The 143,154-nt window shown below is 49.6% G+C and overlaps 1 protein-coding gene across 4 annotated transcripts; it reads right to left on the bottom strand.

Moving 5' to 3' along the window:
• Positions 1-40,914: 40,914 nt before the first annotated feature.
• Positions 40,915-87,590, bottom strand: TBX5 (T-box transcription factor 5). 4 transcript variants are annotated; one of them, XM_032876210.1, is made up of 10 exons: positions 85,835-85,932; positions 85,074-85,210; positions 83,170-83,354; positions 81,471-81,565; positions 79,163-79,282; positions 78,247-78,394; positions 74,631-74,783; positions 66,492-66,583; positions 50,564-50,790; positions 40,915-41,577 (listed from the first exon to the last, which is right to left on the bottom strand). In XM_032876210.1, the coding sequence occupies exons 3-10, from the start codon at positions 83,314-83,316 to the stop codon at positions 41,003-41,005; spliced, it is 1,557 nt and encodes a 518-aa protein (XP_032732101.1). In that variant the 5' UTR covers positions 83,317-83,354; positions 85,074-85,210; positions 85,835-85,932; the 3' UTR covers positions 40,915-41,002. The 4 variants fall into 4 exon arrangements, with proteins under 4 accessions (XP_032732101.1, XP_032732103.1, XP_032732100.1 ...); XM_032876212.1 differs by lacking the exons at positions 85,074-85,210; positions 85,835-85,932 and adding an exon at positions 87,317-87,590; XM_032876209.1 differs by lacking the exon at positions 85,835-85,932 and having other exon boundaries at positions 85,074-85,383.
• Between the last annotated feature and the right edge of the window lie 55,564 nt (positions 87,591-143,154).

Raw genomic sequence — 143,154 nt, 5'->3', positions numbered from 1 at the left:
CTCTGGCCAGCCCATATGGAATGAGTTGCTCCGTTTTCCCTCCTTATCAGAGATGGAAATATCTCCCCCCGCGTCTTTGTGGAGTTTTTCCGCGTCTGTGAGCTGGACAATGCTTAGCTCTTATCATTCCAAAGCACTGTCAGCCTTCTGACTCCCAGCCTCAAATCGCGGGGTTCGGCATTGTCAGATCGCAAGAAGGGTAGGGAAGGGAATCGCAGAGGGAGGGGGAGAACTAGAGGACGCTTAAAGTACCAACAGTTCATGCTAAGAAGAATTCAGTTGCTTCCCTCTATAACTTTAAAAAGACATCTTTGAAGTAGCCTCCCTTCCATTTTATTAACCTTGAACCTGACCTTGTAGGATAACAGTGATAATAACCAGCACACTTTTAACCCTTCCAGCAACCCACCGAAATAAATAGATGTTCTCATTATTGTCCCATTTTACGAGTGAAGCTCAGAGAGGTCAAGTAACTCTCCCAAGACCACACAGCCAATGTATGTGTCTGAGCACATACATTCATCACACTCTCAGTCAGCAGAAGAACATACATGAACATGCCCCTGTGGTCTAGGAAGGTCTCTTTACCCCAACCTAGCAAAGTTTACAGACACTACCTGAGGTGTGAGAGCAGAGCGGAGGACTCACTCCCCCAAGGGCACACAGCCAGTAAGAGAGCCCAGTAGAGATGGGCCCAGGACTTCTGCAGCACGCCCATTTATTCCCACATTCTTCTTTAAGAAAGATGGAGCTGAGGACTGGTTATCCATAAGGGAGAAAGGGATAACATGTTGCAGCTCAGAGCTGGGTTGTGGAGGCATGTGCTCTGGGGGGTCTGATGTCACCATTTACAAGCTGTGGGATCAGGGACTAGTTGCCTCGACTCTCTGAGCTTCAGTTTTTTCTTACACTGTAAAATGGAGGATAGCAATAAAAATCTACCTTAAAGGGTCATTGTAGGGTTGACCTGAGACTGCGAAGACCAAGTACCCAGCACAGTGCCTGGCGCATAATATTAGCCTCTGTAAATACCAACTCTCATTATACTGATATTAACAATCCATGCCGTGGGCTGGTTTATCTCTCAAGACACCCAACAGGAATTTGTGGTGCACAGTACATGCAGAGCATTGGACCAAGAGCTGCTGGTGTTGCAAAGAATCCGTTCTCAGGAAACGTCATGCAAGAAATGGGAGCTCGGGGCGCCTGGGTGGCTCAGTCAGTTGGGCATCTGCCTCTGCCTTCAGGCTCAGGTCATGATCCTGGGGTCCTGGGATCCAGTCCCATTCTGGGCTCCCTGCTCGGGGGGAGTCTGCTTCTCCCTCTCCCCTTCTCCCCCTACTTGTGCTTTTTCTCTGTCAAATAAATAAAATCTTTTTAAAAAGAAAGAAAGAAATAAGAGCTCTGAGTTTGACAAGGTCAACGGCAATTTCCGTAATGAATGGGTCCGTGGGAAGCTCTCTCATCATGGTAGCATGCCACACTGTGTGTATCCTGTCTCCTTCACAGGGTGACGAACTGCGTGAGGACAGGGTATGAGCCCAGTATGTCTTTGTAGCGTGCTGTCAGTGGCTTGTGCAAAATCTATGTGTTAATCATCTACTTCTCTGTATTTCGAGCACCAGAGCCACCTTCTTCCCGTGCCTGTTGACTATAATAGGTTTCTGCGTGGTTTCCCAGAGCCTCCTCCCAAACTCCTGCAATCTAGAATGATGTTAAATGTACAAATGACGTTCTTTCACCCTTTGTTTAAATTTCCCAGTGGCTTCCCTTTGCGTTAACAATAAAATCTAGTGGCTCCTGGATGGCTCAGTTGGCTAAGTATCTGACTCTTGGTTTTGGTTCAGGTCATGATCAAATCTGCTCAGCACAGAGTCTACTTAAGATTCTCTCTCTCTGGGGCACCTAGGTGGCTCAGTGGGTTAAAGCCTCTGCCTTCAGCTCGGGTCATGATCCCGGGGTCCTGGGATTGAACCCTGTATCGGGCTCTCTGCTTGGCAGGGAACCTGCTTCTTCCTCTCTCTCTGCCTGCCTCTTTGCCTACTTGTGATCTGTCAAATAAATAAATAAATAAAAATATTTATAAAAAAAAAAAAAAGATTCTCTCTCTCTGTCTGACTGTTCCCCATTGTGCTCACTCTCTCTCTCAAGGAAAAAAAGAAAAAAGAAAAAAAATCTAACCTCTATACTCTGGCCACTGAGGACCCTGTGGTCCAGCCCCACCCACCTCTCCAATGTCATCTCCTACCCTCTCGGCCTTTCATTTTGCTCCAATGCACTGCCCTTCTTGCTATTGTTCCAAACACTGCCTCAGGGCCTTTGCACTTGCTATGTCCTCTGCTTAGGATGTGCATTCCCAGATCTACCCACGAATGGATCCTGTCATCATTTATGCCTAAACTCAAATGTCAGCTCCTCAGAGAAGCCTCATGTGATGATCATTTCTAGACTAAAATCCCCCTTTTGCTTTGTTTCATATTACTCTATGTAATAGAGTACCCCTTTCCTGAACCAGAATGTAATATCTTTAAGGGCAGATACCTTCTTTATTCTGGTCACCATTGAATCCCCAGAGCCCCATCCAGTGCCTGGCACACAGTAGGTCCACAAAGTGTTTGTTGAGTGAAATTACAGATGCAGGATTGAGAGCTCCTTGAAAATAGATCCCATATATTCTTCTCCTTTGGCTCCAAAGAGCCCAAAACACTGCCTAGCACCCAGCAGGTGCCAAATTAGGGCACATCCCTCCCGACACAAATTCCTTCTGCTCCTACCTCCATAAGCCAGGTCTCAATCACATTTGTCCAGTGCAAAGGAGTCTGGGAAATATATTGTTATGCCGAGTCACTGCATGTCCAGCAAAGGATTCTAGGACTATGGTGAAATGGAGGAATTAAATAATTAAGACTCTCTGCCACAAGTTGCAATAATTTTTAAAACAGTGGAAATAATATTAATATTAATATTAATATTAATTATAACAGCTGACATCTATTGAGTGCTGTCTTGTGCCAGGTACGGTTCTTCTAATCTTTGCAACCATCCCTGGCAGTGGATGCCACTGTTGTCCCCTGTGTGCAGGAAAGGGAACTGAGGCTTAGAAAACCATGGACAGCTCACACACAGCTGCATAGCCGGGAAGTGGGGACCACCAAACTGGACTAATTTGGTGAAGAAACTGTTCATGACCCAAAGAAATGGACCATTATCACTCTCTAAGCACTGGGGAGCCATTGAAGATTTAGAGAGAGGGAAAAAAACTTCTAGTAACAGTCCCTGAGCTCAGGGTGGTGTGTGCATTATCTCATTTCAACTTTGGTGCTATTAATCTCCCAGTTTGGCTGCATCTGTTTTGTTTCCTGCTGGACTTCCAGGGCCCGGAATGGTGTCAAGCACACACACAGATGTTCTGTAGACATCTGTGGATGGTTGAAAAATTGCATTGGAAATTAAATCACTTCATGTGTCGCGACGGTGTCATGAAGGTCTGTCTCCCTCACTAGACTGCAGATTCCATGGAAGGCAGGGCATGGGTCATCCCCAGGCTGCACAGCATTCCCTACCCCCCTGCCCATGCTCTAACTCAGCTCCTGGAATATAGTAAGTGCTCACTAAATGACTGTTGAGTGAATGAGCGATCATCTTTGTCATAGAGAATGGAGAGGTTGAGAGGAATCTTTTTAAAAATTTTTTTTAATTTATTTGACAGACAGAGATCATAAGTAGGCAGAGAGGCAGGCACGGTGGGGAAGCAGGTGCCCCACCGAGCAGAGAGCCTGATGTAGAGCCTGATCCCAGGTCCCTGAGATCATGACCTGAGCCGAAGGCAGAGGCTTAACCCACTGAGCCACCCAGGTGCCCCAAGAGGAACCTTTTAAAAATACTGCTAGAGCCTAAGCCTTCTCTGAAATTGGAAACAAAGTTAAAAAGGAAGAATTCAGTTGCTATTGATTCACAGAACTTCTGCCTCCTGGGCTCCAAGCCCATGCTGGATCCTGTTCAGAACTGATGGAACACCACCGGCTGGGAAGGCTGCATAGATCGTGAGGTTTCTTGGGTACCAAACCATGTCGAGTGGAGTCTGAGGATTTGGGTGCAAATGAATCTGGAGGGTACGAATTAAAACCCTATGGTATATGAACTGGCTTTGGAATGGAGGAATCAGCTGCAATATTGGAAACAAACAGCTTTTTAAACTACCTTAAGGCACGGTCTTGAGCTTACCCCATGCTCAGGCTGCTCGGACAGCAGAGGCCTCTGGGTGAGTTGTGAGGATTGGAGGTGGCCACCTGGACTGGGCTGCAGGGCATCCCTGAAAGGCTCTGACCGCTGATGTCCCAACACAGCAGCAATGACTTCTACACCACCAATGCCTTGGGCACAAACCAGTCCTTGGCGTAGACAAGCCAAACCATTGAGCCAGGAAGGCCAAACTCTGCGTTCAGCAAAATAAAGTTTTGAAGTAGATTTCATGACTTAGCGGGGACACGATGACTTCCAGAGGAGAACACTGGCAATCAGTAGACTGACCATCATCATCCGTGGCCAGTCAGTCACACCCCCACCCTGTAGTAGTCCAGAGAGAAGAAACCATTATTTGCAATGAATACCTCCCCTGACCCAAAAACTCCGTGTTCCTGTCTGTGCCTCCTTCTCTGCTTTTCCTCCAAGTCTTTACCGTATATATATGATTCTTTTTACTGCCGTTCCTATCAGACTTGCCTCCTTGCATTTCTTTTCTTAAATCCAGGACGGTCTTTCTAGCCCCCAAACTCTTAGCATCTACTGTTCCCTCCACCACCAAGGCTTTTCTCTCCAGGTTTGCACAAAACCTGACACTTCTTCAGTCTTCCACCCAAATGTCACTTTACCTCAGGAGGACATCCCTCTACCTCTTCCCTCACCAGCTCTGATGATTTCCACCGTAACATTCACCACTGCTGGTAATGACATATTTCTCCTTTTTACTTGTTTAATACCTCATTCTCCCACTTATCTGCAACCTCCTTGGGGACACAGCTTGTGTGTTTTACTCATCACTGTAGGACCCCTCTACCTCACCCACTCACCTTCCACTTAGAAGTCCAGAATCTGCCAGCCAGAGAGGCTGGAACTGAGAGCCTTCAGAGGAAGGCACAGAGACCCAGCCAGTGCTAATAGAGCCAAGAGCCATCCATCACTCTCCTACTCATGACAGCTGGATGGATTAACAATCCTGGTTGGCTTGAAACTAACTGGTAGACCCATCTGGCATAAGCTCCCCCTCTTCTTATTTAGGAATGCCTGCGGTGGCACAGACCAGGACTGTCCACCCCATCCTCCAAGCCCTGCTCAGACCTCACCCCCTGCAGAGCACCTTTCTTTCTCTCTCCAGGATCAAGTATGTGCTCCCACCTCGGGATTTCCCAGGTAAATCCTGTCTGTGCCCTACACTGGCAGTGAATCATTCATGGGCTTGAGGGACCCTGCTGCTCTTGTCTTAAATTCTTCCTTAAATCTCTTTACGCTTAACTTTCAAAATCCGTTCATTCTTTTTTGCCTTCTGACATTCACTCATTCTCTAGTCGAGGGATCTGACTGAAATCCTCTTTTAGGGGCATCTGGATGGCTCAGTCGTTAAGTGTCTGCCTTTGGCTCGGGTCATGGTCCCAGGGCTCCAGGGATCGAGCCCCACATCGGGCTCCCTGCTCGGCGGGGGGCTTGCTTCTCCCTCTCCCACTCCCCCTGCTTGTGCTCCCTCTCTCGCTGTGTCTCTCTCTGTCAAATAAATAAAATCTTTAAAATGAAAAAGAAATCCTCTTCTACTCAAAACCTCCAGTGACTTCCAACTCACTCGGTAAAATCCAGAGTCCTAATCACAATCTTTAGCCTCCATGGGAGCTGCTTCATGCTGGAACCTCCTCCTTGGCTCCCACCGTTTTCACACTCCTTCCCTCCATTCCAGGAATACTGGCCTCTACTACTCCTCCAGCATGCAAGCCACACTCCTGCCCCAGGGCCTTTGCACTCACCATTTGCTCTGCCTGGTATGCTCTGCTCCAGATATCTGGGTGGCCCATTCACTTCGTTCCTTCAGGTCTTTGCTCACATTCATCTTCCTAAGGGTCTGCCCTTGACTGCACCTTGTCACCATCGATTTTCCTTGCTCTTCTGTTCACTGTGTTCCATAACTACTGATTTCTTAGGGACTTACTGGTTTCCTTACTGTGGAGGAAGGAGAGAAACAGTTACTGGAAGTAAGCCAGCAGTCTAACACAGCCGTTATTCAAAGGAAAATCAAGGAGGGCTTTGAGGTCCTCAAAATCAAGACAGCCCACCAGCAGCACCTGCTCTGTTCAAAGTGCTCTGGGTTTGCAGTTTCCTACAGGACACCCTTCTTATTAAATTAATTAAGGGAACTGCTCCTGCCTGGATATGCCTCCTGCCTCACATTACACTGTTCTCTAACCCAAGCTTCATTCCCAGATGTTTGCTGTTTGGGTGGGATGGTCAGTTAAGGTGCCCTGTGATTTCTGGACAATGAGTGGCCTTGGGACCCAAGACAAAGCCATGAGAGTCTCTGTCTTCCACAAACTGAATCATGAGTGTAGGCAAACCCCAGAGATACTGTAGGTTCTGTCCCAGGCCACCAAAAAAAAAAAAAAAAAACAAACAAATATCACAATAAAGTGTGTCAAGTGCATTTTTTTTTTTTTTTTGGTTTCCCAGTGCACAGAGAAGATATGTTTACACTGCAGTTCTATTAAGTGTCTGATAGCATTTTGCCCAAAAAACAAGGCACAGAACTTTAATTTAAAAATACTTCAAAAAAAAAGACCAAACCCTTTCTTGCTAAAAAATGCTAACCATTATCTGAGCTTTCAGTGAGTCATAATCACCAATCACAGATCACCAAATATAATAATATATAATAAATATAATAATAATGAAAAAGTTTGACATAGTGCAAGAATGATCTAAAAGTGACACGGAGACACGAAGCAAGCAAATGCTGTTGGAAAAAATGGTGCCAGTGAATTCCCGGTGCATGCTTACCGCAAACCTTCAATTTGTGAGACAGACAAACAAACAAAACACGAAAACCAAAAACGCATGATCTGCAAAGCTCCATAAAGCAAAGCCCGTTAATATGAGGTTATGCCTGTAGGCGAGATACATACGGGAGGTAGTTGGAACCGATTTATCTCGAAGGCTGAACCCTAAGGAGACTACCTTTTTAGTTCTTGCTGCCTAGATACTGGAAGTCCCCTGCTTTCTATTTGTTCCTGGTCCGTGGTTCAGGTTTTCCTTCAAGTCGCAGGAATAGCCTGTGTCCTTGTAGAAATTGGTTAGGTTAGCCTGAGTCACTGATGGATGGAGTGCTCTCTATGTACTTACTCATTTGATGCCATTTGAGCTGTTGCCGCAGCTTACTTTATCTCCTCTGGAAGACAAACCCACCCAGCCAGTTAGTCCAAGAGCAAGGATTGAACATGGGTCATTGAGGAGACCAAGGGAGGAAGTGGTGTCACCAGAGCCCAGTCGCTGAGGCTGCCCAAGGGGAGTTGGGACCTTGATGGGACCCTGGGAAAGCAAAAGCCATCCATGTAAGACATACAGCCTCTGCCCAGAGAGGTCCCTTAAGTCAGAGAGAGCACAGAGTGTGGGAGAATGACCTTAGCACCTCCCATCACCCCATCCTCCCATCCTCCAGTGTCCCTCCCACGGGAGGTTCCCGTGGGCTGAACCCAGCCAGAGGCGAGGGACCCTGGGAATTGTAGTTTGCGGCAGTCAGTCATCTGCTACCAGAAGCGGTTGGCACAAAAGGGGTGAGGGATCCTTCTGTCTGAACTATCTCCCTTAACGCCCTCATTGCTTTCCAACATGGCCTCCAAAGGGGCAAACTGGGAGGAGGGAAGAAACGGGACACGTTCTGTCATTGCACTGCCCAGCCCATCCTGCCTTCCTCCAGAGAGGCTTCATGTGGCTCTTTTTTATGGTCTTCAGTCTGGGCCCATGGCCTGGCCACCACTCCCTTCCTTCTATTCCCATAAAGTCCCCTAGGCCTGCTGGTAAGCAGAGGCCCGGCTTTGGCTGGGACCCAACTAACTAGACGAGCCTTGACTCCACTCAGAGCTCTGGGCAGTGCCCGGGCGGCAGAGCCAAGGTCTGTTCCTGTCTGGAGTTTGATGAATTCTCTAACAGTTCCTTCTACCCCCAGAATTAAAAACTAATGTTTGTGCAGCCCGGCCCATTAGCGTGCTTCCCTGGTGACGGAGCCCCTCCACCTCCCTGCCTCAGGCCTGCCTTCCCGCCTTCCAGCCAGCGCTCTTGCTAACATGCTCTCTGAAAGTCATTCTTGGACCTGAAATGAGGAAGTGGGGCCAAAGCTCACTTTGTGGAAAGATTTTATTTCCATCTGAGTCCACTTCAAGGAACGGCGAGGGATTAGTTTTGTTAGCTTTTTACCTCCAAAAAAATCTCAGGGCCTTCTCGAAGCAGATTTATGGAATGGCTCAACAATCACATTTCAGACTATGGAGACCAGGAGCCCTTTCTTTGGGGATGACTCCAAATTGGCTGGCACTACGCAGCATAGGCTAAATGGAAAACATGCAGCAAGGCTGGCTAGGCACGCTCTGTTCCACGGCAGGGTTACAGAACCTGGTGGAAGGCCCCAAGGGCCCAACTGCTTCCCCAGATGCTGGTCAAAGACAATCCAAGGAGCTCACTCGACCTCAGGTATGAGACAGAGGATGCTAGTGCAAATGGCGGAGTGTCCCCCCAGTTATCTGAGACCAGTGGCTCTCAAACTTGAGGGTGCACTCAGTCCTCTGGGCGTCCTGTTGAAATGAATCAGGATGCTGATTCGGCAGGTGTGGGGTGAGTTCTGACTTGCCATGTGCCAAACAGGCCCCACGTGCTGCTGCTGCTGCTGCTGCTGGTGTTGCTGGTCCCGGAAACACACCTGGAATAGCAGGGACCTAGGTTGTGGTATACGGGGTCGGGTGCGTGGAATCATCCTTTGGGATTTGGGGGAGGGAGCATATCAGAACTTCTATTAATTCTCATATTGTAGCTCACCCCTCTCATTTCTAATCTTTGCACATAGAGTATTTATTAGTATATTAACCTAATAGTACATAAGTATATGCATGTGTGTATATATGCTATCTACGTGGAGATGTATGGATATATATTTATATACAGTATACAAAGATAGATAGATCTGCTCAAGGCTCTTTTTGACTTATGAATTAAAAGCAACCTCACCAGTTTTAGGCATCTTGGCTCCGCCAGTCTCCCCAACGTTCATATCTGTTGGGTTCCAAAGAAAACTTGACCGGGGCCCAGAGAAGCCAGAACACGTGCTTTGTCCACAATGGAGCCAAAGGAGGCATTCCCCAGGGGTTTTTGCTGGAACTGCTGTGTCTGAGATCTTTGCCATACATATATTATATCTTTACATATATAACATATATATTTATATAGCTCACCCTCACTTTTTTAGATGAATACATAATTATAAAAGAGCGTACTTCCTCAGACTTCAGACTTCAGACTTACAGAGAGAATCTTTTCTCTCTCTCTCTCTTTTTATTTTAGAGAGATAAAGAGCACACAAGAAGGGGCAGGAGAGGCAGAGGGAGAGGGAGAGAGGGAATCTTAAACAGACCCCACACTTATCACAGAGTCCAACATGGGGCTCAATCCCACAACCCTGAGATCACGACCTGAGCCAAAACCAAGATTTGGACCCTTACCGACTGAGGCACCCAGGCGCCCTGAGAGGATCTCTATAATACATAAACACCTTCTCCAAGTTCTTCCCATAATCTGAAGCCACTTCCAAATAAATGGGACCTACTCATTGAGGATCCATTATGTGCCACACATGGTGCTGGGCATTTTAGCCCATTTCCCTGTCAGATGGAGAGTATCCCATTTATTTTATAGGTAAAGAAACTGGGGTACAGACAGGGAACGTAACTCAGCCTGTTCCTTTATCTAACCACCAGCAGAGATTCAAACAGTTGGAATGCCAACAATTTGAACAGAGGTTCCCCAGTTTGAGTCAAACAGAGCAAATGTGAGCTAAGGCAATATGCTGTCCTTCCAGCTGGCCACTGCTAAGCAGGGCTGCTGGGACAGCCTCCAGGGTGGTGCCTGGGTGCCGACTCCCTGACTCCATCATTCTGACTAAACAGCTGGTAGGACCCGTCCTTCTCACACCCACAGCAGCTTTTCAGGGGCCCATTGACAGAATTCGCAAAACAGCTGTGCATGGAGATTCTCTATCTCTCGTAGCTATCTCAAGGTCTTGAAGAGATCAAGGCCATGGACGGTCTGTGCTTAGAGGTCTGGGTTCCTGTCTCATCTGTTTTCTTCTAGAAATAAATTCCCCTTTTCCCTCTAAGAACTGGCTCAGTGGCAGACAATGGGCTCAACTTTTTATGTGCATTATCTCAGTTAATGCCCACAGAAACTGTAAGAAGATGCTGGTACTCTCCCCGTGAATTGATCAGCAAATTGAGACTTGAACAGGTAAGTGACATATCCAGGGGACCCAACTTTAGAGCCGGAGTTGATTCTAGGCGGATCTGATTCAAAGCATGGGTTTTGAAAGCATATGCACTCGGTCTTCCCATGAGATTCTTAGCCCTTCCTTAGCCCCAAGTCATACGGTTGTTAATAGGTTCATTACTCTGACACCCAGCCAGGTTTGAGGAAAGGGGAAGGACCTGTCACACCTCAACTCTGCTTACTTACCTGGGTCTCAGGCAGGTGCCAGCCAAGGTCTCAGATGTAACAGTTCCAGCAAAAAACCCTAAGGGATGTCTCCGTTGGCCCCACTGTTGACAAAGCATGTGTTCTGGCTTCCCTGGGCCCCCGTCAAGTTTTCTTTGGAATCCATCAGATGTGAATTTTGGGGAGACTGGTGGAGCCAAGGTGCCTAAAGCTGGTGAGGTTATTTTTAAGTCATAAGTCAAAAAGAGCCTGGAGCAGAAAGGTTCTCACCTGCCACAGAATCGAGCTTGGGTGACTCCTTCTGCCAAGGATGCCCGGGGAGGTTCTGGGGCTGCTCAGACATGGAGAGGTGTGCATGAGTGTGTGTGTGTGTGTGAACATGTTTAAGTGTGTGAAGGTGGACACATTTGAGTGTGCATATAAGAGAGTGTGTGAGAGTGTTTGTGTTTAAATGTAGGTCGTTGGCAAATCTGTGTTCACAATTCAGGGTAAAAGAAGCACCAAGTCTCCTTCACACCCTTAGAAGATGTGATCGATCTCCTGCACACACTTGAACGTGCGACACCCTCCTCTGGGGACGTCCTAAGGTATACATGCTAACTGTGACAATGGGAGCCGTTACTATGACCAGTCCTAAAGGAGTAAAAAGAGGGAATATCATCAGAGCCCAGAGAGAAATAGAGAGAAGGGGAAAGGAAGGCTCCCAATGAAAGCAGGGGCTTTGGGTCCAGGCACTTCCAGCCCTTACCACCTGGTTGGGAAGGAGCCCAGGAAAGACAGACTCCAAAGGCGCTGTCCTCCACCCTTTGCATCTCCTACTGGGGTCTCCCGTTGTCTGAATTCAGCTGGAAGCCAGAGACGTGGGGTCCCCTGATGGAGTCTACACAGCTCAATTGTTTAGGGAGCTCAGGGTAGAGGGTGGGCTGGAGGAACCCAGGAAGACTCCTGGCATGGAAACCTAGCAGATCGACGTAGCCAATGGAATTGCATTCCACTGCCTGTGAGAGACATGAAATAAGCAAGACAGAGATTTGTCCTCTCTCATGGAAAAATACTCAGGGGCTGCCAGGGCCGCCACACCGTGTTACCTCCAACACTTCCATGCGCAGCAGCATCTGTGAGTAGCGTCCCCTGGAGTTAAGCAACCAGGGCTGAGAGGCAACCCCGTGATGTCATCAGTGCCTCTGCCTGGAGTCCTTCTGCTTTCCCATCCTTAGTACTGCCTTTCATCCTCATGGTTGTCCCCATGATCACAGGTGGCTGAGGGAGCTCCGGCCATCATATCAGGAAGGAGAAGGGACAAAAGAAGGACAAGCACTCTCCAGAAGCGCTACCCATTAACTTCCACTTACATTCATCTTTAGCACTCTTGTTCGCACGGGATGCTTCCAGTGATCATTTCTTTTTGACCTCGCATCACGCTGCTTCCAGCAACCAGGGGACTTCTACCAGAGAATCAAGAGAAAATGATGATTGGCCCTGCCTCGGTGAAGGATGGATTGGGAGTCAGAAGGCCTGGGTTCTGGTCTCCACTTCAACTCTAGCTGGCCAGGCGATCTTGGGCAACGCACGGTTGATTCTGTGTCTCCCGTGACAGCTTCCTTCCCCATTCTCTTCTACTTCGTGCCCGACTACTTCTAGGACCTGGCATACTCCTGGAAAGTTTCGTTCCACCACTGCCCATCCCCTTGGCGTGGAAGAGATGCAAGAAAGGAGAAGGAAGTCTTTGCTTTCAGTCTTCTCCGGCAACAGGCAATGTAATTTGATGCTTACACCAATTAGCAACAGACAGATTTGCATCTGAGTGCGGGCGCCATTCTTATTAGCTGTGTAGCCTTGGGCAAGTCTATTCGATTTCTCTGCATCTCAGTTTCCTCCTCTGTAAAGTGAGGCTGACAAAATTCTCACCTTGTAGAGCTGTGGGAGAATGAAACGTGTAAAACTCTGAGTACATGACCAGAACACGCGGAATGATAGTTTGGAGTGTTATACAGCGGCCACCCGACCTCCCTGCCAGGAACACGTGTGGCTGGCACCGAGAATAGCAGTGAGAAAGAAGGGGATCCCCTCACTGCCTAACAGGATGCTGGAAAGTGTGAACGGTGTCAGTAGCCAGTGAGCTGTGAGGCTTCTCATGTCCTGTTGGACAAGTGATGGGGAGAAACCAATTTCTGACCTGGAATGTGGAGCCTGTGTATTGAAATGTCCCCAGATGCTCTGAAAAATATAAATGCATGTTTATTACAGAAACATTTCCAAGTTTTTTTTTTTTTAAACTACAGGACTTGTCAGAGCCTTTCATATGTTAATGATATTTCTAAATCTTCCATTGCGGAGAGGGGGTATCACATACGGTGTGCTAGATGTATTTGCCTAACAACCCTCTTTTTCTAATAGTAACGACAAAAGCAGCAACAGTAATAGCAATGATATTTATGTACTTAGAATGTGTTTGATCTCATGCTAAATGTTACACATTGTGTATCAGTCAGCTAACATTGAAATGATGTTGCATAATGAACAGACCCTCAAATCTCCCTGGCTTCCATGATTAACATTCTTTTGCACTCATTGGCCTGTGATGAGCTCCTGTACCACTGTGTCTCTAACTCTAGAACCCCAGTTAAAGCTTCATCAACTACCCATAGGTTGCTAGTCTCATGGTTCCAGACTGAGGCACATAAGAACAAACCAAAATTATATATAAGCACATTTAAAGTCTCAGAGGGAGCACATGTTATGACCATTGGCCAAAGTAAGCCACACAGCCACACCTGTCATCAGTGGAATAAGGATGCAGATCCCCAGCACAGTAAGCCATAGCAAGGGTGGAGAAGAAAGAAAGGATTCCAAGCAAACAGTACAGTCGATAGCTCCTGTCTATGGGCACGACCTCTAATGCTCACGACAGCTCTAAGCAATATTTTATTATTTGACAGGTTAAAAAAATTCAAAACGAGTCATCCTTTGACAAGGGGGAAGAAAGACAAAAACAAAAGCTCAGAGGTAAAACAAGTTGTTGGAGTTCACACAGTTCTCTGTCAGATGTAGGACTCAAACTCTCTGAATCCTGGCCCAGGCTCTTAACCTTTGGGCCAGCTAGAGATATCTCACTGGATTTTAATGTTCCTTCATTTCACATTCCCCGTAGTACTTCTGCCGCATTCACTCATATTTACTTTCGATGCAATGAAATGTTTTATGATGCTGCGGCCTGGAAGCTCACCTATAAGCCCACCGTCTTTATGTAAATACTTAGATTATAAATATTACATGAGCCCTGTTCCTAATTTACTACAAGAGACAAGGTTGTCTCCCATAAGGAGAAATTGCTCTCAGCGATGAAACAAGGAAATGGGAATTTACGGATGCAGCGGATACCGTGGGGAGTTCACCCATATGCTCTCAGCACACAGCCTTCCTGAGCATTTGGATGCATTCCTAGTGTCAGCATTTGCAATTTCCCTGAGCGCTCCCCCTGACCCAGCTGTCCTGGGAGTTGGCACCTCCAGAGGCAGCCCTCAGACGGTGACAGATCAGATTTGGAGGACACATACCCCAGCTTTGGTCCCTCGGGTGGACAACTCCACAGCATGTTCTGTATTGTCTCTCAGAGTTCCCCTGGAGAACTGAGCCTCAGTTTCCCCAGCAGCAACACGCCCATGAACACATTCTGGGACTGGCTGCTTTCCTTCCACTTTCTCAGCACCCTCACTGGAGCTTACTGGGACCACCTCCAAAAGCAGAACAAGACAAAACAAAAATTCCTCGCACTCAGATTCTTATCTACTCCTGGGGGTGATTCTACCTAAGACAAGAGATGAATATTGTTAACAATGACAACAAAACCAGTTGGCACGCTCTACCTACTTGGTAACCCCTTGCATATTTTCATACATTTATCATGAAAATTTTTACACTTTTCAGGGAGGGATCCCAGAGACTCTCATAGAAGCTACAGACACCTCAAGAGAAAAATGCACGTTCTCACCCTGTGCACCTTCTGAAACTCTGTGAACCCCAGGTGGATGCATTCGACAGGGAGGCAGGAAGCCACGTGCAAGCCAGCCTCAGGGGACGAGGGAGCCCAGAGCTTCAGCTCAGCCGGAAGCAGGTGCCGGCAAAACGCTGGGCTCATGCTCTCTTCGCCTCTGGCTTAGCTGAGTTTGAAAGCCTCATCCTTCACTGCTCCAAAAACTAGACTCAGCAAAACCCAGGCGAGGAGCCGCTGTCGGAAATGCCTCCTTCTGTGACGGGGAGGGCGCTCAGGGTTGTTTAGGCTGCTTATCTGCTGGCCCCGTGTTCACCTCGCCCGCAGTTCCCCGACGCCTCGCCTTCCACGGCGTCACTGCTGACTTCAAAGGCTCCTCCACCCTTGGAAGGGACATGGGGCCGGGTCGGGGGCGCTGGGAGCTCTTGGCAAGGAAGAGGGCCCTGTCTCAGAGGCCAGGGTGTCTCCTGCCGGGGAGGGGGCCGGTCCCCCCGGGGTGCACCCCACATGCGCCCCTCTGACCCCCCCACCAGGAGGCCTCTCTCTCCTCGGCGTGGATCCCCGTGTCCCACGATGGTTATGCCAGCTTGGCCGTTTGACAAGAACTGGAGGGACGGGCTTTGAGCGCAAGCAGTCTGGCTGGGACTGGAATCCAGGGCTTGGTAGAGAACGCCTTTACTTCTCTGGTGCTGACTGTGTTCATCCACACCATAAAAAAACCAGAATCGCGTTCTTCCCGGCCAGGGTGGGAAAGCGACAGACAAGCGCCCGGAGCGCACAGCACGCAGGAGATGCTCCAGGGCTGCAAACTGTTACGACCGCATCCCCCAGAGCCCCCTGGCTGATTTCCCTCCCTCACCTTGATCCCATTTTTATGTTTTCCTCTCCTTGCTTTGCGAACCAGAGCAGATAATTCATCTTGCTCCCCCCCAAATCCTCCCTCGCTGGAAATATTCTCCTGGGGTTTCCGCAGAGAGCCAGACTACCACCTGGAGTGATCCCGTGGCCCCTGTGTGAGGCAGTGAGATCTTTCTTTATGGGAAAGACAGCCCTGGTCCCCAAAACAGTGCAAGTGTTTTAGGTGCTCAGTCTGCCCAGAACAATATCCTTCTATGGAGGCTGTGTCATAAATATCTTACTGGCTTATCCTCGGCTAGGAAATGGTCTGCAGAGCCAAGAGATCGCTTTCCGCCCCCTTCTTTATGGGGAAGACTTTTGAAATCCCACTCTTTGGATCTGTAAAGCCCATTACTGACACGGAAGCTGGGCGGGTTTCCCTTTAGCCAGTCACCTTATCGTTCAGTGCCTCATTGTCCTCATCTGAAATTACGGCTGGACTCACTGCTACTGATTACGAACGCTAATAATAAGAACGTACCTATCACTAATAATAATTAATAATAATAATGAAGTAACAGCAAATCTCAGTTACTGATGTTCCAGGCGCCATGCTGAGTATCTTGCCTCATGCGACTCTCCAATAACCCTATGAGATGTGGGTCATCATGACCATCCCCATTTCTAAGATGGGGAGACAGAGGTCCAGGCAGGTGGCATAAATCTAATCGAGGTTCTGTGGTGGTAAGGGGCGGAACCAGGATTTGAACTTGGGTCAGTGGAATTCAAAACCTTAATCACCCCAGCAAACCACCGCTCAGAACTGTTCCTGTAGTGATGGAGAATGCAACAAGAAAAACCCCTAGAGCGGGACCAGCACAACTGGGCAGGGTGGGGTTTGTCTTTTCCTTCTATTATTTTTTTTTATAAGATCCGATTACCCTAGTAACTCCCAGCCCCCGCCGCCCAAACAGGCGGTAACTAAGACTCAGTGCTTGTTATCGTCAGCCTCACCCAAGAACTAATAATATAGCATCTGCGCCTTTCCATGACCTTCCAGTCCCTTGGAGCTATGAGCAAGCTCATTCCCCTATAAAAACAGAGAAGGCACGTTGGTTTTAAAGCAGCTGTCTTCATTATCTGGAGGCAAGGAAAAGCTTATGGGAGCCCTCTTGGGATCCAGCCTGGGTTGGCCGTCCTGGGAAAGACCCCGGGGGTGAGCAGTGGATAAGTTCATTCTCTTCCTCCTAGTGCAGGGTGGGTACCGGCTGCCTCTGACTTTGGCTCTGGTGCTGATGTGTCTCCAAGGTCCTCTGGGAAGCTACAGCCTGGCCTCTGGAAGAACCAGATGACAGAGCTTCAGTTGTCCATCTGGAAAGAGCTCCCAGAGCCCCTACTGGGCATATCCGATTCCGTGTGCTCTTGGGCTGGTTAGTAAAATCTCCACCCTTAATCTGCTCAGCTTGGGGGCAGGAGCCCGATTCCTTCATGTTTCTCTCCTACAAGGAAGACACAGCAAATGGGTGGCCTTGCAACCAGAAGTCTTGGCCAGACCTTGACATACATGCCTCCTCTCAATGTCAAATCTCAACCCAGTTGCGACCTCCTCCAAGAAGCCTTCCCGGACCACTGACCTAGAGTAGGCTCTGTTACATCACCTGGTTGATTTCTTTCTCACTAGGCTAAATCACCTTCTTTGTTTAGTTGATGGGTGGCTTCTTGCCAGTGCCCCCTCACTAGAATATAAGCCTCAAGAGGGCAGATTCTTTTCCTGCCTTATTTATGTCTGTGTTTCCAGAATCTAGAACAACACTTGGCTTGTAAATAAAATTTGTTGAATAAATGAAGGAATGAATTCAACAAATGAATAAATGACCCAACAAGGGTTGGAGGGCGATCACCTGTTTTGGTTTGATGTTTGAGAAGAGAGGTGGTGCTGGTGAAAGCAAAGCCGGACAGACAAGCCAGCAGTCCCGTGGGTTTCTAGAACCCTCCTTGCTTCCTTGCACTCACCTCTGGCCCTTTTCTCTGTGCCTACGGGACAATCAGTGCTCCAGACCCGTGGTTCCTCACAAGAAAGGACCTTGTCTCATTTGGTATTTGTCCCCAAGGGCTGCACCGACCCTGGTGCCTCATGGGGAGGGAACAGGCTTGGGCAACAGACTCGGATTTCACACAATTCACTCGTTTCCCTAAAACTCAGTTTCCTCGTCAGCACACACGAATCATAATAGAATTTTCTTCAAAGAACAGTGTGAGCCTTAAATGAGACAGCTGTGTATAGCCTCAGCCAAGCTCGATAATTAGAATTCTATCATCACCAAATGTTTTAACATCTTAAATGTATTATTACTAAGTTACTAAGTGTTCTAATATGTATAAATATTATATAAATGTTTTAAATGTATTGTTTTGAAGTGTTTAAGTGGTTTAGATACATTATTCTTATGGTTAAGTATTTTAATGTTTTAAATATATCGTTAGGAACTGTTTTCGTGTTTAAAATGCATGGCTATTAATTGTTTTAGCTTTCAATGTATTATTTTTTAAGATCTGCTGAATAAATACATTGTTAAAAATGAATGCTTTGTCTCTCTCCATCTTGTTCCCACCATACCCCATTTTCTTCTGAGCACTTGGTCTCCAGTGGCTCTATTTCTGTTTGTTTGTTTGTTTGTTTTCCTCAAACATGCGCCTTTCCTCGCAGAAGGGTCCACAGTGAGTATCCATACCACAGGGCAGCACCAACAAGCCCTTCGAGGTCCAACAGACAGAGGTTCGAATCCTGACTCTGCTAACCTGTCTCTTTCAGCTTCTGTTTGCAAAGAGAGACCCAGCCACTCCAGCCACCTGGCGGGTCCAGTATGAGAGTTCCTTGTGGGATGGCATAATTCCATGGTAATTAACCAGTGTCCTATTAGTTTCAGGAAGGTTGCCCATGTTTCCCGAGCACCTACTGTGTGCCAGCTCCTGCACTAGGGACTGGGGACAGCTCAGCAAACAGGGGGAGAGAGTCCTGCCCTCATGGGGCTTTCGAGCAGCTGGCTGAGAAATTGACTGTCTCTTCCTTGGAAGCCACCTGCTTCCTGCTGTGTGGTTCTCCTTTCTTCCCATATGTGCTTCAACTCCAGGGCAGCCCTCGACAGAATGTGCAAAGCCGAGTATGCTGGACACGTCCCAGGAGAAGGGCAAAGCCTTAGATATTGGGAGGTGAAAAGCAGGGCCCTATTGTGGTGGTGGCTGCCCTGAGCTCTCCGGTCTCCCCAGACTCCCCCTTAGGACCAAATAATTTGTTCCTTCACCTGCCAGGACTCTTGCCAGCAGATGGCTCGTAGCTGCCGCCTCTTCAGGAGTTGTCCTTGCCGCGACCTCCTAGAATTTTTCCCCGGATCCTTCCAGAAAATGATTTTGGGATCACTCCTTTCTGACCTACCTCTGTCCCCCACTGTACTGACTCTGTGAGGTGTCCTTATCAGACTACATTTTCCTCTCTTGGTTTACTTAAATGTCTTCTCCGCTGACCTATGAAGATAGACACGAAGGAGCTTTCCAGAACAATGTTCTTCAGATAGTAGAAGCTAAATATGAATTTATTCAGGCTCATTCTCTAACTGGCTGATAGAAGTTTGGCCAAGGTGTATGAAACTGGCTAACAAGAGTGTTACAGAAGTTGGTGGGGATTATAGAACTTTCTCGTCGACTGAGCTGGGGATGATTCCCTGGTGTGAAATCAATGGTAACAATGGCATATGTTTGTAAATACTTTCTTGTGCATGCTTTTTAAAAAGATTTTATATATTTATTAGAGGGAGAGCCCCAGTGGAGGGAAGAGCAGAGGGAAAGGGAGAAGCAGACTCCCCATTGAACAGGGAGCCCAACCTGGGGCTCAATCCTGGGACTCTGGGATCATGACCTGAGCTAAAGGCAGATGCTTATCCCACTGAGCCACCCAGGCGCCCCTTGTGCATGCTTTTTATTCATCCTTAGTATTATTATAGTCACTAGTCACTATCTTATGTCTCGACTGTGAGTTCATGCTGTACCAGCCCCTGAGGAGAGCACCTTACCTAAATCATTGCATTAACTCCTTCCGTTAATTAAGAGGTAGTTACCACTTACTTCCTAGGTGAGCAAGCTGAGTCTCTCTCAGAGAGGTTAAGTAACTTGCTTAAGGTTATACAGCTAGAAGGGAATGGAACCAGGGCTCTAATCCATGTCTGTTTGGCTCTTAAAACCCTTGATCTTAAGCATTAAAGCAGTATTATGCTTGCATTCTTGAAAGCCAAGCAAAGAGAGAAGGCCTACTTATACCCACTTTACAGAGCGGAACCTGTGGTATGGACGGTGAATAGGAAATTCACAAGAAGTCACTAATAGGTCTACACATAGGGCACAAAGATCAGCTAAGCTCCTGGAAGCAAGTGTTCTTATTAAATTCAGAAAAGGAGAGTGAGGTTCAGAAACCAGCACGTCCGAGGAACACTCACTCTCCCTGGGATGTCTGGTTTCGGACACGTGTGTGAATTTAAGCACTTGGCCCCAAGCAGACACTGGAGGGACGGGAGCTGGAACTGACTAGAGGGACGCCAGCAAGGAGGGCTCCTGACAGATGCAATGTTTCACGCGGGACCATTTATCCACATGATGGATGGGAGGCAGTCCGGCTGCGCCCCGTGTCCCAGTGAAACCAGCATCCCTGGGAGACGCGCTCCCCATCCCACAGCCCCAGCCCCTTCCGCACTTGGACTTGGAGCCAACAAGCCCAAGGCCGTCTGTCTGGCCCTTCCCCCTCCCCCCCAGCAACTGAGCTCGCTGTGGAACCTTATCAAATGTTTCCTGCCTCGTGTAAGTACCTAACATCGCCTGTGCTCACCCTTCCCGCTCGCCCCCGCCCCCGTGCACCTTGGCTATAATATCTCCCCCTCATAAATCACACAGCCATATTAACTGTCTCTCAATCAATCTCTTCCAGGTGTTGGCTTAGACAGTCTCTCAAGGCGAGTGTCTCTCCCCTCGAGGCTTAGGCGCTAAGAGCCCCATCGTCTGGGAACAGTTTAAAGCCAGATAGCTTCCCTTCCTTCTCAGGGTCTCTCGGTTCAGGCTGGAAACCGCCAGGATCCACAGACGGCATAGGGCTTCCAGAAACCCAGGAGACCAGGGTCTTTCTCCATGCCCAAAGGCTTGGTGAATAGAGGCCATTTGATTTTTCCAACATGGGGGTCTAAACCCCAAAGCCGGGGCTTGAAGCTGAAACTGGTATCTTCCAAGTGCAATTGTTGATATTGGTTAGTTTTAGACAGGTGTTGGCAAGGATGTGGAGAAAGGGGAGCTCTCTTACACTGTGGGTAGGAATGCAAGCTGGTGCAGCCACTCTGGAAAACAGCATGGAGTTTCTTCAAAAAGTTGAAAATAGAGCTACCCTATGACCCAGCAATTGCACTACTGGGTATTTACCCCACAGATACAAATGTAGCGATCTGAATGTTTCTAGCAGCAATGTCCACAATAGCCAAGATATCCATCGACAGAGGAATGGATAAAGAAGATGTGGCGTATATATATATATATATATATAGCCATGAGAAAAATGAAATCTTGCCATTTGCAACATCATGGATGGAACTAGAGGGTATTATGTTAAGTGTGATAAGTCAATCAGAGAAAGAGAATTATCATATGCTCTCACTGGTATGTGGAATTCAGGAAACAAGGCAGAGGATCATAGGGAAAGGGAGGGAAAGGTAAAAGAAGATGAAATTAGAGAGGGAGACACACCCCAAGAGACTCTTAATCATAGGAAACAAACTGAGGTTTGCTGGAGGGGAGGGGGCTGAGGGTATGGGGTAACTGGGTGATGGACATTAAGGAGGAAAAATGATGTAATGAGCACTGGGTATTATATAAGACTGATGAATACCGAATACTACGTCTGAAACTAACAATACACACTATCTGTTAATTAATTGACTTTAAATTCAAACAGTTTTAAGGAGTACAAAGAAAAATATTTGCCACCTAAAGGGAGGAAAATATTGGTTCATTCTAGAAAGTTGTCATTCCACATTGCCCGCCTGCCTTTTGGAGACATTGGTGGGTGTAGCAGAGATAATGCTGAACATTCATGATATTTCATGTCAACCCTGTGTTTCCCGGGATCCCTCGCGAGGTTGAAGACAGGTGACTAGTGCCTGATGGGAGGTAGATGGAAATACACCCACTACTTCCGGGTTCAGCCATGAGACTCCCTGCACAACATCTATCACCCTCTTCCGCTCTTTCCACGATGAGTTAGGGGGCTGTGTGCATAAGACGGAAGGAGCCCGCATCCCTGAATCACCACCCGGAGAACAGCCCTAAGGGCTGCTCAACCCGTAGTAGACTGTGATGGCAGTGAGTGTGACAAACCACTGAATTTCAAGAGTTTGTTACTGCAGCGTTGTCTGACCTACCCTGACTAACACAATTCTATTCCAAAAAGTCAGTCAGCTTGTGAGCTATGACCGTGGCCCGCTTATGTGTTACCTTCTGGAATTTGTCTTTACTTGTAGACGCCACAGTGGCTGTGATGAGCAGTATATCTAGCGGCAAGGGACATCAACTGTTGGGATTAAACTGAGTTTACTGCAAACGAGGCTATCAGTTTACTGTGCAAATAGGCTTTGGATTTCATCAGGGAATCATACAACAGCAGTTAAGCCTGTCGTCCCAGGAGTCAGCTTAAACTACTCAGAGTTCCTGCAGGTAAAGAGTCCAGGCATAGCCTCGCTTGTCCTCTTCAGCCTAAATCAGAGGACAAGCAAGGCTATGCCTGGACTCTTTACCTGCAGGAACTCTGAGACACTAAATGTGTGCTAGTTTAAGCTGCTAAGTTTATAATGAATAAGACCAGGCTTTCTGTGGGGTTGACTACAACCTTCCTTAAGGCTTTCATGACAGAGCACCAGGTGATGTCCAGAATTGTTGAATCCCTACACTGTCCACCTACAACTAATATAACACTGTATATTAACTACTGGAATTAAAATGAAACTTGAAAAAATTTTTAAAAGACTTCATCCCAGCCCTGCTCCTCCCTCTGCCCCCTTTCCTTCCCTCCTGCAACTGTCAATCCCAAGAGCACCCTGAACTCCACCTCTGGTCTGCTTCTCAGAGACCCCATCTTGGGATGCATGTCCAATATACACTCGTTCCTTCTCCACTTGGCTGACAAGACTCTTACCTTGATGACCCCATCCTTCTCAAAGTGACGCTGTGTTTCAGCAGAGACAGGTGCCCCCACCAAGACTGAGTCCGTAATAGACTAAAACCTATCATGAAAACCCCATGGTAATCCCATTCTTCTTTCCTGGACCCTTTAAGGATGAGGCTCCAGAGCTGAGACCAAGGAGATTTGAGAAGGTGTGTCTCAGGAGCTTCTAGAAAATAGACACAGGAGGTGCAGCCCCTCCATTGTCCTTGAACATCGCTAGACTTGATTGTAGGAACTGGAACCGTGAAGTCAGCTGACACCCATGGGGAGAGCTTATCAGAAGGCCCAGGACAGCAGAGCAGGAAGTTGGAAGGGGGCTAGGGCATCATGGACTCCATCAGCCCTGGTGGTGCCCACCTTGAGACTGCTGTCAGATGTAAATTTTCTTTAGAGCAGCTAGATGCATTCTGGTGGAATCAGTTTAGGTTGCTTCTCCATAGGGTGGACAGGAGAACTGAATACAAAGACGCTATAGTAGCAGTGAAAGGGTCCTCATAGGAACCATCACCACCCACCCACCACCACCCCTGGCTATAGGAGGGGTAGTTGACCAAGCGCTCCAGCTGCTGCAGTTTGAAACCCATCGCCAAGTTTGCACCACGCTTCCCTTGGATTGCTTCTAGCCAAGGGCTTGGCACAGCAGGGATACTAAGATGAGTGTGTTCCTGGGAGACATGGGATTTCTCTGTCTGCTTATGCAAGTGCATAAGCACTTGCCATTGGCCTTGCTGAACCTTCCTTAGAACTGCACTGCAGTCTGAGACTCTTCCTACCCAACCTTCCTACTTTCTTTCCTCCCTCCCTTCCTTCTCCCTCCCTCCCTCCCTTCCTTCCTTCCTTCATCCAGGAGCCCTGTGATTGTGACCTAAGATGAAGGCAGATGCTTAACCTACTGAGCCACCCAGTCACCCCTGGTAAGTATTTTTTAAATACATGATTGGATGGATGGATGGATGGATGGATGGATGGATGGAGGATGGATGGATGGGTGGGTGGATGGATGGAGGATGGATGGATGGATGGATGGTTGAGTGGATGGGATGGATGGATGGATGGATGAATGGATGGATGGATGGGTGGATGGGTGGATGGGTGGATGACAGATGGTTGGATGGATTGATGGGCAGGTGAGTGGGTGGGCAGATGGATGGATGGGTCAGTGTATGACACAACACTTCCTTCTTTGCCAACTGATGCGTTTGTAGCCAGGTCCGATATTTCTTAAACCCTAGCCCACAGGCCTAAGCTAATATACTTAGTTTTCTAAGGACTTTTTATTTCCTTTATGTCAATGGCAACAAGAAATCTGAGACCCCTCTGGCTTCTTCCTTAATGTGCCTGACATTTCTGTAAATGGGAAATGGAGTGAAAATGTACATTTCATGACAGTTCTGTCATCCACTGAGACCATCCATTGAGACCTTCCCTAGGAGTGCCAGACAGATATCCTAGGTTCCCATTTGGACCAGCGAGGCAGAAGATCCTGCCTTCAGCTCTGCCAGTGACTTGCTGTGTGACCTTGCACCAGCCCCTTCCCTCTTTGAGCTTCAGTGTCATCTGTCCAAGATGGGGATTGGATGAGACAGTATCTGGATCTCTCATCCTCCTTGTCATGATCTGTCATTTAGGATGTGTTCTGTTTGAAGTAACAGTCAGGGGATACCTGGGTGGCTCAGTTGGTTAAGCGTCCAACTCTTGGATTTAGCTCAGGCTCTGATCTCATAGGTCATGGGATTGAGCTCCATGCTGGGCTCCATACTCAGTGGGAGTCTGCTTGGGTATTGTCTCCCTCCGCCCTATCCCCTGCTCTCTCCCTCTCTCCCTATCTCTTAGTCTCTCTCTCTCTTTCAAAAATGAACAAATAAATATTTTAAAAAATTAAGTAACAGTCAAATAAACCATAACAATATTAAAATATCTCGTATGTTAATACGTCATTTAACAGAAGTCTGAGGGTAAAAATCTCCTATCTGTTGCTTCAGCTGCTCAACAAATTTATCAAACTGGAGATTTTTTTTCTTATCCTTTCTCTTCACTCTATTTAACATGGCTTTCAGTCTTATCCTTGTTGCCTCATGGTCACACAATAGCTGCCAGAGCACCCATATTGCATTTCATTCCACTGTCCAAATCCAGGAGAAAGGGACCAAAAAAAGGTGCTCCCTTTTAACAAGAAGGAGAATTTTTCCTAGAAACACCCCACAAGAGGATTCCTCATGATTCTTGGATCATGAATCACATGGCCACCTCTTTTTTTTCTTTTTAAGTTTTATTTATTAGTTTTATTAGGGAGAGAAAGAGAGCATGGTGGGGAGGGGCAGATGGAGAGGGAAAGAGAGTCTCAAGCAGACTTCCCTGCTGAGCATGGAGCCTTATGCAGGGCCCCACCTCATGACTCTGAGCCAAAACCAAGACACCAGCCAGGCGCCCCTCCCCTGACCACTTCCGACTACAAGCAAGTATTTGACCAAATGAAAGGAATGGGATTGCCATGGGTGTGCTATTGCCTTGATAAGGGCAAGGCAAAAAGGACATGATGAGGGCAGGAACTGATGAGATCTGCCCGAGAGGCCTCAAAGGTGGGAGGGCATCCGACCTCAGCAGAACGAGACAGCCATGCCTGAAACAATTTGAGGGCACCTGTGGGCTCATATCAGAAAACAAGGCAAAACAGAATGCTCAAGTGCTGAGCAAGTGTGGCTATTTGGGGTGCAGCTAGAGGAACGTAGTGGCAAGGAATCAGAGGTGGGAAGGGAATGAGCATGAAGACAAAGGAGACTCTGGTCCCTTGCTTTCTCTCACTGCGTCCCCTCCTTCTGTCCCCACCTTTGCACTTACTGTCCTGAAATCCCCCCTGTCCCAGCTCACTGCATTCTGGTGAGCTTGTCATCGCCCAGCACAGGACCTGGCGCATAATAGGTGAGCAACAAATGGAAATTAACTGATCAGGTGTGAGTGGAAGGGTTCCCGAGCAAGTCCCCCGCCCGTCTTTCTGCTCCCAGCCTTTCCCCTCTCCTTTCTTCGGTCCAGGTGGGGCTCTCCAGCCCTTGGGGGTGGGACAGCCTCCTGGCCCCTCTGCTCTCCCCCACCTTGCCCAGAGACACAGAACAGCTTTGATCACTAACAGCAGCCTTCTGGGAAAAAAGAAAGAGAGAGAAATCTGGCACTTTAAGCTCCCTGGCCATGACACTTATTAATAAAATGAGCGGCTGTCAGCGTCTGCTCCAATCAGCTCCATAGCTCGGGGCACACGTGGAAGCTCGGGGCAACCCCAAAGCTGGGGCTGTGGGAAGAGAACAAGCAAGAAGTCGCTGCCTCCAGATATTAAATACATACATAGGCCCCGGCCTCAGCAGAGAAAGGTCTGGTGCCCCAGACAATGTCCCATTTCACTGGATTTTAAAAGACTATATCCCCAATTGTCTCCTGTTTTCCTACTGTAAAGTCACACTTATAAAACCACGAATAAGCTCTCCTTGGTTAAAAAAATTAACCTTGCCAATAAGGCCACAAGGACCCCAGCCCCACCTTGGTCCCCTCAACATCTGCCAGGAAGTAACCACTGACAGCATCGTTGGGGGCAGGGAGATATATCTTTTTAGGCTTGACACATGGTACCTCACGCATTAGGTAGCTAATTTGCCTGTGTAGCCATCAGTATTCAGACTTTCCCAGTGGGGCGGGTTGATTATTTTTTTCTTTTCCAAGTGGCATCTCCTTGAATAGATGATTCTGCACCTGGTTTCTTCCATTTGGTGATGTCTGGGGATCTTGCCTCATAGACACGCACAGATCAACCTGGTTCTTTTCACACTACACAGCATTTCTGAAGGTAGACGGAAACCTAGGTTATTCTGCTCTGACTGTGCATTAAAACACCAAGGTGAAGGTGTTAGGAGGGTCCTTCATAAGATCGGGATGCCTGGGTCCCTCTGCGCACAAATCGAGTGAACTCAGAGAGTGGACTCTAGGCATCAGATGTCAGAATTCCTGGTGATTTCAGCCCGTAGCCACGGTCAGGAGCTATTCGAGGAGTCAGTCTCCTAGTCCTGGGTATTAAGCTGTTTCCAAGTTTTTTCTGTTTTGTTGGTTGGTTGGTTGGTTTGAAAGCCTGCTGAGTCCTTTGTGCATTCTTCCTGGGATTTCCTGAGGGGGGGGGGTCATTCAGAGTTGGATAATCCCTTTCCCTGGCAGAGGGCTGTCCTGGGCGCTCTACGGATGTTGAGCAGCAACCCACACAGACATCACGACAATCAAAACTGTCTCCAGACATAGGGGAATGGGATTAGGGGGTACAAACTTCCAGTTATGAAGCAAACAAGTCACAGGGCTGTGGCATACAACCTAGGGAACGGAGTCAATAATATCAAAACAACTCCGCGAGCTCACAGTATCTACACTTACCACGGGGGTCATTTTGTAAGATACAAAAATACTGAACCGCTATGCTGTATGCCTGAAACTGATAGGATATTCTGTATCAATTGTATGTCCGTTAAAAAAATGTCTCCAGAGGTGTCCGGTTGAGTCAGTCAGTGAAGTGCCTGCCTTCAGCTCAGGTCATGATCCCGGGGTCCTGGGATCGAGCCCCGCATAGGGCCCTCTGCTCAGCAGGGAGCCTGCTTCCCCCACACCCCCGCCTACCTCTCTGCCTACATGTGATCTCTGTCAAATAAATAAAATAAAATAAAATAAATAAAATAAAAAGTCTCCAGACATGGCTAGATTCCGGGGAGCAAAATCATGCCTGGTTGAGAACAACAGCTCTGGGGTAGGGATCCTGAAGGAAACTGGCTGTATTGGGAGGGGTGCACCTTTTTTTCTTGGGAGCTGACAAGGCTCCACAGTGCCCAAGCTGATTCGCAATCTATAATTTCCTGGGAATAGCCCCCGGCCAAACATGCTATCCCTTCATCCCTGTGTCTCTGGATTCAGATTTGGGGCCATACTCCGGAGCACCTCCACTTTTCACACTGCCTCCTGCAGCCCTGAAGCGGGGGCATGCTGTCACACCTAGGAATACAATTCTAGAATCCCAAAATCTGGAATGTGAGCCTAAAAGTCGGGAGTAGTAAGAAGAGTGAGGAGGAGCTGAGTTCTTTCTGGTTTTCTTCTTTCTTTCCTTTTTTTTTTTTTTTTAAATTCAATCTTCTAAGGGGAGGGGAGGATAGTTCCTTCATCCTGCCCCACACCCCACCTGAAATTTCCAGAAACAGCCTCCTTAAGGGGATACAATCTGCATCCTGGTTGCCGTCTGAGTTTTATAGGCAATGAGTTCAGTGAACAAGACAAGGTAAGCGGCCGTGAGAAACAGAAAGAAGCTTCCCAGGTCTGTGTGCATCTGTGCTTACGTGTATGTGTCTGAAAGAAAATTAAATTCACAGGCTGGGAAGGAAGAGGAGGGGGGAAGAGCCACAGGCCCAGCAGGTCATGTCTCTTTAAGAGAGATAAGCTGCCTGTCCCATCCATCTCTTTGACACTATCAGCCTGTTGTCTAAAGTACTTACAGTTCCCTCCTCGAGAGGAGAAGCCTGACATGGGGGTGAGGGGGGAGGGGAAAAAGGGAGGCATGTAGGACAGGGCGCCCTGGCTGGCCTGCTTCCCCAAAGAGCAGGGACGGGGCGTGCAGAGTGAGGAGGTCACCCCTGCCCCTGGGGCCTGTTTTTAGATCAGCCCTGAGTGCTGGGGAGATGGTCCTGCCCTGGCTCCCTACCTGGGACCCCATTCCCAGGGGAACCACTTGAAACCGAAGCTTGTTGTTCTCAAGTGGCCAGGGGAGTGTGAAACGTAGGAAGGAGAGAGTGAGCAAAAGGGAAAGGTCCTTGGCTCCAACGGACCTCAGCTCTGCCCCCAGATCCTTTAAAAACTCAGCTCACCGTGGTTCCTACTACAATGGGAAGTGAATGCTCGTCTCCTCCCTGTCCCTGAAGCAAGGAAATCAGCACCAGAGACATTGAGTAACTCTCCCAGGGTCACACAGCCAATCAGGGACATCCATGGGATCTGAACCTAGATTTCTCTCGATTCCAAAGCCGACTTCCTAATGTTTTAACCTGGGTATTCCCTGCATGCTTCTGTTATGAGAAGTCATGTTGATGGATTGTCTGAATTAATGGAGAGCCATTTATTCTTTATTCATTCAACAAATACTTTTGAAGCATCTTCTCTGTGCCAGGGTCTGCCCTGGGTGCTGGTGATAAAGGCAGGGCCTCAATTGCTTCCTGATCCCTAGAAAATATCACCTTTGATGGAGCCAGACCTGCAGAGACCTTGGTGTGGCTGCTGGACCACTTGATTTTGCCAGATTGTGATTTGGGGTCTTACAGCCCATTGAGAAAACCCAGAAGAAACCGTTCTATAACATTTGCTGTTGGGCTGAGGGTGATGGGATCCTCCAGAACAGCACCAAAAGTCACGGGGCACCACGTCGTCTTTACAAGAACCTAAACGAAGAACCGTCTCCTGGTTTTTAGCAACCATCTTGACTCGTTGGTCTTGTGCAAACTCTCGGAGTATCATAAAGAACTATAATTCTCTCCTTGCTTTGGCAGCTAGGAAGTTCAGAGCCAAACACATTTCTATTAACTATACAGGATGTCCCAGCTCCGAAAAATGAGGAGCAAAAGACCCTAAAATGCGGCGGCATGAAGACAACACTCCCCAGGGTGCCCAGATTCTGTGGGTGGGTGATTCCGACAGGGCAGGACGGGGCCACAGAGACGGCACCCCCATGTCAGGACCCGGGAGCAAAATGACCTGCAGGCTCTTTGTTCACGTGTCTGGGGGAGTGCAGGCAGGCTGGAGGCGTCAGCTTCCTTCCACGTGGACCACTCCCTGGGGACTCTCCCCGGGGGGGGGGGGGGGGCTAGTTTAGGCGTCTTCACAGCATGGCGGCTGGGGCTCAAGAGTGAGCGTCCCAGGGCAGGGGCAAGTAAGGCAGAAGTGGTCTCACTCTTCATGACCTCGCCTAGGGAGGTTTTCTGCCCGAGGAGGTCACTCCCCAACCCCCACCCTTGACCTGACCTGTTTTTAACTTCGCCCTCGGTGCTAGGGAGCATCAACCCCGCCACCAGGTCCCGCTCATAATCAAGAGGAAAATCAGACTCCATCTCTTGATGGAGAAGCATCACGGTTCCAGAAGACAATGAGGGATAAAATTGTTGCTGGGGTCACTTTGGGAAAACACAGTCTGCCACGTGGGACCAAAGAGAGTCTCTTGATTTGTGCTCATGACGCTTGGCTTTATCACCTTATTAATTGTCATCTGTGAATTGCGTGTATATTGCAGCCCGAGGTTCTTTATGGAACCAGGTAACAGAGAGACAGGAGGAGGAGGAGGAGGGGGAGGACCTCAGCTCTGCCCCTAGATCAGCTTAATCAGCACTGTTTTCCAAGTGCTTTTTATATGTTTGGCGCTGTGCAAAGAGAGCCTTCCTTCTCCTTTTAACGCACAATCTGGTTATCCATATTTTACAGGTGAAGAAATGAGAGTGTAGGAAGCTGATGAAACTCACCAGGTCTGGCAAGGCAGAGAAGTGGCAGACGAGGGGCTCCCTCCCAGGCAGCCCCATTCAGCTCTGCGCGAGGTAGAGTCCCCGCCTCCACGCTCAGTCCCATCCTTGGAGCCTCACTCAGCACCAGGCTTCTGACTTGACCTTGTAACCTGAAGAGCATGCGAGAGGGAGCCCTTCCTACCCCCAGATACCTTCTCCGACCCCTGAGTGTTCTTATGCCCAACTTTCTCTGCGAAATAAGAGAGTATTCGTTGACCTCTGCACATCTATCAAGATTAACATTCTCTCCAACTTAGATCAGCCAGCCTGTGGGGAGTTGGGGGAATTTGGCAGAAAATCTCTGAGCACCCACTTCCTGCCAGGCCCTGAGCTAACTCTCAGGAATCCAGACACGAGACATTTAACGTCACACGGGCCCGAGATACGTTTGAAGGCAGGGACCTTGCCGTTTTGGCTTTGAAGTTGGGCACTTGGCGAACACCTAGCATCATGAATGGAGAAGGTGGAAGGTTCCGCAATGAAGCCTTGGATGAGCGACCACCTCTCGGAGCCTCCACTGGCTCCCCTGTAACCAGGGCTGTGTCGGAAATCCTGTAACTTCTCAAAACCAAGTTTGGGGGCTGTGTCTAATCACCCCGTAGAAGGCTCAGCACACAATCAGCCCTCAACCCACAGGGCTCCGGGAGCTCTCTGGGGCTGGGTCTAAACTCAACTGAGTTTGAGGGCAAGAGGAGGGAAAGAGTGGATAAGGTCATTGGTCTTCTGGCTTTCCCACCTCTACAAGGGGCAGCCTTGACGCAATGGGATGCAAGTCGGGGGACCCAGTGCAATGACCGCAGAGACTGCAGCCCCATTGGTGGGTGCCTGGTGGAGGGGTGCCCGGCAAGAAGGTAGAACAGCAGGCCTATTTGAAGGATCCAAGACATTAGCTCTACAGACCGGGCATTGCTCGTTCTGTGTTGGCCCAATTAGCACCAACTTCAACTTGTATTTTCCACGTAGAATGCGGCCGGTGAGTCAGGAAGAAAGGCGAGCTTCATTATTCGCTTTTTGCTAGCTCTTGGAAATATCAAGAATACTTGGCCCTCCAGACAAACCCCAGCTCCAGGCCCAAAAGCTAAGTCCAGATATGTTATATATTTATTCAAGGCAGCAATTGGCCAGGAAAAGACTATAAAACACACATTTTGAATAAAAGAGGGAGATTTATGGTACATTTGTAAATCTGAGTCATATCTCTCTGCCTCCCCCAGGCCAGGATCCCTTAATCACTAACATACCCCCAGCGTGTACACTCGGTGGGCATGGAATTGCTTCCTTCTGGTCCTGTCCCAGTTAAAGATGTGATGGGGATCGTGCTACTTTATCTGACAGTCAGTAAATGAATTGCCAATTCATTCTGAGCTGCGATGGGGGCTGGTTTTTGCTTTGGGAAGAAAAAAAGTGGGGTCCTTTCATATGTATCTTTGATCAGTCGGGACTTGACAAATTATTTTCATAGGAATTTCTCTGTCCTTAATGCCACAGGGAAAAAATGGATTTACTCTAAAAGAATAGCTTTTATGTTTCAGAAGTTAGAGCAATGTAAAAGTTTTCCTGACCTCTCTTTCTTTCCCCTTTTCCTTCCACTGCATTTTTCTCTAGAGAAAGGAGGCAGGTAGCAGAGAGAGCTGGAGAAGGACACTGCCAATGGCTGGGCTTCCAGCAGGTTGAGTTACTTCAAGCCTATAAACATAACAGGAAAATAAGCCTCACCCCTGTATACAATTGGTACTGAGAAAACCAAGTCAGCTCTTTTGCCCCAAGCTTCCCTAGTGATAGCTGATTTTTTTCTTCTCTGGATTTTTGTTTTAGGGACAAAGGTCAACCTGAAAATACCTGAATTGTGTTTCAGTAGGAGTCAACTATATTGCAACTATCTCATGACTTATCTGAAGGGAGGGGGCTGAAACAGAAGATCTCTAAGTGATTTCCATATCAAGATTTTTATCAGCTATGGCAAAATCTTAAAGAAAAGAATGTATTGAGAGTATTAATGGTACAGAGCTGCCATGAACAGTTGGGCAGGTTGTGCACTGCCACAACTCTGAGAGGCACCATTCAGGTAGACTGTCATTGTGAAGGCTATGCTCTGAGGGTTGTGCCATGCTCAGCCTATACAACTGTGGGTGACAGCTTTGAAAGGGAACTCACAGAAGTGACAGGAAAATTGGAGAACCACAATTATAAGAAAGGAACAGTCTTGGGGACCAAGGTGGAAGGAATTAAAAGAGAGTTTAGTCAGGGCCTAGAGGGAGTAAGTACTAGCAGTATCAGTCTATTTAATTCTCCACTCAAGATTCTCTCTCTGGTGGGGCATCTGGGTGGCTCAGTAACTTAAGTGTCCAGCTTTTTTTTTTTTTTTTAGATTTTATTTATTTATTTGACAAAGAGAGAGATCACAAGTAGGCAGAGAGGCAGGCGGGAGGGGCGGGGGAGAGCTGGCAGGCTCCCTGCTGAGCAGAGAGACCAATGTGGTCTCTATCCCAAGACCCTGAGATCATGACCTGAGCAGAAGGCAGAGGCCTAACCCATTGAGCCTCCCAGAAGCCTCAAGTGTCCAACTCTTGATCTCAGCTCCAGTCTTGATCTTAGAGTTGTGAGTTCAAGCCCCATGTTTAAAAAATAGAAATAATAAAGTAGATAGAAATAGAAATAATAAAATAAAATAAAATAAATAAAATAATTCTCTCTCTGGGAAAAATAGAGACAGAGACAGAGACAGAGACAATGAGCCTTTCTTGGGCCAAGCACTCCTCCTCTCTGGTCTAAGGGTATGGGGCGCTATTGGATTAGCAGCTCTACTCTCTTTCTTTAGGGTTTCCTCAATGTAGAGCCTGGAACAAGGATTCGGGAGTGGTGGTCTGCTTGGGTGAGAGAGAGAGTGCTCAAGGCTGTGGGGCTACTGAGTGGCAGAAGTGGGGCCAACATCCGTGCAGAACTGTATTCTGGATTCCTCGTGTGATGGGTATTCAATATTTTTCGACCTCCTTGCATCCATTTCTCCTTTTCTTGGGTTTATCTCTCCCTCATGGTGAGTGGTTTTGGTGGGTGTAAGTAGCAGCTGTGAGTGCCCAGGCCTGACTCCTGAGCCTCGTCCAGTAGGGCCAGTGTCCTTATAAGACAGAGAGACACCAGAGCTCACTCTCCCTCTCTTGCCCTCCCTCCTTGAATGTGCACAGAGGAAAGGCCAGGTGAGGACACAGCAGGAAGGTGGCCATCCACAAGCCAGAAAGAGAGCTCTCCTCAGAAACCACCTTGATCTTGGACTTCCCCGCTGCCAGCACTGTGAGGAAATAAATTTCTGTTGGTTAGTTGTCCCGTCTGTGGGGTTTTGTTCCTGCAGCCAAGCAGACTGTGAAGCATTGCCCTTCCTAATGGTCTGCCCTCTGAAATTTCAGACTCACCTACCGGCCCTCACAACCACATGAGCCAATCCCCTGCAGTAAATCTCACACTTGAGATCTCTTACTTGCTCAGCTGCAAGCCGGGCTGAGAAAACCCCTTAAGGAAAGACGTGTCTATGACTTCCCTACCCACCATTCTCAGCCTGGTCTTAACATCAGTGTGATACAGGGCCCCAGGGAGGATGAGAAGCCACGTGGGGCAGAACTAAGTCCCATGCAAAGGCCTCCTAGATCCACCTGCCCGCAGCCCATCACCAACCGATCGCCGGCCCCCGTGCCCAGCCGAGCTCAGCTGAACTTGGCGCGGTGCGCAGAACCGCTAGGTGGATTCAACTGCAAGACCACCTAGCGGCTCGTTTTGCGCATGAGCGACACTAAACGGTGATTGACACCTGCCTCGGAGGATTTGCGATGGACCATTTCAGAGCGCTCGCTGTGGCTCCAGACCAGACTTGCGGTCCGGGGCTGCCAACGCGCACTGAAATGTCCCCCTTTACGCCTCAAATTTGAGGCGGCCAAAGAGGATGCAAATGGCGTAAGTCACCTGGCCACGGAGTGCTTGACTTCTCATGGAGCCCTGCTCTCCAAGGAGAGCATCTCTTGGGCTACTTATGAACTCATTCACCACATCTTTGGGGAACAGCTTCGAAATGAAAATACAAGCAGGCAACACTGGAACATTCCCGCTCTCATGACCCCAGGAGAGAAGATGCGCAGTTCCACCAGTAAGAAGGGTGAACCGCGGTGAATGTTTGGGAAAGAGGAAGGCTCTCCTGACTCATCTCGGGTACAGCAAAGCCCTCCTGGCAGACGTAAGGGCTGAGCTGAGATCCGTCTTTAGGCCTCTGTTTATTAAATGTGCAGACGGCCAGCTGCCCTGCAGAGCACATCCCATTACGGCTCCCATGTAATCCCTGTCCCAGGCCTGAGAGGCAGATCTTATCACCTCCATTTCTCAGATGTGGAGACAGAGTCTTGGGGAAGTGAGTAAGTAGCTCGTGCACCCGGGGTTAGCGGGGCGTCCGAGATCAGGAAGGCAACAGGCCTTGCCCAGCTTCCAGTTGCAAAATCGCACAACCTCCTGAAGGCCCAGATGTTTTCCTGGCACACACCAGCTACCCTGTCCCTCTTTCTCTTCTCCAGGCCCACGGGGAAGGGCAGAGATGACACGGATCTCTCCCTCACATTCAGGAGCCGGCAGTACATAACGGTGGCCAAGCCACTCACAAGCAGAGCGACCTTGGACATGACAGAGACACTCTCTGCTTGAGTGCTTGCTCATCTACAAAGCAGGAATAAGACTGGTTCCTACCTCCCAAGAAAGGGACTGTGTAGGTATGCTGCTTGGCATGGGGGCCAGCAAATGGTGTACAGTCAGGGAATGAAAGATGGTCTTTGTCACTTTTGCTGCTTGTAATGACAAAAGTAGGGGACGTTGGCCAAACATTAAAGCTTGGCCAAGAAGCGCCTCCACCTGCTCTCCGGGCTGCTCCCAGTGCGCAGAGCGTGCCACTCCAGGAATGTAAAGTCATACATTTGTCAGGATTCGCATGCATGACTGCTTTTTTAAGAGGTAGAAGAAGGCATTCTGAGGTCAGAAAAGAGTGCTGGATTGTCAGCCTTTTGGGGATGTAGAAATTTCTGATCCCTCTTGGTTGCCACAGAGGATCCACGGCTGGTACTCACTTACAAAGCTAGCTATTGTAATCATCCTTGAGATGGTGCCTGTGTGGAAAAGCTGTGTTTTAATTATTGTTCAAAGTGATGAGGATGGTGATGACAATGATGGGGATGTTTTCCTAACCCTCGCTGAGCTGAGGTCCATTATAAAAATAATAGGGGCCAATTTCCCAACCAGCAAAGGAGGGAGGGGAAAAAGGGGGACCAGGGGAGAGATGAATAACAATAATAATTAATACTGGGGCGCCTGAGTGGCAGTGGGTTAAGCCTCTGCCTTTGGCTCAGGTCATGATCTCAGGGTCCTGGGATCGAGTCCTGCATTGGGCTCTCTGCTCAGAGGGGAGCCTGTTTCCCTTCCTCTCTCTCTGCCTGCTTGTGATTTTTCTCTGTCAAATAAATAAATAAAATCTTTTAAAAAATAATTAATACTAATTCATCATCTTATTGACCAACAGTTACTGCCCTAGACCGGGCACTGTGTTCAGAAATTTACAGTCACTCTCTCACTCTGTGCCCACTAGAACATCCCCCTGCCCCGGGGCGGGGAGGGGCAGGTACTCTTATTATCCTCTTTCAATAGATGATTTCATGGAGGGTCCAAGAGGGTAAGTGACTTGCCCAAGGTCACTGAAGCTGTAAGTGACAAAGTGAATTTTATAAGCTGGGTCAGGTAGAGAACAAAGGGGAGATTCTTAAAACCACCTGAGCCAGCAAGTATGTGTGTATGTGCATTTGTTGTGTGTGTGTTTGCACGTGGGTGTGTCTCTGTGTGCTTATATATGTGTACATTGTGTGTGTGTCTGTGTGTTGACTGTCTGTGTGTGACTGTATTTGTGTATTTGTGAGTCCGTGTGCATGTGCACGTACCTGTGTATGCTGGATTTGTTAACAGGAGAATCAGAGTCCACCCCAGGACGACAGCTTAACCCACCAAGAGGAGCACGCCAGCAAGGGGCAATCCCAAAAGTGAAAACAGAGAAGCAGCTGGTGTCTCCTTGTTTCGGATGGAGAATGTTCCACAATTGGCAGTCGGCTGACTGGTGCCGGTACCCAGCTCTGTCACTCTCCCGGGCCAATGGCCCTCCTGATTGGATCTGAACCCCTTCATTCTCAAAGTTGACCCAGGGGACCCCACCTTCCTCACAAACTCAATTTGACAATGGCCAAGGAATACACTAGTTTTTATTTGACTAATTCTACTCCTAATTATAAAGATAACTCATCTTCATTTAAAAACATTGAGAAATACCCCAAAACACAAAGAACATGTAAACACTCACAGTCCTGCCACTTTTATGATTATATTCCACAAACTAACTGGGGTTTTTTTGCCCTGCAAGCTGGAATAAACACAGTTGCCTTCAGTAAGACTGAGAAGCTGCCATGCACGTGACTTGTAATCAGCTTCTTTTAGCTACAATGTATCTTAAATATCCTTTTCCAATTGTCTTCACAAATGTATTTTTTAATAAGCCACGTGGTATTCCATTGCATGGATCGACGCTAATTTATTTAACTAGCACCATATTAGTGGATAAAAAGGCTGTCTCCAGTTTTGTATGATTTTAAAAATCATGATGAACTTCCCAGAAAATTAGTATGATGCACTTCCCTGATTATTTCCTTAGGGCCGATTCCTCCAAGTGAAATTACCAAATGAACCGATGAGAACAATTTTGAGGCTTCTGGTATCTTTTGCCAAATTCTCCTCTTAAAAGGTGTATCTATTTTCATTCCAGGCAGCAGTTTCTGGGGCTAATTTTCTCATTAGCAATAAGCATCATGATTACTTGACTATACATTTGCTAAGTTAATGCATACAAGTTAGGCTTAACTTGTTTTTCATTGATAAGTCTATCTTTCCAGGCATTCATGGAACATGTACTGTGGTAGGTCCTTTATGGTACATTTCTACAGATATTATTCACTTAAACTTCAAAGGACAACAGTCCTTTGAAGCAGGAACACTATCTCCTTTGAATGGACAAGGAAGCTAAATCTTGGGCAAACTGAGGTTCCATGCTGAGCTCTGGGGCACACCAGCTGTGTGATGTTGGGGGTGCTCCCAACCTCTCTGAGCTCCAGAATACTAATGATCTGAGTCTCTGAAAGTTCCAGTCATCCTTCTGGTGATCCCCTAACTTTGAGTCCCAGTTGCTCAATGTTGCACCAGGAAGCCAGGAGGAGCTGTAACTCTCCTCTCTCAGGTACGAAGAAGCCTATCAGCTCACAGATCCAGACTGTACTCAGCAGTCATGGGAACTAACTGGAAAAGAGCCTACACAATTAGTAGGTGCTCAGCAAGTCAGGGTGTCTACCACACAGGGTGGGACCTTAACACATGCTTCTTGAATAAATGAGTGAATGCAAAGTAGGTCATTACTGCCCATCCATGAACCCTACAGCTCGTTCCTTCATCACCATTTCTGCCTCAGGACCTTTGCACAAGCTATCCCCTCTGCCTGAAATGCTTTTCCTCCCAACTTTTCATCTGGCTAATTCCTACCCAACTTCCAGGGCTCAATTCAGAAGACACCTCCTCCAGATCAAGTTAGGACTCCTTGTCTTGTCCCTTTATGACATCATGCATGTTGCCTTCATAGGTCTTCTTGCCTTTGCAATCCACTGATGACACAGGTTACCTAAAGGCTATTTCTCTCACTAAACCATACACTCCAGAAGGATACAACCTCTATCACCTTGTTCACTACTGTGTCCTCAGCATTTACACATGTCTAGTCCAGAAGAAACATTCACTAAATATACTACAGGAATATAACAATTTACACCATGTCTTTTGACACCTAAACAGTAATAAACTACATGAATATTTGCATGTGACATCCTTAAACCTACCAATTCAGTGAAAAGATCCTTTGTAACCATTGTTTGAAACCCAAAGAAGTGAACTTCCATCTGTGATGGAACAAGATGTCCCTTCTCAAAAAAAAAAAAAAAAATGTCCCTTCTCTGACCTATGAAACTTGCCATGAGCACGTTTTTAGTGATTTTCCATTGGTAACAACTGTTTGATCGCTGTGCCTGAGGGGTGCTAACTCAGTATTCTTCTGATGTTCTTGTGAAAAAATAAGACTGGCTACCTTGTATCATTGGTAAATGATATTTGGAAGGTAATTTTTCCAAGCGCAATCTTTTTTCCCCTTAATCCATCAGAACAAATGCTTACTTAGGGTACAGTCAGCATTTATTCAGTGAAATTTTACTAATTCATTCTCTGTGGGAACAAGGATGCCATTGACCTAGTTTCTCCACTGTACCTACAAGAAGTTGAATTGTCATTTCTTGATCATTAACTCGCATGTCTTGGGAGTTCTTTGCCTAGGAAAGCTTCCAGGAGGACCTGATTCAATGAATAATTTGTAATCAACTATCCAGTTGTTCCTGTTTCAAGGGGATGTGTCATATCTAATGGTTCTTGATCATTTCAAAGGTGCGGGCATTGAAATCACAAAAACTTTTCGAAACTGCATCATGAATTTACTTACAAATCTGCTGCTGTGCCCTGCCTTATGTGTATCATACAGGACAAACTCACAAATCTTAAATTTTAAATAAATAGCCATCGAAGGTCCCAAAGGTTGCTTCATGGGAACCTCCAAAACACTTGATTCCTGCAACCAATTTAAAGAAACAGATGCTTCAGGAAATCAAGTACTAGGTGTTACAGAAAATCTGACCAATATTTTTGGTCAGTTGAGATTCCTGATGATCTTGCTTTTTTAACGCTGTCATAAATCCAATGAAAGAATATAACTCCATCCCAGGGATATAAGCCAGGAGAGAAACATATTCAGCTCCATTACACTCACATACGGGATTCCAAATATTCCCTGAAACCAGCAGGAGAAAGAAGATGGGGTCAAAATTACACCCGCAAGACAACTTCTTCCCACGTCCTGCAACTAACTTCCCCTCTATTCGGTCGGTAAAAAGAACAGGAGGGGAAAGAAGGGTATTCAAGTCCCTTGTACTTTTTTAAGCACATGGTATTTATTAGGCATTAATTGGCACACAAATATACGAAACGAGTACTTAATTCTCACCCCACCCCTTAGCAACATAAAAAGACATAATCGTATGAAAACACTCACGTACAAACATACTTGCACACTCACACGTACTGGGACATACTTAGCCTCACATATTACCCTGTTCTCTTTATTAGGGTCAGTTTAAAAAAAAATCTTGTTTTTTAATCAAGAAAGCAAAGCACATTCGAAAGAAAAAGAAAACGCAAACTTGGTTTTGAGTATTAATAAAATTAAAAGCTCTTGGCCAGCTCCCATGCTGGATTTCGTTTCATGTTATTACTTAATTAGAACTCCTATTTATAAATAAATAGTACCAGTAAAATATTACCTCTGAAGAACCCTGCAATAATGTTTTACTTACACACTTATTTTTTTTTATACTGTTTTCTGCTTTCAATAACCACAGTTTGGTGTCGGCATCTGGTGTCGATGTGACTTCTTTGGGGAAAACCAATCGGCAAGCCGGTCTGGCCTCTTCTGTAGGAACATTGGGCTTTGCCTGGCATCCGGGGCGGGTCGCTGGTGATGGAAGTCTGGAAGCTTAGGCTGGCTTTGTGTTTTATCAGCACCAATATTTATTTTGGCCTCTTCGCAATGCTTGTCAGCACAGAGGTTGCTCCTTGCTTTATCACAGTTCTGCCCACATGTAAACCAGGGCTTTTCAAGTTTTTCAAAGCAAGCTTTCCGGTCGGGAAGCTATAGGCCACGTTTTAGCGACAGACGGCTGGAAAGACACAGAGCTGGGAAGACGGGAGGGCCGAGGGAGATAGGAGGCCAGAGGGAGGCCAGTGTTAGAAGGAGAGGGCCACGCTGGGCCCCGTGATCATGGGCAACGGAGTTAAAAATCAGACAAAAGCCGGGACCTAGGGAACCTTTCCAGGAACATAACATGGTAGAGGTAGTCATTTCTTAGTCAAGGGCAGGGTGGCAAAATTTAGGTTTCATGGGTGGTATATTTGGGGGGGGATCCCCACAAGTACATATTTTGAAACACACTTGCCTCAGACCTCCCCCAAAATAAGGGACTGGGTCCCATTAAGAAAATTGAAAGAAAAAAATATATTATTATTTATTATATAACAATGTCAACATTAACACCAAGACAGGGAAGACTCCAACTACACCATTCGGCTAAAACACTCGATAAGGCAAGGCTTTCTGGAGACCGAAAGAAGGAATCACGGAGGACATCTGGAGGTGGTGTGAACATGGCCGGCCAATGAGTGTGGTGGTCGTGGGGCTGGGCGGCGGGGGGGCAGCAGTGGGGGCTCATCTTGTGTTGGTTGGTTTTGAGACGGAACAACAAAGTCACATTTTTTGAATTGTGGTTTCCAGCGGCTGATTAGATCAGCGCTCGGGGATCTCATGGGTGAAGTCTTGAACAAGGAAATGAAAACTGTCATCCGTGGGGTTCTCTCTGCTACTGTCTCTCCCTCCCTCCCTCTCTCTCTCTCTCTTTCTCTTCTCTCTCTCTAGCCACTGTCTGCGAGGAAGCAGGTCTCGCTTTAGCTGTTCTCACTCCACTCTGGCACCATGCCAACCCCATGCACCGAGTGATACTGGTGCGGGGACAGGGTCCTTGGCACGCCGTGAGAATAGAGGAACTCGGAGGGCTGCAGGCCGCCGGGCGACGGCAGGCCAGTCTGCGGCCCACACTGCCTGACCACAGGCTGGTGGGCCACGGAGGTCTGGTGCTGGAACATCCCCTCTCCGAGCTGCGGGGAGCCGTGGTTGGCCATGCCAGCCAGCCGGGGGACCAGGGGCCCCGAGGCGAAGTGGGCCGAGAAGTGCTGGTAGGGGAGTCTGTCCATTGGCTGCACCGTGGCCACCGTGCAGCTGCTGTAGGAAGGCACGCTGGGCCATGTGTTGCAGCTGAGGTCCTCCAGGCTGGGCACCGGCTCGCTGGGGGGCGGGGCGCTGGCGTACATGCAGGCCTGCCGCTGTGCTGACTCTGTCCTGTAGGAGGCGCTCAGGCCCTGCTGCTGGGGGTAGCCGGCCCGGTAGAAGGGGTCCTCCTCGCTGGGCGACGTCTCCATGTAGGGCTTCTTGTAGGGATGGTCCGTGGTGGAACATTCTTCATCTGCGGAGGCGGGAGGAAAGAGACCAGTGAGGCCGGGGCTAGAGGCGGACGCGGCCACAGGACTCGAGGACCCCTTCCCCAGGTGGGGGTGGGGGGACTAGCCCCCATTCTGATCAGTAACGGTGGAGACTTTGAGCGAAGACTTTGACCTTCCTGAGCTCGGTTTCATCTCTAGCACGAAAAGGAGGCTACAGAGGGACATGCTGACAAGGGATGCCAGAACACAGACTGAGCATCGAGGCCAGGGCTTGGGAGCAGACAACACCCAGTAAGTAAAGATGCCTGATCTCTTCCCTCTGCCCTGGTGTGCACATTCAACGAAAGGGGGACATGGTCTGTGCTCCCCACCACCGTATCCCCCAGAATCCAGAACATAACTAGGAACCAAAGTAAGAACAATACCGTCCATGATTACAGTACGAAGGCACACAAATGGCGTTTACTCTGCCTGGTACTGTCCTAAGCACTCTCCGGAAGGGACCCCAGGCAGCCGGCCCAGCAACCCCATGGGGTGGGCTCTGTGAGGGTCCCCACTTTGCAGATCAGAAAACGGAAGACCAGAGAGGTCAAGCAACTTGCCCAAGGTCTGAGTTACGCAGCTGCTAAACAATGGAATGGGGTGGGGGGTGTCAGAATTCAAGTCATTGAATTAGGCAGGAGTCCCTGCTCTTCGAGACCAGGCTACACACAAGGGCATGCACTGAGTATCTGTGCAACAGACGGAAGGACAGAGGGACAAGTGTACAGATGGACGGGAGCTCGGGCGAGTCCCCAGATCCTTCCCCGATGCCTGTGTCGGCAAGTCCCAGTTAATTATCTCTTAGAGCTGGTACAACTTAATGGGTCACCGTTTCCTTATTCAAAAAGTCACTTCCCTTCCCCCAGACTCCAGCGAGTCCCCAGTGGCCGTGGAGATCATTCCATCTCTGAAAGACGGTCTTCCCTAACTGGTCGGAGTCACCGCCTCCTTCGGGAATGATCACAAGAGCTGATCAGGCTAACACACTGAAACGCAACGTTTTAAAAACCATCCATGTGCCCAGCACAGCACTTTTGGGAGCTCAGGGATCCCCTCAAATCCAGACCCTAAGTTAAGAAGTGTAGACGAATCTGGGTTTCATTCTGGTTCTCCTACTTCCTAACTGTGCGCCGCCCAACAGGCGTCCGCCCTGAGACCTGCGCTCGGCATGTCTGAATCCAAGTCAATAATACTTACCTCACCTGGCCGCTAAGAATTCAATAAATCAAGCCCGTAAATCTCCTGATATCTGTCAACAAAAGCAGCTCTTGCTGCAAGGGAAACACCACCAGTCAGTCTCTTGGCAGACCTGATACAGAGTAACACGCCTCCAGGTGTTTCCTTCGGGGAAGCCATCTTAAGAGTTTCCAGCAAGGTGTAAATGTCCCACAGATTCATTCCTTTGCTGGAATTTTATCCCCCAACCTGGAGATTTTTCTGTTCTTCTCTTCCAGTCTCTTTCGAATCAATAAATGCAAAGAAATCAGGTCTGTCTTTGGGGGGTGGTGTGTGAGAAAAAGGAAACACTGGGGCGCTCCTGCACCTCTGGGGTGATGGTCAGTGGCCTGGGGGCAAGATGTGGGACTAACTAATGGGAGAAGATGATCCTTATTCTGTACTAAGCTCCTGCTGAGCCAGAATTCAAGTCATCGAATTAGGTAGGAGTCTCTGCTCTTCGAGACCAGGCTACACACAAGGGCACGGACTGAGTATCTGTGCAACAGACAGAAGGACAGAGGGACAAGTGCACAGATGGACGGGAGCTTGGGCGAGTCCCCAGATCCTTCCCCAACGCCTGATCTCACAGTAATTCCTCCAGATGGCCTGTCACAGAGGCAGAAACTGAACTCAGAGACGTGACCTTCCCAAGGTCACGGAACTAGAAAGGAACGTGAACTGGAATCCAAGCCAAGTCTGCCTTCCTTGCCAATGGCACCTTGCTTCTAGCTCTCTCGATTTCTCACACCAAATGCCACTCACCTAGTTCTCCAACAGAGATGTACTGAACCGCTCCCAAGTGCCAGGTACTGGGCCCAGAGCGGCCAATAATGAGGTCCGGCTCAGTGCACTTGGAGGTGGGAAGGGGGGACCCTCTCCATCCCACCCTGAGCAGTGACGCGGCAGGAGGCTGACAGGTGGTGAATGGAGGTGGGCCTTGCATATAAAGCTTCGCCCCACAGTGAGTCCTTTGGTTTTGCACCAGATTTTAAAACAGCTCCCCAACTCAAGTAGGAGAGCTTGGGTTTGGGTTCCGCCGAATCCTTCCATGGGCATCACGCCCGGAATGACACCCACAGGTGGGTAAAAACTCTGCCCCCATGTAAACCCATCTAGGCTGGGACTGTACCCATCTCCCAGCAAGCGTGTTTATTTTCAGCAAGACTCTTTCTGGGACACATCTGGGCCCCATAGGACACCCAAACATTTGTCCAGAATAAAAGCCAAAAATGCGGCCTCTCTTCCAGGTGCTTTAAACACATCATGCCAACTGTCCAGATGTGTGAAGATAGCCAGATGAGCTGGTGGCCACTTTTTCCACCTTTCAACGGGGCATTTGTCTTTGGTGTCCTGAAGACGTTGCTACGCTCGACTTTTTCTGTCTTCCCCACCTCCTCCCTCAGTCACCTCGTGCTTCCGTGCTTGCTTCCAACCCATCCACCCCCACCACACACAACACCCCCCCACGCCCCGGATCCATAAATCTGAATGTTTCCATTGTTGCTAGAATCATAACCTTTGGGTTTTCCATTTAACCAGGGCGTTTCCCCTTTTCAATAATCAAGAGTACAGCTGCAGGGTACCCTTGGCAAGAGAAAAAAAACAAGGCAAATGAACCATTCCCGAGTTTCTGATCCCCTTCCAGATTTGTTACAAGCGAAAAAAGGAAGAATAATATGAAAAAGGCCGGAGCACATTTTGGAAAATCGTAAAATTACACATTCCAGTCTTTAATAACCCAAAGATCTGATGCAGAGTCCTAAGAAAAGCAAAAGGCTGGCTTATTCATGAAAGCGGGTCCCGAGTGTTCTCAAATTCCTCTTGGACCTCATCACGTTGTAAAGAAATTCCAAAGCATGGATCCAAATTTCAGGTCGGTGGTGATCAGTGGTTGGGATGGAATCCCTGTGTTTGTTTTGGTCACGGTTTTGGTTCCTTTCTCTTTACTGGGAGCCCGATAACCGGTCAACAGCAAAGCCCTCTTTCCCAGCCGAGTCGTGTTTACCTTCCACGGTCGGGGAACAGGTAGTCAAGCATCAAGTCTTCCATGAGACGGGCCCACAGTTTAGTCTTGGAAAGGTGCGTAGTAAGAGCGGTCCATTACATTCCACCTGTCCTGAACCCAACTGAGTCTGCTGAATACCAGGAAAGCTCTTCCTGATTCTGAGCACCGCGTAGCACTGGGAAATATCCCGGCCCCTTGCATTTTTCTAGTGGTTTCTGATTCTGGATAAATGGCTTCAGTGATCAATCCAGAGCACAGATTTGAGGGCCTGTCTCTGATTCTCCCTGGCCATGTGGCCTTGGGCAGATCACTGCACCACATCCCGATCTTAGTTCTTGACTACGTAGGGGGATAATGCTTTAATTTCTTGCAGGAATGGAGATAAGTGTGCAGATCTTATCTGTCCGAGTCACATGGGTCTCCTCTCTGTTCCCTCTTAGAAGATCGGACAGATGGCTCTGGGGACTGTCCAATGCTTGAAGGTGCCTGGGGAGATCCCAGAGCAGGAAAACTCACAAGGCTGCTTTTATATTGCTCATCCCATTAAGCAAATATTGTCACTATTCCCAAATGGGTCATTTCGCTTGCCGACCAGGTTCATTCGGATAAAAAATCCTACTGAGGGGCACCTGGGTGGCTCAGTGGGTTAAGCCTCTGCCTTCGGCTCAGATCATGATCCCAGGGTCCTGGGAGCGAGCCCCGCGTCAGGCTCTCTGCTCAGCGGGGAGCCTGCTTCCCTTCCTCTCTCTCTGCCTGCCTCTCTGCCTACTTGTGATCTCTGTCAGGTAGGTGAATAAAATCTTAAGAAAGAAAAATAAAGAAAAAAAAAATCCTATTGAACTACCATTCCTTGGTTGGATGACCTTTGGCAAAGTCAGAAGTGGAACTATGATTCGGGCCTTGTGGGTCACAGCACAGTGCTCTTTCTGACGGACAGTCTAGCCTTTTGGCTTTCGTGAAACTCACTTTCCAGAAAAGAGGAGAAGATGGTAACCTTGACCTGATGGGTGGATGGGTGGTTAGATGGATGGATGGACAGAAGGATGGATGAAGGGTGTGTGTATCTCTGTAGTGTTAGATTTTAGCTCAAAGTGGGACAGACTGAATCAGTATTGTGAGAAGATCCTGAATTGGATTCAAAAGACTCGGGTCCAACTCTCACTGAACCACCAACTGAAAATCATGACATTTCTTTATTTCCTTATTATCTGTCCCCTCAATAAGAAACAAGTTTTGGGAGAGCAAGAGCCTTCGCCCCCTTGCTGTCCCTTTATCCCATGTACTTGGGACAGTGTCCAGGACAAAGGAAATGCTCAACCAATATTTATTCCACAAAGGCATCCCAGATCTGCCACTCACCAGCCACACGACCTTGGGAAGCCGATGCAACCTCTTGGTCCCCCGTTATACGCCCACAAAATGGAGATGGAAGACACCCCCGCCCCAGCTCAGGGGCTGGAATGAGGATCCAGTGAAGAAAACAACATGAAATTGCTCTAAAAAGCACCCAGCACTGACAAAACGCACCCCACAGAACCCCCTTCCTCTCCCACTCCCCTGACTTCCTTTTGAATAGCCAGGGCAGTAGATGGCTTTGTTCAAATCTTTATTTGGGTTGCCTCTGGATTTCTAAGGTTGGGGGGTATGGGCCAGTTATCAGGGTGGGAGGAGGAAAGAAAGACAGATGAGTGCTCTCCCAGGGCCCGGGGTCCTGGATCTGATTGAGTGGCATTGATAAAAGACCTTCCCAGCTCTTTGGGTTCCCTCCATCGGGAGAGATAGTTTGGAGACAGCCGGGTCCAAACACGAGAAGCTCTCCGGCTTGCCTGGCCCTTTGACATTTCACTGGGCCTGCCTCCTGGGCTCGTTGGAAAGGAGACAGACAATGAGGGGAAGTCAGATAGTGGGGCAGGCAGGGGCCCCAAGAGGGGGCGGGGGGAGGAGGGAAGCCACCCATGGAGCCATCACTTCACGGGAATCCCAAACTGGAAGGAAACCTTGCTGATTCTTTATCACCTTACAATGGAGGCTGATGATGAATTGCTTTTTGTTGTCTCTGAGGCACTCGGGACAGACAGAGCTCGGCTGGAACGTTCCCTGTCCCTGGGAGCGACTTTTTGGGGGTGGAGGGAGGTGGGAAGGACAGAGGTTTGTGGCGAGGTGAAAGGGTTCCTGCACAGTGCACACCCCAGGCACCCCCAAATGCACAGACCGTGGCTTGAACCCGGGGCAGGACCACTCGGGACAAATCACTCAGTCCCTCTGAGCCTCAGTTTCTGCCCCTGTGGAAAACGGCCATCTTTCACCTTGTTCTGGGCAACGGGTCCCGGGGACTGACTGTACCCACACCTCCAGCTCCTGGCACCGCATCCAGGGCTGAATGCCATCATTTCCCGCCTCGCAGCCTGCGACAGCCTCTCCGCAGAGCTCTGGAGCCCATCCTTGTCCCCCCTACCCGCCACGCACACCCCACCCCCAGCACAGCAAAATGCCTGCTTCAAAACAGAAACCTCATCATGTCCCTCATGGGTTGAAACCCCTCCGAGGGCTGCCTGTTGGTGTTAGGATAAAATCTCACTGGGTAGCTCAGTCGTTTGACTCTCTGATGCTTGGTTTTGGCTCAGGTCATGATCTCGGGGTCCTAGGATCGAGCCCCGCATCGAGCTCCCTGCTCAGCACAGTGTCTGCTGGTCCTTCTCCCTCTGCTCCTCCCCCAGCTCATGTGTACTTTCTCTCTCTCTCTCTCTAATAAATAACCTTTTTTTTTTTTTAATCTAAAGTCCTTAAAATGGTTTACAAGGGCTAGCAGCGTGCTGGCTCCTGCCTTTCTCTGTAGCTCATCTGCCTCCCCTTCCCTTCATTGCGTTCCAGCCACACTGGCCTTGTGTCTGCTCCCCCGTGGGGGGCTGGCTCCCCATCTTCTCAGGGGTTGCACCCATACCCTTCTCTCTGCCTGGATCCCCAGCCATCTCCCCTCTTTTTCCATTCAGCTCCCACTCTGCAGATCCTGGCTTAAATCCTCCCTGACCCCCCGTTCCTGCCTCCCACCCCCACACCATATGCATCGGCAGGTTCCCTATCTCCTCCATACCATCAGATCACCCTTGTAATCAAGCAGTCGCATCACAATATGTAATTATACATCTGACCTGCCTGCAACCGTGAGCTTCCTAAGGGCAGAGCAGTGGCCGGATAACACATGCTGGGCACTTCTGGGTCAGACACTGTTCCGGGGGCTTTGCATGGACCCCCTCATTCCATCTCATCATGACCCTACAGGGGAGGTGCTACTGAGATCCTCATTTTACAGCAAAGAGAACTGAGGCTGAGAACGCGAGCAGCTTGCCCGTGGCCACATTTCTGGAAAGCCTCAGCTGCCGGGATGTCCCGTGGGAGACCGGCCACCGAGTCTGGCTTCCCCAATGGCCGCCTCAAGCTGACCCTGTGCTCACCTGGGGATCCTGCCATCCGAAGAGCTCACCCCCTAAAGCCACCTCACACCACCCTCTAGGAGAAAACCCTTGCAAAGATGCTGCTGTAAATGCTGAGTCTTAAAAAGCACCTGGATGCTTTTCAACTTCTTCCTTCCCTTCTTTTGGGCTGGCATGAATTTAACTGATGGAACTCCTTAATTCAAACCTGGTGAGCTCTTAAGCAGTACATGTGACTCTACTGAGTAGTGTAGTCGAAAGGCTAGGGCACCAACCTGGGCAGGACTTCCCTTCAACAGGACATAGACCAGAAACTTCGTGCAGGTACCTGTGCCCCAGGGGACATCCTTAATCCCTGGCTCCTGCCTGAAGAGGTGGGCATGTTTGCAGGCCGCTCGTCTCCAGCCCAGGCAGCAGTAGACATGCTGGGAGCTGGGCCAGGGGGCCTGTGGGGGTGATAATATTGTACAGAACTTCAAGATTCAAGGAGCTTGGACAGGGTTCAGGTTAGGTCTGGAAACTCAGCCTCACCCGGGTCAGCTCCCCAGTCCCAGGCTTGAACCAAGGACAGCCCTTCCCTGCTTCCAAATGGGAGATCGGTAAATGCCAAATAGTCAGACTGTGTTACTTTCCTCAAGTAACCTCAGCTCAGAGAAGACTGCCACAGGATCCGTGTCCATCAGTTCTTATGAGCTGACTCAGAAAATAAAGACAAAGATGAAGAAGAAGAGGGAGAAGGAGGAGAGGAGGAAGAGGAGGAAGAAGAAGGGGAAGACGAGGGCTAGGAGGGAAAGGAGGGGTGAAGGGAGGGGAGGGAGGGGAGGAGAAGAGGAGGGAGAGAAGGAAGAAGTGGGACACTGTTTCAGACACTGGGCACAGGACTTCTAAAGGCATTGAGCTGGCCACAGAGGCTGGGAGGTATGACAGGCCACTCTTAAAGACTAAGATTTGGGCCTGCCGGAACAAACCAGTAACTGATTATTGGGTCAACCCTGTGCTAACTACGGCAAGCACACTTTCATGACATCTTCACACCACGCCTAAAGCACAGGTCCAATCATGAGACCAAATCTACAGACTAGGAAAAAAAAAAAAAAAGGCTTAGAGCAGTTAAGGAATTTGCCCCTAATCATAAAAATCTGCAAATGGCAAAGGTGGGATTCATCCCCATTGTACTCGGTCTCTGCCCCCCCTCCTTATCTGCTTTCTCAAAACTTCACTCAGAAACAGCTATCTCTTCCTCTGTGGATGTTCTTCCTGGAGCCGTACCTGCCCCTCCCACAATCAGACCTGACAAACGCTGGGCGCTTACTGGGTATCAGGTGCTCTCGGGAACTCAAGCACTGTTGACAAGGCGGGAAACTGAGGCACAGAGAGGCCAGGACGACTGGCTGAAGTCACCCAAGAAACTGGTGGCAGAGTTGAGACCTGAGCCTGTGTCCTTGGGCCCTGTCGCCCACGCTGTCCTCCCCGTGCCGGTCTGCTGTTCACACAAGTGACTGTTCTATCAAGCTGAACTCAACTGCACCTGCTTCGACTCTGACTCAAAAAATGTGCCACCAGAAATTTCCTTTGGTGTTACAGTCCTCGACTCAGATGACTTGGGAAAGGCCACCCATATCTCATTTGGCAAAGAAGACAATGAAGGGCCTCAGACGGAATTTAAACCAGACTTAAAGACAAAATGCAAGAGAGAGAAGATCAGCTGAGATTTTCTTTTCCTTTTTTTTTTTTCTTTGATTTTGATTTTGATCTGGAAAGGAGAGAAGAGCTCAGAATCCACCCACCTAAGAGAAACCCTAGCACATAAACCGAAGCACATCCAACTATAAGAAGGCTTCCTGCAGCCTGGCTTATAATACACCCAGAAATTCGAGAATCAGCCACCTTTGCCCACTCGTGGGAGTGAACACAAACTCTGCTTTCTCTTCAGCAGCTAAAAAAAAGCACAAGGCAGCTGGACGTTCATGAAAAGATCATCTACAACGTATTCTTGAGCTTCAGAACCCAAGTTGCAAAACAGTCCAATATCAATTGTTAAAAGTAGAAACAACTGTTTTTATGTGTCTCTGCACACGCGCACACATGTGCATACGTGTGAACTCATTAAACAGGACTGAACAGTTTTCCCCAAGGAAGGGGTCCCAGAACTGAAGGAGACATGTCAAAGGAAGATCCTTTACTTTTACTGAACAGTTTGAATTTCTTACAATTTCCATGTATTTTTATATTGCTTACATTTTTCAAATACATAAGTGTACTTTTTTCCCCCAAGGAAAGGAAGGAAACATAGAAAAGGGTCGTCACACTCACCTTTCCTCTTGGTGCAATGGTAAATCTGACCGTGCTCCTGGGGCAGTGGGTATGGGTTGGGTGGGGGCAGGAGGTCCTGGGAGGGGCCAGACACACCATTCTCGCACTGGTACTGCGACCCCAAGTTGGATGAGGCAGAGAGAGCTCGAGGCTCACTGCTGAAAGGACTGTGGTTGGAGGCTACTTTTTGTCTTACTGTGCTCCTGGGAACCACGGGATATTCTTTACTGAAAGAGAGAAGATTGGAAATAACATTGATCAGTGCCTTGATAGAGATCCCCCCCACTGGCGAACCAAAGGGTCAAGGAATCCACCAGAAATGCATCACAGAATAAGAAACAAAGGAGTCTTTGATGAGCACCATGATCTAATTATACCCAAATGCACCAAATGTGACAGACACACATCTTCACGCACTAATTTTTCATGCCTTATACATTAGGCAAGTAGGCTTATGAACAGTTCTATGTGCATGCCAAGAACCAAATGATCATCTCCCAGGAACCCCTCTTCACATGGTATTTTGAAATACTTCAACCTAATGTATATGTCTTTGAATTCCCTAATTCAAAAGCTAGAAGAGCTGAGTAGTCACTTAGACTGAACTTCTGGGTTTCCATCTTTAAAACAGGGCTGAGGTCTTTATCCAACCTTAGTGAAGAAGTCACTGACCACCTAGGATACTCAGGTATGATCCCCCGTTACCCTAATCTGGGGAGTTTGCTGCCTGTGCCTTCGAATTTCCTTTTGAGTGGCTGTATTTGTCACCACAGACATTAATATTTAACTTCTCCTCCATGCCTTGGTTTTCCCATCTGTGGAATAGGCCTAGTAAAAATCCCCAGTTCAAAGCGTTGCTGAGAGAAGAAATGAATTAATACGGGTCAAAGACTGAACACAGCAAGTGCTCCACAAATGGGAAGTGTCCTCATTACACCATTGTTTTGAGAGAGTAGGGGCAGAGAGAAAGAGAGGGCGAGAGAGGAAGGAAGGGAGAAGGAAGGGAGAAGGAAGGGCAAGGACAAAGGAAACAGAGCACAGAGCATGGGATCTAAGATTAGGCAGATCCAGATTACGTCCCATCTCCACCACTTACAGACTGTGTGCCCTTCAGAGCCTCAGTGGTCTGAGTAGGTGAACCAAGCAGAATAAAACCCAGTCACATCCTAAGAATAACATCCTCCCAAGGGCTGAAAATGTGGTTCCTCACCTTCTTAGGAGACACCACCCACATGTCCTTGCATTCAGCTTTCAGACCAGTATTCCCCCTCTCTTCCTCATGAGGGCTAGGGGTCTGCAACAGAAACCTTCCCTGGGAAGGAGGGAAGGGTGCTCAGCAGCCCCAGGACCCCCACTGGAAGCCAGGTGGGTGGGAGGGTCAGAGTGGGAGTCTGCAGAGGACCTGGGAGGAGGGGTGGCTCCAAGACCAAAGGGAGAACTGAGAGAAGCTTTCACACACACACACCTAAGAGGAGAATGGTCTGGCCTAGAACATGCGCTCATCCAGGCAGGGGAGGGGGCTGCCAATGTGGAAATTGCGGGCAGGAGAGTCACAGTTACACGTGCAGGCGGTCGGAGGGGTGACCCAACTCTTTTCTGGAAGGCAACAGGATAGCAGCCCTTTTCTTAAAAACACACAATACACAGATGCAGCAGTCCAATTACTATACATTTTCCTAAGAAGTTGTCCAAGTCAGGGGCGCCTGGGTGGCTCAGTTGGTTAATTGTCTGCCTTCAGCTCGGGTCATGGTCCCAGGGTCCTGGGATCAAGCCCCACATCGGGCTCCTGCTCAGTGAGGAGCCTGCTTCTCCCTCTCCCTCTGCTCCTTCCCAACTCTCGCGCTCTCGTTTTCTCTCTCTCACTCTTGCTCTATCTCAAAAAACATAAAATCTTGAAAAAAAAAAAAAAGGTTGTCCAAGTCTGTGTGCAAAGACATAAGCATGAGGCTTCTCTCTGCAGCACTGTCTGTAATAGGGAAAAAACAAGAAACAGCCTAAACGCCTTCATGAATGAGTGGTTAAGTCAACTCTGACAGTATGGAGAATGGAATATTATACAGGGTTCAAAAAGAATCTGAAGACTGTCCGTACAGGGATGCAGAAAGCCATGCAAGACGAACCAAGGCAGGAGGACAGGGAACAGTGTCTAACTTATGAAAATAACCAGGGCTCCCCTCAGGAACTGGGGATATGGGAAAACTTTAAGGGCACTTACGATTTTGTGCAAAGTGGAGCCTTGTTTGGATGAAAAGCAAAACAGAGATGAAGACGAAAATACTGGATGCCTGGGTGGCTCAGTTGGTTAAGCTACTGCCTTCAGCGCAGGACATGATCCGGGAGTCCCAGGATTGAGTCCCGCACTGGGCTCCCAGCTCCATGGGGAGTCTGCTTCTCCCTCTGATCTTCTCCCCTCTCATGCTCTCTCTCTCATTCTCTCTCTCAAATAAATAAATAGATAAAATCTTAAAAAAAAAAAAGAGGAAGATATTCAAAGCCCTCCTCATGCTTCTCCCAAGAAGACTACTTGCAGGTGGGTGGGGGAGAACAGGACTTGAATCTGATCCCAAGTCACCTGGAAATGCAGAGAACCTGCTACTTCCAGGAAATGCCCAGTCTTCATAAAACGCCCCAGAAATGAGTCCTCTACCCACCCCCCTACGCCTGAAGCTGTAGCCACCCAGCCCAACGTTCTCACTAACCCAGTGAGCTCAGATAAAGCAGGTCGCCTCGCTAAGCCTTTGTTTCTCCATCTGTGAAATGAGGAAAATGCTGAGATGATGTGGAGAAACCACAGCCTTCTACCCGAGAGCCCCACCACCACCAATACCTTCCTATCCCTGAAGAACCCAGTGGACCCTGATTTCTATTCACATAGTTAAGAATCTGGATGTAGTGGAAAGAAGGAAGGTGCTGGATTTGGGAAGACATGGGTTCTCTAAAATATCCGCCATCTAACGCTGTGTGGCCTTGGATGAGGCACTCAGCCTCTCTGAGCCTGACGAGACTGTTGAAAAGATCCCACCAGATGCCCTAGAAAGTACCTGGCACTTGGTAGAAACTTCTGTCACGCCTTCACAGAAATGACTCATGCTTTCAGCCCACAGAATTTCTCAGGGCAAAGCAGTCCCATAAGCCTGTCTCCTTGACTTGGGAGGCCTTTACTCAGGGGAAAACTGAAGGGTCTAAATTTGGATTTTTAAAATGACGTCTTTATTTTCACTAATCTTGAACTGAAATTGAGCATTCCTTTCTGTTACAAATGTAGGCAACAAGCCACGGCTGTATTAGCAGTGGTAACGACTGTCATCAACAGAAACGAAGTAATTTCATTTCCACCCAGCTGCTGTACATGCCTCAAGATACCATTTGTGCTTATCACAGCTTCAAAATTACAGTCTTTTAGGACCTGCTACTAGATCCCGTTATTTAAGGCATGTAGGAAGCACGCGTAACTCCACATCGCTGTCGAAGAACATTTTGACGACCACGTTTCAGGATCACTGGTTTGCTTTTGGCCATCTATGCATTTAATAGGTTGCCTTTCATCATATTATTCTGAGACGGGTGACCCACAAGGTCCACCGGACCACCAGAGAGGCCCATGGCACCAAACCAGCTAAGAACTTCTCCCTAGAAGAAATAACGTATCAGCAAATCCCCAACTTTGTTGTGACTTTTGCCATAAATCTACTTTTCTTTTATGCCTTTAAAGTCCTCCTGAAATCAAGTCAGGTACCAAGAACACGACATCTAACATGGCATGAGGGCTGCTTCATTGGCCCTTTCCATCTTTTCTGAGACCCTATGAAGTAGGTTTTGTCCCCACATTCCGGGATGAGGCCACCAAGGCCTTGGGAGGTCAAGCAGCTCACCCATGGTCCCAGAGCTAGAAAGAGACACAATCAGGATTCTAACCGCTACTCCTAGGCAGGCTCCTAATGATTTTTTTCCATTTCTAGGATGCAAATAAACCCGTAGAGGAGCAGGGGGCTCAGGGCCCACGATTCCTCTCCCACTTCTCCCACCCCTCGGGGGGCAACCATCTCCAGCCAGGCCCCTGACTCTGTTTGTCATGTGAAAGCACATCAGAGTAGCCAAGTAGGGCACATAGAGTGTCTGCCAAGCTTCCATGAGGCTACAGGGCCCTCACGACACCCAGGGGTCCCCCAGCCGAGCTTTCCCGTGGCATGTGCCACCTCTGAACCAAAGCTGGAACCATCCTGAGCAGCCACACTACTCCAAATCTCCCCCCAGGGCCCGAAGTCTGAAAGGAATGAAGTTCACTTTACAGTCCTCTCTTTGCGGCTCCAGCTACGTAATGGAAAAAAAAAAAAAAAGAAGAAGAAGAAGACAAAGAAGGAGGAGGAGGAGGAGGAGGAGGAGGAGGAAAATTATAATAATAATAAAACATTATAAAAGTTGTCAAATCTCGCTGGCAATTCCATTTAGGTCTGCTTAGTTCCAGAACCAAGCTGCCAGAGCTCCAACAGGAAAGGGGAAATCTCTTTTAGTTTTATATTCTTAATGGGGACGGTTATTTTTTTTTTTTAATTAAAGAAAACAACTCGTCCCCACCACAGGAGGGAAAAAAAAAAATTGGCTGAGGGATTTTACAAGAGAATGTATCAATGGACTCCGCGGAATTCTCCCAAGGCTGCCAAATTGCAAAATTACTCTCTGGAAAGGCCAAATCCTGCTTTTGATTAGTAACACTCACAGAAGTGGGAAAGCCATATTATCCCAATAACCACTCATCCCTCGCAGCTTGTTTTTCCCCAGGGCGCTTGCAATGCCCTCCCCGCTGTCAATCAGGAGCACGTCCCCAGGTCCATCGGACAGGTGTCAAAATGGGTGCGTGCAAAGGTGAAGTGTGTTCTCCACCAGCCTGGGGTTACAGAGGCAGAGGGAGGGAAACACGGCGATCACACGGGCTGTGGGCATCTTCCGGGCTCCCCGACCCGAGGAACACGACCCGTGGCCGCACAACCCTCTGTCGACCGTCCTTTCGAAGACAGACTCCGGCCCTGCAGCTCACGAGCATTAGTGAGGAATCCAGGGCGCAAGGGAAGCAAAGGAAAAGTGGAGACGCTCCTGCGTGTCTGGGAAGAGAGGTGGCAACAGAGAGCTCTTTTTCTCAGACTAATTCTCATCCTTGTCCCCCACCTCCAACTCCTCCTCAGCCTTGGTCTCAGGTGCTTTCTTAACGCTCCAGCCGCTCTACTGGTCAACTCACGTGCGTTCCCTCTGGGCAACAAGCACGCTTCGTTGGTAGGATTAGCGACACCTTCGAGGTAAAGACATGGAGGCTCAGAGAGGTTAAGCACCTGGCCCCAGATAGCACAGCTAAGAAAAGGATAAAACCGAGCTTGGCCCTGGGTCAGCGCTATTCCCAAGTTCTTGCCAGCGAACTTCTGCTCGATCATAGGAAGGGCGCCTTCATACCCACTAGGAACACAGAGCAACAGGGAGACAGAGCCACCCTGTTCTATAAGGTCGCCTGGTGCTGACAGCAGGACACGGGCCGCATGGGCAACGTCAAGGGCTACTGGTCAATCTGTCTGTCCTACCATCTGAGCCACTTTTAGGATAGCAGGATGTCCAAAGCCACCGCTGTCTCGCCGTTGGCCGCATCCCTGCCGATGCTAGCCAGGGTCCCCAGCACCTCGGCTCTGCCCGGGGTGTCGCAGCCCGCAGACTAGCTTCTCCCCATCTCGGGCCCCCTCTCACGTTCTGTTACACGTGAGCGAGTGCAGTGAATGACGCCATTGTCGCCGGGTCCGGGTTGTAAAACATTACAAGGGAACACTGAGATCCACGGCCAAACTGCTCGCCGCCAGCTAACGAATGCCCCCGAGAACGTTTTCCACCGCGGCCAACTGAATCAGTCTTTTCACGGGAGCAGGTGGCAGGGGCGCCGGGGTGCTGGGGTGAGGGGCGCGGGGCGGGGGGGGGCGGCACCTTGCTCAACTGCGGGCAGCCTCTCTCAAACGACTGGCCGGCCCGAGGGAGCAGCGTGCCGGGGCTCAGGATCGCCGTCCTCCCGGATCGAAATCCTCCTCTGGCTAGTACCCTGATGTGTGACTAAAATTCAGAAAGGGGCCCCATCATCCCACAAGAGCGCTCACGACTTTCTAATTCGCTCGGGGGACAATGTTCTGATCTAACGTGTGGGGACGCCTGGGCGGGACTGGGCTCAGGGCAGATCCTGACCGCTGCCTCTTTCATGTCTAGAGTGCTTTACGGTCGCTCTAGGACTCAATTCCCGGCAGCCCGCAAAGCTGGAGAAGGGCGTGGTGAGAAAGGGGGGGGAAAAGAGAAGCTGTATGCCTTTCCCCGCGCTGATCCCACCAGGGCAGTAGGATTCGAGGAGTGCCAAGAAATTCCAGGGTGCCTCCCTCTCCAGGCTTGAGCACTTACTTGCCCCACTTACGGCAACTTTGGTCCGAGAGCCAGGGCTCCCTTGTTAAATCTCTAGGTAATTTACCATCCGGGTAGTTGTGTGGAGTGGGGGGTTTGAAGTCAGGCTGTGTGGACGTGCCTCACTTCGGTACCTGGCATCAAACCTGGCCACGGGGGAGCCGGCTAGGTTCCACCTTTCTCTGAGCCTCAGTCTTCTGTCTGTAAAATGGGAATGATAAGACTCACTGCCTCCCGGGATTGTAAAACAATACGATGCAGGGAAAGGCTTAGCGTATATTGGGACACACGGCTCAGTGTGACACCAGCTTACAGATCGCCCAGGATTCTATTCTGAAGCAGAAGTTCTTACATCGCAAGGTCTCCAGATGGCCTATGAACCCTCTTTTCCCCTCCCAAAATATTAGATAGTTAGAACTTGTAAATTTTTCTAGGGAGAAGTCCATACTCGTATCACCTACTCAATAGAGCTTTGAGCAACACGACAGCGGCAGCTCCAGAATCACGGAGAAAGCCCTGGGTCGTTGCACAGACCACGGATGAGGTCAGCCTTGGCCTTGGTTCTGTCTCCTAAAAGTAGCAATTTTAACAAGTTTAACCATGCCTCTGTCTTAGTAGTTTCTTTTTTGTTTGTTTGTTTTCATGATTTTGGAGGGAGGGTGGGAAGGTGGAGAGGACTTTCCGAGGTTTGGCTGGGGTCTTTCTGGAAGCCAGAAGACTGAAAGGGTCCAGATTAACAGACCTTTCTCGAATTGCTTCCTGTACCGAAGAGGATGGTCTTGAGGCCTTGCTTCTGATGAGTGTCATCCCCTGGGGGCTCCTCCGTCACACACAAGAAAATCAAGCAGCTCCTGGTGACCTCTAGTTCAAATCACGACCTTGGCAAAGTCACCCCAAAGCAACCACCCCTGCAGGAAAGCTAAGCGGCCCGCGTGCTAACGTAAAAATCGGTCTCTCCCCCTAAAAACAGGCACAGACATCTATGAGGGAGGGGGTCTTCAGGACAAAGTTTCTAATGTGAGAACATTACTGGGACAGGGTAACTGAGATACCGGGCCGAGGGTAGAGATGGGTAGAGAGATGCGAGTGGGTTTCAAGCTTGGCTGTAGAGAGCATTCATGTGGGGGATTCAAGAACAAAATGCTGACTCCTGTGAAATCTGTAGAAGGGGTTACACGTACAAGTGTTCTGATGAGCCCTGAGCAACATCCGGAAGTGTTGGATCCTAATATGTACCCCTGAACCTAATGTAACACTGTACGTTAACTATACTTCAATTAAAAAAAAAAAAAAAAGGTTCTGCAAAGAAAAAAACGTACTGAGGCACCTGGGTGGCTCAGTCAGTTAAGCATCTGCCTTGGGCTCAGGTCATGATCCCAAGGTCCTGGGACTGAGTCCTGCATCGGGCTCCTTGTTCAGTGGGGAGCCTGCTTCCTCCTTCTGCCCCCCACCCTGCTTGTGTTCCCCCTCTTGCTGTATCTCTCTGTCAAATAAATAAGTAAAAGTAAATAATAATAATAATTAATAATAATAATAATTAATAATAATAAAAGATATCATTATAATATTCATAAAATATTTATAAATATTATAAAATATTTATTAAAATATAAAAATAATATAGAATATAAAATAATAAATAATAAAATAAAATAATAAAAAGATACATTTTATAATACTTATAAAATATTTATAGATGTTTATATATAATATGTCATATATTATATAATATATAAATATTTTTAAATATATTAGATAAATACTTATAAAATATATGTAAATATGTAAATATACATACTTATAAAATATTTATAAATATTTATAAAAATATAAAATATAGAATGTAAAGATAATAATAATAATAAATAAAACCTTGAAAAAAATAAATCTCCCCAGGAGAAAGAGGACTCACGGCAAGAGTTCATTTACACAAAATTCTGAACAGACAAAACTAACTTACAGTCAAAAGAAAAAAGGTTGAAACACGGATTGCTTCTGGTGGGGGGTGTGGGGGCAGGAATTAACTGGGGTGGGGCATGAGGGAAATGTCTGGGTTGAGGGAATGTTCTATATTATGACAGGGGCTTGGATTTCATAGGCATGTGCATTTATTAAAAAGTGAACGGTGCACTTAAGATTTGTGCATTTCACCATATGTAATTTTACCTAAAGCGGAGATTTGTGAGCAAAAATTGAATCTTAGTTAATGATACGCATGCAGAAGTACAGAGGAGTGGAATGTACTTATGTCTGCCACTCAGTATGAAACGCTTTAAAAAAATAAGATGGATGGATGGATTAGAGAATGTCTGGTTGGATGGACAGACAAATGGATGGATGGGTCAGTGTTTGGATGGATGGACTAGGGGATGGATGGATGGATGGATGGATGGAGAGATGGATGGTAGATGGATGGATGGATGGGTGGGTAGTTGGATGGATGGATGGTAGATGGATGGATGGATGGTGGATGGATGGATGGATGGAGAGATGGATGGATGGATGGGTGGGTAGTTGGATGGATGGATGGTAGATGGATGGATGGATGGTGGATGGATGGATGGATGGATGGTAGATGGATGGATGGTGGATGGATGGGTAGATGGATGGATGGATGGTGGATGGATGGATGGATGGATGGATAGGGCAAATATACAGCAAAATATTAATTATAGAACCTAAGCAGTGGGTATGTGGGTGTTCACTGTACAATTCTTCCATGTTTTCTACAGGTCTTCCATTTTTCATAATAAAGCATTGGGGGAGCACTGTAGGTACTTCTCATATTCAGCCAGAGTTGAGCACTTAGAGCAAAGGGTTGTTTTTTATAAAACAGTCCAGCACATGGGATCTATTTCCAGATCTGTTTCACACATTTACCTGAATGCCCTTGCTCATTCTGCAGAGCCAAGGGACTACCCAGCTGCAAGCAGGGGACCCTTCCATCAGAAAACCTGTCAAAGGGTAGTTTCTGAGCCCTCCCTAGAGCCGCCAATTCAGAACCTCTGAGAATGAAACCCAGAAATCTGCTTTTCTTAACAAGCTCCTCCTGCCCCCAGGTAATTTCAATGTCTGCCAAAGTCTGAGAAACACTGCTTAAACGTGAATGAGTGATTTGCCCACAGACACAGTCCCTGAAGAGCAGGTATGCTGGGGCAGCAGGTAGGGGAGGGGAGGGTGGGGACAGTGTTGTAGAGGAACGGGGGCCCGTGGGGGGGAAGTTGGGGCAGAGGACGGGGGTGTGGGAGGGCTGTTCTGAGCCTCCATATCCTCAACAGACAACCTCGAGCCAAGGTGAGACCCCTTGGGACAAACCTCAATTTTGCAACGTAGGCTGGCTCAGCTTCCCAAACACAACCCCCTCTTGTTTTCCGTAAATTCACACTTCTCTGGGGGAAGCCGTGTGGCTAGCCAAAAGCACGGCAAGAAGCAGGGAGTTATGCCATCTCCAGAATGTTGTCTTGGAAATCACTGCTCATTAACCGGGCATTCCGATTACCTTTAACCGCAAGCATGGGAATACAAGAGTGCAAAGCCATTTGAGAAGTGACCATTTGAGGTTAAGGAGCTGAACATTAATTTAGAATCAGGAAGCCGGGCCCGGAGAAGGAGGGAAGGTGCCAATGGAAGGCTTTTAACCTTTCGGGAGCCACAGAACTCTGAATCCCTTAAAATGGTTTGAAATTTTTGTCTATTTATATCTTGTGAGTTTTTCAGACAGTCCTTGGCTTTCATTGGACTTTCAATAGGGACCCTGATTAGGAAACCCAGTCCTTCTTGGAGGAAGAAAATGGAGGTCAATAAAAATCACTTAGAGGGGCACCTGGGTGGCTCAGTGGGTTAAGCCTCTGCCTTCGACTCAGGTCATGATCCCAGGATCCTGGGATCAAGCCCTGAATTAGGCTCTCTGCTCAGCGGGGAGCCTGCATCCCCCTCTCTCCCTGCCTGCCTCTTTGCCTACTTGTGATCTCTCTATCAAATAAATAAATAAAATCTTTTTAAAAATATTTTTAAAAATCACTTAGAGGCAGCTGAGTCTCTCCTCCTAAGAAACCAAGCTCATGGCCAGGATTCTTCCCCTTGACCAGCTGCGTGGCCCTGGGCACGTCACCCTGGCCTTTGGCTTCCCAAGGGCATGGACCCCGTCTCAGTGCCTGACATCAACCCGTCTGGGCCCAATGCTGGGCCAAGTGCTTCCACGCCTATGGGGATGGTGTTAAAATACGGGGACACACTCTGACTCTCTTTCTATCTAGAGGAGGGATCTCTGTCCCTGGAATTGGGTCCCCCCTTCGTTGAGTCCCATTCATCCACCAGAATGCAGCAGAAGGGACACTACAGTTTCCAAGGGCTGGTGAACAGAGCCTCGCCGCTTCTTCCTGGTTGTCTTGGGGGCAGCCCACAGCCGTGGAAGGAGTTTGACTCCCCAGGGCCTGCCGTGTTGGCCAGGCCGGATGCACATGCTCCAGGGGACAACCCCGCTGACAGCCCAGCTGAAAGCCAGCATGGAGCATGGATGACAGCAGTGTCCCAGTCCGGACATCCGGCCTGGTGCCATCAGCTACCTGCCGCCCCAGACAACACCGGAAGGCAGGCAGGGATGGCCCAGATGATCCCTTTCTAAGTTCCTGACCCACAAACCATGAACAAAATAAAAGTGTTTCGTGTTACCTCGTGCTTTGCCTTGCATACAGTGGCGACCAGTCAGAACTGAGGTCGTCTGCACTTCCGCGTCCCTTGAACTAGCTGTGGAGGCACAGAGCAAGTGGTTTCTGGAGCTTTGGCTCTTCCCGGGTCTACCCTCACATACAGAGAGAGGATGGCCTAGCTTGCGGCCCAGGGCTTCCCAGCCAGTCCCAGTGAGGCCCGGGAATACTCTGTTATGTAGCAACAGTCATCAGGACATGCGCATTACCTCCTCCACCCGTGCAACAGCTCTGGAGGTAGGTTCTGTAATTATCTCCCATTTTACCGATGAGGAAGTAGAGGCTGGGTGGAGTTGAGGGAGCCCAACCGCAGAGATTTCCACCCGGGGACGCTGCCCCTCTGCGGGGCTGATTCACCTCTGCTGCCTCAAGAGCTGCTCCAGCGTGAGCACTTAATAAGTATGTCTTCCCAGAATAACAGACTGACAGATCCGACACTGGAAAAGTAAGTGACTCTCCAGTCCTCAGTTCTCCTTCTGCAAAATTGGAAGAGATGCTGTCTTCTCTAGTCCCTTTTGTCTCTAGAATGTCATTTCTTGGAGCAACTGTCCCCCTTTCCCCCTCCACTGTGCCATCCCAGGGGGCTTTCAGAGAACTTTCTGACCCTTACTCCAGACTTGCAGATCCCTGCCCACTTCTACCCTGACCCAACCCAGAAAACCCTTCTTCCCAACACATGCAAACCCCTCTTCCCACAAGGCCTACCTCCCACCCTCTTCTCCCCTCCTTCTTCCATCTCCCTTCCCCCCATCATTCCCACCCCCTCCCCCAGTGGCCCTGGCCTTGGCCTCCAACACCTTCCACTCTTAGGAAGTTCACAGCTTGCCTGAACACATCTTAAAGACTAAAGCAAAGGTCAAAGAAAGCAACATTTCATGGAAAACCAGGGCCTAGGTCATTTCACACAGCGAAAGCTCCCACGACTTTCTTGTTGGGATGAGCATTTAGGGATATTTCTCAAATTTCTGTTACTTGCATATCACCTTGACAAGTCCTCCAAAATTTTATACCAGTTCTACTCTCATTTAATTACCATTTTCCCTTAAATAATCAACCTTACCTCTCCCCCGCCCTCCTCTCTCCTTCCTTCTTTAGAACTTACTCTCATTCCAAGCAACGTTGTCTCTAAAATCTGCCTGGTGTTCCCATGTCTGTATACCTTCTAAAATCTTCCTATCTGTCACCAGGCTACAGGTGCTGCAATTTGGGAAATATTATTTGTTTAGGGTAACATGTTTTCTTAAGCCGCGGATTAACCTTTCGAAATGACCTTGGCACATATTCTAATCGGTCGGCTGGAGACAGGATTTTAAAATAATTTCATCTTCTTTTTTGTGCTTTTTCCACAGCTCACCCATTTTTATAACAAGCGGTTCTTGCTTCTGCAACCAGAGCCCATAAATGAGCGGTGGAAAAACAACTAAGACACCATCTGCATTTTCCAAACGCAGAGAGTGGGGCTCGGAGAGATAGGGTGAGTGTCCAGACATTTGCCAAGCTAATCCAGACGTTATTTATGTGGGCTATGCGCGGGTCCGTGTCCGGCCCTCTCCCCTTCTTCCAACTGTTGGAATTAGAGGAAATGTCATTCCTCCTACTTTTTCCCCCCCACGGGCCAGCTGTCACCGGGTGTGTAGGGGACAGGAAACAGGATTACAAGATGAACAGGGAGCCTGCCGTTCTGGCCTGGCTGTTATCACGGCCGACTCTGGACAGCCATCTTCCCCACTTGTCACTGGGAGCTGGGACCATAGCCCAGAATAAATGCCGAGTGAGGGCAGAACTGGGAGTAATGGGGAGTCTTCCCTCAAATCAGATACACTGACTAGGAGCCAGGCACCCTATAGACATTTTCTCATATAATTCTTCTAAGAATCATGGAAAGTGGAGGCTGTCATTTATGCCCATTTTACAGATGAAGATACTGAGGCTCTGTGAGGTTAAGTCACTTGCCCGAGGTCACATGCTCACAAATGCAGAGCAAGGATGAAAGCCAGGTTCATCCGAGTCCCAAAGCCTTCTCTTGGAGCCACTCTGCCTTACTCCTTCTCCTACTCCTTCACATGGGGCGCCATGTGCACAGGACTGGGCAGATGACCCTGTCTGTTCTTCCGGCCTGGTCAGTGCTTAGGTCAACCCTCTGGCTCCCCAGAGCAACTCCTAACATGGCCACAAAGACATACATGGTTCTTTGGCTGCAGGTTTGCACCCATTATGTCAATTAGTGCCTACTGACTACAAGCCACCCTGTCCCACCTTTTTCTGCAAGTGCCTACCCAAAGAGGACACGTAGACGACCCCTCAGCCAACCTGCGCTGACAGGGGAATGATCGGGATACCCAGTTCAGACCAAAGTAGAGCCATCCACCTAGATATATAACCAGCTGTGTTTAGAACCTCAGGGGAGAATCTCTGGGGTGACCGACATTTCATCTCTCAGACACCTGCCCTCCCCACCTGTCTCTCCTCCATGCCTATCATCTATCCCGTCAGCTTCCAAAATGCAGGGCCCGGGCCTGACACAGGAAAGCGCCAAGGGGTCGTGGGGATAGACATCCACAGTCTGTGGCCAAGGAGTGTCTCTTGGAAGAAGGGACCGCTCCAAGGACACCTAATGATGAACAGGAGAAGGCTGAGCAAAGAGGAAGGGAGAAAGCTTGCAGAAGACCAGACATGCTGTTCCAAGGGCCAAACACGGTGGGAAGGATACAGGCGTGAAGCATCTCCTTTAGCGTGATGGAGACAGAGAGAGGACACAGGCCGGGGGCAAAGCGAGGGAGTGGCTGGGACCGACGGGAAGGGCAGGCCCACCACAGGGAGGAGTCTGGGCCTTATCTTGAGGGCAACAGGAAGCCTGGGTGTGTTCTACGCTGTGGAGTAACCTTCACTGGTCTGTGTTTTACAAAGATGTCTTTGGCAGATGCCTGGAGAAAGTCCTGGAAGGGTTTAAATAACTTAGGAGGCTGTGGTGAGCAAGAAAATGGGAACAGCCCAGCAGGAGAAAGGGGGTGAATTCAGACATACATTAGGAAGGCAGACTCAACAGGACCCGGTGACTGGTTACACGTGAGGGGGCGATTTACAACACCTCAAGTCCACGATCCCACCTGCTCTTGACCTTGTGGAAAGGAGGGAAGACCCCTGGTTTGCGGGCTGGAACGGGGTACCTTGCTTCCAGTCCCTACCTGCACGGCCTCGACCCTCACCGGATGGAGGATGGAGGTGAGAATCTGTCAAAGCCTAAAATCCCTTAGTGACAACTAGAAGGTTGGCCCCTCTCCCTTTCTAGGATAGCTTGTTGTCAACTTTTCCACGGACCATAGATTCAACCCAACTCCACTTTCAAAATGCAGACATTCAAAAAGCCAGTTGTTATTTTTTAACGATGAAAATTTAAGAACTTGGTTCTTGTAGTCACAAAAAGCATCTTACTGATCCATGACTGGGAAGAAACCCGATTCTAAATGCAGAAATGCAGACGAGTGCGGCAGAGATAGGCACACCTGAAGGTCAGGGTGTAGTTCTTCTTTAAAACATGCAAAATCTGGGACGCCTGGGTGGCTCAGTAGGTTAAGAGTCTGCCTGCAGCTCCGATCATGATCCCAGGGTCGTGGGATTGAGTCCCGTATTGAGCTCCTTGCTCAGCAGGGACCCTGCTTCTCCCCCTGCCTGCAGCTCACCCAGTTTGTGCTCTTGCTCTCTCTCTGACAAATAAATAAATAAAATCTTTATTTTTTAAAGCACTTTAAAAAATAATAAATAAATAAAAGCACGCAAACTTAGATCAGGAAAGCCCGCTCACTAGAAACAATTTCCAAGGCATGAATTTCCAAACCAGTGTGAAAACGACAACACTATGGCCTTTCTCTGTTCCTCTCTTACTTAGATCCCTTATCTTTCTTTGAATGAGTATGTCTGTCCCATCTGCCTGACTCACCCTTCTCATGTCTTCCAGAAAGGATAAAGAAAAGCTTCCTATGTGACCTCATTTTATTTTGAAACACTAAACCCACCAAAAGAAGAGGGGGGAGGCAAGGAACCCTTTCTTGGTCAAAGGAATCAAGATGTATTTCTCATTCTCTTACCATATGGTAAGTTATTTTGGAAGCATATGAAGAGGTACAGAGAATGTTTGACAAAATTGGCAATGCTCGTACAATCCTTTCAAATCAGACCAAATTCCCACTATGTACATTTGCTACAACCCCTTCTATTCATCATATCAGCGACTGTGACCACAGGATATGTAAAAATACCGAGCAATTTTTATCACCAGCTTCCAATCCCCCAGTGCCCCGGACCACCACGTGGTGTCAAATTTGTCTGCATTTCACCCCCAGGAAATCGAGTCATTAACTTCCCTTTCATTTACCAAGAGTTGTTGCCAAAAAGAAAATCATTCATCGGCTGTGACTTATGGGAAGAAAGAGAGAAAGGACTGATTTCACGAGAAGGAAAGAGAAGGCAAAGAAAAGGGAGAGAAAGCTGGAGCTTTTGTTGCCCTGGGCAGATGGAGAAGGCCAAGTTCCCTGGTGCCTTCTCCCCCTTCCCATCCCCAGAGGACACATTCCCCCCAACACCACCGCCCAGGACTATCCCATAGGGTGAGCCACATGGGAGTATGTGGGGGTCATCAGACGGTGGGACCGAAGGTGGCTGTCTCTCCTTTTTCTTGATGGTCAACATGCCTGGGCGTCTGTGGGGAGGAAGGCGGGAGGAGGGAGGCGGCTGCGGGCTCTCCGGGGTTCCTTGCGGGGGTGAGAGGGAACGTGGAGAGACAGGAGCCCAGCACTCCACCTTCTTACCTTTGCATTCTTGACATTCTGTGTAGTTCCATGTCATCACTGCCCCGGAATCCTTTGGCAAAGGGATTATTCTCAATCTTTAATTGGGTGATCTGCAGGAAGGGGGAGAGAGAGAGAGAGTCGGTTTTCACTCGATGGCTGGAAACGCAGCCTCTGGTGACCAAAAGAAGCAAATTAAGCCAGTCACGTCAGTGGGACCCACCACTTCATTCTAGAGGAGGCTTTGAAAAATGCCCTAGATCAGACCACTTTTAAAAAGGGAAAAAACCTGGTTTTGGTTTGCCCCTTAATTGGAGTCATATTCTGCATCACTCTAGCCGGGCTGGTTTATTTTTTAATCCCAGCATGTTGTGTTTCAAACACAATCTTGGAGTCCCCCTCCCCCTCGGAAAGTTGGGCACGGTGACATGGTGTCCCTTGTCCCGCAGCCTGGTGACCGCCATTTGGAGAAACTTGGTTGTTTTCAGGATTCTGCTATGCCTCGTGCCTTGTTCATTTCAGCTTCGCAGAGCTAGTTAGCACAGGTGGAAGTTGGTGCCGAATTAAATAAACACCCAGAGAGAGGACTGTAACATGCATGATAGCTGTCTGTCAGCTCCAAAGCCCTTCAATTCTCCAGATAAAGAAGAGAGAGCCCTGTTCTTGGAAGTGTTTGCTGCAATGCACAGAGGTTTGCAGTAGAACAGGATCTTGGGTTCAATGGTCAGAACTTTCACGGAAACCATCAACACACGTAGTCTATAAGCGTGAGTGTACAAGACAGATTCTGGTGAAAGAGTACATCCGTATGGAGTCTGCTAAAATATTTCCTAAAAGCTGCGTGTGAATTGAATTTTTATTTATCGAATCTCTTGAGAGCCACCGAGGCAACATTCATGAGGTTCAATCACGAAAGCTTCACCATCGCCATCGTTATTATATCTATAATCTTCTCATTATATAATAACATTATATAATATGTATTATTTATACTTACAATATAAAATTATATCTACAACATTGTATCTACCTGTACACTGGTCTCTGCTTAGTATTTTGATTTAAATCTCACCACTTTTTGTTTACATCTATTTTATTTTATTTTATTTAGATTTTATTTACTTATTTGACAGAGACAGTGAGAGAGAGAACACAAGCAGGGGAAGCAGGAGAGGAGGAAGCAGGCTCCCCACTGATGCAGGGCTTGATCTCAGGATCCTGGAATCATGACCTGAACCGAAGGCAGCCGCTTAACCGACTGAGCTACACAGGTGTCCCCATATATATTTTATTAAAAAATATGATATCACTTCTCTCCACCTCAAAGTAGAATCATGAGCTATTCGATAAAAGGAAAACTACTATATCAAATTCTCTCTGCTGGCCCCTGCAGAAAGTTCCAAACCCAAGGCCTGCCCTCACTTTGTTGCAAGGGGAAACGAGACACTTTAAGAAATGCATTTAACACACACTGGGACTGAACTCTCTTCCTGATAGATGAGTAGAAAGATAATCAAAACGAGAACAATTTTCTGTGTTCCTGTCCTATGTAAGGACCCGCAAAAACCATGTCAGCTACCCCCAATAGTAGAGTTACAGACTTTGAGAAAGTCTCTTTGAGAAGCCAGGAGTAGTAACTAGTGAATGCACCCATAATTCATCCATTTGGGGGCAGGCATTCTGGTACGTTCTGTTTTCTAGAAGAGATGGCCTTATAAGGTTTCCTTCTAACTCCAAGACTCTATAATGAACATGAAATTACTATGTGACACACGTGGATGTGTGTATGCCTGCAATAAAAAATAAAAAACCGGGGCGCCTGGGTGACTCAGTGGGTTAAGCCTCTGCCTTGGGCTCAGGTCACGATCCCAGGGTCCTGGGATCGAGCCCCGCGTCGGGGGAATCTCTGCTCAGCAGGGAGCCTGCTTCTCCCACACCCCACCGCCGGCCTCTCTGCTTATTTGTGATCTCTGTCAAATAAATAAATAAAATCTTTTTAAAATATATATAAAATTAATGTTTTAACAAAAATATGTTGATTCCAAACAGACAACATTTTGGAAAAGGCAAAACTAAAGAGACAGCAAAAAGGGGTCCGTGGTTTGCCAGAGATGGTGCGGGGAGGGAGGGATGGATAGGCAGAGCCCAGAGGACTTTAAATAAAACTATTCTGGTGATAATGTAACGGTCCATACATGTTCATGATTGTACACGTGTCCACCCCCACAGAATCTACGACCCCAAGAGTGAGTCCTCATGCAGATTCTGGATGATAACGATGTCTCAGTATAGATTCATCGATTGTAATAAATGTCCCACCCGGAGGGCGATGTTGATGGTGGGGGAGCCTTTGTGGAGGTTCTCCCCCTTCGGAGACAGGAGGTCCAAGAGAACTCTCTGTATTTCCCACTTAACCTTGCTGTCATCTTAAAGCGACTCTAAAAATATAAGACCTATTTTAAAACTGCTAAAATAGGGGTGGGTCTTCATGGGTACACACATTCCCTCTTTCCTCATTTTTTTTTTTAAACTGGATTCATTCCTACAACTTTCTGATTTTGACTTGACCCTTCCAAATGAGTAGAAAGGTCTGTAAAAGTCTCTTAGGATGAGGCACCTGGGGGGCTCAGTGGATTAAGTCACCGCCTTCAGCTCAGGGTCCTGAGATCGAGTGGGAAGCCTGCTTCCCCCCCTTCTCTCTCTGCCTGCCTCTCTGCCTACTTGTGATCTCTGTCTGTCAAATAAATAAACAAAATCTTTAAAAAATAAAGTCTCTTAGGAAAACAGCCTTTAAAATGGGCACTCCTGAATCGGATTCTATTCCGAGTCACTTAAATGGAACTTTCTCTCCCACTCAGGTTTTGTCATAAAAAAAAGAAAAATGCAACCCCACTGACCATAAATCATGTTTTTTTTTTTAAAAAGGTGGCGGGGAGAGGGATTCTCAAAATGTGAAGTAAAAAATCAGGTCATTCTAAAAGGGGTGGAGGGAATCCTCGCTGCACTCCCCGCGAGTTTCGTAGGCAACACGGGTGTGGTATGGGGGCTGAATTAATGCCTGATCCATGACGTCACTGTTCCATCAATAGCTCAGGACAAACAATTACCGCGAGGGGGAAAAAAAAGAAAGAAAGAAAAGGAGGGAAGGCGGGTTTGGGTATTTTGAACAGCAAAAATCTTTCACTCGAAACCATTCCTTGCACCCCAGACACGTCCTACTCCTACCTAATGTCTGAGCTTCCAAAAATATGATTGCACAGGACGAGCCCGGTTCGCTACACAGACACTTAGGTATGTGGATCCTTACGTAGGTCTTGTTTGTAGACCGAGTGAGGAGGTCCCCAGGACCTAAGAATTATTACCCTGAAGAACCGTTAATACTCAAGCTCTGCAGCAGGTGAAAACGCCAGCCTGATTCTGTACACCCCCGTCTCTGAAATTCCCTTCCAAACACATCGCCTGTTGGCTGGCTCGCTCACGGGCACATGACATGGTCGGATGTCTGAGTTCTACTAAAAGGCTCCCCTGAAACCGACTTGCGCTAGTCACCAAATGCTCTGCCTCTCCAAGATCAGCATAAAACCGGATATCCGGGTGGAGGAGGGGGGGGAGGGGGGGCTAAAACAAATATAAATGCCAGCTCCAACCAGTGAGACAGAGGTTGTAAAAATTAATGAGAATAATTGTTGCGAATTCTTGCTTTTGGGAAAAAAAAAAAAAAACCCTCACGAGAGCCAAAAATCTTAATTATGTCTCTCTATTAGAGGTTCATTTCCTGGTCCCAACCAGAAAGCTCATACCTCATAAATACAGATTCCTTACACAATGATTTAAGCAGGAGGAAAAATGCCTTTTAATGGCAAAGTAAGTTAATATCAGGGGACAGACATGCTTGCATACACGGCCATTGTTGCAAGAGCAGAGAAATGAAATGGCCACGTGACCTTTTTTTAACACCTAAATATTTCTAGGGCTCGTTCTGGGTGCTGCTGACAGCCTCAGTGAAAACCTTACAGAAACATGTTTCACAGAGCAAACATCGTTGCTGCGGAAGAGTCGAGATTTTTAAGTATCTTTTTCAAGCTGTCAGCCATCTGGGGAAATAATTCCCAAATCCAGCTTGGGATCACAGCTGGGCTGAGGAAACATGTCGTGTCATTAGGAGCCTCTGCGGACCCCAGTCTCACAAATGAAGGTCGCCATGTACCTGCCTCCACCTGGAACAGCGGCATCCCAGCTGAGAAAGAGCATTCGGGAGGCATCGGTTCACTTACACTAAAACTGAGTGCCTCCTATGGTCCCAGTTTGTCCTGGCAATTAAATCCCATGGATTGCTGTTCTGTCCTCGCTCATGTAGTCAAAGCATCTTTGCAAAGAGTCTTCAAATTGATGGCATGTTCAGCACGTGAACGCCTTCAACCACAAAGACGGACACTTGTCGTTGTTTTTCAAACATCATGAGAAGAACTTATTTAAAGGTTCAGTTCTGGGGCGCCTGGGTAGCTTAGTGGTTAAAGCCTCTGCCTTCGGCTCGGGTCATGATCTCAGGATCTCAGGGTCCTGGGGTCCTGGCGTCCTGGGATCGAGCCCTGCATCGGGCTCTCTGCTCAGCAGGAAACCTGCTTCCCCCTCTCTCTCTACCTGCCTCTCTGCTTACATGTGATCTCTCTCTGTGTGTCAAATAAGTAAATAAAATCTTTTTTTTTTAAAGATAATTGTATTAAAAAAATTTAAAATAAAATAAAATAAAAAATAGAAGTTCAGTTCTTCTGATTCTAGAATAATTGGGGAAGGCAAAGAGTTTCCCAGGGCCTGCGTTTTGGATGGAGTTGTCTTGTTATGAAGGAATTCGTCGAGCAGTCAATCCATGGGATCAGCGCTCTCCCTCTGGGTGAGAATGTGTGTAATGAACGCCCCGTACTACACATTTTCCAAGGACTACCTCATTTAGTCCTCGCGATGATAAACACGAGCGATTCTCGTCTCATCCCCATTTCACAGATGAGGAAAACTGAGTAACCTGCGCAAGTCAAATGTATTTAAACCCAGGCAGCCTGCCTCCAGAGTCCCCCCTGGTCCCTAGGCAAGGGTAAGACAGCAGGTGGCTTCTGCCCACAAAGTCAAGAGTCTCCACACCTGGCCCAGGTGGGACAAAGAAGGAACAAGACGGAGTCCACAAACCACACTCAGCTTGGCCTGAGTGTTTAAGTCACGTTTTCTACATCCACGCGGGGAACGCCTGAGCAGGCCCTGGACTGGGCTGGAAAAACGTATGACTTTAGACTACCTCCTGACAAGGAACAGAGAGGCCTTTGGTAGTCCACAACTAAAAAGTTGGGGAGCGGGGAAAGAAGAATGATGGAAAGTTGTCTCCTATGAAATCCCTCTTCCGAGGGGTGCCTGGGTGGCTCAGTGGGTTGAAGCCTCTGCCTTCGCCTCAGGTCGTGAGCCCGGGGTCCTGGGATCGAGCCCCGCATCGGGCTCTCTGCTCAGGAGGGAGCCTGCTTCCTCCTCTCTCTCTCTCTCTCTGCCTGCCTCTCTGTCTGCTTGTGATCTCTTGTCTGTCAAGTAAATAAATAAAATCTTTTTTAAAAAAAATCCCTCTTCCGGATGTCAGGCTAAAAAAACCTTTATGGACCCAACCAATTAAAAACAAACCAAACCAATACCCCAATTCCCATCTGTGAACCCTTTGTGTGGTTATCAGACACACATCGATCCAGATGGATATTTGGAGACACACATTTTTAGACCCATGAGCATTTAGACACACAATCCCCTAGATTGTGCTCAAATCTCACACGTACACACCCTACTGGGCAGACACTCCTTCAAGCGCATGGATCACTAAATATATTCACTGGGGAGGGCATTTTTTTTTTTTTTTAAAAAGGAGACATGGGGGCCGTGGGGTATATTCACAAGTGGTCGCAATGACAGCTTCATGGCTACCTACATGCCAAACTCACCAAATGGTATATTTCAAATATTGCAATTTATTGTATGACAGTTATGCCTCAAAAAGCGGAGGGGCGCCTGGGTGGCTCAGTTGGTTGGGCATCTGCCTTCAGCTCAGGTCATGATCCCAGGGTTCTGGGAGAATACACTCTCCCAGATCTAGCCTTGCTTGATGGACCCTAAGACCCTCTGCATAACTACAAAGAGCTTAGGGATTCCCCGCAAAGGACCTGAGTACTCACATCTTTCTTTAGCAGGTCACTTTCAGGAATCTACTATTTCCTGTCCTTTCTGTATGAGTCTGGACTTTCTTAGTTGAAAAGAAAGAAGAAAAAAAAGAAAAGAGAAGAAACTAAAGAAAAGAAAAGAAAATCTGATATATCTTTGGATCCTCTGTCAGGTCTAAGCGTGTGTGTGTGCATGTGTGTGTATATATATGTTAATACATAGACAAACGTGTGTGTATGTATATACACACATATGAGAGGGAGGGAAGGAGAGAGGCGTGGTGAGACTGAGTGTCCTTGTTGCTATTTTCTTCCAAATTTTTCCCCTGTGACTGTCACCGCAAAGTTAAACATAGATTTACAATAGCCATAGAGGAAACAGGTCTCTCACAGCCAGACCCAAATTAGCCTGAAATAGTTTTGCAATTTTCAGAGTATTTGACCTTAATGATTTTGCTCTTGCTGGTTTGACAAGTCGGGGTGGAATTCAGAAAAAATTCTTCTTCCCCTTTAAAAAGTAATTGCATTTTGGAAAGAGTGAGTTTCCTTCTGGAGGGAAGCTCTCTCAACACTTGGGTCCCCAGACAGGACTTGTGGCCTTGAAGGGACCATCCATCACCTCTTGGCCTGCTGACTGGCAGCCCGAATTTGGAGAGTACCATCTTGGAACCACCACGGCTTTGCTGGGAGGTAAGGAGGGGTGTTATCTGACACTCAGTGTGTAGGCGGGAGGCTTTAGGGTGCTAAACCCACCCCTCACCCCTGCCTGGCTTCAAGGCCCCTGTAACTTCCTGCCACCCTACCCTGATCTTGCTGATGGGGACAGGAGCTGTGAAGGAGGAAGGACGTTACCATCCCCATGTCCATCTCCTTATGGTGCCCCAGTGACCTGTCCTCACTGATCCCATATGGAAACCCCTACATTCCCCTTGAACAGTCCTCCAACCCAGACCACAATACTTAATGCTAACAGCCTGCACCCCCATGGTGCTCCCCCCCACCCTGTATCTTGCCTTGCCAGATTCTATGTCTTTTCAGAACTCGGCTTGAGAATCACTCAATCCTGTCCTCCCACCAAGAAAATGAATCCAGGGGCACTCACGTTTCTAAGAACAGAAGCAAACCATGACAAGTCAAGCAGACCCCTTTCTCCTGGGAAAGAAGAAAAGATCCCCCACCCCCAACCTGCAGTGATGGGGTGCCCTGTTCCAGCACCATTGTCCAGCTTGGAAATGCCCAAATTGGGGTGTGGATTTTGAACAGCGTGGGGTCTGCTGTTGACAGGATCGAACTGTACCCTCCTATGTCTATACCAGCCTCCAGCCTCCTTCTGGAAGGCAAGGCTTCCCTCGCCTCCCTCTGCAAGCTCTGGTTTTACTGTGGTCTCATCTAACTCCTGGGAGCTACTGGGGGGCGGGGTAGGGGGCAGGGCACAAGTCGCTGGGGTTTTTGTTCTTATTTTCTACGATGCCAACTCTGCCTCACTCTGGTCCAGGATCAATAACCGTGGAGACAAGGAGAGAAGCACCTTGCAAACCCAAGCCCAGAGCTTCTTGGCAACTGTCACCTGCCCCAGGTCAAGTTGAAATGCATCCAAAAGGCAGAGTGGGGGAGAGACCCTCACCCACAAAAAGACGTTCCACGAAGCTGGCCCCAGGCCTCCACCCAAGAGCATGGACCCCTGCAGTAAAGTGACCTTTCTTCCTGGCCATCACTTCGTGAGTGCAGAGAGATGCGTTCCTGTATGTCACCTACAGTCTGACTAGTGTGTTGAGAAACAGAATGAGTACAGTACAAACAGCTTCAACTTCCAGGCCATAGCTTGGTGCCTACCCTCAGCCCCCCCAGGAGGTCACAGCTGGTGCCCGCTGTGAGGGAATAAAGAAGCCCTTAAAGCTTAAAAGTTTCCACAAGCAGCGACCCCTGCATTCTCCTGCAACGGCCCCAGCACATGGTTCCCGGGCCTCGGGCTTACCTTGTGGTTCTGGTAGGAAGTCACTGCGATAAAGGCCGTCTCAGGAAAGACGTGGGTGCAGAACGCAGTATTTTTTGAGCCAAATCCATTATTTTCATCCGCCTTCACGATGTGTAATCTGGGTTGGTATTTGTGCATGGAATTTAGAATAATCTAAAAATAATAAGGAAAATGAGATTGTAAGAAAAATCAAAACTCCTTTGTTTCCCGATAAATCCCCTCTCTCCACCCCTAAAATTCACCTCCTTACACAGACTCTCAAAAAAAGGTCTGATTTTTTTCCTCCTGTTTTGAAAAGGGGCCAGTGATTTCATTAAAAAGAAACATTTCAAAAATGACAATTTCCAACCCAAAAAGCCAGGGTAATATTCCAGGAATCTACCCAAAGCACACACGGCAGTAAATCAGAATTCTTAATAAAGTTTGCTTAATAAATTAACTCCTGCATAGGGCACCCCCCCCCCCACGCAGCCCACCACCACCACCACAGGAGAAACAAGTCTGGAGCAAGGAACTCGTGACCCAGGGGCAAGTTTAAGCATCAATTTTGGAATGACAGGGGAGAAGACACAAACAAATAAACAAACATCCTCCCCCCCCTGAAAAAAAAATTCCCTCACATAGATGGCAAAGGAAAAGACCAGTGTTTGCAGAACTGGAATAAAAATCACAAGCTTGGCCCTTCATTAGAAGGTGCAAAGTAGAGTCAATGAAAAAAAGAAGATAGTGGGATGGGGAGTGGGCCTCCAAGGATGATGAGACTGGGGGGAAGAAGCACCCCCCCCATCCTACTGCCACCAAAGGAGGGCCTGCTTCTCTCCTGGTTCCCTTTCTACCACTTTATCAACATTTCGGGATCCACAGTCGGAATTATCTCCAGACTTGGCCCCAGACAGAACCATTACTTCTGCTTTCTTGGGAAAGCGCTCTTTCTCCTTCCTTTCCACCATCTCCATGTTTGGGGGTGCTCCCAGGGACAAGCAGGGTCTTACTGTTCCGGCTGCACCTCTAATAGGACTACTATGATCAGCATTAAGAGCGGGGGGTGGGGGGGGGGGGCTCCAGACTCCCTCTCTGCTGGAGCAGGACTAGTCCTAGGAGACGAGCATCTTTGCTAATAAAACTAGCTTTGGGGTTTTGAAGACGCCTGGCTTTTGATGATTTCAGGAGGCTGAGAACGCGAATTTATCAAATCGCTCGGATACAGACCCTCCGAATGGGCCAATCGCCGCGCTGAACGGGCTGAAAAACTGGCCGGCCTTTTCCCCAGCGCGGGAGGGGGGTGGGGGGGTCGGGGGGTGCTGTCCCCGTGTCTTTGATTATTTGCGTTGATGACCCTGGGGCAGGGTCCTTGGGCCAACCCTTGAGACCCGCCCAGAGGTGGGGGAGGGGATGCGGGGAGGGGCGAGGACCGGGGGCCCCGGGGCTCCCGACGACCCCGGCTCTAATCTCCGGCCGCGCGGCCGGGCCGCCTCCCTGGCCGATAGCGACGCCGGCCGGGGCGGCGTGGCGACAGAGAGACGCAGCAGGGCCGCCGCAGCCCCCGGCCGGCGCGGCCATCGTCCCGGCTTAGCCAAATTGCTTTGACGGCCGGGGACAGTGTGGAGACATCAGCGCGAGGGCGATCTAATGGCTCCTAATTTCATTAGAGCGGCTCTGGACTCCGAGTTCGGAGCTGGAGGGGTGGGGGGCAGGGCTGCGTGGCAACGAGGGAGTCCGGGGGGCCACCCCGAGCACCCTCGCTCTCCCGCGGGCTCGGGTGGACTGGAAACTCGCAAGGGTGCCGGGGCCTGGTTGCCTGGCCGCGCGCCTTTCCCAGGCGCCCACCCCAAAGGGCACCGACCGGCCCGCAGAGGGAAAGCCAGGCGCCCGAGTCCCACTGCCCGGCACCAAGGTTGCACGGAGTCCCCCCGCCCCCGACAAAAGCGTCCTATCGAGCCTCCACAGGGCTTCCAGCCAGACGGGAAAACCGTCCCGATTCTTCCCGGAGCTTCACCCAGATAGTCCCGGTTCTGCGCCCGCAGGTACGCGTCACCCCCGCCAGCCAACGCCCCAGAAGCTCGAGGGCATTTTGGCGCAGGGATGGTCCCGCCCGCGGGAAGCGGCCGTCCGTCGAACTGCCTGGTTGAAACGGGAAGGAGGCCTGCCGTTTTGCACTGAAACGGCCCTTGGCACCCTCTGCTCCTTCCCCAGCGCGAGCAAGGCAATGGGCCTTCCCTTCTCTCTTCCCCAGAGGCCAGCCGTTCAAGCTCGCAACGACCACGTGCAGAGAGACAGCGGCTGCCTGCATCACTGTCCCAACCCCACCACTGACCCTTGCGGTTCAGCCCTAAGGCCCCACAGGAGCAGAAGAGGTGTGGTGGGGACCTTCACAAACTGCCCCTCTTCCGAATCAAATCCATTCAACCCCAGTTCCCTCAACTGAGGACCATGTGTTTGTTGATTCTTCCCTCTAATTTCCACTCTTGGAATTAGAAATATCAAGCCTCAAATCCCTGCTCCAAATTACAAGCTATGTGACCTTGGGCGGGTCCCCTCCCTTCCCCTGGACTACCATTTATAAAGGCTGCGTATTTGTGTCCTCATTTCTAAGTTGCTATGAAGGCCAAATGCCCAAAGACCCCCTTGATGGTGAAATCATCAAGCCAAGGGTTCTGGACACACTGAATTCAGTCACAGACTGTGTCCTGTCCTGGCAATCAATCACTGCCAATGAAAAGATCTAGAGACATTTTCCTCCAAATCAGTGTTTTGTTCTTCATTTGTTTTTTGTTGAGGAAGAGAATCTAGGTTAAGCGAGAGAATCTGCTAAAAGCTACACATTCTCTTGGAAGGTGGGGGGCAGCACACTCAATGCTCCCCATGCAGATTCGGGGGCTCACCAGGCTGCTCTGAGGGAGGGGGGGGCCCTGCGGACTCCAGGTTTGGGACTCTGGTCCAAGCTGACTTGCTCTGGGCATGGTGGGGGCAGGGAGAGAAGCTGGAAGTTGTTGGGAGGAGAAAAACGGATAAACCCAATATATCAGCTAAAAGGGGGCTCCAGGGTTGGCCTCTGGCAGGCTGGTTTCCCCATCTGTAAAAGAGGGAGCAGGTGGCCCGGGATCTCCCTGTCAGTTGGAACATCTCAATAATAAGACAGGATTTGGAAGTGAGCAGGGAAGGCGTCCATGGCTCCCACCATGGTCCCGTCTCTGGGCAGCCTATGCCAAGTCGTCACTGGGCTAGAAGGACTGGGTTTTCTGAGGTCTGAAATACACAGCCCACCGCACCTCATCACTGGTGAGCCTGAGGTCCGTCCGGACCAGGGATGTGCACTTCAGTTTACCCCAGGGCCCTGGTCTCCTGCTCCCTGGGAAAGGCAGCCCCAGAGCATGGGATGGTGGGCCACAGAGAGGACTGCACAGGAGAGCGCTGGAAGCAGAAGGGAAGAAGACCGGATCAGGGAGCCTGAGAGAGGAAAAGACCCAGATGCGTGGAGTGGGGCAAAGAAAGCAGAAAGGTGAGTGTAAGGAGGCAAGAAGAGAGCGAAAACGGAGGGAGCCCGCAGTGGGAAAGGAAAGAGAGGGCAAGACCGACTGACTGGACAGACAGACTGAGAGCTGCACCAGGTACTTACATGCCCGAATGGGTCCAGGTGGTTGTTGGTGAGCTTGAGTTTCTGGAAGGAGACCAGCTGCCGCATCCAATGCGCTCCCGTGGCCGGCGAGTCCGGGTGCACGTAAAGACGGCCGGGCATGGCAGGCTCCGCTTTGCCCGTCACAGACCTGGAGCAAGGAGGGGCGGAACCCGCCCAGACTTAGCATCCTGGCTTGCTGGCCAGGGTCTTGGGCCTGGCCAGGCAAGAGCTGCTGAATAGGAGAGTGATCTGGAAATGGCCTAACCCTTGGGCCTCCCCCGGGCCTCTGCAAGCCAGCGTCCAGGCAGGCCCCCATCCGGCTCATTCTTCTTTGGTCTCACTCCTCCCCCTGCACCAGGGGTGCCACTGCTGGCCTCGCAGCCTCTTGCTGACCAGGGACCACCAGGAGGTTCTGGAAGTCTGGACAAAAAAGTCTAAGCAAAGTCCTTGAGGGCTTTCAAACAGGCCTTGCCATTCGAGCCTCTCTGCATGCTTGGCAGCCAAGGAACGGACCTCTCCTCTCTTGCCTGTTTAACTCAAATACCATGGCCGAACCTTGCAATTTCATAAAAAGGCATGTTCAAAGCAGGTAACTCATAAAAAATAACTGTAAATGGTTTTATGCCCCCAGAAATACCTCCAGCGCTTGGAAACAATACCCTTTTCTAAAAATCCACAACCCGCGGGTGTAGCCACAGATATAGGCCCTTGACTTACTCCGAGCCTCAGTTTTCTTGTCTATAAAATGGGGACTAATGGCTGCTGTTTCTTCCTCTCAGGGTGGTCTGGGATAGCACCAAAAGCCGCTGGCACACAGTAGGACGTTCAAAAACTGTTTCTTGGTTCAATGCGGGGAGTAGGGAGTCTGGCTTTCCACTCCCCCTCTTCCCACCTGCTCATGCCGGTCGGTGCCTACCATTTGTTATCTGCGAACTTGTATCTGTGGTCATCTGCTGGAACGATGTCCATGAGAAGAATATATTTCGTTTTGGGATTCAGGCCCGTCACCTTCACTTTGTAACTGGGAAACATCCGCCTGGGAGAGAAGGGAAGGAAGACGGAGAAAGGGAAGGGGGGAGAGAGAGAGAGAGATTGAGAGAGAGAGAATTTTACTGCCAATCCAGTAAAGAGCACATCTACACATTTTCATGAAAGCAGCAGCTCTTCCAGAAGCGCGTGGGGAGAAAAGTGGCCCCCGCTCCGCTCTTGGCAAGATCCATTCCAGGTTTCCCTTGAAGTTTTGGGGAGGAGATAGGCCCCGAGGTGAGCAGGAGCCTGGTGACTATTTGTAACCAGGAGGAAAATAGAAAGCTGGAGGCCAAGGCTTCTAGAAAGAAACAGTTGTGTAGAAGGCTCTGCTTGGAACCTCCGTTTCTGTTCTTTGTAAATGCTCTTTTCAGAGCCAGAGACCTACTTTCTAATTTAGGGGTAGAAGGAGCCCTTTTAGGGGAAACGCTGGCGTCCTGCGCCCAGACAGGTGGTCGGGTCGCTGAGCCCACGGCTCCCACCTCATGAGGACAAAGGGCTGTGAAGCGCCCTCGGGACTGCACACCCGTGGGTGCCCATACAGCTCCCGCCCTCGCTATGGTCCTCAGCCGTTCCCAGAGTAGAGCTCAGCGGGTGACCTCTGCCGCGAGGCTCTAGCCTAGCCGAAATTTATTTCTAAATGCCCCCCAACTTCTCCGACGTGCCTGGCACTCTTCCTCGGAGAGTCTAAACACTTTGGCCCTCTGCAAAGGAACTCCAAACCCATCCAGGTCTAGTTTCGGAAAGACCAGAGCTGGAACCAGGATGGGGTCATGGGCTGGTGGGTGCTGCGTACCCCGTCCTTCTGGGTTCTGGGACGTGCGCTCCAAATTCCCAGTCCTCCTGTGGAGGGAAAGGGAGGTGTGCGTGCCCAGGAAAGCCAGCAAGGACAAGCTGCTGGATCCTGGCTCACCCAGGGATGGTGGGAAGGGGTGAGTGAAGGGAGGCCTTGGAGCCTGGGCCAGGGGGTGTTTACCGGGGGTGTTTATCTGGCGGAGCACGTGCGCCTGCCCGTGGGCGCAGGAGAGGCTTCCCAGGCCTTTTATAGTTAAAGCCCCTCAGCTAAGGCTGAGGGCAGAGGGGGCCGGGCTGTGTGTGTCCTTCCTGGGAAGAATGGGAAGAAGAGCTTGGTTTTTCAGTATAAACAGAATGCGCCTCCTGGTTCACTCGGGCCGAGCGGGGGAGAAGACGTTGTTTAATTTCAAATAATAATAAATGTCACTGTTGTCAGTTTATTACGGGAGGCTTCAGCTGGAGAACGGGGGGCGTCTGCCCTAGCGGCTCCTCCCTCCCCCTTCACACGCTCAGCAGCTCGGGCCTACTGGCCTCTCCGGCTTCACGCGCCGGCTTCACACGCTGGGTCGGGGCTGACTCCGGGCCTTCTGCCCTTCGGGACGCAGAGGGTCGGTCCAGCATGGGGAGGCCTATGGTGAGGCTGTCCCCAGGCCTGGGCAAACTGGCACTCGGAAATACAGAGCTGCAGGACCCTCCCCGCAGCCTCCCCAGCTGTCTAGCACTTCTAGCAGAAAAACTGCGAGCTTTTAAGAGGAACTCTGGGGTGAGTGTCTTGGTGAAACTGCTGAAACGGCCGTGTTTATCGGTGTCTGTATATAGAGCCCGGCCGAGCCCCAGTTCAGTTTCAAAGGCTTCGCCTGCTTTCTATAAACAATGAAAGAGGTAGCTAATACATTCAGCGATTCGGAGTTTGGCAATCGGGTGGGACTCTGGACCCGCTCCAAGGTCAGGGAGGGCGGGAAGGAGGGTGGGGGCCGGGAGTCGAGGCTGGAAGTGGGTCTCATCTCTGAGCCGACTCCGCAACTCTCTGGTTTCCCGTTCTCTCTCCCCCCGGTCCTACTGTCTCCCATTACCAATCCGTCCTCCATAAGCGTAGCCCCCCCCCCCCCCCGCCAAGCTCTCAATTCTTCTGTATCAGGCGGAAGACGTGCCCTGCTTTGGAGGTGAATCTTGAAGGCGTTTTCCCCCACCAGGGGTGGAAGTCACTGGAGAAGTTCTCCAAGCAACGTTAACCCAAATCGGGTCACACAAAAACACATTCATTCTCTCTCTCTCTGCTCTCTTCTGTTCTCTTGCCTTTTTCTCTGCCCCTCTGGCTTCTCCAGGTTTCCCTCTCTTGGGTCTCCGAGACACCTCTCCTTCTCCGTCTCCCCCTCGATTTTCCCAGGCCCTCCACAACTCACCTCCCAGCTTTGGTTATGATCATTTCCGTGCCTACTTCGTGAAATTTCAGCCAGAGTTCTCTTTCGTGGAGAAACACCTTGATCCCTTCCATGCCCTATAAGAAAGAGAGAAAAGTCACAGAGACAAGCCCCAGGAGCAGGGGCCTTTCCTTCCCAAACGCCCCCAAACACAGACGTCTTCTTCCCTCCGGAGCCTCTGGGCTGCCCCCAGACCACGGCAGGGCTGCGTGGACTCTGGGGCGTGGGGTAGGAATCCCTGTGCAGGCCCCGTGCGCCACCGCACCCCCATGGTGCACTGCTGTCTCCTAATGCCACCAACACAAGGCCGGAGAAGAGTCCCCAAACATCAGGGTGCTCTAGCATGCCCGTGGGAGGACAGACTGAGACCAAAAAAAAAGGCGGGGGGAGAACCAATCTCAATTCCTTTCAGCCAAGATGCGGCTAAAAAAAAACAAAAGCAAAAACAAAAATGCTCGATCTCAAAAAGCCCACTCAGAACATCTTTCTGCAGACACCCACACGGGCACACACAAACACACAGATGTGCAAATCCCGTACGGCGGGGCAAACACAGACACACGTCAAAATCTCAATTTAAAAAAATGTTTCTATAGGATGATAGGTTCCCACAGTCCAAAAAATTAGTCTGCAAATGTCTAGATTAACAAACCTTCCAGGTTCTCCTCACATCCAGCTTTGTTTGCTTTGAGCTGTTCTGATTCCGGGCACAGCCGAAACTGCTCAACATTTCCACTTTCAACTAAAAGCTATTTTACAAAACCGGTGCAAAAAATATACAGACACGAAAACCTCCGTTCTGCCATAATCCGTAACTGTCTCGTGAGCGGATTTGCTTTTCCGAAAACAAAAACAATCTGAGTTTCCCAAACTCTGTGCCCACTGCCCTCGGCTTCTCTAGCATTTTCCCGAGATGGGAAGGGCCGAGAGACAGGTGATAAAGTAGGCAGGAAAGACATCAAGCGATCGAAATCCCAAAGAAAGGTTTTGGCTACATCCAAGTTTCTGTGCAGGTCAAGTCACCCTCCTTTGCACCATCTGACGCCTTATGTAAATTATCAAGAGCTGCACTGGCCGCCTTGACATCCAGGGCACCCGGGGAAGAGGGCACAGAGAGTGCGCGGAAGCCTCACCCTCTACTGGGGCTCAGCTTCCAGCCAGGGGAGCCTGTGGCTCCCAACAGCCTCCCAGCACACCCCTGCGCTCCCAGCCCCCAAGCCCTCCAGAGCCTGACCCAACACAAACAGTGCAACTCCCGGGTCTGGGCGGCGGCGTGGAGGAGGCCCGTGGAGGCGAAGGCTAGAGCAGATCTGAAGAGGGGTCAAGCCATCGCTCACGCCGGCCTGAAGCGGCCGCTGACCCAGCCCTTAATGAGGTGCTCAGGGCTGAGTCTACACCTAGTGCAGCAGCGAAGCCACAATCTGGGCTATTGTTAGCCAGCCCCAAACAGCCAGATAATTAAGCCTTCTTTAACAACCTAAATGTATTTCCAAAATCCTCTAGCCGTAAAGATTATTGTCACAATATACTGGTATTTGGGGATGCAAGGCGTGGAAAGGTGGAAAGAGTGCGGATGGAAAGGAAAGGGGACAATTGGGGGCGATGAGTAACCCACCCCCACCCCTCCCCCACAGGAGGGCCTCTGGTTCTGTAAGGGCCGGGAGGCTAGAGGTCTCCTTACCTGCTGGGTGAAGGCGGCCTGCGGGGACGCTGGCGACTTGCTGGGGGCCCCCAGCGCGCTCTCGGGTTTGGAGTCACAGGGTAGCTCTTTTGAGTCAGGTTCCAAGGGTGTGTGCGCCAGGCCAAAGCCCTCGTCTGCATCAGCCATGGTGTGTCCGGCGCCCTGTGCCCGCGCAGGGTCCTGCTCTGAGGACAGGAAGCAGAAAGACAGAGACAGAGGCAGAGAGACAGAAGAGACAGTTGGAAACACTGCTCTAGTGACAGGAGGGGGCAGCCGGGCCCCCAGTTTCCAGCTCCCGGCACCTCGGTTCCGAGCTGAAGGAGGCTGCAGGAGGTCCCCTTATTATTATCATTATTACTCCTTTCTGAGCGCACACAACCTCTTGCGAAAGAGCGGGGCAGAACGGGAGGAGGCGAGGCCCGCATCTCCCCTGCGCAGGCTCCCCACGATAAGCCAGCTGCCCGTCAAATTTGTCTGGACTTCTGGAAGAGCCAATAAAGATAAGGCCTGGGTATTTTTGGAAGCCATTGAGTACGAACCAAAAACAAAACAAAAACCTAGTGTCCTTTTAGAATTGTTTTTCTTCGTCAAATTTACAGAGGGACATCACAGCTCTGTTTATTAAAACTCGAACGAGGCATATTCTTGGGCAGCAGGCAAAATGTCTGCAACAACCCGCCTCTTGCAAAACCAAACACAGAGGAGGGAAAAGATCTGCAGATCGAGAGACCAGGTCCGCGGGAGAATTCACGTTCATCCTTTATCAGTTACGGGCTTTAAAATTAAAAGTCCTTCAACAGTAAGAGTCCTCCCCCTTTTCCCCAACTTTTAGCAACGGTTAAAAAAAAAAAAATGAAAAGTAGCCCAACGGAAAGGGCAGGAAAGCAGCAGCGGCGGGGCCGTGCGGAGGGAGACGCGCTCCTGGGCGCCGGCGGCCCGCACCCCACCGCCTGCTCCGGACCCCACCGCCTGCTCCGGCGGCGGCGCGTTCTCCCGGGTTTCTCGGTTCTCCAGCCCGGGACGGGCATTTTTGACGAGCGGCCAGGCCGAGGGGAGTTTCTCTGAGCTTCAGCCGGGCCTGGCTCGCTGGAACTGCAGGCCCAAGCTCGGGGGACCGGCGAGGGTCTAATGGGTCCCAGATAAATTCTGGGCTTCCGGCGTTGGATCGGCCTCCTAGGTCGGGCGCAAGGGGTAGAGTGGCCCGGGTTGCAGGCTTATGAGGTTGGAACGCGAAAAGTAACAGCTGCAGAACTGTTCAAGCCCGGAGGAGCCTGCCTCTTGCTCTGATCGCTTTCCAATCTCCTCCACATTTCCAAGTAAGGATTTCCTCCCTCAAAACCCGGTTAGACTGGGAAGGGAGCGCCGAGGATAGCCCCCCAAAGCTTAGCGGCCGCTCCAGCAAGGGGCTGGATCCCACCCAGGGCTGCGGGGGCCGGACACCCAGAGCCAGACCGAGGAGGACGGCTTCCGAGGCCCAACTCCCCAAACAGCTTCCCTCACCACACCCTCGGGGTTCCGGAGAGGCGGTGACGGGAGCCCCCAGCAGCCAGCTTGCAACAAAAGAACCCGGAGCAGCCGTCCCCCACGTGCGCTCGCCTCCGCCGCCGGCCGCAGGGACAATCGCAACCAGCTCGCCCCGGTCGGGGTCGGGCGGCAGCTCCCGGGCTGGCGGGGGCGAGCTAGATGCGGTTTGACAGAACCAGGCCGCGCGTCCTGCAAACCTCCACGCTGCTCCTGGGCCGCGCGCCTCCCCGGCTGACTCCATGCGCCCGGAGCTCTCTGCAAGCCGGGCTCTGCCGCATCCCGGGCACGGCTGGAGTCCCACCGACCGCGCCTTCCCGGAGCCGATTCGGCTGGAGGGGCTCCCTCCCCGAGCCTCCCCGGCCATCTGCGGGTACCGTTACCTCGCTGGGCGAAGCCGGTGCATTCACCAAATCCCTTCTTGCTCCTAGCAGGGAAGCCAGCGGCGAGGCGGGGGCGCGGGCATGGTGGCTCCGGGGGGTTTATGCCCGGGACTGCTCGCCCAGACTAGCGGCTACCGCTGCGTACAAAGGATCACCCACCGCTGGAGCTTCGGCAGGGACTGCCCACCTCCAACACACACCTCCTCTGCTTTGCGTTAGCTCACTCACTCTCCCTAAAGACTTCCAAGTTGTGAGGCGCCAGAAGGGCTCCAAGGAACGCAAGCAGCAGCCTCCTGGAGCACCCTCAAAGTTAAAATTTCAGCGCCCTGCTTCTCACTTGCACCCCTCTGGAGGAGAAGCTGGGGAGACAGGAGGGAGCTGTGGGAATGGGCAAGGTCCTTTCTGGGCGCCGCTTTCAGGGTTAAAGTTCTGGAATCCAAGGAAAGAGAGTCTCTCTCTCTCTCTCTGTCTCAGAAATACAAGCCGACTCAGCTGAGCTCAGTGACGTTGGGCTGCCTTGATGCTTACAAAATACTGAAATTGCCTATCCAACTAGCTCCCACTGCACACAGCCTGCCTCTGCCTCTTTCCCGCCCCCCTCCCTCCCTCTCTCCCTCGCTCCCTCTCTCCCTCCCTCTCTCCCTCTTCTCACTCCCTCCCCCAACCACCTTTTCCATTAGATTTCCCCGAACACTCAAATCACAGCACTACTCTCAAACCCAGACCTCGAGATCACCCCTCCTCTCCACCCCCTTCCCAACCTCCATCCATCTCCGCTGCTCTGAGCTCGGCTCGGTGGCTGCAAAAAAAATCCTGCACAAATCATCGCAAACCCACTCGGCTTCTGCCTGGGAAGTAATGTCAGGGACAGGGCTGTGCAGAGAACGCAGTCTGAGCACAGCACGCCTCGCGCCCCCTCTGCAGCCTGGCCCACGTTCTCCTTCCAGCGCTGACCTCAAGACAGAGCTGCATGACCCCGCCTGGCCCGGCTGGCCGCCGCCGGCCGTCCTGACATCTCTCCCCCTCCCCACTCACCACCCCAACTCCCAGTGACTCCAGGGTGAAGGCAGGGTGAAGGTGCACTGGGACTGGGACCCAGATCAAAGATGCCAAGAAACTGCCCCGGGGTGGGGGGGGCTTCCACCCCCAGGACCACCAGACCTCCCCGGGTGGAGGTGTACGCCAGGCGGTACCCGGTTTTATTAAAATAATCAAACAGTCATGGGAGACTGGCTGGGGTTTTCATCTCTACTGGGCCCCTCTCCCTGCCCTCCCGGCTCTCTGAAATGTATTATTCTGCGGGTTGAAGAGGTCAAAAGAAGCGTAAACACAGTGAGTAGGTCTTAGCCTGAGCAGACCCAGTTTGGAGCACCAAGTATCGGGGCTTGGAATAACTGTCAGGGTTCCCTTCGGTTTCCCACCCTTGCCTCCTGTACCCCGTCGCCGTATTCTTTTCTGGGGCTCTGATTAGAGACTTGGGCCTGCAGGCCAAGGTCTGGGGAGAGGGATGGAGAGAGGAGAGAAGCGCTGGAAACTAGCGGCCAGATGGGTATAACACACCCATTTGCAAAATTGCAAAGCGGATTGTTCATCCCTAAAAGTCGGGCGACCAGGGGCAATAAGCAAGCCCAGCGTCTGTGGCAGTTCTCACTCCACCTTCCAGGTTTGTTTGCAAACAACCTTTCACCACAGCAGTTTATTTATTAATGTGAAGACACCCTCACCCTTCCAAAATGTCAGCTCAGAGGACTCACTCTGGGCTTGCTAAGGAGACCCCGGGCCGAAGACTGGAAACAAATACGGCTTCAGGATGAGCTTGGATCTCTGCATCTCTGGCAAAAGGAAGGGGAAATCCAGAAAGACTTCTCCAATCCCCTTAAACTCTCGGAGATTTGTGGATAAAAAAAATTCCCATAAATAATTTGCAGCCCCCTCCCGGGAGGGCACATCTGAACTCCCCTAAGTAACTGCCTGGCCAGATTCACTTGGTCTGTGGAACACAGCCTGTGCTGGCCACCAAGCGAAACTGGGATTTTGAAACCTCCAGCGGGAATCTATTCCTGCCAGGTGACACTCCAAGGCGAAACGCAAGAGCGTGCATTCTTATTTCCATGGTGAAAAACAGCATCTCTGGGAGGGGGTATTCAGCAGGACCGGGCTGGGGCGCAAAGCCAGGGGGCCTTGGCCAGGCGAAGTGCTGAGGGATACCTCTCCCCCGCATAGCTGTCCAGGGGGACACTCACCTCCAAAAGTCCCACCTCTTCTTTCCACGGCAGAAGCCAACAGTGGCGCCTTGCTGGAGAGTGGGGGTTCAAGTGAAGTTTGCAAAGGGCCCCCAAAAGAGACCCCTTTTAGGCCAAGCCTTCTTCCAGCCTCTGTCAAGCGTAGTATGTACCTCCCAGCTCGAGAAGCTGGTTTGTGGTCTTCGACAAATTAAATATTACTATTTATTACCAGGCATACCCCAATAAAATAAAGAGGCAACCAGGCGACACTGACTATCTCACCAGCCGCTGCACCTATAGGACTTGGAGACGTCACGAGTCACGCAACCGGCCCGCGCACTGTCACGCTCGACTGGGGGGCAGCGGCGGGAAGTTAATTTCTGTCCGTCTTCGCCTATCAGCCCCTGGTCTGCGCGGCCGCAAGTCCCAGACACCTCGGCCACGGGAATAAATAAGGAAATAAACAAACCCAGCGCTCTCTGGGGGAAATGGGGGCGGCGAACATCAGGCACAAATAGAGCCAAGATCGATTTCCTTAGGGAGGGGGAGGGGGCCCTTGGCAAAGGGAGGTGGGAGCCTCCGTCGCCCCCGTCGCCCCGATTGGGAAGAAATCAGACTGTTTAGGGTGGAACGGGGTCCCTTGGAGGAGGCACGAGAGTCCTTTTATTCTTTAAAAATTATTTTTTTCCGAGGAGGAGCTCTCGGCAAACGAATATCATATCGAGGCGCCGCTCGAGCTGGTTCAGTTGGGGGCGCGATAACTCAGCGCCGGCTTGCAGACCTGCATAGAAGTAATTACCGGGTTATCGCGCAGGGGAAGTGAGATCGAGGCGTGGCGGGGAAGAAAGAGAGTCGTCCGCAATGTTTTTGCTGAGAAAAAGCCCATTCTGCGCGAGCTCCCCTAGCTAGGTCCGGGGATGCAACTCGTCCCAGTCTGGCCCGGCGGGGGCGGGATGCGAGTGGGTGGTGGGGAGGGGGTAGAGGGAATGATTTCTGCAGAGAAAAATTACAGCGACCGGGCCTGCACTGGGTGAGACGCTCTATTTTGTTTTGTAATAAGGATTCGCAGTTTTGGGGAGCTCACCGATGGGCATAACGTCTAAGCGCCCCGTGGCGGATGCGCTCCAGCTTTTGCGCGCGGCTGGAAACGCGTTGGGTGCGGTTGCGAAACGTACAGCGTAGTCGAACCCAGAAGAGCTAGAGGCCTGCCCGGGAGTGAGCAAGCGGCGCCGGGCCTTCCGCAAGGGTAAGCTCCCCGCCAAGGGGCCGAGAGGGAAGCAGACGTCGGAATCTGGCCTCGCACCCCAGCTTCGGGGTTCCATCCCGGGTTTCGCTCGCGCCGAACCCCCAGGGCTTTCCGAAGCAGGGCCTGGCTTCAGGCCCGGGCCGTCTGGGGCCAGAGCGGCCGCGAAAAGTCAGGAACGCAGCTGACAGAGCAGCCCCAGGAGCCAAGGTCAGGCCCGCGGGGAGAACGGGCAGTGGTTTCCAGCGCAGGACTCGGGCGCCCGGGCCAGCCGGGCCGCAGACTCTGCCGCTTCCAGCAAGCAGGACCCGCGTCCCTCCGCCCGGCCAGGCCGGACTGACTGACCCCAAATACTCTTCCGTTTCCCAAGTTATTAACAATTATCTTTTCCTCCGTCTGAGGTCCGTTGGGTGCAGCGTTTGCTCCCAGACGCCCAAAGTGCAAGCCGAAATCCTTCGCCGGGCATGGGTTCCCGCTTGACCTCGGGGCCGAGGTGGGCCGGAAACGGAGGCCTGGGCCCCGCCGGCGCTGGAAGGGGAAGGCGAAACTGCGAGCGGGGCCGGTTCCTTTCCGTTCTGCTCCCTTGTCACGCATCCCTGGCGCGGACCCTGCCACCCCCCGACCAGCTCGCAGAGGATTCCGAAGCCTCAGCTTCCCAGGCCCTCTGTTCCAGACGCTCCGGAGGCCGGACCGCAGGCCGAATAGGATAAATTAGAGACCTCAGCCTGTGCTGAGCCTTTCCATTATTTACCCCCAGTCAGTGGGCAGTAAGTTCCAAAGCGAGGCGGCAACGTGCAGCCTTCGCTCCTTCTTCGGGAGGATCGCCGCTTTCCGCGACCTGCTCCCAGCTGGGTTTGCCCCCCAAAATGCATTTTTGCAAAATTCCGGCCCCGATTTTAATATCACCGTGGGTAGAAGACTAGAGGTTCCCACTTAAAAGTCCAAAACAAAACCAGGCGAAAGCAAGAGGAAACCACTGTTGGATCTTCCCTCCTGCCTCTGTTTTTTAACAGAATCGAGTCCCAAACCACCTTCTTTCTTTCCTCCCCCAAAAGAAGTGGCTTAAAAAGACACCCTCTTTTCCGTTTCGTTTCCATTGCGTCCTGCCTGACTCAGGTCTCTCCTGGAGGCATCAAGCAAGCAGAAGGGCCTGGGAAAATGAGTAAGAATTGTAACAACAGATACGACCCAAGGAAACTTGGACCAACTCCTTTTGCAAAAGAGGGAGTCAGACTAAGGGAGAGAAATTCCCTCGTTTCTCAGGGGGTCACTTCCCCTCCTGCCTAGTTAAATCTGGCTCTGTTATATTTTTTTTTTTTCCAGGACCGTGGTATCTCCCTTCCCAATGTTTGATTCTGTTCCTAGCTTCTTCCCTTCAGACCGGAAGCATCTGGGAAGAATACTGGCTATTGCTATTATTTTAATATCCCATATTCTTCTCCAGTATTTTCACCAGGATTTATTATTGCTACTATTTTTGTTCATGTTGGTGTTCTTCCCTGTGCTTTGGAAAAATTCCTCCCCGTTCCCCCAAGTTTGGCCCGTGAGGTACCCGCCGCCCCGATCAGGGTAATAAAATGAGAAAAGGAAGTGGGAGCATCATTCTAAAGGCCTGGCTGAGATCGCAAGGCTAGAGGTTTGCAATCGCCCGGAAGAGCAGAGAAGGTGGTAAAAACCAGGGTTGGGATGCAAAGGAGCATCTCTGTTCTTGCCCCCTCCAATTTAGGGAGTCCTCCGTGGAGGAGAAGGGTCTTGAACTGAGAAACTGAGCTGCCTTCTACCCCATGGGTTGCACTGAGCATTAACGCTCCAACCGTGTCTGCAGCCCAGAACCTTCAGAAAGGCCTCCCGTGTAGTCAGCCTGTTCCCGCAGCCCCCCAAAATGTGGGGGAAAATATGCTGAATTCCAGGGCTCTGACCCAATACGATAGAGACCCGGGCTGATACCTCCAGGTCTGGTGGGGAGCCTGTCTGGGTACCCCCTCCATCAACTGGAGGGTGCAGTGGAAATTTGGGAACCCACTGCTCTCCGGGGCTCTGGAAAGACAAATTTTCTTTGGCAAAGGGAACGGTGTCGCGCTGTCGACACGGCAGACTATTTTTCTTATTTCCTCGCAAGGGCAGAGGAGGAGGGGTAGAAAAGAAAGCGAGAAAGAAAGGGAAATTAAATCCACACGTGTTAAGCTTGCTCAAAGGGCCGGATTCAAAACCAGAGATGAAACCGCGACTCCAGTTCTGGCTGCCCGTGGGCCTCCTTCCAGCCAGCCTGGGCCTCACAGAGCAAGACGTCCACACCAGAGAGAGCCCGATCTGATGTTTCATAAAGAGATTTCTTTAAGGGGCAAGGGACATGGTTCCTGTCTGTGCTGCAGGGAGTCCGAAAGCAGACTGTTTGCAGCAAAGCAAACAAAGGGGATGGGAGTGGTGACCGCCCCCCCCCCACCAAACTTCAAGAAAGTTCAGCTTGATACCTCCTAGTCCATCCAATGAATCAGGTAGCATTAACTTTATAACCAAAATGAGCCAGGCCAGTGATTCTGAAAATTCCTAAGGTCTGACCAACCTCTGGGACTTGGAACTGCCTGGGTCAAGAGAAACTAAAAAGTCCCGCTTCAGAGGCTGGAACAGCCAATTTAATCTGCACAGCTCCTCCCGCATCCCTTGCTTCTCTCCCTCCTAGAGAAACTTGCTAGGACGGCTCCAGGCCCCAGCCAAGGGAGGAGCCCTGCACGGGTGCCGGAGAAGTGGCGGTGGAGGAAGCAGCAGCCTTCCCACCCGAAGCTGCGAGTGAAAACTGTAGTAATGACCTTGAGGAGGTGAAGGGACGCGTGTGGGGGTGCGGGTGAGGAAGGCAGTCAGACCCCAAGCTGGAAAGATCCGTCACCAAAACGATTGCTTGGTCAAGACCTCTAATTTTTCTTCCCTTTCAGCCCGGGCCTCGAGCGCCCGCAGCGGGTCCCCTCCCTCCCGCCTCCACCCCACCTCAGACCCCCTGGCCTCCCACTGCTGGGTTTCTGGCCTTTGGGGGCAGCCCCGACGGAAGGCTCCAGAAATGGGGACCCCAGATGCCCAGCTGCCGCGCACAATCACACGCGGGAAACCCTGGGGTGAAACTGATCGAGGCTTGTCCTGGGGTGCCCCTGACAGGTTGGTAGCAAAGAAAAGGTCCCTGGCGACCATTTCCGCAGGGGCCCTTGGTTTCCTGGTCACTATGGCAACCCAGGAATCCCATCGAACGCTGGCAACAATGCAGCGCTCAGCAGGACCATCGAGCTTTTGCCCTGAGTTCCAAGGCTCCATTTCGCCGGTGGGTCTGGGCTTTCCCAAACCTCCTGCATGTGTTCAATGCGGCAGGGACTGACAAATTCCCCCCTTTTTGAAAGAGAGGAGAAAAATCCAGATTTAGTGCCACGTCTGCAGGCTGGGTTCAGGTCTGGAGCAAAAGCCCCCACTTGGAACTGAAGGCCGGCCGTGACCTCAGAGGCACGCGCTCAGGGAGATGAGAGCATCCCACCGGAGCCACAACCCGAAATCCCAGCCAGGGACCTGGGACTCGGAGAATGCTGGGTCTCTCCACCCAACTCTGTACCCAGTCCGCTTGCGAGGCTCCCTGCCTGGATCCCAGCAACACTTTTACTTGCCTGGATTAATGTCTAAATGGAACTAGGAAAGTCAGGAACTCGAAGTCATGGCTTTCCACGTCTGCAAGGCCTTGCAGAGAGAAAGAATACATTATCCGCCTTTTAGAGAAAACATTTTCCATTGTGGGTGTAATGAAAACAACATTCAAATAGTATGTTGGGGTTCCATTGCTTTCTTCTTGAGCCTGCAGGGCTAAATGCCCCCTCTTATTATCTGCGGGTGGGCCGCGCACGATACAGGCTGACTTTTCTGTTTCATTCTGGAGGCAGCGAGCTCCCAGAAACAGCCAGGGCACTGACTAGCTCCGAGGCTGTGGAGGGAGCCAGAGAGAGAGAGCCTCAGAGGGAAGGGTGCAGACCTGTGTGCGGGTGGAGACCCATGGCTGCAGGCTTGGGGTTTGGCTCCCCGCCCCCTGCTTGTTTCACTCTCTGAAGGAGACACCATCCATCTCCAGGTTGGTCCGGAAAGACAAAACTCCCTCAGCTTCCACTGGGGGTATCTAATGTCCCCCAAACTCCCAGCTGGCTTGCACTGTCCCCATCCACTCCCTCAGCTTCCACTAGGGCACCTAATGTCACCAAAACTCCCAGCTGGCTTGCACTGCCCCCATCCACTGCTTTCCAGTCTGAGCCCCAGCCCCCATGGTCTTTCCTTCCCAGCATTTCCCATTAATGTTTTTGGAAGAGTTCTGCTTGAGTCTCTACGGCCACAAAGAGAGAAATGTGGATATTCCAGGCTCCAAAGTCTGCTAGCATTTGAGGAGTGATAATAGCTGACATTTACAGCAGGCTAGGAGCCGTCGGAACACCGTTTCTCCCACTCATTTAGTTCTCAGTAGCTCCATGAGGAGGTAGCTCCTGGGGCCCTGGCCACAGTCACCCACAGTGAGCACAATGGGCACATTTTAAGCATCTAAAAGCACATTTAGGGGCCCCTCAGTGTCTCAGTCATTGAGTGTCTGCTTTCAGCTCAGGTCATGATCGGGGTCCTGGGATGGAGCCCCACATCCCTGCTCAGCAGGAAGCCTGCTGCTCCCCCTCCCCCTGCTTGTGTTCCCTCTCTCGCTAGCTCTCTCTCTATGTGTCAAATAAATAAATAAAATCTTTTAAAAAGTAAAAATAAAAAGCACAGTCAGTCAAACGAGGGCAGTGGCCGGAGACTTAGCATTTGGAGTAAGGGCTCAGATCTCTCTGTCGGGTCTCTGAGGAAGCAGAAGAGGGCCTTAGTGGGCATGCAGACTCACTTAGCAGGATGGGAGAGAGGACACAGAGGTGCGGACATTCCCACTGTCAGCCTCAGTGTTCTGCTCTCAGTCCTGTTCTATTCCCAAGCCTTGACCCATATTCATCACAGCCTCAATCCCAGCAGGGGATGAAACCTGTCCCCTGACAGGAAGGAAATGGGGGTGGGTAGGATACAGGAGAGGTGGGGAGGAGATGCCCCTGGTTCTGTTTTTTAAAAACAAATAATTAGGTTCAGAGAGGGTGAAGACTTGCCTGGGTTACACAGCATCTACAGAAATGCACCTAGCTCCTTGCCATTCCCTAGCTTTGCACCTTTAGGGAGAGCCTGAAAGGGAACCCCGGCCACTTCCCACAGGGGGCTGTGGGCTTAGCCTGCTGAGGGTGCCCCCCCTTGGAGGCACAGAGGCCAAAATCTGTGGGTCACCGGTGTTCCCCTTCCAGACGCTCAGCTCTCAGGGTGGCCCTTCTGTCTTTGCGCCACCCCAGACCCTCACGACTTCAGGATGTGCATGGATCCCATGGCCTCAAGATCCCATTGGCAGGTCTCAGGAAGCTCCTGAGCCTTTTAGGAGCTCTAGAACGTGGGCCCAGAGGCCTGATGTCAGTCCTGAGGCTTCCCCACATGTGGCCTTTTGCTTTCCCACTTCTAGACCCTTTCTCTTGCTCCCTGTTTGCCCTTGCCCATACTCTTCCCAGGCCAGCCGTGGTGCAGCGCTGGCTGCTACTAGTTAGAAAAGGAAGGACTACTTTAGAAGATGAGGACTCGGATCCAAAGCCTGAGAACACCCCAAAGGGAGGCCCAAGGGGTCCCCACTCTCCAGCAGCCACTTTTCAGTTCCCTCCACCAGGGACCTGCCAGCCCCTGGCCTTCCAGGGAATGATTCCACCATGCAAAGTGCACTCTCTGGGAGGCTGCCACCTCTCCAGACCACCCCTCCCCAATCTCCCAGACCCCTCTCCCTCGGGTTGCTGGCAGAGGACACCAAGCTGGGTTGTTCTGGGGCTCCTCCCAGACCTCTCCAATACCAGCTCCTCACCATCAATGGCTTCCCCCGAGGGCCCCACGTGCCTGCTCCTAGTACATCTTGGTGAGTCCCCAGGACTAACGAACTAACACACAAGCCCATCCCAGGACCCAGGAGTGAGTGCCTGACCCGGGAACACCTGAATCAGAGCACAGGCAAGGCTGGATCCAGCTGCAAGCTGGAGGGACCCCGCTCCACCTGGACCCATGGGCCCATGACCCATGGGTCTCGTGTCTCCTCCTGTGTGACTGAGTATGACCTTATCCTTGGAGTCTCTCTGCATGACTGTGTGTCATTTGTGGAGAACCTGTGGGTCTCTCTGCCATTGTGTTAGTTTCTGAGTGTGTGTGTATGTGTCATCAAGTCCTTCTTTAATATATATATATATATATTTTTTTTTTTTCTGTGTTATCTCCTTTCGTGAAAACACGTGAGTCGGTAGTGCACTCGCCCGGATGTGTGGTTATGGGTGTGGGCGTTTACGGCTCCGCGTGGCAGGAGCGGCCGTGTAAGTGTGTAAGGCTTCCCGGCGGGGCGGCCACCAGCCAAACATCACCACAGGTCAAGTGGTGTCCCAGGCTCATAACCCAGCATTTAGCTCCCCTCCATTTTTATTGACCACTTTTGTGATTATTATTTTTACCCACAGCTTCAAGTGGAGGCCTGCAGGCCTGGGCCCCCTGGAAGGCAGCTGAAGTCCTGCCATTCACCGGGGAGGCCAGAGGGGCTGTCCGCAGGCCGCTGGGCCACCAGAGTCTATATTTGGAAACAAATTCCACACTCACTTCCTGGGAACTGGGTGAGAGGTGCCTGGGAGCAGAGGGGGCCATGTCCTTTAAGGAAGCCCCCTGCCGGCCCCCATGAGGCTCAGGGGAAGCCCCACGCCCTCGGCAGGTTGGAAACGGTCAGGTGCAAGGGGACCCCGATACACACCTGGACGGTCGCCGGAGCCCAGTTGCTTCCTCCGCAGGCAGAGCTAAGCACATGGGGAGCTAACGCACAAGCCCACCCCACTCCTTTCCCCATCCCATCAAGCCGCCGGGACCCGGGCACACCCCCAGGGCCCTCCCCAACCCCAGAGGAACAGAGTTAGCTCTAAATCTTAACCGTGTTTACTTGTTGGAAGTCAGTTCCCAAGGGATCCGGTGCTACAGCAGGGCCGCCCCCAAGGGCCTCACTGCAGGCAGCATTCGACTTTGTCCCCCATGTCGGGGAGAGGGGGTGCCGGTGGGCTCCCTCCCTGATAGATCTGCTACTTCCTGTCTCCCCAAAGGCAGACACCAGGGAAGCTTGCAGAAATCCTCCTGGAGCCCCGGAGGGACACGGTGCTTACCTGGGCTGCCCAGCCAGGCCCTCTCCCAGCCCCTCGAGCCCCTGAACGTGGTCTTGGGCCTCAGCCACTTGTGTCCCCTGGTGCTGGGAGGAAGCCGACTCTCCTGGGCCCGCCCCTCGCGGATGCCGCTGGCAGGACACTCTGTCTACAAGAGGTCAAGCAGCAAGATGCCCCGGACCAGGCCATTTGGGAGTCACTTAGAGCACACACTGCCATGCCCAGCCCACCACCGCTGGGCACACACGCGCACACACACTTGTCCTCAGTCTCCCGCAACCTCACACAAACCAATATCCAGAGATAAACTCCTGTTTCAGTCACACACACACACACACACACACACACACACACACACAGGCTCCTACTCACTGCCAACAAATACACAGCCGCATCACACAGGCGCACCAAGCTAGACACACGCAGACACACAATCGTGGTCACACACACAGGTGGATACGAACTCAGCCACACATTCGATCACAAACTGTCACACCAGCCCCCAGTTGCACACGGAAAGTCACACGATCACGATTACAATCCCTCCCCACCCTCCGTCCGCAGTCCACCCCACCTTCCCCCTCAGCCCAGCTCACGTCTCCTCTGCTGTGGACACGCACGCAGGAGCTCTTGGACGCTGCCCCAGCCCAGGGGGAGCATTTGGATGGGCACTGCCAGCGATCATTCTCCAAGGCCTGGTGAGGTTCCTCAGGACAGACCCCTCGATTCAACAGCCCCCCACCCCGGGCTGGACAGTACCAGCTCAGGAGAAAGAAGCCTGTGCAGGTTTTGTGGCAGGCAAGGGAGAAGCCCATCTCCAGATAAACCCTCAACCTCAGCCCACCTCATTTCCAGCTCCCCCCCAACCCCCATAGAGGCCCTGAAACTTTGACACAGACCCTATAGTGGGCCTTGAGCTCTAACTAGTCCAGCTCTCATTTTACGCGTGGGGAGACTGAGGTCTAGAGGTGCTGCAATCTGAAAGGGAATTGCCAAATCTTCTCAGGATTTGGGAGCAGAACTGGGACTAGGACACCCGTCTTTTACCTCCAGTGCCATCCCATCCCTGCTTACAGTCCTCCAAATGGCATCTCAAAAGTTTTATGATAGAATCCCAACTCCTTCTCATATGTTGAAGGCCTTGTATGAACTGGCCCCCACCCACTGCTCTCACTTCATCTCCTGGTCCCCTTTCTACCTCCACATTCCATCCACCTTCCTCTCTGTTTCTCATTTGCACCAACCTTTATTCCTACCCCAGGGCCTTTGCATGTTCCACTCCCTCTGCCCCTCCCCAGCTTTCCTCATGGCCATGCCTCCTGTCATTTTTGTTATGTGCTTGTTTATTATATGTCTTCACTTTAGACTCTAAGCTGCTGAGGACAGAGATCATGGTGCCCATCCCATTCACAAAGTCGATGCTAGATAAATACTTGTTGAATAAAGTATGTGAAGGTATTAAACAGAGGGACTCAAGAGTCAAAGATGTGGAGACATAGAACATATAAAAGGAATACTGTGCACAGCACTACATGCTCCAGGCACTAAAATAAGGAGTGAAGTTTGAATGGTGGTAACTTTAGAGCGGAGATAAAACCCACGCCTAGTTCTGGGTTTCTGAGCCTTGAAGTCCTGAAATGCTTCCTCTCTCCCTGTCCCACGTGCCCCCCCCCGCCCCGAATACCCCTCCCTTACTACCCCTCCCTTGTCCCTTGTCCTCTGGACCTTCCTTTTGTCCACCCTTCTATCTGGTCCCAGGAGCCTGGAGAAGGAGCCAGTAGATTAGTGAAAGTGGTATTTTTATAGACTGATAAAAACCATGCTTATCTAGAAAGCTTTGTCCCGTTTCCCCCAAGTGTCCCTAATTGGTCATTTGCCCAATGTCCTCTCCACCCTCCCTGCCTTTTTGCCTCTGCTCCATTCCCTGCTGCCCTTCCCTCCAGTGAGTGCTGCCCCACAGGAAACCTTTGCCAAGAGGATTTGTGGGATGGGGTGGGGGTGGTGAGAGGAGATGGGAACGAAGGGTGGTATTGGGGGAGGGGTCCAGCTTTCTCCAAGTGGGTTTGCTTACCACTCTTTAATGATGCCAAATATATTAAATTCTATACTCTAGCAGCCTCTTAAATCCGTTTATGGTCCATGCTAGACCCTGGGCTATAATAATAATAAAAATAAAAGAAAGGATTTATGTAGCCAGGGTGTGGACCCGTCACTGGCAGAAAAGAAGAACTGTTTCTAGCTGATCTTGCTGGCCTGTCGCCCACCCTCTGACCTCCCGTTTCCCCCGGTGGAGGCTCCCGGGGGCAGGAAGGGGGAGAACTGGGTTCCTCGCGGGACAGTTAGGAAGCTGAGGGAAATGTCCAGTTAAAAGGAGCATTTGCTGGGCTTTTCACAAACCAATGTTTCCAGACCAATCCCTCCATTTCTCTCTTGGGCTCCTGGAGAAGGACTTTCCTGTGTTATAGTACAAAGAGGAACAAGGACAGGGAATTGAAGAGAGAGCAGAGATCTAGGGTGGGAAAGGCCTCCAGAAGAAGAGAAGAAGCCCATAAAGTTGGTTCTTCAGTTCTGGACATTGTCACAGGCTCAGGCTCCGCCCCTGCCCCTTCCGAGTTGTGTGACCTGAGCAAGCCTCTTTGTCTCCCCTAGCCTCAGTGTCTCCATCTGTACAATGGGTCTCCTAAGAACACCAGCCTCAGTGGTTATTAAGAGGGAAAAAGAAATGATCTATTTAGATGTCTGGTGCTGGTTTAGAGTAACAAGTGCCCGGCTGAGGCACAACACATACACCGAGAAACATGCCATGCTGAAGAAGGCTGACCCTCTCCCGGTGAGTGGGGGCAGTGTGGGGGTGCAGCCCGGGGCTGGAGGAGGACGGAGAGGAGGTCAGGGACTGCGTCGTTGAGAGCGGTAGACCAGCTTCCAGTGTCTGAAAGGAGGAGCCAGGTCTCCTCTGACCAAGGTTTCTGGGGCAAAGGAGGCAGGGCAAGGGGAGGTGAATGAAGCCAGAAGTGCCCAGCAAGCCCTGGCCTCTGTTCCAGGGGGAGGGGAGGAAGGTGAGAGCAGCCGTTCTCTTGTGACTTCAGTATTGTGGGATGGGGGCTATGGCAGTGCCCCATGCAGTGACAGCAGCTCCTGAACCTCGGCTAAGAACCTAAGCCGTACCATTGACTTCCGGGCCCTGTTCCCCTAGGACACAGAAATTCTGATCATCCTGCAGCTCCCAGAATCTGAAGAGCGTTCACTGTGAATGGCTGAAAGACTGAACGGAGCCAGGCCCTCTCTCTGGCTTTGTGGTCCTGGGTCTGGGTGTCCACGAGGCCAGGTCTGGGGCTGGGAGTGAGAGGATCCTGTTTCTCTGCTAGCTGGAGTACAGTTCTCACTTCCTGGGTGTCCTCTTATCAGGAAACTTGAGAAATAGATTGGGGACCTATGGAAGCCTGATTGCATTTAATAACCCAATTTCTTCACACCTTTGCATGGCCGCCACCCACACTGACTCCAGACTTGGCCTCAGGAACCTGCTGTGGCCAATGGCACAGTAATACACCAAGCACCTTGTGGGTCTCTTCTCTCTTGTCCTTCTGCCATCTCCGTGCAAAGGCAGGTCTAGCCTGATGGAGGATGGGACACAGAGTTGAGTCATCCAGTTGTCCCAGCCAAGGCCCCAGGTTAGTAAGACAACCCAGCCCAGACTAGGAAAGCCACCTCATTGGCTGCCAAGCCCCATCTGGCAGTCGCAGCTGGCTAACCCAGTCCCATAAGCAAAAATAAGCATGATTGCTACGGGAGCCAGTGTGGTGATGACTTGTTACCTGGCATTACGGTGGCCGTAGCTAACTGATACAGAGCCCTGATCTGAATCCAGCCCTGACTATCCCTACCTTCCCGTTTTTGCCAAGGAAAGGAGTTTTAAGGTTCCAGCTGCACATTTTCAAGCCCTGGGTTCCATTTCCAGGTTTGGTTATTTAAAGCATCAGAGATAGATTGGGGTGGAATACTATTCAGCCATCAAAAATGATATCTTGCCATTTGCAACATCATGGATGGAACTAGAGGGGATCATTCTGAGCAAAATAAGTCAATGAGAGAAAGGCAATCATATGATCTCACTGTGGAATTTAAGAAACAAAACAGAGGAGTCTAAGGGAAGAGGGGAAAAAAAATAAAACAAGACGAAATCAGAGAGGGAGACAAGCCATGAGAGACTTAACCCAGGAAACACACTGACGGTTGCTGGAGGGGAGGATGGGGGAAGGGGGGACAAGGTAACTGGGGGATGGGCATTAAGGAGGGCATGTGATGTAATGAGCAGTGGGTGTTATGTAAGACTGATGAATCTCCGAAGCTCTGAAACCAAGAATACATTATACATTAACTAATAGAAATGAAAGTAAATACATAAAATAAAATAGAATGGAATGGAATGAAATGAACGCAACAGAACTAGACTGGGGCTTCTATCTTCAACCTGGGGAAACTGGTGTGGACAAGGGAAGGAGAATTCCTATAAGGCCAGGTCTACACTGAACCAACTTCCTGGTTCACGGAAAACACACAGACATGGGTTTAGGGAGGCAGGATGCGTGGACTCTTGAGAACAATGGCAGGTTTTCCCTAGCGCCGGCTGCCATGCCACAGAGGAAGGCACCCGGTTCCTCCTTCAGCCACAGCGCCCCGGTGTGCTCTGGGAAATAACCCCTTCCTCACTCTTCTTACCCGGAGATGCCCAATTAGCATATTCCATCCCCCCAACCACAGTGATTGGTTCAACAATAGGCATGTGTCCAAATCCTATCCAATCAGAGGTTCTTGGGGAGACTTCCCCCGGAAATATAGGAAGATGGAAGCCTATTGCCTAGCGTTCACCGGGAGGGAAGAGCCTGCCCAGATGGGCGAGTGCTCTGGCATCTCTCGGACTCTATTTTTCTCGCGTGTGAAAAGAGGATACTCATGGCACTCCCTTATAGAATTATGCCGAGGGCTTAATGAGATAATCGATGAAACGTACCAGCCGGGTGATCGATCCTTCAGTGTTAGCTCTTGTGATTAATTGGGTGCCATCTTTGGGCTAGATCAGCGTTTTAACCAGTAACTAAAACTGAGCAGATATCTGGAAGTGTCCCTATGATGCTTTCCCGGTGCACGGGGACGCGGGTGAACACAGCCGGGGGTGTATGCTCCCAGATACGCCAGTAAAACCCGCAAGCTGGGCTTTCCAAGCAAAGAGAACCCTGAGCCTCATCAGGCATGTCCGAAGGCTTGCCCTAGGGAGGGTGGTCTGAAACGAGCCGCCCTGAACTCCCTCTGGTCACCAACGGCACCGGTGGGCCCCTGCAGGAGTTCTTGCCTGCCATGAGCAGCAGTTGACTTTGGGTTGAGTTTATCCTCCATGTCTCCCTTCCTCGGGGCTGGGTTCGTTGCCGGGGGCTCCTTAACAAAGTACCACAGCCCGAGTGGCTCGACAGCAGATATTTATAATTTCGCTGGTCTGAAATCAAGGTATCAGCAATCCCCTTCTCCCTTCCTGGGGTCTCTGCGTCCAAATTTCCCCTTTTTATATGGATAGTAGTTGTATTGGATTAGGTCCCACTCTAATGACCTCCTTTAACTTAATTAACACCATAAAGACCTCTCTCCAAATAAGGTTACATTCCCAGATCTTTGTTGTTAGGACCTGATGCTGGAATTTGGAGGGGTTGGGGTGGGGTATACAATGCCACTTGTAGCAAGAGGGTGGTAACATCTGTGCTCACCCACAACGCACATACACACACACACACACACACACGCCCCGCCACCCGCAACATCTCCACAGCCGTGGTGGGTCAGAGGGGTATTCGTGAGGGCAGTGTCTTTGAGGCGGGCATTCTGGAAAAGTCACGAAGGAGCTGCTGCTTTGGATCTGGATCTGGATCTTTTGCCATGAGCTCCCGAATGAATTTCTTATTCTCTCTGAGCTTCACCCTCCTTATCTGTCCCATGAGCTTGACGGCAGAGGCAAGATGCTACAAGAATGAATGGAAGTGGCTTGAGGAAAATTAAGGGGCCTGGCCTGTCGCTGAGGAACAATGCGGTGTAGTTAACCCCTTTAGATCTGGGTTCAAGTTCAGACACTGACAACTACAGACCACGTGGCCTGGGTTTCTTTATGTCTAAAATCAAAAATAATTTCAGGATTTGCCTTATCATATTGGGGAAGATAGTTAAATGACTATCTAAGAATATGTGTCCCCCTACATACCCCTAAATGATAGGCATCACATACATTCTGGCAAACCTACTGAGTGTTCAGTAACTGTTAGTGATTCCCCTCACCCCAGTTTTAGCCTTGCTGCTTGCTTTAACCCCAGTTTTGAAAAACAGCTTAAGTACACATACATCATGGCCCACATCCTCAAAGCCGAGCCCCACTGAGCAAGACAAATGACCTAAAATTTCTGTTGCAGACCACTCAACTCAAGTTCCCTGGGGAAAGGCTGGACATGTTTCTTTGGAGAGAGGAAACTTCCAGATGAGACATTAGCTCGGGCTGTGTTCCCCAAGGCAGTGAACGAAGCTGAGATTGTGAAAGGTCCCCAGGAGCTCAAAACCCCAAAAGCAAGGTGTAGGTTCAAACACCTGGAAAGATCAAGGTGTTGTTTTATGACAGCGCAGCTGTCCGCTGTCTGGTTGAGTCTTTCTATCACCCACCCACCCCCGTCCTCCCAGCTCAACAGGTAACCATGACTTGATCTATAGGAAGAGACAGTGAGTGACTATGCGCTGACCCATCTCCTATGAGACATGAGTGGTTTACTTGGAACCATTTCTATTTTAACGAAAGAAGATGTTGGTTCAGCCTGCATGGATCACAAGAACCACATCCTCTTTGCCCCAGAATATTAGTCTCTGTTTATTTACAGCAAAGCCTTATATCCCTTCTATACCCCTAAAAAGAAAGCACAGTGGAGGGGTACAATATGCCCAGGGACCCCCTGGAGGTTGGTAAGCAGTAAGGGGTCAGTTGTGCTCAGAGCTGACTTACAGTCATTCCTATCTGGATGGAGGGCCCGACGGTCGAGCCAATGGTCACTACCACCGGCCATAGCCTGATTTCCCTATCTCAGCAGCCCTGGACATTGTCCAGAGGGTGTCTTCACGTGGCCACTCCTGGATTTAGTGGACATTTCTTAGCAACACTTCCACACACTATCTCTGTTGTCTCATTTCATTGACATGGAGGAAGAGGGATGGCAAAGCATGGAGCAGTCTCTAGTGTGATGTGAAAACAGCCCAAGACTTCTTGGCCAAGGGTTTGTTGGGGGATGGCAGGGCTGGGAAAAGGATTCTCAGTGCCAAAGCATGTCTTCAAGAGAGCTCAGGAGTCAGATGCCCCATAAAGGGCCTTTGCATTTCATGGTTCAGAGCACAGGCAGGCCAACTTGGGTAACCATGCACGAGTTACTAAACTCTGTGCCTCAGTTTCCTCTTCTGCAAAATGGGCACACTAACACCGCCCTCCTGGGATTTCCAAGAGGAGTAAATAAGAGATTCATGTATAACACTTAACACACCACTGACAGAGGGCCAGCAGATGTAGCAAAATTACCCTTCTTCCTCTCTGTGGTCCATGTGTAGAACTGTGAAAACGTGCTTCCCTTAACCGACAACAATGTGTTCTGGCCTTTAATAGGAAAAGAAAACCAAAGCCTCAGTGACTTTACCTGAAAAGATGAAACGGGGAGCACCCACCCGATAGGTTACGGGTAAGTTTGTGGAGTACGTGGCACAGCGGGGGAGCCGGATCGCTAGAAATGGGGTATGATGGAAATCCTCAGTGGGGAATCAGACCAACCAGTCCACGGGACTGAATTTTGCTTTAGTTCACAGTTATTCCCCTTTAACACCCACCCCCTCCAGCTCAAATGTTGGCATTCAGTTACTGTCCCACAGGTATAAGGCTGGGAGCATCTTTTCCATTCATTTCTCTGGCCCCAACCAAAAGACATTTAATAGACGTAGATCTGAGCTATCCCTGGAGCTCATTTAATGATCTGACCCCATATTATTCTTTAAAAAAATTTTTTTAGATGTATTTATTTATTTTAGAAAGAGAGAGAGTGGGTGTCAGGGGCAGGAAAGGCAGAGGGAGAGGGAGAGAGAGAGAGACTCTCAAGCAGACCCCACACTGAGCGCAGAGCCCGATGAGGGGCTCGATCTCATGACTCTGAGATCACGACTTGAGCCAAAACTGAGACAGACACTCAAACGACTGTGCCACCCAGATGCCCCTAGCCCCACATTATTATTTTTTAAAGACTTTATTTATTCATTTATTTACTTGACAGAGAGAGAGAGAGAGAACACAAACAGGGATGAGTGGCAGGCAGAGGCAGAGGGAGAGGGAGATGCAGGCTCTCCACTGAACAGGAAGACCAATGCATGGCTCGATCCCAGAACCCTGGGATCATGTCCTGAGCTGAAGGCAGACATTTAACCGACTGAGCTACCCAGGCACCCCAACCCCATGTTATTCTAAAATCAACCTCCAAGGCCACCAAACAGGGGCTTGTAATTTAAGTAAATACCGGCCAGGTATCTACTATGTGCCCAGCACTGTTTTTGGAGATGAAGTTCCAGCAGTGACCCAGCTCAACAAACACCTCTGCCCTCACACAGCTCATGTTAATGTCATGCTGCTCAACCGCGAATGAATAAGGGGCTTGCACAACTCAATGTCAACTGTATTGTCCCCAGCTTTCTCTCAAATGCTTTCCTGGAAAGGACCATGCAGGTCTTTATTTTCAAAATAAATGGTGGGTTCGAGCCCTACAGAGAGGTGACTAGAGATCTGTACACACGTATAAATACCTAGTTCACGATACTGAAAACTGTTTGAGCACTGACACATTCTTGAAGTCCTTGAGCCAAATATGCCTAAAGCCAATACACCCTCAGACTTTTCAATTTAATGAGCCAATAAAACACTCCCCTTTTAAATGTTTTTCGCTTAAGCCAGTTTGAGTCATGTTTCTGTCAATTAAGTGAGGTACGGGGAGAACTGCGTGGGTCCTGACAATGACCTCTACCTTCCCTTGGATGACCTCCATGCTGCAGACACCGTGCATGTGTCCAATGAGAAGGGACACCCTGTCCCTCCCCTTAATGGTCTCACCGTGGTCTCATAAAGAGACACGTAACAGAGGGTTACAATACAATGCCATCTGACGTTTCTCAACCTTTCCTCCTTGCTTGAAATAGCCTCTCCTTTTTTTTCCACCCACCCAAATTCTCTTCTTATTCTGGCCTACAGGGACCAAGTTCACCCTCCTTCACTGAGACTGTTTCCATGGGGATCGAACCCTCAAACATCCACTTACATGAGGAGTGGTGTAAGACCCTGTGTGCCCTACCTTGCCGACTGTATTCACAGCTTGTGGGGGGTGGAGTGTGTGGACGCTGGTATGTGATGATAATTAGTCCATGTTTTTGAAATTCATTAACTCATATACACAGTCTAGCTGGGATGGGCAGGGCATGTGGTGGGGATGTGGGTGGGGGGGGCTCAGTGGCATGGTGCCAAGAGAGAGTAGCTGAAAACACATTCCTTTTTTTAAGTTCTTTTTTAAGATTTTATTTATTTGACGGAGAGATCACAAGTAGGCAGAGCTGCAGACAGGGGGCGGGGTGGTGGGGGGGGAAGGCTTCCCGATGAGCAGAGAGCCTGAGGCAGGGCTAGATCCCATGACCCTGAGATCATGACCTGAGCCAAAGGCAGAGGACCAACCTACTGAGCCAGCCAGGCATCCCTGAAAACACGTTCTTCGATGAACATTAATTTCTCAGTCCTGGGAGACTGTTAGAAACCTCTGACAACACGAACTGTATCTTGCACCATGACTCTGAGCCAGAAGCTCTTGAGGACATTGGAACCTGATTAAAAAGGCCTGCAGGATGCCTGGCTGGCCCAGTTGCTTAAGCAACTTCCTTTGGCTCAGGTCATGATCCTGGAGTCCCGGGATCGAGTCCCACATCAGGGACTTCTCCCACTGACCTCTCTCTTCTCATGCTCTCTCTCTCCAATAAATAAATAAAATCTTTAAAATAAAATACATAAATAAAAAGGCCTGCATTTCACCAAAGCCCCAGATCTATACTTAGAAACTACCTCGGAGAGACTCACTGGCACTCAATTGTCCTCTCCGTGTGACAACCACGTACCAGGATGACATCTCCAAGGACTTGCCCAGAAAGCAGCAAGAAGGTGCTGCTTTGATCCAGTTTCCACTATTACTTCTGGTGGTTTCTATCATCATCTTGAATCTGAACAGATCCTGCATTCCTGTCCACAGATGACTCATTACCAGGACTCTACCTGGAGCCTCCTGTCCATATATATGCTGTCTATCTGATACTTGTTTGCCTGAGTCCACATACCGTGGGCTATGGGCTTAAGCAACAGAAATATATTTTCTGACAGTCCTGGAAGCCAGAAGCCCAAGGCCAAGGTGTTGGCAGGGCTGGTTTCTTCCAAGTCCTCGCTCCTTGGCTTTCGGATGGCTTTCCTCTCCCTGGGTCTTTGTTGGGGCTTTCCCTCTGTGTGTGTTTCTGTCTGTACCCTGATCTCTTCCAGGGGGACACCAGGCATCATGTAATAGGGCCCATCTGAATACCCTCATTTTACCTTAATAACCTCTTTAAAAGACTTGCCTCCAAGCACAGTCACCTTCTGAACTACCAGGAGTTAGAAATTCAGCACATGAATTTTTGGAGAACACAGTTCAGCCAGTGACAGGATTTTCCTGACTCGTTAAGGAGCTCGTTCTGTGCCAGGCAGTGTGCAAACACAGTACATGCTCCATCTCATGTCATTCTCCCAAAAGCCCCATAAAGATGGCACTTCTGGGGTGCCGGGGTGGCTCATTCATTAAGCATCTGCCTTCGACTCAGGTCATGACCTCCAGGCCCTGGGATCCTGGGATCCTGGGATCCAACCCCATGTCAAGGCTCCCTGCTCAGTGGGGTGTCTGCTTCTCCCTCTGCCCCTCTCCCTGCTTGTGAGCATGCCCCCCCCTCAAATAAACAAATAAAATCTTTAAAAAATATATGGCACTAATAGCTCCATACTACTGATAGGGAGACTGAGGCTCAAGGCATTTGAATAAATAGAAGGAATTTACACGGCTGCTCCGTGTAAGAGCTGGGGTCAGTCTGGTCTGGCTGATGCCAAACTCTGTGTTTTTCACCATCACCCTAAAATGCATACCCAAACATGGCCATTCTTGAAATGATTTTAGGTGGGACAAGGTGAACTTTAGAAAACAAGGTTAATTCTTATATATTCATTTTTATGATTGTTACTAAAAAGTAAACTCACTCATCAAACTCACGATTGCTTACAATGAGCCCAAAATGGACATTCAGGCTTAGAAAGGTGAGTGGAAAAAAGAAAACTGAGCAGGCAGGGCTTGCGGAAGGCAAAAATCCCACAGCGAACAACACTGAATTTGGGGAAGGAGTGACTTCCATAATACACGACTCCAGACAAACACATCACAAAGCCACCATGGCCACTCCCGGACACACAGCTCCTAAAAACATATTTAGTACCCACTGCACAATAGTAACAAGGTCCTACTTCTGCCTGATGTGACACAGCCACCCTACACACAACCAATGCTACACTAGAACTTTCCACTCCAGGGAACACCAACTCTCTCTTCTGTATTGGAGTGATAGCCATTCTCCAGTCTTCCCCTGGATGATATACACAAATAAAACACAGCTGTTCCATCATCCTCCTCGCTTCCAATCCCTCTCTGTCTCCCTACCCACCCCCTGTCTCTTTTGAGCCCAATTTTCCCCACACCATCAGCCTGTGGAGGAGTAGGGTCGCCAGGATACCATTAGGACTGGGCTGCCAGAGAGGTCTGGATGACTGGTTCAGCTTCCTTCTGCCCTTTTCCCTTCCCCGAGGATACATTGTATTGTTTCCGGGCAACCCGCAGCAGCCAGCATCTTTCATCAGTTCCTCACCGCAGATTCTGGGGCTTTATTAGCAAATGAAAATGGCCCCATTCCAACTGACATCAATGAGGTCTCAACCAGGCACAGGACCGGAGCATTTCCTGTGGCTCCAAGACTCAGACAAACCAGTTTGAAGAGATGCCACCTGGCTTTACTCAAGCTACCAGTGAGCTATTTTTGACATAAAAAGAAGCTGAGTTTAGCTGATAACTGATGGAAGAAATCTTAAACACAACTAGTTGGGCGGGGCGGTTAACATCTTGGCAGTGGGGGCAGATAGACCAAATTTGGTCAAACAGGAGGTTTTGGAAAATGAGGAATTGAATTCCATCAAGTAACCAAGTGTTTGCAAAACAACTGTTTGATGTGTATTTTCCCCTCCCTCCCCTCTTTCTGCTGCCTCAGTTTATGTAGGGAAAGAAAGCTTTAATATTTTCATGAACCAGAAGTTGGCACAGTAACAAGAAAAATCCCATAACACATCCGTATACAGTGTTCTCTTTATCTCTGAAGGAAAACCAATTTCGAAAGTTAAGATAGAATTTTCTGGAATGTTTTAGATGTGTATGCAGCAGAAAAATGGCTTCTGGGTGCCCATCCAAGTCTAAGGTACAGAAAACAACATCTTTAACTATTCACCAGATCTGGGGCACATGGGTGGCTCAGTCGGTTGGGCATCTGCCTTCCACTCAGGTCATGATCCCAGGGTCTTGGGATCCTGAGATTAAGCCCTTGTTGGGCTCCCTGCTTAGCAGGGAGTCTGCTTCTCCCTCTCTCTCTACCCCTCCTCCTGCTCATGCTTTCTCTCTCTCTCAAATAAATTTTAAAAAGCTTTAAAAAAATAAATATATGCCAAATCTTTTATCTTCAATAATTCAAAAAGGATTCACTCAATCCTCCACCCCACCTGACCATCTATGTTCATTCACAGCAGCCTTACGTAGTAAGGCAAGAAAGTGTAATTATTGTCCCATGAGATCTGGAGAATTAGACACACAGAAAGGTTGAGTGGTCCACCTAGGGTCACACAGCAACCGCCAGCTGGTCCACAGTTCCGTATTTCATTTCCTGCTTCATTTTGTGCCCCCCAGGTTGTTTGATGTGGTTTGATAAAAACATTTAACAGAAGTTCCTGTGGCTTATTTTCAATCCTATAAAATGAGATGGCAACTAAGAAGAGTTTTTCCAGTCGGTCCTCACAATCGGTTCTCAACTTTGGACAATGTATCCTTGACTAGAGTCTGGCCAACATGGCCACGGTAAAATGCAACAGTAATATTCTCCTTAGCGACTCTAACAGCTATGAGTACTCCTGGAACCACTCCACAACCAGCTGTACCCTGTACATCCCTTTCATTCTCTGCCTAAGCCAGCCTATATGGCCCCACTTTACAAACAAAGAAACTGAGGATAGGCAAGGTCAAGGCTCCCCCCAAGGTCACACATGCAAATAGGACATTGAAAATGGTTAGTAAACTCTGCAATGTAGACTCTAAGTCAGCACTTCTTTTGGACTTCTACTTGATAGAAACTCTTGCATAGAGAAGAGTAACCAGCATATATAAAGAAGCAGGTGTAAAGATGTTCACTGTATTATTGTTTATAATGGTGGAAAAAAAAAAAACACGAAACAACCCAGATATCCATCAACAGAGAAAGTGACCTTGGGCAAATTACTTTTTGACAAACAGAGATCACAGGTAGGTAGAGAGAGGAGGAAGCAGGCTCCCTTCCGAGCAGAGAGCCCTATGTGGGGCTAGATCCCAATACCCAGGGATCATGACCTGAGCCAAAGGCAGAGGCTTTAACCCACCGAGCCACCCAGGCGCCCCAGGGCAAGTTACTTAACTCTATATGCCTCAAGTTTTTTTTTTTTTTCCAAGATTTATTTATTTGAGAGAGAGAGAGAGAGCGCGCGCGCGCATGAGGCAGGGAGGGGCAGAGGGAGAGGAGGGGAGAAATTTTAGCAGGCTCTGTGCTTATCAGGGAATCTGATACAGGGGTGGATCTCAGGACCCTGAGATTAGGACCTGAGCTGAAACCAAGAGTGGATGCTTGAACGATTGGGCTATCCAGGTGCCCCAGGTTTGGTTTTTTTGTTTTGTTTTGGTTTGTTTTATTTTGTTTTGATATAATCTCTATACCCAGTGTGGGACTGGAACTCACAATCCCGAGATCAAGGGTCACACATTCCACCGACTAAGCCAGCCAGGGGCTCCTGTATGCCTCAGTTTACTTATCTAAATAATGAGGTAAGAATAGCAGTTCTCTCATAGGTGTGAGAGTTCATTAAATAAATTCACTTAATAAATTCATGAAATAAACTGCTTGGCACCTGGAAAGTGCTGTGCATGCCTTAGCTACAGTTATTACTATATAATAAATTCTGTGCGGTGATTAGGATGAGCAAAATATATTTATGATACCTGCAATTATATATTGCATCTTTTTAGCAATACTAATGAACTGTAATTGTCAGAAATACCATGTGCAGGGGGAAAAACGCAAACTGGAGAACTCTATACACAATATGAGATTCATGCAAATTAAGAAAAAACACAAACTCAATTTTTGTATCACTATGGGAGAAGTGCATATTTTATAAAAGTAGAAAAATGCAACTGTAGGTATTTGCCAAAATTATGATAATGGTTCCATTTAAGGAGAGGAAGAGAGAGGAGGATGGTATCAGAAAAAGGAAAATCATTTCAGCTTTATAACATTTTACTTCTGGTATTTAAATAAGGATTCGAAGCTGATAGGACTACAGGTGAATTTCTGTTTTCTTTCTGGGTGTGAAGCACACGGACATTAGATGCAATAGTCAGTGCGCTCTTCTGTCTTTACAGAATTTTTTCCAAGTGTAAAGAAGGGGTCCCCAAATTCTCTGTTTATGTTGCTATGAGAACCTCGCACTCAGCATGTTTGTCATTCTGCTTGCGATCCTCCTATTTCTTTGGCTTCTTTCCTGGTTGGGACGAGGCGTGAATTTTACTTGCTAATGACCAAAAAAGAAAAGCATCATTTACCATCCAACTGTAAGATGATCTTTGCAAAGAACTAGGAGGTCATTTTCAAGACACATCTCCAGGGAAGAACCCAGTGATCAAGGTTGTCTCCGTAAGGTATAGAGACCTTCACCCCCTCTCTGAACCGCGCACCTCCCCCTCCTTTGCCAACCTGCAAGGTCTCTCAAAGGAATGCAGAGAAAATACCTTTTCCAAGGCCACACCAATACTTTATGCAAAGATAGGATTAATTTAAGTAAACAATGTTCCAAAACACAGTAGGAAAGGGACTTAGCCAGAAAAGTTCGTTTTTCGGTTTTTAGCCAGAAAAGTTCGTTTCAAAAGTCAATAGACCTTTTATAGTTTGTGCAACAGCCTTAAATTTGTAAATGCCACCCTACTTTTTAATATGACCACAAACATTTTCAAGTTTAATGCAAACTTCCTTCCTCGTTGAGGTCGGCCCACATTCAGAGGGGCCAGATTCTGGGGTTAGGCATTTGCTTCAACTGCCCATCTCTCTCTCTCTCTCTCACACACACACATTTCTCCATTTGGAGGAAGCCAGGATTAGAAGATTTAAGCCTCTTTCTCCTTTTATTTCCAAATGTTTCAAGTTGTAAGTTTCTTCCATAAAAATCATTCCTCAGTTATTTTTTTAGCAATGGGCTAAGACACCATGACCAACGTCAGGAAGGAACCCAGCAAAGGAGAATGGGATAGCAACACAGAGTGAATAGAGCATGCTTATTTATTATTTATTTTGATAATAATAGCTAACATTGGGACACCTGGGTGGCTCAGTTTGGTAAGCAGCTGCCTTCGGCTCAGGTCATGATCCTAGTGCCCTGGGATCGAGTCCCGCATCGGGCTCCTGGCTCAGCAGAGAGCCTGCTTCTCTCTCCCACTCTGCCTGCTGCTCTCCCTGCTTACACTCTCCCTCTCTGTTAAATGAATAAATAAAACCTTGAAAAAATTCTTAAAAAAATAATAGCTAACATTAAAAGCTGATAGTCATTGCATGTTTCCTGGGTGCCAGGCCAAATCCTGGGTGCTTGGCATGTTCAGTCACATTTGATCCTCATAGGGAACTTTTAAGGCAGGCACCAGTATCCATCCCATTTTAAAGATGGGAAAACCCAGGCAGAGAAGTTCAGGAACTTGCCCAAGGACACAGACCTAAAAAGGTCATGGCTCAGGATGTGGATCCAGGCACCGGGCCCTTACCCACTCTGCCAAGGCTATATATTGAGTACGAAAAGTTACCATTCAAATCGGAAGACATTAACTGTGCATAGATTGTATCCAGAAAATAGAAAAGAGAGAGATCACAGCGGGAACTGCCTGGAAAGAAGGAAACTGGGCTGTGGGGGGAGGGACGGAGCAGGAGACATAGTTTCATTCTGTAGCTGTTTTTAAGATTTTATGTATTTATTGGAGAGAGAGAGAGAAAGAGCGAGCAAGGGGAGGAGTAGAGGGAGGGGGACAAGCAGACTCCGCACTGAGTACCAAACAGGGCTTGATCTCAGGCCCCAGAGATCATGGCCTGAGCCAAAACCAAGAATGGGGAGCTCAATGGACTGAGCCACCCAGGCGCCCCACCCCATATAACTTTTTAAAGAGTTGAAATTTCATGCATACAGTATACAAGCAGGTGTGAGAGTAACACACGCTCCCACATCTTGAGTGTGCAGCGTCTTGGACATCTTGGGCTCTCAAGAGCTATTTGCCGACCTGACCGTGAGTTAGTCCCATCTGCCAAAAAAATAGGATTCCTGGGGGTGCCTGGGTGGCTCAGTGGGTTAAGCCTCTGCCTTCGGCTCAGGTCATGATCCCAGGGTCCTGGGATGGAGCCCCACATCGGGCTTTCTGCTCAGCAGGGAGCCTGCTTCCTCCTCCTCTCTCTCTCTCTCTACCTGCCTCTCAGCCTACTTGTGATCTCTGTCTGTCAAATAAATAAATAAAATCTTAAAAAAAATAGGATTCCTGGTATCTTCCTGGGGTGTCGCTCTGGTAGTGAAGGAATGCATTTGAAGTTCAAGGTATCACAGGCAGAAGCCCAGTCCTCAGATAAGAGGAATTTTGGTAACAGCCCCAGCTCCTATGTTTAAGGGATCCCCACAGGAATCTTAGCCCCACATCCGGATCTTAACCAAGCAATTTTCGAAGCCATATTCTCACACCCCATTACCTTTCAGGGCTTAGCACCGGCTCTGGGAATGGAGGCCTGCTAGGATTTATGGGAACTGCAGGGGAGAAGGGCAGGCTCAGAACCAAATCCTTTCGAAGCCTGAGTCCATGGGTGGGTTTCCTGTGAACAGCTAAGGGGTGTGCCTGACTTACTTCTGTCTCCGTCAAGTCTACCTCAATGCCACTGTGGGTTCTAGCCAATTGTCTTTGAATCTGCAGTAGAACTTGTTGATTCACGTTGGTCTGGACCTAGCTGTCCTCTTGCAAGCATTTTATTTTCATTTACTGATTGTGAGTGGTGGGAGGTAGGGTGGAAATGAAGGCGTTGGCGAGGGGCTCCAGCACTTGGGAAAAGGAAAAAAAGTGGAAGAGGAGAAGGAAGCTGAAACAGGGATAAGTTCAAGCACAGTTATCAGGCTTCAGAAACAGAGGATCTGGATTTGAGAGCATCCTAGTAAGTATATGACTCTGGGCAGGAGGGTAGCCCCTAGAGCCTCAGTTTAACCATCTGTAAAATGGGGCTAAGGATGTTTCTCTGGCACAACTGATGTGGGGATGAAATGAGATGTTTTTTTTTTTTATTGTATATTATTTGAGAGAGACAGGGAGAGAGAACATGAGCAGGGGGGAGGGACAGAGGAGCAGGGATCCAAAGGCAGGGCTCCATCCCAAGGCTTGATCCCAGGGCCCTGGGATCATGAACCTGAGCCAAAGGCAGATGCCAGCCCTGAAATGAGAAGTTTTTAAAGGACTCTGTCCATGGTTAGTGTTCATGAGATGGGGACTGCTATGCTGAAGCTGAGGAAGCAGGGAAGGGGGTGACAGGGGTGGGGGTGCTGTTAAGAAAGAACCATAAGATAAACCTTTTTTTAGAAAAGGCGCCTGGGGGGCATCTGGGTGGCTCAGTGGGTTAAAGCCTCTGCCTTCGCCTCAGGTCATGATCTCAGGGTCCTGGGATGGAGTCCCATATTGGGACCTCTGCTCAGCGGGGAGCCTGCTTCCCCTCCTCTCTGCCCCTGCTCTGCCTACTTGTGATCTCTCTTTGTCAAATAAATAAATAACATTAAAATAAATAAATAATAAATAAATAAAATCTTAGAAAAAATTTGCTTCTGGGGCGCCTGGCTGGCTCAGTCTGTAAAGTGTGCCTCTCTTAATCTCAGGGTTGTGAGTTTGAGCCCCATGTTGGGTGTAGAGATTACTTAAAAATAAAATCTAAAAAAAAACCACCCCAAAACAAAAAACACTCTTGGCAAAGGCAAGACATGCAAAGGGCAAAAACGATAGCCAAAGTACAAAAGACTATAGAGTGAAAGGAAATCTCCCTCTCCTGCCCAACTAGTTAGGCTCCGGAAGTAAGAATGGAGACAGGGTCGGTATCTCCTACAACACGGGATTGCATTTCCTCCACAAACAGGAAAACACTGTATAAACCGATCTGCCCTTCACCTTTTTTTTTACTTATATCTCAGAGATCTCTTCTCACCCATACAGACAACCCCCCCATCTTCTCTACGTACGCACCGCATTTACCTGTTCCTTTTACCATAGTTCGTCTAAATCAGAATCCTATTAAAACCGATCAATCTAGGGCGCCTGGGTGGCTCAGTGGGTTAAAGCCTCTGCCTTCGCCTCAGGTCATGATCTCAGGGTCGTGGGATCGAGCCCCACATTGGGCTCTCTGCTCAGCAGGGAGCCTGCTCCCCCCCCTCTCTGCCTGCCTCTCTGACCACTTGTGATCTCTGTCTGTCAAATAAATAAATAAATAATCTAAAACAAAACAAAACCGATCAATCTATCAATTTGTTTTGGCCATCAAAGCAGTGCTGTATTGAATATCTTTATACACCTGTCATTTTGCATATGCAGGATTATTACATCTGTAGGGTCGGTATCTGGCCCAGAGGGGTGGAACTACTGAGTTAAAGTGTCCTGTTCTCCTGTTTTGGGTGGCTATCTCAAATCACTCCTCCCCACCCTGGCTGCAACCATCCACCTTCTCCCTACTCATGACTTCTCAGAGTGCCTGACCGTGTGGTAATTAAATACGTTCATCTTTACCAATCTTACTGGTTTCTTAAGCTTTAAGAAAACCAGGCAATTGGGGTGCTTGGGTGGCTCAGTGGTTTAAAGCCTCTACCTTAGTCTCGGGTCATGATCCCAGGGTCCTGGAATTGAGCCCCCTCATTGGGCTCTCTGCTCAGCGGGAAGCCTGCTTCCCTTCCTCTCTCTGCCTGCCTCTCTGCCTACTTGTGATCTCTGTCTATCAAATAAATAAATAAAATCCTTTAAAAAAAAACAGGCAATCAGGACTTAAAGAAATAGGGCTCATCAGCCAGCTGCTTGGGTCATTCCAGAAAGCCAGACGTAAAGAGAAAATGCTCTGGGAAATGAACTGTGTGCTAGTAGTATTTCTTTCCTGAAGGCCCCTCCCTGATTTCCATACAGGCATACCTGTTTCTCCTGCTTCTAGAAGCATAGGTGCCCCACATGGGTCTCCAGCCAGCCTTTGCCCTCTGCTCCCCACCCCCCCTCAGAGGCTAAGATCACCCAGCATTGACAGGGGCTCAGAAACGTCAACATTTTCTCCCTGTCTGGTCTGCACTGCAGGCAGGGTTTAAGGCCTAGGGAGGAAATGACCTCTTATTAATAAGGAAGCTTTGGGAAAGTAGATGGGGTGGAGGCTACTTATGGGGGCAGTGTGGTCACATGTTAATATTCTCATCACTTAGGAAAAGGGGCAAGAGTGTGGAATTCCTACCCTCTTTGTCAAACTGAAAAAGTGAACCGGTTGGAAGATGAATGTTGGTGGCTCTGAATGGCAAATTATGGAACATGATGCTTTTCATTCAGGTGTATTTATGGGATTCCTATTTACCTAATAAATACAACAATGGATGAACAGCTGTTGTGAAGGGGGAGCCATGGGCTCACGGGGGGTGGGGAATAGAAATCTGTCATCCAGAAAGGGAGCTACCTGGTCTTAGGAAGGATTTTAACATGGGATGGTTTGTTTGTCTTCTTGAAATCCTTGCTAACTGTTGGCAAGGCTTTCTCCTGGGCCCTCAGAACAAAGGTGGGAATCAAATGGGCAGGAGACCTGCACAGAGCCTGATATACATGCGTGGGAGTGACACCTGGGGTGGACGGGGTGGTCACTGGGTATGCCCCCCATCCCAGTGGATGGACCTGTTGACTATGGAACTTTTGAGCTTCTAGTAATCTTCCAACCCTTCCTCCTCTCCAACACCCAGGGGTCCTGGAAGGGCGGTGCTAACCCAATGCAGGACTTCTGGATTGTCGTCTTCCCCTTTCTGATTTTCTCCAGACCAAGGCGACCTGCAGCAGTTGGTTCTTCCATGGTCAAGAACGTTTAAGTTCAACAGCAGCACATTCTAAGTCCAGAAGTGGAGAGCTAGAGTAGAAAGGAACGAGGAAGGAGGGAAGGGCAGAAGAGGAGGGTGTGAGGAAAACAAAGGTGGGGGGAAGGGATGCAAAATAGTGTAAATAAGGGGAAAGACACCAGAAAGGGCGGGGGTGGGGGTGGGGTTGAAATCCGCAACTGTGAGGAGAAAAAGACGGGAAAGAAGAAAGAAAATTGAGCATCTAATGGGAAAGAGGGAATCCAGGAAGGAAGGAACAAGGAAGAGGGAAGACAGGCTGGCAGGCAGGCTGGCCCGGAAGGGGATAGGGGAAAGGAAGCTACGGTAAAGGAAAACGTGATGAAAGGGTGGGGGGGAAGAAGAGATAAGAAAGAAGAGAATGGAAAAGACCCAGGAGAAACCAGATGATGGAAAATTAAGTCAGGAGAGCTTTGGACGCTGTTGTTTCTGAAATTCTTTCCAACGGGCAGCTGCCACCCGCTTTTGTGGTGGCAGAGACATCTCAACTCTTAACCGAGCTTTCCACCCCTCTCACGGCTGGGCACAGAAAGGCTGTTTCGACCAAACCTCACCAGCGAGCTGCAGCTAAAAGGCCATCGACCCGGTGACAGCCGAGGGCGACAGCGGTCCCAGCTCCCTCAGTCCTGGCTGCTGGTCATCGGGCCTGGTCTGTTTCTCTCCAGCCGGCGAGGCCACACGTTGTGGGACAGAGTCCCAGGCCTGCGTCGCGGCCCTGTTTCCCGGCGCCCCGGCCGCCTGAGACTGGGGACGGAGCCCTCAGACGCCCTGTTCGCAGGGGCGCACGCGGCGCTGGCTCGGGTCCTCTAGGAACCCACAACTGCCTTTCTCCAGCGGTTGCGCGTAGGCCTCTTTACAACACAAACCTATAATTTACACATTTTGATTCCGCCTGTAATTTTGCCCCCGAGCCCCGACGCCATAAAACTCGTGGGGCCTGGCAGAGGGACCCCACCCCACCCCCAAGGCCCCAGCTCTCCCCGAAGGTCCCTGTGCTGCTCCAAATAATCGCGTGGACGGCGGCCAAGAATAACTCGAAAATAAACACAACTCGTGGGCCTCTGAGCGCAAGCCGAGGGTCCCTCCCGGCCCCACCTGGCTCTGGGGCCTGCGAGGGAGGAGGGGAGGCCGCGCCGAAAGCTCTGCACTCAGAGCACTGCCCGGTACCCTAGAACCTTTCCTGGACCTCTATTCAAAATCCGTGCCCCTCTGGCTGGCCTTTGTCCCGCTACCTCTCCTAGCAGGAAAATCGTCTGGCTTCCGGACCTCTTTCCGGAAAAAAGAACAACGATGAAAAAAAAAAAAAAAAAAAAAAGACCCAACATGGACTGGAGCGAGTCCCACCCCCCCACACCAAACTCCGGGACTTTCCCGATTAGACTGGAGATCTCAATCTCACGCTGCTCTTAAGACCCCAGGTCTGAGCGTGTGGGTGCGTGCCAAAGCTGTGCAGAAGTGCAAAGGCGGCGATGTGCCCGCATTTGCATGTATATCCTGAAGTGTGTACTCGCTAAGGCACGTGCGAATAACTGTGTGTGCGCAAAGATGATTCTGTCTACAGAAAATTACGCGCAAGTTATCCGAGGCTCGGAAAGTGCAAACAGCATATGCAAACGGTTACTAATGTGCAAATAATTTCGACGTGCCAACTAGGTGGGTTGCGCTGGTACCTCTACGTGCATTTAATTCTTTGGACAAATTGTTCCGTATGCAAGTGTTTAGTGTTCGCGCCAATGATTCTGCCGCTGCAAACAACCGTGGTGATGTGTGACGCCTTTGCAGAGCCAAAGAAAGGGCTCAAAAAAATCGTTTCTCGGTGGTGGGTCAGACTGCACACCTTCGGGACTGCCCAAGTCCCGGGAAACAGCGCGGAAAAGAAAAACTGCCTTGCTTCCCACGCGGGCTCTGGCTGCTCCCCCTGCCGAAGGGAAAGCGGAGAGGGTAGCCGTTTTCGGGTTCTTTGCCTCCCCCAAACTTCCTGCTCCGCGGGGCCGGTGCGTTCCAGCAGCTGCGTGCGTTTACACAGCACCGCGTTGCGCCTCAGGATTTCCCTCGGATGCAGGGTCTCCTTGGAGCCCACGGGTAACTGGCTACCGTCGCACAGCGCCCAGACCCTACCAAGGTTTCCCAGTGTTCCGGAGCCTCCTAAAACTTGCCCGGGCCCCCCGAGCAGTGCCACCGGGAGAAAGCGAAAGTCCTCGCGTTTTGCCAAGGGCTCTCTGCGCGCTGCAAAACCCCAGTCCGCAACCACCAGGCGAAAAGTGGGGGATAGCAAGTCCATGTGTCCCCCACGGGCACTGCAATGGCGAAGCACGTCCTGGCTAAGGCAGTCAGTCCCTCCCAGCGCGCGCACACGTGTGCCTAGAATTATAATACAATATAACACATCGTAATATCGAATATTATACCGCGTTTACCTTCCATTAGGATGTGTATATTGTGTTAGGCTGTGCTTATGTGTTTGTTACGACGTGTTGTGATATTGTATCTCTCAATCTCACTACCATGTGCCCACACGCACCTACTGGCTTATTTGATCCCCACAAAGACCCTGGAGGCAGGACTCATTTCTCGCTGTCTGCACTGGAGGTACAAAGAGGAGAAGCCTTTGCCCAGCGCTACCAAGCTAGAAAGGGGCAGGGCTTGGATTGGAACCCAGAACCTGAAGACTGGCAGTCCAGGTGGGTGGGAAGCAGACATCCACCCTCCCAGCTCGTTGGAAAGATACCCTGCACTACTTGCTGCTGTTTCTGGACTAGACCGACAATATGGATGTATTTTAATGTATTGGCATCGGGTGGCTGAGACGAGGGCTGCCAGCCTGTGCTCTGCAACCCTCTGGCTGAGAACTCAGGGTAGACGTGGCTTGCTTCTCCTAGCAACCCTAGGAGGGAGGGAAGGAGGGTTATCATCATGGTTCACGGATGAGGAAGAGGTTCGGGGAGGTTAGATAGTCTGCCCAATGCCTCTCAGCAAAGGAGGACAGAGTTTCAGGTCAGGCTTTCAGACCCCAGAAGGATTTTGATTTGGGTAACTGCGTTCCCAACCCAACCCCAAGGCATCCCGGTTTAATCGGACTCCAAGGGTAAGTGAGAGACTACTGGTGGAGAGGATTGGTTAGAGACATAAAAACTCTGGGTCTCCTCTACAAGAGGAAGGAGGTCGATGCACCCTAAGCCAAGTCTTTGGAACCGTGACTGGGGTCCAAGACCTTGCTTGTGACTTGGTTACAGTTCTACAGGCTTCTTTGGGGAGACACGGAGCAGAGGATTTTTGATCCTTTGTGCACCCCAACCTTCCCTCCTTTTTGTGTGCTGGTGGAGGACACCGTTTTCGTCCCCTCCCTCCAACTGTAAATACCAAGGGATCACTGTGCCCTCACAAAAGTCCCTAAGGACCAGAGGACTATCGATAACTGACCAAGGTCTTGAGGAGAGCCTCTGGGGAAGGGGACTTGCCTGCCTGGATTTTCAGACCCTCCTCCTGCCAAGGGGAGCTCTCCACCCTGGAAATGTAGGGCTGGGAAAGGAATTCAGACCCAGCCCACCTGGATTATTTGATCCCCCCAGCACCCAGCACCCAGCCCCCAGCCGGGTTTCCTTGCCAAATACCCAGATTGTTGGGGGGAAACCTTGTGGGTGAATTCACTGGGCTTTGTAAGTGTAAAATGTGCGTCTATCCTTAGCAAGATACCAGAGAAACACTCTCTCCTGGAGGCGCTCTCCAGGAAACGAAAGGGTGAGAAATTGCCCCTTCTGTAGCAAAATGGTATCCGCTGGAAAATGAGATCTGATGGACATTTCCAAAGCTGAAAGAAATCCACAGAATTGTCCCCAGGCCCAACTGTCCCTGCTGCCCACTGCCTCTGCCAGCTTGGATTGGGCATGCCTCTGCCAAGTGTGTGGGGGTTTAAACCGAACCCACAAACACAGGATTTCTTGTTGTGTTGTGTTGTGCTTGCCTTTCAAAACAAAACGTGTATCCACACCTTCCTGGGGCAAACCGGGGTGAAAGATTAGACAATAATCCAGACATTTGGGGTTTACCTTCCCCTCCCCTATATGTACTTAATGATCTGGATATTTGGGGGAAGTTTAGATTTCTAGTGTCTGTGTGATTAGAAGGAGCACTTTGATTTTCTATTTCTGAGTGTAATTGGGGTGCTGGGCGGGGGTTATGCGTGCCTCCATGTGGGAAACCTGGGGCCAAATTTGAGGCTCTTCCCTAGTCCAAGAAAGCGTCTTGGTGCCTCCTTTGAGAAGAAGCCGAGCTGACCATCCTCCTCACCACCCTCCTCACCAGACCCCTCTCTCCTCCCCTCATGCCAGCCTCCGGGCAGGGGGGGAAATTGGCAAAAAGGGAAAACAAAAAACACCAGAAGTATCTGGAAATTTCAGGAGCTGGTATATCCTTCAGAGTTAGGGCTGGAGGATGGAACTTTTCACTCTTGCTAATACAATGTGGACAGTTGTCGCCATAAGAGCAGATTTTGACCAGTTGGCAAATCCAAGAGATTCTGGACAATTCAGTGTAACATCCGGATAACTGGCCATTCTGCCCATATAATGCCAGAGGCATAGGATGGGGGAATTTGTAACGATTTCGGTAAAAAGTTTAGTGGTGTTTTTCGTTTTGTCTCATTTCAAAATGCGTGGTCAGGGCTGGCATGTCCCCCTGGGCCACGCTGGTGGGGCACTGAGAACAGCCCGGCGGTGGGGGCCAAGCCCCCCTGGAGCCAATCCCTTGCTCTCGGAGGAGCGGGAGTGGGGCACCTTCGGAGGGGAGGGTCACTGGGTGCGCTCAGAGCAGATTTGCCCCCGCGGACCCAGAAAAGATGACATAAGTGGCGCTGACGAGGGCTGCCCGGCTGAAACGCGCCTAAATAAAGGGTCCGCCGGCAGCGTGGGCCAGAGGGATTGCCTCACACTCCGGAATCGGGCCCAGACACGTTTGGAAATGTTTTTCTGGCCGCCCGCCCCGCAAGGGCGACAGCCGCAGCCGGCGGCCCAGGCAAAGCTGCGCCGCTGGTCCCAGGCTGGCGCTGAGCGGCGGCCACCGTGTGCTCCTCCGCGCTTGCCTTTTTCCCCCCCCTTCCTTCAGTGCCCTCCACATTTGTGTGCCGCCTGGGGCACGGCTCCGCCTGCAGCACCCCAGCTGTGACGAGAAAGACATTACAGAATCGCGCAGGCAAAAGTTCGCGCCGGCAAAAGTTTGGCACCGAACAAGGCATTGTGATTTTCAACACCGTTCTTCCCCCAGGGATAGGCAGGTTGCACGGGGTAGGCAACCGTCCTGGTCACAGCCGGGTTCCCAGGGCCCAGGACGGAGACTGAAAACAATGGAATATTTATGAAATCAATGTATGAAGCCAGAAATCAGGCTTTCAGTCTTAACGGTATCATAATCCCCCTCTGGGACACCGGAAGTCTCTCTCTGGCCCTCATCCCCCGTGTAGAGTAACCGGCAGGCTTGTGGCCCCTGCCAGGCTCTCAAGACTCAGCCATAATAAGTGATAACCACAGAAACATCTGACACTCATGGACCACCTATGCTTTTCATCAGCCTTTATGTTCATTGACTCCCCGACAATTATTAGGGGTAGACACTGTTATACCCCCATTTTACAGATGACCAGCCAGGAGCTCAAATAGGATAACTCAGACCATTTGGTTCATGCAGGGATTTCATGACTGTGTGAGTCCCGTGCTCTAGATGCCACATCCAGGGTCTGACGAATGCTGAACCCGTGGCCCCCATTTTTCTCCAGATTTTTAAAAACAACGGCACCGAGGATCTGCTTCACCCCTCGCTCTGGATCTGGAGCCAAGCAGTCCAGCCAGACTAAGCCCAGACGCTTGAAGGAGGCTGTAACCAGCTCTAAACTTCTGGATCAGGGCTGGGACCCCTCACATCTTAGGCTGCTGTGTTCGCGCGCTCTCTCTTGAGGCAGAAGAAAAGGGGTTTCTGCTTTCCTGCCCAATGCCGCGCATAAAAATACTGCTCCGAATTCCTAAAGCCCCGAAGAACCTAGAGCGGCGGCAGGTTACAACGAAAAGGGTCCTGAGAAAGGTCACCCAGAGGCAGATGTGACTTAAGCCCCTGCGCCATCGCGCTGTGCGCCCCACCCGCATCTTTACGCACTGACACAGTTTCGCCGCGCGCCTTGGCGCAAACCAAGATCCTGCCCGCGGATCTCCAGTCCCGCCAGGCTTCGGCCACTGCACGCTAAGTCAGCGTAATGAATGGAGAGCGAAAAGAAGGGGTGGGGAGGGAGGGGGCATTGTGACGGGGAGGGGGGAGGGTAAAATATCTTGGAAATAATACACTGAGAGAAGGAAATATGGATAACAGTTTATCAGCGCCCCCGCCCCCATTGCCCGCATGTTTAAAACCCCTAAGTAATTTTAGATTGTGTCTTCAGTTAATATATCTCTCTCCCTTTCCCGCGGGCTGACAGGGAAGCGCCGTTGCTGCAAGATGTCTGCAGAAAAGGGTCTTTAAGAGTTTCCACATTGTTTAGCTACACAAATGTGTTTGTGGTTCCCGAGGTCCTCCCCCTCCCCCACCCGCCTCCGAATCTCATTTCACTTTATGACTCCAATTGTTTGAGGATGCCCGCGCCACATAAATCCTGCTTCGAGATTAATCTCTCTGCTCGCTCGCGCGGGGCGCAGTGATTTTTTTTTTTTTTTAAGTTCTTTAAAAGAGGGCGCCGGGCGGAGATTTATTAACAAGGAAAAAATAGTTTATTTTTATAGTCGACCTCGGAAAAGTGGGGGTGGGAGTGGGCCGGGCAAGGGGAGTCGCTCGGATGGATAAACAATGGGGCTAAAGGGGCTGGGGTGTTAAAGACCATTTCAGCTAAGCTTGGGCTGGCGACTTGAACTTTTCTCCGGGCTACCCCGCAGCTCGCCCGTGGATGCATCGCCCGGGGTCTGTGAGGCCACGCCGATAACGCCGAGGTGTGCCCGTGTGGGTCTGCCAATGGACTGTGCGCCAGTGTGCGCGCGCGCGCGCACGCACCCGTGCGCGGATGAGACTCCCACATACTCCTGGGGACCAGGCTCTTCCAGAGATGTGGTTCCCAAGGGCGTTCCCCAAATCAGCCTCTCTGCCCGGGGTTGCGATCTTCCCTCCCGCTAAAGTGAAGTGGCTTTAGCGTGATCTACACGGATGGGCGTCAGAGGTCCGCAGAGCCCTGGATGGTTTTCACGAAATTGTGAACGTTGGTGTACTTTTCTGGAGAAAATTCATAGTTTTCATCAGCTTCTCTGTGGATACCTTGTCATCCAAAAGGTTAAAGGCCCCCTAATTAAGGAAAGAGCAAAGCAGGGCCTCTTACCTCCCCAGGTTGCTGGCAGCTGCCCGCTCTGTGCAAATTTTGGTCCTTCAAACCAGCCTCGCGTGTGTCATTTTTGAAATCTAACAATGACCAGAAGCCAGCGCCTTAAGCTAGGGCGTTTTGGATGTCGATTTGGGCTCCATTTTGGACTCACCATACTTGGGGATTCTTACCAGCATTAGATTAAGAGCCAAGGGACCTGAGCTTGGTTTTCAGCCTCTAACTAGTGGTCTTGACCTTGATGCAGTGGCAGCCCTTCCTTGGGGCCTCAGTTTCCCTTTAAGCTTTGGAAAGGACATTTCTGAGATGTCTACACACTGAAGTGCTGTCTTTCACAGCCAACTGCCTTGAGGGCAGATGGAGGAGAAGAGTGCCCAATCTGGAATGCTCAACCTGGTGCTAAGGATAAGGCCCTAAAGTCCTGGTGGGGAAGAGGGCTTCTTAACCTTTCCGGCAATGTAGTCATTTTGAGAAGCTGATTAAAAAAAAAAAAAAAAAAAAAAAAAAAGGCCCTCTCCGCACCAAAGAAAGAACCCACTTGGGTAGTCGATTTCACTTCTAATTTTCTGGAGTCCCTGGACAGGTGAAGGTCCCCTGATTAAAGCAGAAAGATGGAAAGCAAACCCTGAGCAGGGCCTTAGAAAGGGGCTCGGGGCCTGAAAGCGGACGAGTCTGAGCCCCCTCAGTGCTCCGGGGCGAGCAGAGCAGGGGGAGAGGGGGAGAGGAGTACGCCCCTCCTTTGATTCGCAGACCCGGGCGCAGCCGGAGACCTCCCGGCGCACCGCGGCGTCTGTCTGTCTGCGCGTCTGCCCGCGGGTCCCCGGCTGTCCCGAGTGAACTGGAAGAGCGCTGGGAGCGCGCTGCACCAGCGCGAGGGCGCGCCCTGGAGAGGCCTTCCTGGGGGGCGGGATCTGGCCGAATCTCCCCGAGCCCAGTCCCGAGCAACTAGTTTGGGGTGCTGGAGTTAGAGGCCTTGGAGGCACACTTGGCTGGCGTCTGCCAAGCCTTTCTGCAGTTCACGGATTCGGTCTCTCTTACCCCCAAACGTCTTTCCCCGGGACTGGGGACACCTGCTCAGGGCAGAAGCAGGCTGTGGTTCAACTTGCTTGATCCCACCTGGGTCCCCTTCCAGGGGAAGGCACACCCCAAACAGCTGGGCTGCTGGTTGGCTCCCCCAGCCAGTGCCAGAATCTTCTAAGAATAGACCACCCCAAAACAAGGCTCTTCCTATTTTTAAAATGATCTTTCAAAGGATCACCTTACTAAACCGCAACAACCCACTTACTCACTATTAACATTTGTCCCTGCAAGGTGAGGAGGACGGGCCCAGAGGAGTTAAGCCAGTGGCCCAAGAGGGCACAGTAAAAACTGCAGAGTCTGGAGTCAAATTCAGGGCTTCAGACTCCAAATCCCTGTCATTTTGCTTATGCACTGCAATCAGCTTCTCACTACAGGCCCCTCCATCCCAAAACACAGGCACCCCAATTCACAAGGGACGAGAGCACACGTTGCTCCTGGCCGGAGCCCAGGAGTTGTCCAGCCCGGCGGTGGGAAAGTGACAACGCGCATCAGAAGCCAGGCACACACCTCCCAGGCTCACCCTTCCCGACAACTTGGGGTGCACACTTCCTTTCCTCTCCCCGTCCTCACAACATCCCCACGCTGCAGCCCTGGGCAGCCAGGTTGCACTGACCCCTGCCATCCCTTGCTTGAGCTCTCACCTCCACGTTCCTCCCCACCCCTGTGGTTCTCAGAAAATACCAGCCGTTTGCAGCCCCAGAGGGAACACTGCCGGGAGAGTGGAGGCACGTCAGTCGCTCCCCACCCACCTGACGCCTTACCTGGTCGCGGAGTGGACGCGGGCCCGCGCCGGCCGCCTAAGCGCGGACTTGCGCGCGCCCTGGCGCAAAGCGCTCCATCAAGCATCCACTGGCCTCCGGCCGCGTTTCCGGTTGTAGCACTGGGCGCCCCCGGAGTGGGCCCGATAAGCTATCGGCCGTCCAGGCCCAGGAGGGGCGGTCAGCGGCGAGCCAGGGCACCTCTGGCCGGCTCCTGGCTCCGGGGCCCGGCTGCCTGCCAGCGGCGCTCAGGACAGCAGCGAGATGCCTGCCGAGGTGTTTCTGGTTACAATCACTTCACACACAGGCCTGCATTCCGCCCCCGCCCCCCCATCCTTACCATTAGGTCTGAAGTCACACCTTCTCCAGGCTTGGGGAGCTTTGCCGGGGTGGGGCGATGAGTGCCCGAGTGCCCGGCCCGGAGTTGTTAATCCACAGAACTCGAGCAAGTCCGTAAAAAGGAATATTTTGGTGGTCAGAAAATCAACATCAGGTAGACCTATTGCCTGTTCCTGGATACCAGGAGTTTTCTACCAATTTATCCAGGGCTGCTGTGTGTTCCTGATTATTTTCTGGAAGGGCTGAGGCACACCGTTTAATGGATTGTTTTGTATTCTCTTTCGGAAAATAGAGGGCTTAAGAGATAGGAAAAGATTCTCAGGAGAAAACTGATGCTGGCCGTTACATTGTCTGAAAAATTCATCATCGTCATCAAATAGTGGCTAGCATTTAATACCAAGTGCTTTCGTGATTTAATTCTTCAAAAAGGTCTTTGAGGGTGCGAACTGTTATTTTCCTCGCTTTGCAGATGAATCCGTGGAGGCTTAGAGAGGTGGTTGGGGGTCCCAGAATCCCCCAGCTATAGGAAGATCAGCCGAGAGCAGCTGGGCACACAGTAGGTGTGTCAAAAAGTGGAACGTTTGAACCTTGGCAATGGGAGGAAAAAGATGCACTCACTATTCTGTCTTGGGGAGCCGTCTGCCACCTACAAGGTGACGGTCAGACCCCGAAAGGCCCCGTGCCATTTCTTCCCTGCCCTCGGAAATGATTCAGGTCAGAAAAGAGTTCCAAACCCAATGGCCCTTGCCTGGCCCTGAGATTGCCTGTCGCTCCAGAGTCCAGCAGGACTCCCTTTGGCTGGGATCAAGCCTGGAGCTTTCCCAGGCTTCGGCAGGAATTGCAGCCAAACACCATTTGGGGTCCCCCCCCCGCTTAGCCCCGCGGGTGTCCCGGGGTCGGGGGTGAGAGCATAGATCCCGGCTTCCCCTCTCCAGGCTGGGGCTTGTTTCTGCTCGGTCGGGCCTGGGGCCTGGGGTCCTGGCCATGCCTCTGGGGTCACTCCAGGCTTTGTTGAACCTCCCCCATCTGGAGAGCAGGGCCGCCCGGGATCCACAGAGCAATTAACCTCACCCACCCTCTGCCTACCAGTTTCCTTAAAATAAATGTGACAAACGTAGGCCTAATGATCTGTGGGGGAAGATCTATATGCTTCGGGACGGTAACACATGGCTCCCTCCCTCCCCGGCCAAGCTCGCAGCCCTACTTCAAAGAACAGCCAGTGGGTGATAGCACAAGGGGCTTCCTGGCTTTCAGGAAACAAACAATCAGCCAGGTTCTTTGGGGGCAGCAGAACGGCCACAGACACGAACACTAAGGATAATGATGATGGTGATGGTGACGGCGGACATTTATTGATGACGAAGGGCTGGGTTTGGTGCTAGGAGTTTTGCAGACTGACTTTATCTTTTTTTTTTTTAAGATTGTATTTGTTCATTTGAGAGCAAGAGAGAGAGAGGGAGAGAGATCATGAGCGGGCAGGGGAGGGGGCAGAGGCAGCTGGAGAAGCAGACTCCCCACTGAGCAGGGAACCCCACCGTGGGGGGGGGCGGGGCTCGATCCCAGGACCCTGGGATCATGATCTGAGCAGAAGGCAGATGCTTAACGGCTGAGCCACCCAGGAGCCCCCACGAACTCATCCATTCTTTGCAACAACTCTCACCAGGACTTCAATATAGTTGCCCGTTTCACAGCCAAGGGCTCCCGGAGTCATGTACCCATTCTCTCCCAGCTACTGGATACAGCAGGATTTGAACCTGATCCATCCGCCTTCTAAAACATTAATTAATAAATCAAGGCTTTATTTTTTAAATAATTTTTAAAAGATTTTAGTTATTTGACAGAGATCACAAGTAGGCAGAGAGGCAGGCAGAGAGGAGGAAGCAGGCTCCCCGCTGAGCAGAGAGCCCGATGTGGGGCTCGATCCCAGGACCCTGGGATCATGACCTGAGCCGAAGGCAGAGGCTTTAACCCACTGAGCCACCCAGGCGCCCCTAAATCAAGGCTTTAAAAAAATAAATGCACATGATAAAAAACTCATACAGGAGAAGAGGACAGTGTGCAAGGACTTACTGACCAGGGCTCCTCCACTTTCCCCCCATTCCCAGCTGCTGGTCTGCAAGTTTGTGTTCTGTGTATTTCTTTCTGTTCTGCCTCCTTTTACATTGCAAACGTACCTCCAGCTCCAAATTGCTCTTTGCTTTGCATTTTTGTTATTCGGCTAACTTGCTGATGCGTTTTTAAATGACGGGCTTTTGATCGCTAATCACCGTGCATTTAAAAGAAGGAGAAAGTGCCAAACCAACCAACCAACAAACAAACAAAAAAAACAAACAAACAGAAAAGGGCATTGGTGGGGCGGATTTCCTGGGGAATCGTGTGGGGTCAAGTTCTGCTCAGGGTCATTTCAGCTGCTTGGGGACAGAAATGGAGGAAGGGGAGGGAGGGAGAAAATGGAGAGGCAGGAGTGAGGATCTGGAAGGCTCAGACAGCTCTTGCATTCCAGTGGGAGATAGCAGATGTCCCAGGAACAAAACATGCTCATCCGCTCTTGGCACGGGAGTGTCACTGGACTTGCATTTCAGAGCAAGAGCTCTTCAAAGCCTTAAATGGTCTCTCGGAGACCGGGCAGAGTCAGAGCCACTCTGTGTTTTGGGCGGAGGGACTGGCTTCCAGGGCGGAGGGCTGAGCGCCACCAGCAGCCCCGCAGGACAAGGGAGCTGCGGGGGGATGAGGCTTGCCTATTTCGGTCTGGCTACCCGTGTGACCTTCTCTGCCAGGGTGTAGACAAATTTAAGCCACCAGCCTGTTCATTCCATTCCTGCCCACCAACCCCAATATGGTTACCACCTACTTTTTTTTTTTTTTTTTTTTTACATAAATTCCCCTTGTCTGCCTTTGGGCTCAAATCACTTATGCAAAGTTATTCTCCCAGATGGTGTTTGTATTTGCATTCATAGGGTTTATAAACACAGAGCGTCTTCCGGGTGCCTGCCTCCAGCACCTTGGTGAAAAGTTGCTGGACCCACAAGATCTCATCCCTTGTCTCGAACACGAACAACCAGGCTTTTGCCTGCTGTCACTGTCTCCTGCCCCACAGTTTCTAGCTCCCTAGCAAAGAAGAGTGATATTCCCTTTCTCTTGGTCCTTTTCTGTTTCCTGCTACCTCTCACTCTTATTCTTTCTTTCTCTGCCCCTGTGTGATCCTTTCCCCTTTCCTGCATCCCTTCCTCCCTCCTTCCCCTCTTCTTGCCTTTCTGCCTCCACCTACCTGTCATCCTCTCCTCCCTCTACAGCCATCCCCTTTCTCATTCCCTCTTTCCGGGTCTCTCCTCAGAGCTCCCTTTCTCCTTCTCCGGGGAGGGAGTATTATGACAAGAAATGCATGCCAAGTTTCTGGGGTCTTCTAATTCAGGGGCTTTGGAGAGCTGATCTTAACCAAAACAGTGGGTCTCTTTTTACAATTCTAGGGGGCCTCAAAATCGAAAATGGCCCACCTGGAGTTGCAGTTTATTTTCAAAATGCATGCATGGCTGTTACCCTTCTACAAAGTTCCCTAAAGCAATAGCCAGAAATGTGGATAACTCTGTAAGCATGTCCACAGCCGTGAAATGGGTCACAAAAAAAAGTTAAGGGCTTAGACGTATCAGAGTAGGAGATTGGTAAAACTATGTTTCCTCTGTAGGTGGAATAGTATGTAGTCACTAAAAATCCGATTTTAAGCGAGAAAAACAGACTTAAGGTAGTAAGTATCTTTACGATCCCATCTTCTCCACGTGCGTGGGTCTGCTTGTGTGAATTACATACCCAGGAAGAAGAGGGTGTGTGTATGGTTTCACTTACACGTGGAATTTAAAACTGAAACGAATGAACAAAACTAAATTCGCAAATACAGAGAACAGTTCGGTGACTCTCAGAGGGGTGGGGAGAGGAGGGTGGGCCAAACCGGTGAAGGGGCCAAGAAGAGTGCAAACTTCCACTTATAAAAAAAAAAAAAAATAAGTCACGGGGATGTCCTGTACAGCACGGGGGCTCTAGTCAATCATATTGTTTGGCCTGTTGGAAAGTCTCGACAAGAGTGGATCTCGAATGTTCCTAACATGAGAAAAGAAGTTTCTTTTCTTTTTTGTGTGACTCCGTACGGTGACGGATGGTAACTGGACTTACCGCGGTGATCATTTCGTGGTGTGCGCAAATTTCACATCATTAGGTTTTGCACCTGATATATAATATATGTTTTAGGTCGATTTGACGCCCATGTTATTTATTTTATTTTTAAAGATTTGATTTATTTGCGAGAGAGAGGGAGTGAGTGAGAGAGCACGAGCAGGGTGAGATGCAGAAGGAGAAGGAGAGGGAGAGGACAAGCAGGCTCTCAGCTAATCAGGAAGCCCGATAAGGGATTCGATCCCAGGACCCTATCCCAAGAACCCTGGGATCACGACCTAAGCTGAAGGCAGACACTTAACCGACTGAGCCCCCCCAAGAGCCCTGATTCTACTTCAATTTTAGAAAGGTGTTGTGTATACATCAAATGTTAACAGTGAGGGGTGGGATTACAGAATTTGGGAGGGTTTGGACTTTTTTTTTTAAGATTTTATTTATTTATTTGACAGACAGAGAGCACAAGGAGGCAGAGAGGCAGGTGGGGGAGGGGAGAAGCAGGTTCCCTGCTGAGCAGAGAGCCCGATGCGGGGCTCGATCCCAGGACCCTGGCATCATGACCTGAGCCGAAGGCAGAGGCTTTAACCCACTGAGCCACCCAAGCTCCTGGACTTTTTTTTAAATCTCCCACCTCCAAATGGCTATCTTAAAGCTGCGTGAAATCATGGTGGTTTTTAATGCTGTCCTTTCTACGTCTGTGCATGTCCAAAATTTTTCCATAATATTTTCAACATTGATAACGATGCAGAGTTCTTTCATAAGTGTGGCTAAGTACAAAAGACGTTCAAGTTCATTTTCCCTTTGTGGCTCCCGTATGAGGGCTCCCCCCAGAGCTTCTTTGCTCTGGCAGCCAGGGTTCTGGATTCTGGGGCGGGGGTGGGGGACTCTAGAACCAGTTATATCCTGCTAACCTGAGCAGAGGCCATGGGTGCTGTCAGCTTGGGCACTTCTGACAATGACCTGGAAAAGGGGCAAAGTCTGGCAAAGTCAATTAGGTGGGCTGGCAATCAGAGGTTATTCTGTGGGGCCAGGAGTTAACCTAGAGAGGCCTGTCCCCAGGAGAGTGCAGAGGCCCTTTTAGGCCTGGGAGACATTTGGTTGCTATTATGAATGAAGAAACTGAGTGGAGCTGAAACAGGAAAATGGCAAAGTCGGACATCTCAGTGGGCTGGAGGGAGGCCCAGTGACCCTGGGGCTAAGTAATTCCAAATGGTCTTTGAAAGCTCTGACAGTGGGGCCACGGAGACCCGCCCAGTGGGGCCACGGAAACCTGCCCGCAATGGGAGAGGGGGGCAGAGGTCCCATTATAGAAGGGGCTGAGGTTCTAGGCACTGACTGAGCCATTTTCAAGAAAGTTAATTATTGCCCTGTCTGGTCGAACTCCTTAAAGGAAGCACCAGAAGTAGGTGCTCGTAGCCAACCAGCGGCAGACACCTGCAATGTGGCATTGGAGCGAAGGGCGAGGGGGAAATTTTCACAGCTAGAAACAGAGCCCGATGGCTCAGCAACTGAGTGGCCACGTATCATCCCCGTCAGTTCTGTGGGACTCGGGCCTCTGCAGTGCCTGGAACCCAGTGGGTAACTACTTGATGTAGGCACATACCCATCAATGAGTTCCTGACTGTTCTCGGGCTTTGTCCGGGGTCACCTGCTTCCCTATCCCCTGACAGATGGGTCACAAACAGTAGTTCCTGGGTCCCACCCCAAGCTTATGAATCCAAATCTGCGGCCTTTGCAATTTTAACACTCACCCAGGTCACTCTTTTGCTCCCCACAATTAGAACACCGCCGGAGGCATCACAGTCGCTTGCTTCTAGAGGGTCCTGAGGCATGCCGAAAGAAACGAGTTCTACAAAGTCAATATTATTCCCACTATTTATTTTCTGTTTATTACAGGTAAATATCCTAGGTAAATATTACACTTACCATTTATTTCAGATTTATTAAGTGTCAGACACCCTGTGGAGAAGTGTGGGTATATTATCTCATTTCTTCCTCAAATAATCCCCTCAAGGAGGTAGTAGACCCATTTTACAAGGGGGAGGGGGAATGGTTGCAGGAAGGAAACGGGGCGGGGAAGAGACTTGCCCAAAGGTAACGAGCACCAAAGCAACAATCAGGACAGAGGGCATCACTGACTGACGGCTTCCCGGGAGCCCAGCACTGTGCTAAGCATAGATTTTTTTTTTTTTACATTTTTTTATTTAATTCATAGACATTAACTGGACATGGATTATTTCATTTTGTTCTCACAACTGGAAAAGGCAAGCTTCTTTATTATTATCCCCATTTCATGGATGAGGCCTAGGGTGATTCCTGCCCCATGGCCTCAGAGCCCATAAGCTGTGAGGGCAGGATCGGACCCCACCTCATCACTCCCACCACCTTCAGGATGTGATGGGGGACTCAGGCCGCCTCCCAGCTACGGCCCAGAACACTTCTCATGTGTAGCTAGACGGTTGTAAACCTTAGACTGGATTTTAGTCTAGTGGAATACGAAATCGGCTCCAAGGTTTCTGAGGAGCAGAGAGGATGTAGAGCAAAGATTAGGCATTCTGGATGCTCGCCTTGGGTTTTTGCGTGGTCATCTCTTCCTCGGTTAATCCACCTGTCAAAGTGGTCCCCAGGAATGGTCTCGCGAGAGTTCAGTAGAGCCGTCAAGGAACCATTAAGAGAAAGAACACGGCCAAGAGTGAAGAAACCAAGTCCTGATGTCAGACCTGATCCCAACTCACGTGCCCTGGCAAGGCGGTTCTCCCCCGCCGCTCCCCCCTCCCCCCCGCACCCCGTTCCATCGGACCTCAGTTTCCATGACTGTACATCGCTCTGAGACCCTGGGTTTGTGAAAGCTCCTTATCCTGACTTTCCAAATCAGGCCCTTCTGAGCTGCTTCTGCTAGTTCAGAGGCTCAGTTCTTGGAGTAAAAGTAATAATAATAATAATTAATTAATTAATAAAATCTAGGATGCTGGTGATAAAAATGTCCCAAAGTGCAAGTGGCCTTGGGGGCATTTTCCCAGTCATTAAAAAGGGAAAATCAGCCTCCCTAAAAAAACAAATTCTCCTCTAACTGTAAGTGCGGGTTATCATTCGGAATTCTGATGACTTTGGGGCTGACAATTTTAACAACCACTTAAGTCTCACCCTGCGCCTTTTATCTGAGCACTACACAAACATTGTTAAACACACAGGCGGAGGCCAGGGACAATGGTATCATCTTTGAGGGGAGAAGACCCAGAAAACTGAAGTGTCCACAGACCACTCCCTCCCACTCTTCCCTCAACAGAGCTAATCAATGGCCTGGCTCGGCTTAGAATTAATAAGTCTGGACTCTTGCACTTTTGACCTGGCTGTTAGATAACAATTCCTTTAGCTAGGCCACGGGCTATTAGGCACGAAGAGTTCAATTTGATAAGTAGATGACGTTTTATTTATCTAAATTTCTGGAGGAGTGGTGTTTATTTTTAAAGCGAGGAATGTAATTTATAAATAATTTATTTGCACGGTATGAGTTAAAACAAGCCTTATTGGAGAAGAAATAAACCAGAAAGCAGCTCTGCTACTTTATTCATTTCAGAATAAATAAACGCAAAAACTCGAGGCTTTATACCTGGGATTTTCTCCTCCTTCTCCATCTCCTTAATGCCTGCCGGAGTGACATTCTGATTCACTGATCCGTTTCAAACTGAAGCTCATGAATGAAAATGGTTTTCTCACCTACCACAAAGCAGGTTTTTTTTTTTTTTTTACAATTTTATTTATTCATTTGAGAGAGAGTGAGTAAGAGCACCAGCTGAGGGAAGAGGCAGAGGGAGAGGGAGAAGCAGACTCCCTGCTGAGCAGGGAGCCCAATATGGGACCCTAGGATCCCAGGACCCTAGGATCGTGACCTGAGCCGAAGGCAGACACTTAACCCACTGAGCCACCCCCAAATGTCCAAGGAAGCGATGACGATGTTCCTCTGGGCTGGGGAATGGAACTGCAGGTGACAAAGGTTGAGTTTTCACCCTCTTCTGCTTTTGTAGCTACGGAAATGGGAATGATGTGAATGTTTTCCCACTGAAAATACAGGACTCCTGGATGGTGCATTCGGTTAAGTGTCCGACTCTTGATTTCGGCTCAGGTCTGGATCTCAGGACTGTGAGATCCACCCCCCCATTGAGCTCCATGCTGGGCATGGAGCCTGCTTGAGATTCTCTCTCCCTCTGCCCCCCCACCCCCACCCCCAGCCCCTTGCTCACGCACATGCTCTCTCTCTCTCTCTAAAAAAAAAAAAACCCTGAAATTATATATAGTCAAAGAATGACTGTGAATTTGCATAGAACAATGTTTAAAAAACATGCAGAGTTGGAAATCTCTGAGTACCTTGGTCTGATGATGCTTTACATCTTTTCTCTTTTGCTTGTTCCTATTTTTTGATGTTTCTGAAAGGTATATCGAAAGAGTTCTTTTGTAGATATTGGGGGAAAAAAAAAGAAGGAAGGAAGGAAATGATTTTCCCTTCTTTGCTCTCAATGGAATGGATTCCTTTATATGTATATTAAATACCTCTGAAGTCCTCACTGTAAAATGACTGGGGGTGGGGGGAGACAGGGGAAAAGACTAATAAAAAGAGGTTTATGGGTATTTGGGTGGGATGAGAAGGACTTCCAGATGCATGAAAGCCAAGATTTGAGAGGAGAGAGTGGGGGCCCCGTACCAGGTTGGAGTGAGAGGCACTTCTGAAGGTTATGGTCGCGCTGGGCCTCCTTACAAGGGACCCCAAATGCCCAGCACTCGCAACGATTGCCCAGTGAGAAAAGGGAGGGAGGGGAGAAGCAGTCAGGATCCCCTTTCAAGGATGAAGAAGCTCAGATGTTGAATGAGACCTCTCAAAGATCAACCACAGATTCTGAGTTTCTCTGCATGGTGAGAGCTCCTTCCTTTGCAGTGATAATGATGACAAGAAGAATGTCTAATTGCATTCAAATGCTTACTCCACGCCAGACCCCAGGCAAAACACTATACATTATCTTGTTTAACCTCACAGGTTGTTATGAGGATCAAACAAGATAACACCCCTTGGGCAGTAGACAACCCTTGGAACTGACCATGGCTTCATTCTCTATACCGTCTGGTTGGTAGGTTGGATCTAAGAGGTAACTGTGGTCATCTCTTTGCAGAGGCACCATTTGCATGTGTTCCCATTTTCATTTTCAGCATGCTGGTTGAACTTCCCAACTGCCAGCACCTGAAACTCTTGGCTGAAGAATTTCTCTTGCTACTGGAGCCTGCCCTCCTGGGTCGGAGCAAACTGGAATTGCCAAGCTATTAATGCCCCGCTTCCACTCCTAGAGCAGACCCTCCATCAATGACCTATGGAACACAGTACAATACATACTTTTGTTGCCCCCAGGGTGGGTTGCTCTGTGGAGTGCTGTCTACACGGATTCCCACAACTCCCCACTGGGATTAAGTTCCAGAGCCTGTAGGAGTAACCCCGAACTGACTTCCTCCCCTCCTTACCACGTTCTTCTCAACTCCCCTCAATTTTTCCTACGGTCACCTCCCAAATCAACTCCTTACACTTGAAGTCTTGTCTCAGGCTTGGAGTCTGGAGACCCAGCCCCAGACATCTATGGCAACCCCATCCCACGTTCTTTAAAAAACAAATCTGCTTCCCTCTTGTACTTCCTTTTTCCATGGATAGAGCATCTGATGGGTTTCAAATCTCATTCGCATCTCTTATCTCAATTGAACTTCCCCGCTCCCGGTTCTGCCAGACAGATAGGCAGCCGTTACCAACACCCCCTCCTCTGACAGATAAGGAAATTGAGAATGAGTGGGATGGTGTCATTTCCCCAAGAACACACACAGTGAGGAAGGGGCAGAGCCCAGATCCCGGGCTTCTGACTCTATCCCCCCACCCTCAGGCCCAGAGACTCTCTGCCTGCTCTCGGAAGGGTAGCATCCACTTCTACAAGACTGCATGTTTTTTTCTGGGTAGTATCTCATTCAAACATCTCAACAACTATATTTTATTGCCATTATCATTATCATTTATAGGTGTATAATCTGCTGTATGGTTCACGTGGAGGCAACTGTAGACCTGGGAGAGCTTCAGAGGCTTCCAGAAGCTAACTAAATTATTAAGTAGTCCTTGACAGCAAGTGGGTCCATGCCACCTAGAGGACAAGTTGCCCTTGAGCAAAAACATCTCAGAGAACCTTGCTCCAGCCTTCTTACGCTTTATGGCAGGGGGGATGGGCAACCATCCAGAACTGGGCTAAGCCTTCAGCTCTTGGTTCTTTGGTTTGTCTTGAGGGAGATAAGATGGTGTTTGGACCTTGGGGGAAGGGATTATTGTGAGAACCAACCACAATGAATTCACAAAAATGTGGGGTCAACAAGGGTCAGCCTTGCCCTGGTGACTTTTCATACTACAATGGTCGTGACCCCTGAATATGATGATCAATCCTACCAAATCCGACATCCTTGATGGTGATTGGTTGAAGAGTGGATCTGTCACACAGTTCTGGCCAATGACATAAAAGCAGAAGTCTCCTGGGAAGAAGGGGGTTAGTTTCCAAAGATGCCCCCTTCCAAAGTGTTGCCCTTGTGTTGTCTCCTCCCCTTGAATCTGGACTGGCCCTGGGACTTAATTTTGACTCATAAGATACCGTGGCAGCCACCTGGTAGCTCCCAATGGCCTCTCTTGTTCTGGGGGAAGCTGGCTGCTGAGTGAATTCTGATTTCCCTGAGACCACTGTGCTGTGGGGAAGCCCAGATGAGCCACATGGAGAAGCCCTGCAGAGAGAGAGAGCTTCCTGGCCATCCTCCAGCTCTTCCCCAATCCCAGTTGAAGCACTGGACAAGTGGCCATCTTGGACAGTGAAGGCATGTGACATTCAAATGGCTGCAGCCCCAATGGTCACCTGACTGCAATCTCATGAGAGACCCCAAGTGAGAACTGCCCCGTTGAACCCAGTCAACTCAAGGAACCATGAAAGAGAAACTTCTCGAAAAATTTCCTGGCTTCTAAGAACGAGATATAGAGAAAGATGCCCCCAACATCCTTTTAATTCTGGACATGTCAGGTCCAAATGACTGGGGAACTTGGGGACACAAAAGATCTTGTTGTTGAAGACCAAGTCCACTCACTGAGACTGGCTGAGCAAAGAGAGGGAAACAATCTGAGTCCCTGATAACTTTAGAGCACTGTGAGTCGGCCAGCCCTGAAACCCACCCTACCTGGGGCTGCTGTTGAGTGAAATAACCCCTTCCCTGCCAGCACCCATTTGGGCTTTGTTGCTTATGTTGAAAGCTTCCCCATTCATCCCCAGAGTAGGGAAGCTGACTTGGGCTAGTAGCAGATCTGGGTAGGCAGTAGAATACAGGGGTCAGACAAAGTCAGCACAGGTTTTGACATGGGCTCTGTCACTTCCTCACTGCAATGACAAGACCCTTCTCTCCTTTCTGAGCCCCAGCTTATTCCTCTGTAGAGTGAATAGTTCTGTCCACCTTGTAGGATTGCCGTGAGGTGTCAATGAGTGCATGTATGAGAATGAATCGTTCTGGATGCCTGCCCCACCATAGACAAGTGGGTTCTGAAAGGTGTGCCTGTCACTCAGGTAGCATTCAAAGAGGCCCTTCCATCCTCCGGACTTCTTCAGGAAAGGGAGAAGCTTGGGGACTGCCCCAGAGATAACCAGTGGAGAAGGTTTACCAGAACACGATGTATTCCTGTCATGGTCCCAAGGCCCCCAGGACTCCAGGGCCCCGCATGGCACATCAGGACCCAGATGCCTCCTCTCTACACACATGGTTCTTCATAGGCTCGGGGCCAACCTTCCCTTTGAAGTTGGTCTGTCATAACACCTGCTCCCAACTGGTTTGAAGTTGAAGTTTAAAACCAAACCAAAGTTTCCTCTTCTTCCCTAGGTTCTATTTAACTTGCCTCAATAAACTGAAGCTTCCAGAGGAGTAGAGGAGAAGCGGGGCTTGAGATCGATCCAAGCTTCATTTAGTCGAACCGGTGACAGCTTTCCTGTATGTACAATGTCAAGGCTGGTGTAATGAAGTGGAAATGGCATCCGTACAGAGGTGGAAATATCTGGGGCAGAGCCCCCAATCTCTGGCTGCCTTATTAGGGGAATGGAAAAATGGCTCATCATTTAAGAGTGTCTTGGAGTGTTTCACATCTGAAAGCAGGTACCCTAGATGCAGCCAGATCCTTGCAACAAAACACTGGAGGTGGAAGAGAGAAGAACCAGGACTAAATATCACATTTGGCACGTGTCAAGTCTATTGTATCTTTTTATGGCCAGAGTCTGGGTTCATTGATGTCCCTGTTGTATCTCTTGTTAAATAGTTTGAAAATCACCTGTGGGAAAAGTTCTTTAAAGTCATAAGAAGTTCTTTATCTTTGGAAATGGAAATTTTGCTTTGGCTTTGTGCTTTGGGGGAAATCACCAAAATGGAGAAAACACTTTTTTGTTGAGTGTGGTTGAATTGGAGCTGCACTTTTGAGGTTGCTGATCTCTGTGCTAATAGAGATGTGGTCATTTTACAAAGGAAATTGGTCTGTCCTGAGATGTTGCGTTGTCCTGTAGGGAGGTATGATTTTGAAGAGAGAGGTATGCGTTTGAGAGTTGCTTGCAAGGAATGGGGGCTGGGGGCAGAACGATGTAAGGGGTTATCATAAGAAAGTGGGTTACTCTGGGATCAAGCAGCATTGCTTGTGGGCCCAGGAGTTGTGGAGAGGACTACCCTCCCCACCTCTGCTCATCCACTGTGTAGTTCTGGGAAAGAAGAGAGAAGATTATGTTGGTGGTGGCCACCTTCCCAGGAGGCCCTTTCACCATGGCAATGGTGGAGACATCTCAGGGCAGAAGACAGTGACCAAGGAAAGATGGTTATGCAAGTTTGGTGTCTATAGTAGATAAATTGGTTTGTGAGCACATTTGGAATGTAGTACCCTTAGGAATCCTTGGTGACTTTTGTCTCAGTCAAGATCTTAGGCAGTTTCAAGGGATAGAAAGTGAGCTCCAGTTGGCTTAACCAAAAGGGAATGGATTCATTCATGAAACTGGCAAGTCCTGGAATAGTAATGGTTTCAGGCATGGCTTGACATAGGAGCTCAAATGATATTGTCAGTTTCTCGCTTTTCTTGTCTCCTAACTCATTAAAAGTAAGTGATGGGGGTTCAGGAAGGGCTGACCTGTGAATAAAATCATCAGATGAAAGGCTGACAAGGAAACTTGAAATGGAGGGACCAGACTATCATCTTATGAATACCCTCATCCATCTTAGCATTCAACCAAAAGTTGGACAACCAGACATTGTGAAGCCCCCATGAAGGATTCTTATGAAGAGGTTGAATCTGAGTTTACTTAAGCCTTATTTTAGTTTGGGTTCCCCCTAAAGTCACCCTAGGATGGGAATTCAAGTGCATGTAATATATTTTGGGGGTGTCCCAAGGAAGTGCTGGTAGTGGAGTAAGAAAATGAAACAGAAAGGAAGGCAGCCTGTAAGGGTGAGTTATCAAGCAAGTTACCATAATGGGCACTTGGAGCTAATCCCAGCTCAGGAACTCTTGAAGCCAGTGTGATCTATGACCCTCAGAGTCATCCTACCAAAGGGATGGCACATCTGGAGTACTTGCGTAACAGTTCTTGTAAGACACTGGGGACAGGCCATTCTTGAGGATGGGGGCTTTGAAACTGCAGCACTTCCAGCCACTGGATGCTGATAGCAGAGAAAGCCTCTAGGCACAGAAATGCCAGTACTGCTAGTTCATACTAAAGTGATAGTGCCAAGAAAACAGGCATGGGGCCCAGGCGATGTCCGGTACAAGTCTCTAGAGCTCACTGGTGTATACTAGAAACACAAAGGATTGGAAAAACAAATTAAATAACACCACAGGGGCATTACATAATGATAAAGGGATCAATTCTCCAAAAAGACATAACAATTCTCAATGTGCATGCACAGAGACTCAAGATATATAAGGCAAATAATAATAGAATTGTAAGGAAACATAGACAAATCCACTATTACAGTTGGAGAATTTAGTATCCCTTGATCAGATCCAGCAGGCAGAAAATCTTTAAGGACATGGCTGAACACAAGAAGACCAACCAACTGGATGTAATTCACCTCTATAGACTACTTTATCCAACAACGGTGGAATACACATTCTTCCCAAGCTCTCAAGGAATGTTCACCAAAACAGACCACATTCTGGGCCATAAAACACACCATAGCACATATGAAAGAATAGAGACCATACAATCTATGTTCTTACACCACAATGGAATCAATAATAGAAAGATAGCTAGAAAAATCCCCAAGTGCTTAGAGATTAAACAAGACATTCTAAATAGCACGTTAATAGATCAATAGTTTGGGTTGCCTGGGTGGCTCAGTCATTGGGCACCTGCCTTCGGCTCTGGTTGTGATCCCAGGGTCCTGGGATCAAGCCCCGTGTTGGACTCCCTGCTCAGTGGGGCTCCTGCTTCTCCCTCTCCCACTCTCCCTCCTGTGTTCCCTCTCTCACTGTCTCTGTCTGTCCAATAAAGAAATAAAACCTTTAAAAAATAGATTAATAGGTTAACCTAAGAATCTATTAAACAACACTTCTAAATAATACATGAGTCAAAGAGTTCTTAAGAAGAATTAAGAAATATTTCCACTAAATGAAAATTAAAACATAACTTATCAAAATGTGTGGGATGCAGCAAAAGCAATTCTCAGAGGGAAATTCATAGCATTGAATGTATAGCTTAAAACAGAAGAAAGACCTAATATCAACAATCTAAGCTTCCACCTTAGGAAACTAGGAAAAGAAGAAGAAAATAAATTCAAAGTCAATGGAACAACAGAAATAATAAAACTTACAGCAATAATCAATGAAATGAGAAACAAGAAATCAGGGGCACCTGGGTGGCTCAGTGGGTTAAAGCCTCTGCCTTCGGCTCAGGTCATGATCCCAGGGTCCTGGGATCGAGCCCCGCATCCGCATCGGGCTCTCTGCTCGGCGGGGAGCCTGCTTCCTCCTCTCTCTCTGCCTGCCTCTCTGCCTCCTTGTGATTTCTGTCTGTCAAATAAATAAATAAATCTTTAAAAAAAAAAAACAAGAAATCAATAGAAAAAATAAATGAAGCTCAATGACACACGGGGAAAAAAAAAAAAGACAAATCCAGAATGTGGGACCTTGTCTATGACTTACTACAGCAACAAGTCCATTGGCATGAAAGGGTGGAGGACACTCTGGATGAAAAAATATCTAAGGAGTATATCAACCAACTGTCATATGTGAACTTTGTTTGGACCCTAATCCAACAAACCAACAAAACAACTACAAAAGACTTTTTAAAGGTAATCAGGAAAATACAGATCTAAACTTTGTATTAGATGATAGTAAAGAATTTTTGTTAAGTTTATTAACATGGGAGCGCCGGGCAGACTCAGTCAGTAGAACACGCGAATCTTGGTCTCAGGGTTGTGAGTATAAGCACCACATTGGGTGTAGAGATTACTTAAAAAAAAAAAAAATCTTTAAAAAAAATCTTAAGAACATTTGCTAATGAGATAATAACATCAAAGTTCTGTAAGAAAAATGTCCACGTTAATTAGAGATGCCCACGGAAGTATATAAGGATGAAATAACACAATGGCTGGGATCTCTTTTAAAATTCTTCTGCAACAATTTTAAATAAAAGCAGGGTCTGGACCTGCCCTTACTTCTCTCCTTCATCCTGGACCTGTCGGATCTTGTTCTTATTTGCCATTTAAATAAAATAGAAGGTCATAGATTATTTCCCATTAATTTTGATTTTTTAAGAATACAGGGTTTAAACTGCTATTTTTCTTGATTTCTAAGTTTTGTCAGTGCCCCACACCCTCACTCCACTCCATATCTGTGGGCGTGAGTATTAGTCCTCAGGCTACATCTAAACCCAGTCGCCTTATTGTTTGCCTTGGGATTGGCCTGCTTTGGGATAACCAGAGCTGGTCACGGTTTTCCAGGTAATAACCTACTGAAGGTTTCACCACTTTCCACTCTCACCGCACCGACATATTTAACATCCTCTTCCACCCTTCAAGGAGCCACCATGGAAGACACTGCCCAAGTTTAAGAGATGGTGGCTTGTGGTTAATTAGGAGTCTTGCCAACGGGGAACAAACTATTTACCATCCTCCTTGATTGACAGGCCCACACTTAGAGGCTGCCTTGAGTGTCCTTAGTGTGTTTAAAGCAGCTCGAACATATCCGTAGCCATTCCAGATGCTTGTCTTCACTGTTTACTCTTCGAGCTCCTTCTTTGCCCCCTTCCAACCAGATGGAAGCTGCCTTCCTCTGATACCACCACCATCCCCAGGCTGGGCACCTTAGGGATTCTCTTGGGATTGTTTCTTTGGCCAGTTTCCAGCAGGAAAGAGACAAGGTTTGTATCTTTCTCTGACCATGCACACACCATTAGTCCCTGCCTCATCAGAGCAAGAGTCCTTGGGTGATGCAAAGTGTTCAATCCCACGTGTTCCTAAAACCCTCTTGGAAAAGAATAAAATGTCATCCTTGGGAGAGCCCTGAAGAATAACTGAATCCTGTGTTTCTCAACTCTTTTTATGAGGTGCATGATTAAAGGAAGCTCTGGGAGTCAGGAGGAGCTGGGTTCAAATTCTGACTCTGCTGCTGTGGGTTTTTAGAGAAGTGACTTAACCTCTCTGAGCCTCTGTTTCTTATCCGTCAAGTAGGGACAAAAATGGTACGCTCCCCCATCGTGTTGTTGAGGCAGTAAGTAAGATAATGTCTGTAAACACTTAGCATAATTCTTGGAACAAAGTAAATGCTTAGTATACGCTGTTTGCTATAATTATTTGGGTGGTCATTGTATCTATTTGAGAATGTATAAAAAGCTATGAAGACCCACCAGAAAAACGTAGGTTCTTTTACACTGAAACAAATTAAATGTGCTAAAATAAGACACAGGCATTTTCTGTTATTATTGTAAGCATATTTTAATTTACAAAAAAGAAACAGTAATGCAAACCCTATACGAGCGTGCGGTAAAACAATTTAACAGTGTGGACAAGAGGGGGA

This window comes from Lontra canadensis, unplaced genomic scaffold (genome assembly GCF_010015895.1).
Source record: "Lontra canadensis isolate GAN:19392208 unplaced genomic scaffold, GSC_riverotter_1.0 scaffold58, whole genome shotgun sequence".
NCBI lineage: Eukaryota > Metazoa > Chordata > Mammalia > Carnivora > Mustelidae > Lontra > Lontra canadensis.
Note: the sequence above shows the minus strand (reverse complement) of the source record. Positions and strands in the feature narration are given on the sequence as shown.

Coding starts and splice junctions, on each gene's coding strand:
- TBX5 (XM_032876212.1), bottom strand. CDS start 83,316: ATGGCTGATGCAGACGAGGGCTTTGGCCTGGCGCACACACCCTTGGAA. Junction 79,283..81,470: donor ATCATAACCAAAGCTGGGAG/GTGAGTTGTGGA, acceptor CTTCTCTCCCAG/GCGGATGTTTCCCAGTTACA. Junction 78,395..79,162: donor AAGTTCGCAGATAACAAATG/GTAGGCACCGAC, acceptor TCCTTGCTCCAG/GTCTGTGACGGGCAAAGCGG.